A 137,319-nucleotide genomic window follows, 5' to 3' on the forward strand; every position below is an offset into this window, starting at 1 on the left:
GGCCGGACTAGAGACTGAAAAGGGGTACCGGGGCTCAAAGACAAAAGGTCCCTGAGAGCCCATGGTAAAACTAAAAGTGGGGGACCAAATGATTGACTTTATGGTGGGTACTGGAGCAGAAATGTCAGCGGTGTCCAAACCAGTGGCACTCCTCCCAGACGGTCACTGCTGTAGGAGGAATAACTGGGGAAAAGCTGATCAGACCATTCCTTCTACCCCGGAAATGCCAGCTAGGGGACTGGCATGGAAGTGACTCATGAATTTCTATATATTCCTGAATGCCTGTTGGGAAGAGACTTGTCTAAACTGGGGGACAAGTGACCTTTTCCCCCCAAGAAAGAGCCACCTAGGGCTCGACCACCTATTTACTCTCCCTCTCGGTAACCCCTCAAGATGAATGGAGGTGGCATGACCCTCCAGAAGGGAAGCCAGATGGGTTAAATGATCGAGAGAGAGAGCTGATCCAACAATTCCCTGAGGTTTGGGCAGAAGATAACCTCCCCCCCACCCCTGGACTCACCAAGCAGCAAGCTCCAGTGATAATAGAACTCAAACCCTGTGCTATACCAGTCAGAAAACATCAGTACCCGCTACTGCTGGAGGCCTGAGTTGGCATCTTGCGACATAGAAATAGGCTTCGGCAGGCGGGCATCCTGATTGAATGCCAGTCAGCCTGGAACACACCTATCAGCCAGTTAAGAAGGAAGGGGGACAGGACTACAGGGCTGTGCAGGACCTCAGACTGGTCAACCAAGCAGCCGTAACTCCACCCCACAGTTCCTAACCCCTACACCTTGCCAGCCTCCTCCCACCGAGTGCTAAGATCTATACTTTCCTAGATTTGAAGGACGCATTTTGTTTTGTATCCACATTGCTCTGGTTCAGTTCAGTTCAGTCGGTCAGTCGTGTCCGACTCTGTGACCCTATGAACCGCAGCACGCCAGGCCTCCCTGTCCATCACCAATTCCCAGAGTTCACTCAAACTCATGTCCATTGAGTCGGTGGTGCCATCCAACCATCTCACCCTCTGTTGTCCCCTTCTCCTCCTGCCCCCAATCTTTCCCAGCATCAGAGTCTTTTCCAATGAGTCAGCTCTTTGCATCAGGTGGCCAAAGGATTGGAGTTTCAGCTTCAACATCAGTCCTTCCAATGAATACCCAGGACTGGTCTCCTTTAGGATGGACTGGTTGGATCTCCTTGCAGTCCAAGGGACTCTCAAGAGTCTTCTCTAACACCACAGTTCAAAAGCATCAATTCTTCTGCGCTCAGCTTGCTTTATAGTCCAACTCTCACATCCATACGTGACCACTGGAAAAATACAGGACTATTGCTCCAGTGTCTCAACCCATTTTTGCTTTTATGGGAAGAGCCAGCAGGGGGCACTAAACAACGGCTCACTTGGACTCACCTCCCACAAGGATTTAAGAATTCCCTGACCATTTTCTGGGAAGCCTTGGCTTCCGACCTGAACTCATTCCAGCCAGAACAGTTTTGATGCTGGCTGCTGCAGTATGGGGATGACTTGCTGTTGGCTGCTGAGAATAAAGAGGACTGCTGGGAAGGAACTAAGGCTTTGATAGAGATGTTCATGGAAGCAGGCTACCAAGTCTCGAGGAAAAGGGCACAGATCTGCAAGGGGGAGGTAAGATATTTTGGGGTTGTCCTGAGAAGGGGCACAAGACTGTTGGACCAGTCTAGGAAAGAAGTAGTCTTGAGAATCCCACAACCAAAAACTCTACGACAGGTCCGAGAATTTTTGGAAGCCACAGGGTTCTGTAGAATTTGGATCCCAGGATACTCTCAGATGGCCCAGCCCTTATATGAACTGGCAGGGCAAGAAGGGGATTCACTAAGTTGGACAGAGAGGCAATAACAAGCCTTTGAAAAGTAAATATTGGCTATTACATCGACACCCACAGTAGGGTCTGCCAGAACTTACTAAGGCATTCACTGTTTATGTAACTGAAAAGGACAACGTGGCTATGGGGGTGTTAATCCAGACTGTGGGGACATGGGACTGACCGGTGGCCTATCTCTCAAAACAGCTGGACAACGTTACTACCGGGTGGCCTGGATGCTTATGGGCAATTGCCGCGGTTGCCTTACTGGTCCGAGAAGCGACCAAGCTGACTTGGGGCCAAAACTTAACTGTAAAAGTCCCCCATGAGGTCAACGCTGTCCCACTATTGTAGCCACATGTTCCGGGAAGCAAACTCAGAAGGACATTGCAGATAGTATAGTGCAGTTTATTACACCGGCAGGCCCAAGGCAGAGTCTCCTCTTAGCCAAGGACCCCACCAGTTTTTGTGAAAACCTTATATACCCTAAGTGTATAAGGTTCCCTGAAACTAGTCTGAACAAAGGAAAAAGATAGAGTTAACCCGTGATCATATGCCTTAAGCCTAGGTAGTTAACAGTGGGCAGTTATCAATAGGCCTGTGGTCATACCCCAATAAGCACAAAAGAATGTTTGATTCTATTCGGTTACACAGATAACTAGGATATTCTTTTAGGCTATGGAGAGCCCTGGGGCTCTTCCTTCTGGGGGTACGTCATTTCCATAGATACTGGGCATATAGCTCAAAGTCCACAGTCCTGCCCAAGATGGAGTCCTGCTTTCAAGGTAGAGCCCATTCTGTTTCCTCCTTCACTACGAGGGGGTCCCCACAAATGGTTGTCAACGTCCCGGGTTACCCAACAGCAGGGACTTTTATGAGCGAACCCCCATGTTACTATTGAGCTCTGTCGGACCTTAAATCCTGCTACACTCCTTCCTGTGGGGAAAGGTGGACCTTCACATAATCGTGAAGCAGTCCTGGAAGAAGTTTATGCTAGCAGACGTGACCTGAGAGACCAGCCAATCCCGGACGCAGACTGGGCCCCGGACGCAGACCGGGCTGGTGAAACAAGGACAGCGGCTGTCGGGGCACGCGGTAGTCACAGAGAAGACGGGCGTCGAGGCTGGCTCTCAGCCATCCCACCGGTCTGCTCGACGGGCCGAATTATGGGCTCTAATGCAGGCCCTCCAGTTGTCAAAAGGTAAGGCAAACATTTACACTGATTCCAGTACGCTACCGCTACTCTGCATGTGCGTGGGGCCCTCTACGAGGAGAGGCGGCTCTTGACAGCTACCGGAAAAGACATTAAAAACAAGGAAGAAATCTTGACCCTACTAGATGCTGTATGGGAACCTGAAAAAACAGCAGTGATACATTGCCAGGGTCACCAAAAAGAGGACAGCCCGCAGCCGGGGAAACCGGCTGGCAGATAGAGCCGCAAAACGAGCGACTGAGGAATTCGGAGGCGCTGGGGGCGGGATTGGTAAGACTTTTGTGCTTAACAACTCTCCCACAGTGTACCCCGGCCCAAGACCAGCTGTCTGAAACAGAAAGGGCCACCAAGAATGAAAAGGGTTGATGGGAACTGCCGGATGGCAGGCTGCTAGTTCCCAAGGCATTGGGCCCTTCATCAGTGTCTCGGGTACAGCAGACTACCCACGTGGGATGTGACAAAATGGAAAAGTTAATTCGGAAATATTTCTTAATACCACGGCTTTCTTCCCTGTGTAAAATGGAATCCCAGAACTGTTCTGCTTGCTCACAGGTCAGTGCTGCTCCCGGACATAAACAGAAAACTCCAGGAATACAGTTAAAGAGCACTCTTCCCTTTGAACATTCAGAAGTGGACTTTACTGAGATGAAACCCTGCAGACACTATCGTTATTTACTGGTCATGGTATGTACCTTCTCAGGATGAGTGGAGGCCTTCCCCACCCGAACTGAAAAAGCAAATGAAGTGGCTTGCTCTCTGATTCGAGAAATAATCCCCAGATTTGGATTTCCAACCAGTATAGGATCAGACAACGGTCCTGCTTTCATAGCCTATTTAATTCAACAGGTATGTAAAGCTCTAAATGTCAAAAGGAAATTACATACACTATATTGGCCCCAGAGTTCCGGAATGGTGGCGAGAACTAACCAAACCCTTAAAGAAACACTTTCAAAATGTATCATAGAGACTAACTGTTCATGGATGGACTTACTTCCAGTGGCCTTGCTCAAATTAAGAGTGACCCCGCATTCACAATTATTCTCCTTATGAAATTGTCTATGGGAGACCCCCTCCCATAGTAAGACAGGTGTTGGCAAATTTGCTACAGGTAAGAGGAGATGGGATTTCACAGCAAATGGAACAATTAGGTAAGGTAATAAGCCAGGGAACTAAGTTTGTCCAAGAAAGGGTGCTGTTCCCCCTTGAGAAACAGATTCATGAGTTTGTGCTCGGGGATCAGGTGTGGTTCAAGGACTGGAAACTTGACTCCTTGGCCCCACAGTGAAGAGGCCCGTACACTGCTGTTCTAACTACGCCTACGGCAGTTAAAGTTACAGGTGTCCCTCCCTGGAGGCATCACACAAGGGTGAAGAAGACATACCACGCAGACCCCGAGGACGCTGGGTGGACTACACAAAGGGACCCTGCTGATCCCTGTGAAACCCAGATCATCTTAAAAAAGAGGAAGCAGAAATGAAGCTCTGCAATCAACTTCTGCTACATGGGCTTGCCAGCATCATCCTGAGACTCGCCACAGTTCCAGCACAAGACAAGGTTTTCATCTCGTGGGCACATTCCTATGCAGACTTTGATAACATGTCTAACTGTTGGGTTTGTGGAGCCATGCCTTCGTCCGTGATGGACGGACTTCCTTGGTGGGTGTCTCCTCTCCGTAAGGGAGATTTTAGCCCCCTCTGTTCCTTTTTAAGACAACAACGAGAAACATTTCTTTCTTTGGTTATTCACAACCTGTTGCTTCTTTCTTGGTGTAAAGTGGACTCTAATCAGACTGATCAAGGCCATGGGGTGACATTTGAAGTAAATGCAAGCTTTACAGAAGTAACAAAAGCCTATACTTTTTACTTAAAAATAAAAAAGGATGAGAACTCTAGGGCCAGTAAAAAAGGGCCAGTCCATCAGGTACTTTGAACAATTTGACCAGATATGAGACGAATATTTTTGAAGGACTCCAGATCAAAGCCAGCCTATTGTCCCTGCCCCTATCTGTTGGGAGCAAAGGGAACAGAAGATGGGATTTGGTGACCATCCTGTAGATCCAAAAGAATTAAAATATGTGGGATACTTTTCCTCTGAGCAATGTGCACAAATATTAGAGGTCACCTATCGCTGGCCAGGCTCAGACTGGAAGAACAACCCTGGGATCCGATGGGTGGCCCCAAACGGTACCCAATGGCAGTGTGGATTGAATTTGTGTCCTTGGTTTCCAGTCTGTTGGGTCAGCCACTGCACTTTAGGATTTGCCTTTGCTCATGGAAGTATTAAGCCATCCTTACAACAAGCCCCAGTAGATTTGCCTTATTTACATGTGCAGTGGGCAAGGTCCGTGTTTCAATGGTATGATTACATAGCTGCCTTGTTCATACCATCTATAGGAACAACAGATACTATGATTAAAGTAGAAGCTCTAACTAACTTCATGAAACGGGGCCTCCTGGACAACGCAAAGGTGATCCAAGCTTTAAATGAAGAACAAATACAGATGAGAAAGGCAGTAATTCAAAATCAGATGGCTTTAGAAATACTTAATGGCTGCTCAAGGAGAGACCTGTGCTACAGTTAAAGTTGAGTGTTGTGTATGTATTCCTGATTTATCTGGCAATGTATCAGCCGCTCTAGCAGACATGAAAAACCAGGTAAGAGCTATATCTAATGATAATATTCCTCTTTGGACTTCTGTTTTGTCGTGGATAAAGGGCGATTGGTGGAAAACCATTGGCCATCGTCATAGTGGCTCGGTTGATTTTGTCATGTGGACCTTGCATTCTCCAATGTATTGTCAACTTTGTTTTGCTGAGATTGAATTCATTCACCCAAATATATGCCAGAAGACCCAGGGTACAGTACATCCCTATGAATGATGCTCACACTGGAATTTGAGAGCGTCATGAGAGGGGAATGATGGAGGAAAGGAGCGGGTTGCCCTGACTAAATTGACTCTATTTTAAAGGGAAGGAAACTCCATCTTGCACTCTCCGTGAACTTTGGACTACATATCTGGTAACCAAGCCTCCCCAACGGATAAACACCAGACCAGGCTGATCTCGTACCTAGACTCCCCAGAGCCAAAAAGACTGCAATAATCCACTATATAATCGATCACTTTCTGTAGTTCTAATAATGCCCATTGATGTGGGCTACACTGCATGACTAGATGACCTTTAGAATATGAATCATGACTACAACCTGTTTGTATCTCTTCCTAACATTTTCCAGAGCAGACTTGAGAAATTTGGGGCTGTGGGCTTGGGGCATGTACACTTCGGGTATAAAAGGCTGTTGTCACAAACATCGGTCGGGGTCCTTGGCTAAGGAGGAAACTCGGTCTGGGACCCGCCAGTGTAATAAACTGCACTCCACTATCCACGCTGTCTTTCTGAGTGAGTTTTGCTTCCCAGGGCGTTTGGCTCTAACAATAATACCTCATGATGTCAACATTTCTTCCATCACTTGTAAAGACAACTTCATCTTGGGGTTTCCCTGGTGGTTTAGTAGTTAGGACTTCAAGCTTCCAATGTAGGGGACATGGAGTCAATCCTGGTCAGGGAACTAACATCCTGCAAGCCTTGAGGTGTGGCCAAAACCAAACCAAACAACAACAACAAAAAATTCCCCTTTGTCATAAGCAAGTGGATTTCCAGTCATAGCAAACCATCATCCAACAGGCAAGTAGGTCCTAAAAAGATGGAGGGGGGGGAGGAAACGGGGCTCAAGAGGGAGACTGAGGGCCCTCCATTTGGTTTGGCCCTTTTACAGAACAGATTTGTTTGATCCTTTTAAAATTTTTTATTTATTTTGGCCACTTGGTGGTGTGATATCTCAGCTCCCAGACCGGGGATCAAACTCGCGATGCCTGCAGTGGAAGCGGGGAGTCCTAGCCACTGGATTGCCAGGGAATTCCCTCCATCAAGCACAGATTTTAAAACCCTCCCTTTCCTAAAGAAGTGTTCGTCCTCTCCTGGGCGGGGCACAGGGCGGCGCCGCTGGCTTTCAAGCTGCGGAACTTTCTAGCGGGCGGGGGGACGGGGTAGGTGGGGAGGGGGCGGGGACAGGGAGAGCCCGAGGCTGGGAGATCGGGTGGACCGCAGCAGGTCCGGCTGCCTCCAGGGTCTGGCGGGAAGGTTCTGCCGGAAATGCAAATCTGCTGAGGGTGGGGTCAGTTCCTGGGACGATTCCCCCGGAGCCGGCGAAGGTGCATGTCTGGGGGATTCTCCCCCGGCTTGCCTCTACCACCTTCCCCGCCACACCGTCCACGGTGAGGCGTGGGGATGAGGAAGCAGGTACAAAATCCCCGGGCAGGATAAGAACTTGGTTTTGATCCTTCCTGTAGGGGTAGGGGGGCTCGTTATTTTTATTTATTTATTAATGTCCGTATTCTTTTCTTTTTTCACAGTTCCATCCGCCTGCCACCCTGCAAACCTCTGGGACTGGAATGAGTGCTTGCCACCAGCAGTCTAGACCCGTCTAGGAGCCGATTGCCGGGGGAAATGGTAATTTTCCCGGGTTGGGACAAGGATCCACGCCCAGGGCGGGACCGGGTCGCCTTCCGAAGAGTTGGGAGCAGCTGCCTGCAAAAGGCCGGATTCTTTCCGGCTCGGGAGAAAAGGGAAGCCACGAGGAGCCCTAAGTGCGCCCTTCATGTTGCCCCAGAGAGAAGGGGTCTCCCATCCCTGGGCTGCGACCTTGCAGGACGCCTCTGTCGGTTCCCGGCGCCGACTGCGTTTGCCCGCTCTGTGTCATTTGAATCCACAATGTGTCGGGGGCGGCGGGAGGGTTGTGTGTTGTGCTGAGGGTGAGCCGCAAAATTCTAGGGACTGTCAGACTGAGAATATGCGCACTGGGTTCACTGCTCCTAGAGACAGGGCTTCGAGGTTTGAGCTGGGTTTGATCGGCACGTTGTTTTTTGCGTGGGTCCTGTGGCCATCCTTCAGTTCAGTTCAGTCGCTCAGTCCTGTCCGACTCTGTGTGACCTCATGGACAGCAGCATGCAAGGCCTCCCTGTCCATCACCAGGTCCCGCAGTTTACTCAAATTCATGTCCACTGAGTCGGTGATACCATCCGACCTCATTCTCGGTCTTCCCCTTCTCCTCCCTCCTTCAGTTTTTCCCTGCATCAGGGTCTTTTCAAATGACTCAGTTCTTCCCATCAAGTGGCCAAAGTATTGGAGTTTCAGCTTCAGCAACAGTCCTTCCACTGAATATTCAGGACTCATTTCCTTTAGGATGGACTGGTCGGATCTCCTTGCTGTCCAACGGACTCTCAAGAGTCTTCTCCAACACCACAGTTCAAAAGCATCAATTCTTCGGCGCTCAGGTTTCGTTATGGCCCAACTCTCACATCCATACATGACTACTGGAAAAACCAGAGCCTTGACTAGACGGACCTTTGTTGGCAAAGTAACGTCTCTGCTTTTTAATATGCTGTCTAGGTTGGTCATAACTTTTCTTCCGAGGAGCAAGTGTCTTTTAATTTCATGGCTGCAGTCACCATCTGCAGTGATTTGGAAGCTCCCAAAACAAACGTCTGTCACTGTTTCCACTGTTTCTCCATCTATTTGCCATGAAGTGATGGGACTAGATGCCATGATCTTAGTTTTCTGAATGTTGAGCTTTAAGCCAACTTTTTCACTCTGCTCTTTTCACTTTCATCAAGAGGCTTTTGAGTTCCTCTTCACTTTCTGCCATAAGGGTAGTGTCATCTGCATACCTGAGGTTATTGATAGTTCTCCCAGCAATCTTGATTCCAGCTTGTGCTTCTTCCAGCCCAGCATTTCTCATGATGTACTCTGCGTATAAGTTAAATAAGCAGGGTGACAATATACAGCCTTGACGTCCTCCTTTTCCTATTTGGAACCAGTCTGTTGTTCCATGTCCCGTTCTAACTTGCTTCCTAACCGGCATAACTGATTTCTTAAAAGGCAGGTCAGGTGGTCTGGTATTCCCATCTCTTTCAGCATTTTCCACAGTTTACTGTGATCCACGCAGTCAAAGGCTTTGGCATAGTCAATAAAGCAGAAATAGATGTTTTTCTGGAACTCTCTTGCTTTTTCCATGATCCAGCGGATGTTGGCAATTTGATCTCTGGTTCCTCTGCCTTTTCTAAAACCAGCTTGAACATCTGGAAGTTCATAGTTCACGTATTGCTGAAGCCTTGCTTGGAGAATTTTGAGCATTACTTTACTAGCATGTGAGATGAGTGCAATTGTGCGGTAGTTTGAGCATTCTTAGGCATTGTCTTTCTTTTGGATTGGAATGAAAACTGACTGAATGTGCCTTCAAATTAGAGGGGGGCAAATTTATAGATGGGCTTCCCAGGTGGCTCAGTGACAAAGAACCCACCTGCCAATGCAGGAGACATGGGTTTGATCCCTGTGTCGAGAAGATCCCCTGAAGGAGGAAATGGCAACCCACTCCTGTATTCTTTCCTGGGAAATCCTATGGACAGAGAGCCTGTGGGCTACAGTGGGGTCACAAAAGAGTCAGACACGACTAAGTGACTAAACCACCACCACCACCCAAATCTATAGACAGCTTGCGATGGCCTCTCCTTGGCCTGTAGACACATCACTCCAGTCTGTACATCCCCCATGGCAGGAAGACATGTGTCTTCCCTTTGTGCATCTGTGTCCAGATTTCTCCTTCTTGTGAAGACAACCAGTCAGTGGATTAGCAGGCTCTCTACTCTTGTGTGACCTCACCTTAACTTGTTTCCATCTTCAAAGGCCCTCTTTCCAAATCTGGTCAGTTTCATAAGTCCTGGGGTGGGGTGAGGGAGGGGTTGGATTATAATATACCTTAGGGCAGGGACTCTCCTCTTTCACTTTCATCAAGAGGCTTTTTAGTTCCTCTTCACTTTCTGCCATAAGGGTAGTGTCATCTGATATCTGAAGTTATTGATATTTCTCCCGGCAATCTTGATTCCAGCTTGTGCTTCTTCCAGCCCAGCGTTTGGCAATTTGATCTCTGGTTCCTCTGCCTTTTCTAAAAACCAGCTTGAACATCTGGAAGTTCATGGTTCACGTATTGCTGAAGCCTTGCTTGGAGAATTTTGAGCATTACTTTACTAGCGTGTGAGATGAGTGCAATTGTGCGGTAGTTTGACCATTCTTAGGCATTGCCTTTCTTTGGGATTGGAATGAAAACTGACCTTTTCCAGTCCTGTGGCCACTGCTGAGCTTTCCAAATTTGCTGGCATATTGAGTGCAGCACTTTCACAGCATCATCTTTCAGGATTTGAAATAGCTCAACTGGAATTCCATCACCTCCACTAACTTTGTTTGTAGTGATACTTTCTAAGGCCCACTTGACTTCATATTCCAGGATGTCTGGCTCAATAACCTCAGATATGCAGATGACACCACCCTCATGGCAGAAAGTGAAGAGGAACTCAAAAGCCTCTTGATGAAAGTGAATGAGGAGAGTGAAAAAGTTGGCTTAAAGCTCAACATTCAGAAAACTAAGATCATGGCATCTGGTCCCATCACTTCATGACAAATAGATGGGGAAACAGTGGAAACAGTGTCAGGCTTTATTTTTCTGGGCTCCAAAATCACTGCAGATGGTGATTGCAGCCATGAAATTAAAAGATGCTTACTCCTTGGAAGGAAAGTTATGACCAACCTAGACAGCACATTAAAAAGCAGAGACATTACTTTGTCAACAAAGGTCCATCTAGTCAAGGCTATGGTTTTTCCGGTGGTCATGTATGGATGTGAGAGTTGGACTGTGAAGAAGGCTGAGCGCCGAAGAATTGATGCTTTTGAACTGTGGTGTTGGAGAAGACTCTTGAGAGTCCCTTGGACTGCAAGGAGATCCAACCAGTCCATTCTGAAGGAGATCAGTCCTGGGAGTTCTTTGGAAGGAATGATGCTAAAGCTGGAACTCCAGTACTTTGGCCACCTCATGCAAAGAGTTGCCTCATTGGAAAAGACTGATGCTGGGAGGGATTGGGGGCAGGAGGAGAAGGGGACGACAGAGGATGAGATGTCTGGATGGCATCACCAACTCAATGGATGCGCGTTTGAGTGAACTCCGGGAGTTGGTGGTGGACAGGGAGGCCTGACGTGCTGCGATTCATGGGGTCACAGAGTCAGACACTACTGAGCAAGTGAACTGAACTGAGGTTGGGGACTCCCTAAGGAGTCCTAATATGAACAGATGACTCCTTGGAAAAGTCCCTGATGCTGGGAAAGGTTGAGGGCAGACGGAGAAGGGGTGGGGCGGGTCAAAGGATGAGATGGCTGGATGGCATCACCGGTGCAATGGACATGAACCTGGGCAAACTCCAGGAGATGATGAAGGATAAGGAAGGCTGGCGTGCTGCAGTCCATGGTGTGTCAAAGGGTCAGACACGACTGGGTGACTGAATAACAACAACGGGGAGGGGACAGGATTCAACTCGATGACAGTCCATACCCCACTGAGCCAAAATGGGTGTGTTGTTCAGGACTCGGTGACCTTCGAAGATGTGGTTGTGAACTTCACCTGGGAGGAGTGGGCCCTGCTGGACGCCGCACAGAGGCAGCTCTACAGAGATGTGACCCTGGAGACCTGCGGTCACCTGGCCTGTGTGGGTAAGGAGGCCCCTTCTTCCTGCACTTGCTGACGGACAGGGCCCACTTGCGCCAGGCCCCTCCTGTGTTCCAGAGACTCACCCACTGCCCCCAGGTGGCAGACATGGTTTCCCCCGTGACCCTGGAAGTCTATCCTTTGCTTTCCTTTTTTTTATTTATTTATTTGGCTGCGAGAGATCTTAGTTGTGGCACTCGAGAACTTCATTGCATCACACCAGATCTTTTGTTCTTTGGTTGTTGAGCGCAGACTCTATTTGTCATGTGGGCTTCGGTAGTCATGGCGCCTGGGCTTAGTTGCTCCCCAGCACGTAGGATCTTAGTTCCTGGGGATCTAAGGGGACACCAGGGATCGAACCTGTGTCTCCTGCATTGCAAGGCAGATTCTTAACCACTGGACCACCGGGGAAGTCTGAGGAGTGATTTCTTAATAAGTATGGGGCTTCCTTGGGTGGGGGGTGGGCAGGGGGAAAGTTCTCAAACTAGATGGAGGTGATGGTTGTAAAGTGAAAGTGAAAGTGAAGTCGCTCAGTCATGTCCGACTCTTTGCGACCCGTGGACTGTAGCCTGCTGCTGCTGCTACTGCTAAGTCGCTTCAGTCGCGTCCGACTCTGTGCGACCCCATAGACGGCAGCCCACCAGGCTCCCCCGTCCCTGGGATTCTCCAGGCAAGAACACTGAAGTGGGTTGCCATTTCCTTCTCCAATGCATGAAAGTGAAAAGTGAAAGGGAAGTCGCTCAGTCGTGTCCGACTCTTAGCAACCCCATGGACGGCAGCCTACCAGGCTCCTCCATCCATGGGATTTTCCAGGCAAGAGTACTGGAGTGGGGTGCCATCGCCTTCTCCCTACATGGTACCAAATGCCAGAGCTGTACACTTTGGTTAATTTTATGCTGTGTAAATTTACTCTCTGTTTTTTGTTGTTGTTTTTTTAATTCATTTCATCTAAGAGGGAAGCTGAGGCTCATGAATGTATGAGCTTCTTTGGGTATATAGAGAGTGTCGTGGGTTTCATCCATCTTCTCAGATGTTCCTTTCTACCCCCCTAGAGGAAGACCTGTCCCCCTCTGCCTTAGTCCAGGCTGATAAAAACAAAATACCATACACCAGGTAGCCCAGACAACAGTTGCTTATTTCTCACATTCTGGAGGCTGAGAAGTCCAGGATCAAGATGCCAGCAGATTCAGTTCCTGGGAGGGCCCTCTTCCTGGCTTGCAGATGGCTGCCTTCTCACATGGCAAAGAGGGAGAGACCCCTGGTGTCTCCTCCTCTTCTTTTGAGAACAGTAACTCCATCTTTGAGTCCCATCCCGCCCTCATGAACTCATCTAAACCTAATTACCTCATGAGCTTCCCACCTGCAAATAGCATCCTGTTGTGGGATTGGGGTTTCAACATTGATTTGCGGTGGTTGTTGTTTAGTCCCTAGTTCAGTTCAGTCGCTCAGTCATGTCCGACTCTTTGCGACCCCATGAATCGTACCACGTCAGGCCTCCCTGTCCATCTCCATCTCCCGGAGTTCACTCAAACTCACGTCCATCGAGTCAGTGATGCCATCCAGCCATCTCATCCTCTGTTATCCCCTTTTCCTCTTGCCTCCAATCCCTCCCAGCATCAGAGTCTTTTCCAATGAGGCAACTCTTCGCATGAGGTGGCCAAAGTATTGGAGTTTCAGCTTTAGCATCAGTCCTTCCAAAGAACACCCAGGGCTGATCTCCTTTAGAATGGACTGGTTGGATCTCTTTGCAGTCCAAGGGACTCTCAAGAGTCTTCTCCAGCATCACAGTTCAAAAGCATCAGTTCTTCGGCGCTCAGCTTTCTTCACAGTCCAACTCTCACATCCATACATGACCACTGGAAAAACCATAGCCTTGACTAGATGGACCTTTGTTGGCAAAGTAATGTCTCTGCTTTTGAATATGCTATCTAGGTTGGTCATAACTTTCCTTCCAAGGAGTAAGCATCTTTTAATTTCATGGCTGCAGTCACCATTTGCAGTGATTTTGGAACCCCAAAAAATAAAGTCTGACACTGTTTCCCCATCTATTTCCCATGAAGTGATGGGACCAGATGCCATGATCTTAGTTTTCTGAATGTTGAGCTTTAAGCCAACTTTTTCACTCTCCTCTTTCACTTTCATCAAGAGGCTTTTTAGTTCCTCTTCACTTTCTGCTATAAGGGTGGTGTCATCTGCATATATGAGGTTATTGATATTTCTCCCGGCAATCTTGATTCCAGCTTGTGCTTCTTCCAGCCCAGCGTTTCTCATGAGTACTCTGCATATAAGTTAAATAAGCAGGGTGACAGTATACAGCCTTGACGTCCCTAAGTCGTGTCCAATTTTTTGCGACCCCATGGACTGTATGTAGCCTTCCAGGCTCCTCTGTCCATGGGATTTCCCAGGCAAGAATACTGGAGTGGGTTGCCAGTTCCTTTTCCCGGGCATCTTCCCCAACCCAGGGATTGAACACTTGTCTCTTAAGTCTCCTGAATTGGCAAAGGGGTTCTTTACCACTAATGCCACCATAGTGGTGGTGGGCATCACAAATTCAACCCATAACAAACTCTTTGTCCAGTTTGTCCTGGCAGTCGGAGGTTGGATTGGAAAAGAATTTCCAGACATGGAGTATTTCAGAAAGGAGTGAGTTTATAAGAACAGAGATAATGAGGGTGCTGCCAGCTAGCAGGTGACTTCCTGGCAGACAAGAGAGTGTTGATGCTTTTTGTGAGTTAGTAGCCAATTTTTATAGCCTCAAGACAAAGAAAATTCCTGCTGGAAGGGTGGCATTATGTGATTGGTTAGGGTACTATAGAGTGAGTACCCAAGTGGGCATTTTTACTTAACATGGGGTCAGGGAGCTGGCCAGGAAGGATGGGAGTGGACTGACAACGGTTGCTATGGGGCTCAGTCAGTTCCGGAGGTGACCTTGGTGCTGGGCTCCGCGTCTGTGGCCTTGGCACAAAGCCTCACGCTTGTGATCTTGGTACAGGTCCTCACAATTCTCTCATGCTTGGCATTCACGATTGTACCTTCAATCTCACAGAATCATATTTATATATCTGGCTGCTCCGGGTCTTAGTTGCAGCAGGCGAGATCTTTCGGGTCTTAGATGCAGCAGGCGAGATCTTTAGCTGCGGCATGTGGGACCTAGTTCCCTCACCAGGGATTGAACCCGGGCCTCCTGCATTGGGAGCGCCGAGTCTTGGCCACTGAACCACCAGGGAAGTTCCCAGACCGTTTCTTACCATCTTGCTGTGTGTATTGAACCTCTGATCTTAACCATAGTCAAACTCCTCATACGTCCCAAATTCCAATATCTCTCTCTGCCTCTCTGCCTGCCTCCTCTTGCTTTCTCCCTTCTCCCATTTTCCTTACAGAGGGAACATTTGAAAAGAGATCTACAGGCATTCGCCTGCTTTCTCCAGCCCACTTTTCCTTTCCACAAAGAGCTGACTTTTGCACCACTTCGTTTCAGATTGGGCGACTCGACATCAAACCAAAGACTCGACCCCTCGGCAGAACAGCCTTGCTAAAAGAACATTTCAGGGAGTGAACAGAGCACGTCTGGCAAGCAGCGGTTCCCAACTCTCCGATCTCAGAGAAGATTGGATGTCCCATAGAATAGAGGAGCCGGGCAAGCAAAGAGGGCGAACACTGAAGCAAGTCTCAGCCGCCCACGAGAAAGATGCCTCTCCCGTTGGATTCTGGGAATATCCTGAGACGAGGGACATCTCTAACCCTGGCCAGAAGATTGTGCCATCACAGGGAGATTCCACGAGGAAACATAACCCAAGATGTAACTCAGACATTTTGAAACAAATTCTCCTCTTACACAGTGATCAAAAAATCTCTACGAACAACGAAGATGACCGAGTCAAGTGGCAGGAAATGCTGTGGATTCCACGTGTGAGAACTCAGACAGAGCTGAAATCAAAGGCGCGGATGGATCATCAGAACGACCTGCTCCATTTGCAGGCTGAAATGTACCTGGGTGTGAGCATCCATCAATACAGTCCACGTGGGAAAGCCTTAGAGGGAGACATCTCCCTTAGGACAGGAGGGACACCCATGAAAGAGAAACCTCGTCATTCTCATCAGTGTGAAAACACCTTCCTAAATAACTCTCTCCCTGCCGGGCAGATGCAACCCTACGAGGCAGAGACAAATAATGAGAATAATCGAAGTGGGAAGACATTTGTCCCTGTTCCAAGTTCCGATTCGCACAGGAGAACTTCGATGGGAGGGAAGAGCTATAAGTGTGGGGAATGTGGGAAGGCCTTCGTGTATCAGTCGTTCCTTAAGAAACACATGGAAATTCACATGGGAGAGAAGCCCTACACATGTGAGAATTGTGGGAAAACCTTCAAATACATCTTACACCTTAATAAACATTTGAGAAATCACAACCTGAAGACCTTTGAATGTCCGGAATGTGGGAAAAGTTTCAACAAGTCCTCAAAGCTTAAGGAACATATTAGGATTCACACTGGAGAGAAACCCTATAAATGTCAGGAATGTGGGAAAACCTTCAGTAAGTCCTCAAAGCTTAAGGAACATACTAGGATTCACACTGGAGAGAAGCCCTATAAATGTAAAGAATGTGGGAAAAGCTACACTAATTCTTCAAGTCTTAAAAGCCACCTGAAGAGGGTCTGTGGATGAAAGGAATGGGGAGAAGCCTTCATTCATTTTCTCAAGGCACTGAGTGCAGAAGGACGACGTGGTGGAAGGGAGCTCAGTGAATGAACAAAGATGGAAACATCTCTGAACTCTCAGATCTTACGGATATGTAAGATTTCACACTTGTATTTTTTTAAAGGGAATATGGGAAAGCCCTCTGTTGTCTCAAAGGTACAATTCCTGTAAAAACACACTGCAGGACTTCCCTGGCAGTCCAGTGGGTAAGACACCACCCTTCCACTGCAGAGGTTTGATCCCTGGTGGGGCAGCTAAGATCCCACATGCCATGTCGCAGGGCCAAAAAAAAATAAAACTCACACTGCAGAGGCATCATATGGGATTAAGGAGTGTAGGGAAAACCTTACATACTCATCCCTCACTTTACACAGGAGACCAAACCCTGGAGAGAGACCCTCTCATCAGTAATAGATTTGAGAAAGCCTTTATTTCCCTCTCTTCATTTGCAGGGCACAAATGAGTCTTAAGCTCAGTCATGTCTGACTCTTTGCGACCCCCATGGACTGTAGCCCTCCAGGCTCCTCTGTCCATGGAATTATGCAGGCAAGAATACTGGAATAGGTTGCCATTTCCTTCTTGAGGGGATCTTCCCAACCCAGGAATCGAACCTGCTTCTCCTGCATTTCAGGCAGATTCTTTACCACTGAGCCACCGGGGAAGCCCCTAATAGTAGAAGAGAAACAGGGTAGATGTTCCGATCGCTAGCATTATCCATGTCTCCTCCTTCCATTGGAACCAAAATTCTGTATTTGCCACCATTTCTAATAAAATCCCACAAGAATGCTGACTATCTCTCCACGGACCCTTTCAGCTCTGCCATGTGAGTTTTGAGCTGTAGGAGCTTCATAACATTTCATTTATATGTCACTGCACCCATGTGAATCCCTGTTTGAGCTACGTTGAATTTAGACTCAGGTTTACTGTGCTCTGTGATGCCATTTCTGTCCATTGATTTGACTGCATTATGGTCAGAGTATGTGATCTTTTTGATACTGATAGGAAATACTTGTCTTGACTTTCATTTTGGTCTCGTGATAGGAGCAGTTCTATCATTGCCTGACCACATTCTTATCTTCTTTACTGAAGGGACATAGATTTTTTTTCCAGAGTTAACACAGTTGGATTTCTTTTAACACTGTGTATTGGGTTTTACTTCCCTGACCAGGAGTCGAACCCACGCCCCCTTCAGTGGAAGCATGAGTTTTAACCATGGGACCACCAGGGAAGTCCCTGTGGAATGTTTTTAAATGCATTTCTCAGGACTTTCCTGGTGGTCCCGTGGTTAAGACTGCACTTCCGCTACAAGGGTTTGACTCCTGGTCAGGGAACTAAGATCCCACATGCCATGCAGCTAAAAAAAGAAAGAAATGCCTTTCTCAGATTTTCTCATATCTGATGGTGAACGGAGCTTATTGCCAGTAAGGAGGGAGGTGGTTTGGATTCCTGGAGGGCTGTTGGAAAGGAGAGAATGTTCTTAACTCTCTCTCAGCCAGGTCCCCTGCTCTCTCTTTCCTTTGTAGCAGTCTGGAAATGGGATGATATTCCTGGAGTTAGCTCATACAACTTGAGGATCATTAAAATGAAGATCATGGTCCCAGTAACACGACCCTCAAATATAAATACACAATTTCTCACTCTTGTATTTGAATGGCATATTTGGGGATAGTCATGGCTGCAGTAGACTGCATGTCTAGATTTATTCCATAAAGCAAAGCCCTAATTTGGTTAAGAAGCATTTCAGGGGAGTTTTGTTGTTTGTTTGTTAAGTAGAAGCTATTTATCTTTGTTTTCGTATGTGCCACACCTGTTGCAGGATCTTAGTTCCCCAATCAGGGATTGGACTCCTGGCCCAGAACATCCCCAGGGATTCAGCTGGAAGACTCTGCACTTCAATTCAGGGGGCATGTGTTCCATCCCTGGTCTGGTTGGGGACCTCAGATCCCACATGCTGCAGCCAAAAAACTCTCCAGGCCCCCTGCAGTGGAAGCACAAAGTCTTAACCACTGGACTGCTGGGCAGTTCTGGGGGAGGTTTTATAACTCAGAATGATAAAGTTAGTATGTGACCAATTTTTATAATTCCTCGTGTGATTCAAGATGCTGTACATTTCTTTGGTGTTGGGTGGGCTCGTCAGTATTTGATTGGTCAAACTTCGTAAGAGTGTTTTAGACTCTCTTACGACATTTTTACTCACTGAGCAAGTTCATAATAAAATATCTGGGGCTTCCCTGGTGGTTCAGTGGTTAAGAATCGGCCTGCAAATGCAGGAGGTACCGGTTCGATCCCTGAACCTGGATGATCCCACATGCCATGGAACAACTGAGCCTGTGCACACCAACTGCTGAGCCTGTGCTCTAGAGCCCGGGAGCCACAACTACTGAGCCCCAGTGCCCTGGGGCCCGTGCTGCACAAGAGAAGCCACTTCGGTGAGAAGCCCATGTGCCGCAGTAGGGAAAAGCCCTCAGAGCAACAAAGACCCAGCACAGCCAAAAATAAAATATTTTCAAAAATTAATGCTACTCAAAACATAGATTCTCAAAGTCTTGCAGTTTTGTCAATTCTCGTTTAATGTATTTGGAAGTGTGTTATTAGATACATAAGAAATTGGACATTTTCTTTATTAAAGGTGAGTTTTTCTTTCTAGTCTATGTTTAACCATCTTCTACAACAGTGATTTTTTTTGTTTCTTCATACAGTAAGGGTGAACGTTTATGTGCTTCTTACCATGAGCTAGTATTTGCATATAGTTCAGTCGCTCAGTCGTGTCCGACTCTTTGCGACCCCATGAACCGCAGCACGCCAGGCCTCCCTGTCCATCACCAACTCCCGGAGCCCACCCAAACACATGTCCATTGAGTCAGTGATGCCATCCAGCCATCTCATCCTCTGTCATCCTCTTCTCCTCCTGCCCTCAATCTTTCCCAGCATCACAGGGCCTCATCCTGTTTATTATGTACCAACACTCCTCTCATAAACACTTTAACATTTTTTTTTATGAATGAGAAAACTAAAGCACAGAAGTTAAGAAAATGGTTAATGTTAAATGATGTGTTTTGAGTTTCAAAGCTACCAATGTTTTCATCGTCAAGTTCAGGGTTCAGAACAGGTGTTTTCTGTTACTGCTATTGCCATATATTTATATAACTTTATTTTTTGTCTGCACTGGGCAGCATTCGGGATCTTAGTTCCCTGACCAGGTATCAGACCTGTGCCCCCTGCAGTAGAAGCACAGATTCTTAACCAGTGGACCACCAGGGAAGTCCCCAAATTAGAATTTTTGACACTGAGTTTAAGGAACACATCATGGCCCTTCTATGTACTTTACAAACATTCACTCATTTAATGCTCACCGACAACCCTATGAAGTGGGTGCTATTAGTACCATTTTTAGAGCAGAGGAAACACAGAGGCTAAGCAAGCTGCCCAAGGTCACAGCCCCACTGGGAGAAGGTGAAATTCTAACTCCAGTGTCCTGCGCCAGACTAGGTGGGGAGGCCTCCCTATTGGCATTTTGTCTGTCCTACCCCATCCGAGTATGAGCACTGGGAGGGGCACGTCATCTGGCTCACCGAGGCGTTTAGTGGAATAAAGAAGGGATGAGTGGCTATCTTAGGATGGCGACTCATCCCTTAGTGACCGCCTGCGCCCTCCTGCCGTGCTCTGCTCGAGGAATCCTATTCATAGGTAAAAACCGTATCGGAATCCTATTCATAGGTAAAAACCGTATCCTGCGGCGAGCGGGCAAGAAGGCAATGGCACCCCACTCCAGTACTCTTGCCTGGAAAATCCCATGGACGCAGGAGCCTGGTAGGCTGCAGTCCATGGGGTCGCTAAGAGTCGAACACGACTGAGCGACTTCACTTTCACTCTTCACTTTCATGCATTGGAGAAGAAAATGGTAACCCACTCCAGCGTTCTTGCCTGGAGAATCCCGGGACGGAGGAGCCTGGTGGGCTGCTGTCTATGGGGTCGCACAGAGTCGGACACGACTGAAGTGACTTAGCAGCAGCAGCAGCGGCGAGCAGGACTTCAAAGAAATCCCAGTGGCTTGGGCTGAGTCAGAACAGAGCAGAACCCAGTCACGGCGGGGTACGGGCGCCACCTGATGGCGGAGTCCTACTAAGACAAAAGCCAGGAGACGGGGAACGTTTGCTCTGGACGAAGAAATTATCTGAAAGGGAGTTGATCGCAAGTTTTGTGTTGTTTTTTATTTTAGATATTTATTTGGCTACAGCCGGGTCTTACGTGTGACACACGGGATCTTTAGTTGAGGCATGCGAACTTAGTTTCAGAGTGTGGGGTCTACCTCCAGCGTCCCCCATGCCCCAGCAAGAGGAGGCAAGAGTGGCCCCCCTGAACCCTGGGCCCCCGACATTGGGAGTACAGAGTCCTAACCACTAGACCACCAGGGACGTCGCTGAAATGCCAGTTTTTAAATTTCTTATTCACTGTTTTATCCCCAGAGCCTAGCACCATGTGTGGCACAGAGTCGTGCGTGCGTGCTCACTTGCTGTGTCTGACTCTGTGACGGACCCCATGGACTCAGTAGCCCACCAGGCTCCTCTGTCCATGAAACTTTCCAGGTAAGAATACTGGAGTGAGTTGCCATTTCCTCCTCCAGGGGATCTTCCCGACCCTGGGATCAAACGCGTGTCTCCTGCCTTGCAAGCAGATTCTTTACCACTAAGCCACTTGGGAAACCCCTGACACATAGTTAATACTCAGCAAATATTTGTCAAATCAATGGGAAAAAGAGATGGAGGAGATGGAATTCCCCATTATAACATTACTTCAAAGGATCTGATTTGATAAGGTGTGAAGGAATTTTTTACCAAAAACATTAACTCTGTCCTGTGCAGTAGTAGACTGAAAATTAATTCAACATCTCCTGTTTATTATATCACCCAGAAGTGACTTCAACAAAAGTGTTTTCTAGGATGCCCCAAACTAGCACTTGTGGTCAGTTTCAGTGACTAGGAGGCTTTCGCCCTGATGGGTTGTCTTGAACATGTGCTGCCCTGCTATTAACATCCTGCCTGTAAACTGCATAAACACGGGTAAGCTTGCTCATCAGATCACAGATAGACCTCTTCTCTCTTCTCATATGCATGATGGGAAATTAAATCCCAGCTCTCCAAAGGGTTAATTATTTTACAAACAAAACTAGTGAGCCCACGTTTGAGCTAAAATAACAAACGGTCCTAGGACTGAACTTCCAAAATAGCTGAGAGTGGAAGGTGGCGACCCCTGCCAGCAGCCCGACTCACACAAGCGTGAGTCACCTCCACAGGAAGTGATTTCAAAGATTGTTCTGTGTTCTTTTTTAAAATGATATTTGCTTAATGTTTTTTTTTTTTTTAATTTTACTTATTTATTTATTTACTTGCTGTGCTGGAGTCTTTGTTGCTTTGCACAGACTTTCTCTAGTTGCCACGAGCAGGGTCTACTCTTCAGTGGGTGCACAGCTTCTCATTACGGTGGCTTCCCTTGTTTTAGAGCGTAGGCTCTAGGGTGCTCAAGCTTCAGTAGTTGTGGCGAACAAGCTTAATTCCCTGGCAAGCATGTGGAATCGTCTCAGGGCAGGAATCGAACCTGTGTCCCCTGCACTGGCAGGCGGATTCTTATCCACTACACCACCAGGGAAGTCCTGTTCTTAAAGCATTGTTATAAAGGCTGTGTGTTGAACTGTATTCATGAGAACAAATGTGTGCTGGGTCCCTTATTTTTCTTTCAGACTTTCTTCCTGTTGTCACTAATTATATTCTTGATTATGTTTTGATTAGCACTAATTAAAGACCTGAGAGGCAATTTGGATTTTTTTTTTCTTCCTTGTGCAATTTTGAGGAAGCAAGGTTGACATGCTGCTTTCAGCCCTCTCTTTTGAGACATGGAGAATTCCAAAATAGAACCTTGAAATTTTTAAAGGTACCCCACAGAGATTCTGGGGTTGCTTGTTACTGCAACATAACCCAGCCTATCCTGACTGACTGATACAATTCCCAGTTCTCAGTAGAGCCTGAAATGTGGAAGTCTCAAAAAAAAAAAAAAAAAAAAGGGAACGAATGAATGGCAGGGAATAGGAACAGGCTCGAACATTTCCCCCTGGGCCGGAGGTAGAGGAAACAGCCATGTCTCAAGTTTTCTCTCACACACACAAATACACTTATAACCAGACTGGAGTAAAAGTCAGACTCTGGCCTTTATTTCCTATGGTCACAGCTCACGCCAACCCTGACACCTTGGCCCCTATTCTTCCCCCACTAGTCAGTACTGAGGACTCTTGAGGGGAACAAGGAACTACAGAGGCTGGGACATGAGATGCAAGGAGGGCCTGGGAGATGGAGGTGAGGAGAGGGAGTTAGAAATGGGGAAGCTGAAACAGAAGGGGAAGGGGTCATCAGAGAGGTCAGAGCAGAGATGAGAACGCAGACATGGGGACAAGCCTGGGACACACTGAATGGGAAACCCAGAAACAGGAAATCCGGCAACTGAAAGGGAAGGGTGGGCCAGAAACAGAGAGGGAGACGGGGAGGCTGATGAGGGAGGGGCTGATAGAAGAGATACAGAAACACAGGGAAGGGAATCAGAGACCCCGAGAAGGCCCTGCGAGGAGCCGGGGCGGGCTGGGGCTGGGTGCCCTAGTAGTTGCTCTGGGAGTCCTTGCTGGTGGTGGAGGCCTGGCCGGTGCTGGAGGCAGGGCCGGGGCTGGAGGCAGGGCCGGGGCTGGACCCGAGGCCTCCACTCGATTCTGACCCAGGGCCTTTGCTCGCCTCAAAGCTGTCGTGGCTGGACCCCACGTATCCAGTGGACCCCAGGTAGCTGCTAGAGTTGGGGGATCGGAAGGTCACGCGGCCCGGGATGGAGCCTCGACTGGACATCAGTCCCCCCGTGGTGGCGCTGGAGTCCCCGAAGGTCACGTGGCCCACGTTGGAGCTGGTGGCGCGGCCTCCGCTGGACACCAGGATGCCGCTGGTCCTGTGGCTCATGATGGACCCGGGGACTTGACTGGGCCGCTGGGTCACCAGGCGCGAGCTGGAGCTGACCTTCTGGGTGCTGGAGGTCATGCTCGGGGTGCTGTCCACCTTGATGCCCTCGACCAGCTCCTTCAGGTGCTGCTCCTTCGGGGGCTCCCGGGCCTCAAGCTGCCGGGGAAGTGAGTTAGGGCCCCCGGGGGAGGCCGCGCCCACCGGCGCCCCCACCCCCGCCCCGGCCGGGGTCCCGCCCCGCCCCCCGCCCCGCCCCCTGCCGACGCCCATCCTCACCGCCTTCACCACAGAGCTCAGCAGCTCCTCCTTGCTCAGAGGATAGTCGTCTTTGGCCTCAAAACCTGGGGGGTCCTCCCTGAAGTGGGGGAAAAGGCAGGAAGGGACTCTAAGTCCTTACCCTCGAAAGTTCGATGGCTCCTCATTGCAAGGTCCCGAGACCCTCAGCCACACACCGGGGTCAGAGCGTCTTTTCCCTGTCTGGTCCATCCAGGGCCCCATCGCCCATACTGTCCCCGGAGACCCTACTCCTGGTTCCCCCAAAGCACCCGCTTCATCTTCTACCACCCCCCACCCTTTAGTCCAAGGAAGTGATAATGTCAGTCGCTCAGTCGCCATGGATTCTTTGCGACCCCCTGGACTGTAGCCTGCCAAGCTCCTCTCTCCATGGGATTTTCCAGGCAAGAATACTGGAGTGGGTTGCCATTCCGTTCTCCAGGGGATCTTCCCAACCCAAGGATCGAACCTGAGTCTCCTGCATTGCAGGCAGATTCTTTACTATCTGAGCCACTGGGGAAGCCCCCCTAGTCCAGGGGATCCCAAGAATGGCCCCTTCCCACATCTCGCCTCCATCCCCAGGGCACGTCCTCCCCAGCCCCTCCCTCTGGCCCTTTGGCTCACAGGTTGTCTGGCGGCTGAGGTGGGGCCACCTTTTTAGGAAAATCCTCAGAGCTCTGGCCCAGCACCATGAGGGCAGCGCTGAACATGCTGGTGGAGGTGTAGTTCTGGAGGGTGGAGAAGCCGGCTGTCTGTTCAGGTCCCTCTTCAAGGCCCCGGCCCCCGCATACCCCCCACCCCCACCCCGCCACCTCCATGCCCTCTGCACCACAACCTGCGTTTCCAGGAAGGCCTGCACGGTCAGGAGCTGCACCAGACGCTTCTCGATGAGGCTCAGGAAAAGGCTGATGTCCCGGTCTCTCATGTGGGTCTTGACCCCGAGGAGGTCATTGATGAGGGTGCTGTCACACTGGGCCCTGGTGAAGAGGTGCTGGATGTCTGGGGTCAGAGGGGACAGGTGGTCATGGACCCAGTGCCCAGGGGGCGCCAGCCCTCTCCTCCTCCTCAAGGCCCTGCTGCCCTGGCTGGGGAGACGCCAAGCAAGGCTTAAAGATGGAAAGGGACTTGTCCAAGTTCAGACTGCCAGGGGAGGAGGGTTGGCGGGCATCTCGGGGTGCCTGGCCCCCAGGCTCCACATGACAGAGGACAAAAAGCGAGGGAGGGGCTTCCCTGGTGGCGCAGTGGTAAAGAATCTGCCTGCCAATGCAGGGGACAAAGGTTCAATCCATGATCCAGCAAGATCCCATGTGCCATGGAACAAAGACCCAGGGCCACAACTATTGAGCCTGTGCTCTACAGCCGGGGAGCTGCAAGTACTGAGGCCACGTGCCCTACGCTTGTGCTCCGCAACAAGAGAAGCCACCGCAATGAGCACCACAACCCCAGGAGTAAAACCTCAGCCTGGCATCCATTTAGGATTTGAGGCTCTTCAGCTCCCACCCATGCCCCCTTCCATTCCCCTTTCTGAGCAAAGAACCTACCTTCCTTGAACGCATCTCCAAGCCTGGACCCTACCTGCTGGGAGCATTCCCCCCTCTCCAGGTTTTTGCTTACTCATCCTTTGAAATCAGCCTCAAGCATCACTGCTCCCAGGAGACCTCCCCTGTGACCCGACAGAGCCAGTGTCATGAGTTCTGCTGCTGGCACTTGAAATTCTTGCTGGTTTTTCAAGAAGGGGCCCCACTTTTCACTGAGCAGTGGGTCCCCCCAAATTCTGCACTCCATGCTGACTTAAAGGCATCCTCTCGTTCCTGCAGTCCCCAGGGTATCCTCTATCCCAGCCCCTGTCCCACCCCCCAACCCGCCCAGTCCTCATCACCTAGCACAGGGCTTGGCACTGTGGCAAACAGGGTCTACCAAGACTTGAGCTCCTACTGTGTGTGCAGCAGACTTCCTGCTTGCTCCCCGTCACCACTGCCACCTCTCCCCGTCTCTCTCCATCTGTCATCCCACCAATCTCATGCCAACCCCACGAAGTAGGCACTTACGGGGGGGGGGGGGCTCCGACAGAGGATACCACACACCAAAGTTCACAGATAGGGGAGCTGGGATTCAGACCCAGCTGAATCCCAGCAGCCTGACTCTTGTCCCTCTGCACTGGAAGGAGGAATGGATGCTGCTGCAGGATGGACGGATGGATGGATGCAGGATGGATGGATGGATATGGGACAGACAAGGGACAAGGGAATGCACAAAGTGGTCCTCGGAATGTCTGTCCGTGGCCAACCCCGGCAGGGCTCCCTGCCTGCTCATCACAGCCTCCCAGAAGAAGAAGCCGGGGCGGGGGCTCACTGGTCTTGAGCTTCTCCAGCTGCTCGCGAAAATTGTGGTAGCGAGCCTCCAGGTCGTCCGCCTCCGAGTGCACATCGTCCACGCGCTGCTGCAACTCGGCCCGCTGCTGCTCCTGCTGCGCTCGCCGGTCCTCCTCGCTGCGGCGCCCGCTTACCAAGGCCTCCTGCATCTGCGGGGGTAGGGGCGCGACGCTGGGCCCAGCTCCGGAGGGGACACAAGGCGGCCAGAGGAGTCGGGGATGGGGAGGGGGCGGGTCTCGCCCACCTCCTTGATCTCCTCCTGCAAGTGCTCCAGCTCCGAGTTCTGCTCATTGATGAAGTTGAACTCCGCGAAGTTCCGCTCCTCCACTGGGGGCCAGTGGGGAAAGGCAGGGTCCGGAGAGACAAGAGACGCGCAGGCAGAGACAAACACAGGAGGAAGGGGTCAGAAGGCCCGAGATGGGGCAAGGAGGGAGATTGGGAAAGACGGGGAGGAGGAGCGTGGCGGAGGCAGGGCGGACGGTAAGAGCCCAGTAGAGCGAAGCCTGATCTCTGGGCCCTCCAGAGAGGGTGGAAGACACCCCCCCCCCACCATCCCACCCAGGCCCAAAGCGGTGGCCCTCGGTGACCGAGACAGAGCACAGTCTGCACTGGATTCCAGGGGCCTGGGGCCGCGAGCCTGCCCCTCTTCACCCCCAGGTACTCACACTCCAGATACTTTTCCACCAGCAAGTCCGGGTCGCTCTCCCCGGTCATCTGGGACAGTTTATTCAGGGCGTCCTCGTAGCGCAGCACCAGTTTCTCCTGGGAGGTCTTCCGGAGGCCTTCGGCCACCTCCCGGGCTGGGGGGCGAGAGGACAGGGAGGTCGCCGTCGGGGCGGCCACCAGTGCCTGGTGTGGCCTGAGCCGGGAGGCCGGTGGGGAGAGGGCGGCCCCGCAGTCGCGCAGACCCCGCCCCGCCCCTGGAGGCCCCGCCCCTGGAGGCCCCGCCCCACGCTGAGACCTGGGGCCGGCGGCCCCGCCCCTCCCGCTGCCCCACCTGCTGGCGGCCCCCGGCCTCACCCCGCTGCTCGCGCTTCTCCACGATGGCGGAATCCGGCTGCCGGTCGCCGTTCTTGAGTTTGAGGAAGTGGTGCAGCTGCTCCAAATGTGCGATCTGCCGCTGCAAGATCTGCACCTCCGTCTCGTTCTGGGCCACCTCCTTCTCAGCTCTCTCCCGCAGCATGCCTAACTTGGCCTTCGCCTCTTCCCTGGGAGGGATGGGGGGTGGTTAGACCGGAGTCAGGGAGACAGGAGGTTGGATTTGGAGTCAGCCTGGGGCCCAGGGAGGGGCGGGGTCAGCTTGGATTTGGAGGGAATGGGGCAGGGTTAGCTATCAGCCTGGGGTCTCAGGGATGGGGGAGGTCAGCCTGGAGTCACGGAGATGGACAGAGCCAGCCTGGGGTCACAGGATGCGTGGGGTCAGCCTGGGGTCCCAGGGATGGGGCAGAATCAGGTTGTCACAAAAGGCAGAGAACTGTCTAGGTTCCTAGTGGTGGGTCAGGATGGGGTTACAGGGCGGTAGGGGGTGGAGGAGGAGGAGGTGGGTGGGCCATGTAAGTGATTGATGGTCTTGCCCACTGAGGGGGCACCGCTGCAGTGCCTGCGCGGGGCATCGGGGAAGCCTGGCCGTTATTATGTGGCTGTGGAACAGGAGGCAAGAGGCAATGATGGCACAGTTAGAGATGATACTCAGACTCCAAAAGGTGGACCCAGGTGATAAGGTAACTGTGCTGGAGTTTGGGGTGGGGGTGGGTAGTGTGGTTGGAAAGATAAGACGCTTGGAGCCTGCAGGGCCTCACGTGGACAGGCACATGCCATCACCAGCACTTGAGTGCTCACCCTGTTAGGATGCTGGGGACACCTGCTGACTGAAACTCCCCCAGCCTGCTCGGCTGGAGGTGAAGCTGTTAACAGTAGTGTGGCCAACTGTGAACTCAGAGTGCCCCAAGCCTATATCACAGGTCAGGATCAAAGGTCAGAGGGTCATTAGGTGGGGAGACCAGCAGCTCAGTCTTCTCAGGTCCCATAGACCAGTCTAGTTCCCCTTTCCACGCTTTTGCCAACCTCAGTTGCCTCGATCAGGGCACAAGCTTCTGGCTCTACTCAAATTCTGCTGAGTCCTCCTTGGTGGGAGCCCTCTCCTGGCACCCACCAGGCCCAGCCTGCAGAGACCCATCTAGGAGCCCCTCAGGGATCAGGACTCACAGTTCTTTCTGTGTCTTGGGCCCCAGGCCCACTGAAGGGCCAGGAAGAGGGAACCCAACTTCCCAAGAGCCAGGCCCTGCAGGAATGTACTAAAGCAGCCCACAGGGGTCCATGAGGTAGATCCCATTTTACTGCCATGTCACAATAGAGGAAACGGAGGTTCAGAGAGGGGAAGTGGCCTGCCCAGGTCACCCAGCTAGGAAATGCTGGTTCGACAAGAAGTGTTGATCCTGACACCTGTACCTTGCCTTCTAGCTGAAACCACCCTTCCTTGCACCAGCTGGGCTGCCCACTGCAGACAACTGGACAAGCGCTGGCAGGGGCCAGATGCTTCTGATGCAAAGACAGGCCAACAGAGCATCTCCGGGGGCGCTTGGCAGAAAGGATGAGGCAGGCCAGTCAGATTCTCTCCTCGGAATTTACACTGGGAGATGCTAAGAAGGGGACAGCAGGAAGCCAAAGCTAAAAGGATGTATAGAGAGAAGCCACAAGAAGTCATGTTATAAAGGCCAAGTTAGGAAGAAGCCAGAGCTATGCGTGAACAGAAGCCATGAGTTGAGGCTCTGAAGAGGTCATGGCAGACCACAGGTAACAAATGACAGCATCAGCCATAAAAGGACTTCCCTGGTGGCCCAGTGGTCAAGATTCCATGTGTCCACTGCAGAGGACGCAGGTTTGATCCATGGTCAGTGAACTGAGATCCCACATGCCATGCAATGTGACCAAAAAGTAAAAATAAATGAGTGCTTTAAAGAAGTATAATTTAAACAACAAACAGACAAAAAGAATCAGCCCTAAAAATGCAGGAATTTCTGAGAGATGCTACGACGTGGGTGAACCTTTGAAAGCATTACACTGAGTGAAAGGAGCCAGACACAGAAGGACACGTCATATCATTCTATTTACATGAAACATAAAGATACACTTAGGGACAGGTAGATGTACAGGTAAATCGTCCAGATGACAAGGAGACTGGTTGCCAGGGGGCTGGAGAAGAGGGGACTAGAGAATGACTGCCTACTGGGCACAGATCTCCTTTTGGGGTATTGGAAACAGAAATGATGGTGCACAGCATTACGAATGTACTAAATGCCTCCGAAAGGTGCACTTTAAAACGGTGAATTGTATGTGCATCTTAACTCAAAGCAAAGAAGGAAGAAGGAAAGAAAGGAAGCAAAAAGAGAGAGAAGGAACAAAGAAAGAAAGATTATAGAAACCTTAAGGTAGATTTGGGCTAGAGCCAATGTCTCATGGAGTCACGAACCATGATCAGCAGAAGTCGTGGGGTAGAAACAAGATACTGAATAGAAGCTAAGAAACCCCTTGGAGTAAGAGAACAGCACTGAAGCTTAGAAAGGAGTAGAGATGGGATAGGAGAGAGAGAGGGTGGAGCCCCCGAGAGCCCAGAGGCAGAGAGAGACGCCCATCAGCTGAGCAGCTGGGGCTTCTGGGTTCCATACAACATGACCCTTTACCTGAAGGTGTCTTGAGAGAATCTCTGTCTCTTTCAACCAATATTGATAAATACCAGAGCAAACACCCTCTTCCAACAACACAAGAGAAGACTCTACACATGGACATCACCAGATGGTCAACACCGAAATCAGATTGATTATATTCTTTGCAGCCAAAGATGGAGAAACTCTATACAGTCAACAAAAACAAGACCAGGAGCTGACTGTGGCTCAGATCATGAACTCCTTATTACCAAATTCAGACTTAAATTGAAGAAAGTGGGGAAAACCACTAGACCATTCAGGTATGACCTAACTCAAATCCCTTATGATTATACAGTGGAAGTGAGAAATAGATTTAAGGGACTAGATCTGATAGATAGAGTGCCTGATGAACTATGGACTGAGGTTCGTGACATTGTACAGGAGACAGGGATCAAGACCATCCCCATGGAAAAGAAATCCAAAAAGCAAAATGGCTGTCTGAGGAGGCCTTACAAATAGCTGTGAAAAGAAGAGAAGCAAAAAGCAAAGGAGAAAAGGAAAGATATATCCATTTGAATGCAGAGTTCCAAAGAATAGCAAGGAGAGATAAGAAAGCCTTCCTCAGCGATCAATGCAAAGAAATAGAGGAAAACAAAAGAATGGGAAAAACTAGAGATCTCTTCAAGAAAATTAGAGATACCAAGGGAACATTTCATGCAAAGATGGGCTCGATAAAGGACAGAAATGGTATGGACCTAACAGAAGCAGAAGATATTAAGAAGAGGTGGCAAGAATACACAGAAGAACTGTACAAAAAAGATCTTCACAACCCAGATAATCATGATGGTATGATCACTCACTTAGAGCCAGACATCCTGGAATGTGAAGTCAACTGGGCCTTCAAAACCATCACTACGAACAAAGCTAGTGGAGGTGATGGAATTTCAGTGGAGCTATTTCAAATCCTGAAAGATGATGCTGTGAAAGTGCTGCACTCAATATGTCAGCAAATTTGGAAAACTCAGCAGTGGCCACAGGACTGGAAAAGGTCAGTTTTCATTCCAATCCCAAAGAAAGGCAATGCTAAAGAATGCTCAAACTACCGCACAATTGCACTCATCTCACACGCTAGTAAAGTAATGCTTAAAATTCTCCAAGCCAGGCCTCAGCAACATGTGAACCATGAACTTCCTGATGTTCAAGCTGGTTTTAGAAAAGGCAAAGGAACCAGAGATCAAATTGCCAACATCTGCTGGATCATCGAAAAAGCAAGAAAGTTCCAGAAAAACATCTATTTCTGCTTTATTGACTATGCCAAAGCCTTTGACTGTGTGGATCACAATAAACTGTGGAAAATGCTGAAAGAGATGGGAATACCAGACCACCTGACCTGCCTCTTGAGAAACCTGTATGCAGGTCAGGAAGCAACACTTAGAACTGGACATGGAACAACAGACTGGTTCCAAATAGGAAAAGGAGGACGTCAAGGCTGTATATTGTCACTCTGCTTATTTAACTTCTATGCAGAGTACATCATGAGAAACGCTGGGCTGGAAGAAGCACAAGCTGGAATCAAGATTGCTGGGAGAAATATCAATAACCTCATATATGCAGATGACACCACCCTTATGGCAGAAAGTGAAGAAGAACCAAAAAGCCTCTTGATGAAAGTGAAAGAGCAGAGTGAAAAAGTTGGCTTAAAGCTCAACATTCAGAAAACTAAGATCATGGCATCCGGTCTCATCACTTCATGGCAAATAGATGGGGAAACAGTGGAAATAGTGTCTGACCTTATTTTTCTAGGCTCCAAAATCACTGCAGATGGTGACTGCAGCCATGAAATTAAAAGATGCTTACTCCTTGGAAGGAAAGTTATGACCAACCTAGATAGCATATTCAAAAGCAGAGACATTACTTTGCCAACAAAGGTCCATCTAGTCAAGGCTATGGTTTTTCCAGTGGTCATGTATGGATGTGAGAGTTGGACTGTGAAGAAAGCTGAGCACAGAAGAATTGATGCTTTTGAACTGTGGTGTTGGAGAAGACTCTTGAGAGTCCCTTGGACTGCAAGGAGATCCATCCAGTCCATCCTAAAGGAGATCAGTCCTGGGTGTTCATTGGAAGGACTGATGTTGAAGGTGAAACTCCAATCCTTTGGCCACCTGATGCAAAGAGTTGACTCACTTGAAAAGACCCTGATGCTGGGAAAGATTGAGGGCAGGAGGAGAAGGGGACAACAGAGGGTGAGATGGTTGGATGGCACCACTGACTCAATGGACATGAGTTTGGGTAAGCTCTGGGAGTTGGTGATGGACAGGGAGGCCTGGCGTGCTGCAGTCCATGGTGTTGCAAAGAGTTGGACACGACTGAGCAACTGAACCGACTGAATCAATGCTTCCTATGTTCCTGGCCCCTGCGTCCTGAGCTTACTTGAATCTGTTTATGTATTATTTATGTTTGTTTGTTTATTGGTAGCACCACGGGGCTTGTGGGATCTCAGTTCCCCAACCAGGAATTGAATCTGGGGCCTTGGCAATGAAAGCCTGGAATCCTAACCACTGGGCCACTGAGAACTCCCCTTAAGTTTGTCTACATCCCTATGTGCTATGTGCCATGAAAAGACAGGGGCCAAAAGGTTAATTCATACACCCAAGAAGAAGGACTTTGCCCAAGGAGCTGGAAAATTGGTGGAGGAGGGGCAAGAAAGGGGCATCTTATGAAAAAGTGGGGGGCGGGGTTCTGACAATCTGTTTCATGAGGTGGGAATCTTCCCAGCACTTTCTTAAGAAAATGCGTGGTCTGAGTCATCTAGGACGCCTCCTGGGGCCCTACCTGACGGTGTAGGCGGAAGTGGAGGAGACCATGAGGGTCCTGACCGAGTCCTTCAGGAGCTGGATCTCCTGCCAAGAGAACAAGACCGAAGCCACTTCTGACACCCTCGCCACTGGAGGGCTTTCCTTTGAGCCTGTATCTCCCCAATAAGAAGTGGGTTTCCTGTGCCTTAGAAGTGTGGTCCCTCCTAGTTAGTGGCAATCCAGGAAAGGGTTTTCAAGAAGGTTCCAAGGGAGAGGAAAGCCAGACTGATGACTAGGAATGCAGTGAAATACCCAACTCAGGATACTCCTAAGAGTGCTGACCTAACTTTGAGGTAGGGTCAAAAAATTGTGTGAATTTCAAAATTGTGACCACACTAATCTGTTTCCTAGTTCTGTGGAAGTGTCTGTGCAGAGTTATGGGTAAAAAGGGTTCTTTCAGGAGAAAGGAAGAAATTACATGTATATATTTTTACACGTATAGTGTATATGTATGTACTAATGTGTATAAACACATATACATCTATGTTGCATGCCTCCTCAGTCGTGTCCAACTCTTTGCAACCCCATGGACTGTAGCCCACCAGGTTCCTCTGGCCATGGGATTTCCCAGGCAAGAATACTGGAGTGGGTTGCCACTTCCTAGTCCAGGGGATCTTCCTGAAGCAGGGATTGAACCCACGTCTCTTGTACCTCCTGCATTGGCGGGCAGATTCTTTACCACTAGCGCCACCTGGGAAGCCCCTATATATGTATGTGCACGCACACACACACACACACACACAGCCTTTTGCAACAAGAAACCCAGGCTAGAGAACCAGAAACTATGGGGCCTGAGTGGGAATGGATAGAAGAAATGATGAGGAAATGACTAAACCTTTGGAATAGTGTTTTAAATTTATTTATTCATTTGGCTATGCCAGGTCTTAGTTGTGGGACTTGGGATCTTCAATCTTTGTTGCGGCATGTGGGATCTAGTTCCCTGACCAGGGATGGAACACTGGCACCGCATTGCGAATGCGGAGTCTTAACCACTGGACCAGGGAAGTCCCTGGGATGGTTTTGATTTGGGAACCCGTCAATGGTTTATGTGTTCACAAAGAAAATTCAATCAACAAGAATAGGGGACAGAACTAAAACCAAATATGAAGAGAAGCAAATGAACCTAACTATATTTCAAAGAACAGAACCACAAAGATGACCAAGAAAAAATAGGAACTAATCCTAGTGACTTCTGAATAAGGTGTAGATGGATGGATGGATGGATAGAGGATAAAACAATCAGCAAATGAATTGTGATCTCTCAGGTTCAAGGGTTGTTAGTACAGTTGTAACAATTCCAAACCTCTCTTGGCTATTTCGTAGGGTTGAACATGAGTATGTATAGCAATGCTATCGGCAGCTAGAGTTCCCACTGTGGGGGAAAACAAAGATAAGATGGGGAGTGTTCAGGAATCAGGAGTGGTGCTGGGGTCAGAATGAGAGACACTGACGCAAACTCCTGATTTTAAAATGTGTGTGTGTTTCCTAGCTCTCTCCAGAGAAAGGGCCTCAGGTCAGTGACACCCCAGTGGCAGTGAGGACTCCTAGAGCCTATATTTTGGTTTCGCAGCACCTACTTCCCACTGGGAAGAACCAGGACTCTCTGGAGAAACACTAACTCGAGAGTTAAGGCAGAACAAGTACAAGAAAGTCTGGACTATCTTCTTGTGCCAGAAAATAAGGAAGTCCTGTGGTGGGGTGGGGGACGATGGGCTTGTCAAAAAAGCCAGCTTGAGGGCACTCCCACCAGAGAAGCCTGGGACAATCTGAGCATCATAATAAGTAATGCACACTATGGATTATAAGTCATAGATAAAATAAGAATACACAAATGCTTAAGAATCCACAAATATACTTAAGAAGTTCTTCCTTAAGTAAAATGCCATTTTCTAAATGAAGAATAAATGATAGAGAGTTAAAAAAAAAATCACTCTTTGGCAGCCATTACAGTAATAATTGGACTTCTCAGGTGGCTCAGTGGTAAAGATTTCACCTGCCAATGCAGGAGACTCCGGTTTGATCCCTGGGTCAGGAAGATTCCCCTGGAGAAGGAAATGGCCACCCGGTATTCCTGCCTAGAGAATCCCATGGACTGACGGGCCTGGCGGGATACAGTCCACGGGATTGCAAAGAGTTGGACACAATGCATGCATGCACAATAGTAATTATTCAGGCAAAAATCATCATTATGAGAGGCTAGAGTGGAAATGTGTTGGGAAACAGGATATTTACGGTTTCAAAGAATCTCCCTGGACCCATTCATTATAAAGAAGGAAACTCTCTATTGGAGAAACCCGGCTGACCAAGCGATCAAGGTCAACATCACTAGTTACGGGACAAACTGACGTTACGTGCTCCTGGTGTAATGCCCACAAATGACGCAATACCACCTTGGTGATATTTCACCTAAAATGCACGACTTGAATCTCATCATAGAGAAAGATCAGATAAGCCCACAGTGAGGGATGTCCTACAGCACAGCTGGGCTGGGTACTTCCAAAATGTCAAAGTCATGGAGACAAAGAAGTGCCAAGACACTGTTCTAGATGAAGGGAGCCAGGACAACCAAACGCACTGTGGGATCTTGGCCAAGAGCCTGCAGCAGGATAATTAAATTAACTATCACGGGATGCTGTTGGAATAATCATGAACTTTAAATATGGACTATTGAGAACTGTAACGATGTTCAAGCTCCTGACTTGGGCAAGGGCACTTTGTTTATGTAAGAAAATGGTCTCGTGCTTAGGAAATAAGCACTGATGTTCTTAATGACATTCTGTAATGTCTACATCGAGCTCTCAAATCGTGACAATGTTATTTTCAGTAAAAAAACAATTACCCGGAGAGAGAAAGACAGGCAGAGAGAGCGAAATGACAAATTAGCAATCTTGGTGAAGGATTGATAGTTCTTTGTACTATTTCTGCACCTTTTTCTGCAGATTTGCAATTATTTCAAAGTAAAACTTAAGAGGGGAAGAGAAAAAAAGGAAGGGAGGGAGGCAGAGGGAGGAAGGGAGGGTTCTTCAAAGAACTTCAAAGCTTATTGAGAAACATGTGGAATGTAAATGGTCTGGCTGGAGCCTTTGTTTCCCGCCCACCCCGCCACCGCCCCTCCCCCGCCCCCGACCCCGTGACGACACTCAAAGTGACATCTCTGCTTCCATCGGAGGCAGTTGTCTTTGTTGGAACATTTTCAGGTCTCCATTCCCTCCAGACTCAAGTAAATCCGTGGTTCTGGGCGGTTCTGCACTTGAGGCAGGAGGGTTGGAGAAGATAGGGTGACTCTTGCATCCCCACCCTCCTCGCGGGCTGGGCCAAGGGCTCCTGGGCTTCAGGGCCACTGACCTTCTGGAGCTTGCGGTCCACGTTCAGATAGCGGTTCCTCTCGATCCGCAGGAGATCTAGCTCCTCCCTCAAGGTCGCATTCTGAGCCAGCTGGATGTCAAAGCGACAGATGACCTGAGGTGGGAGAGGGTGCTGAGAGCCTGTCTGACACCTGGCCTGCCTCCATTCTCCACTTTCAGCAGAGGAGAGGGCACTTGCCAGACTGGGGGCCCGTTCCCAATTTGGGGACCCTGAGAGCATTGCCAAGGACACAAGGATCAGCCTCCTTCCCAGGGAGGACCCTCCATTCCTCCAGGATCGTGTCTCCTGACCTGGTCCACCATTTCCAAAACTTGACTCCCATGCTCAGGTCTTCCCGTAAACCCCAGAGCTCGGGCCTGGGGACAGCCAAGGGGCGGACCCTCACCTTGTCCAACTGGTTTTCGAGACTCTTGATCCTTCGCTGGCTCTTGACCTTGTCATCCTGGACGCATCCTGGAGACCTGGCATTCTTGCTGTGGGCAGAGTTCCGGCTCTCCCATTCCTGGATCTGGGGAAAGAGGGTGGTACCTGTTGGCTGAGGAAATGTGGGAGAGATGGAGGGAGGGAGGGAGGAGGTGAGTGGGAGGGTGAGTGACTTAGGGCAGTTGACAGGAGCAGTCCTTGTGTGCCTGGCCATCAGCTGGACCTGCTTCTGAGATCAGTACCCAACCTTCCACGTGGGTCTGGCTTCCAACCGTAAGAAGCCGCCCTGCTGGCCACATGACCCAGGTCTAGACAATTCTTTTTTTTTTTTTTTAATAATCTTTAAATTGTATTTATTTATTTTTGGCTGTGCTGAGTCTTCATTGCCGCGCAGGCGTTTGTCTAATTGCGGGGAGCAGGCTTCTCCTTGCGGTGGCCTCTCTGCTTGCAGAGCATGGGCTCTAGGGTTCGCAGGCTTCGGTAGTTGCACCTCATAGGCTCCAGAGCACAGGCTTGGTAGTCGTGGCGCACAGGTTTAGTTGCTCTGCAGCACGTGGGATCTTCCCAGATCAGGGATCAAACCCATGTCTCCTGCATTGGTAGGCGGATTCTTTACCACTGAGCCACCAGGGAAGCCCCAAGCTAATCCATTTAGGGATGGATGTGTGCCCCAAGCTGAGCCAGCCTGAATCCTTTCTGGTATTTTGAGAGAAACATGTGATCCGGGTGGATGAGACACCACTCACAGTGAACAAAGTAAAGACAAGAGTCTGAGAGTGAGATAGACTGGGACCTGGGGCCCTTTGCTGCAAATGCTTGCCCCTGAACAGACATCTCCTCGAGTATAACCTTTAAAATTGTATAAAATCTTTTTTTTTTTTTAGAGAAGAAAAAAATAGATGAAGGCAAAGATCAGAGTGATGCTTCTACACACAAAGGAATGCCAAAGATTTCCAGTAGACCAGCAGAACACAGGCAAGAGACACAGAACAGATTCTCGAGGCTTCCAAAGGAACCAGTCCTGCTCACATCCTGATCATGGACTCCTGGCCTCCAGAGCTGTGTGACAATGAATTTCTGTTGTGTAAGCCACCCTAAGAAATGCATGCATGCACCAAGGCACCCCCAGAGCGTTGCAGCAAACTCAAAGGGGCAACCACAGGGGTATTTTAAAATTTGAGGGAGACACATGGACATTAGTCAGACACCACATGAACTGGGAGCTCAAGGTCGTTGCCAGGTTCAACAGGATGTGGCGCTACATTCCTTTGGACGACACATCTTTCTGAAAAAACAAGAATCAAAACTCCAAAATGGTGCCATTGAGAGAAATTGGGCAAAGCATACAAGGACATCTCTGCTTGTGAATCTATCATTATCTCAGTAAAATTTCAATTTAGAAAAAGAAAGCAAGTGCTGCACAGAAATCAGTATGGAATGAGTGGTGAGTCCAAGCTAACCAAGATCTGAAAAGTTGCACAGCGCCCCAGAGGCAGAAACATCCCACAGGTAATCGTGGTTTTTAAGAACTAAACACGATTTTCTTCAACTTATGTGTGTATATATATATATATATATATTTTTTTTTTTTTTTTCAAGTGGTTTCTGGTTGTTAGGATGCAAACCCTTACTGGGTTGTTCAGCCAAGCTGCTGTAATAGAGTTGTTAGCAGTGCGATACTGGGGCTCCTCAGACACTGCTTGAGAGCTCACAGTTACATTTTCAGGAAGTACATGAGTCAATCGCTGGTAGCTTGAAATTGACTATTATACTAGTTTCCCAGTTCTGCAGAAAAATTACATTCTTCAGTGTTCACAGGAGATTAGTTCCAGGACTCCTCTCAGATACCAAAATCCAAGGATGCTCAAGTCTCTTATATGAAGTGATGTAGTAGGGACCTTCCTGGTGGTCCAGTGGTTACAACTCTGCACTTCCAATGCAGAGGTCCAGAGTTCGCTCCCTGAGTGGGGAAGATCCCCCGGAGAAGAAAATGGCAACTCACTCCAGTATTCTTGCCTGGGAAATCCCATGGACAAAGGAGCCAGGTGAGCTACAGGACACGGGGTTGCTAAGAGTCAGAAACGACTGAGTGGCTGAGCACACACACATATATTATGTCATTATAAAAATATACCACAATTTATTTATTCATTCAAATATTAATGGACATTTGGGTTAATCTGGAGATAGATGATATGAGTAATGCATCTATCAACATTTTTTCATGAATCCTGGTTCCAGGGTATATACTCAGAAGTGCCATTATTGGGTGGGAGGATGGGTTACTGACAAATCTAAACCAGTTTCTTTGCATTGATCACTGAGGAAGCCTTTCTTATCTCTTCTTGCTATTCTTTGGAACTCTGCATTCAGATGCTTATATCTTTCCTTTTCTCCTTTGCTTTTTGCTTCTCTTCTTTTCACAGCTATTTGTAAGGCCTCCCCAGACAGCCATTTTGCTTTTTTGCACTTCTTTTCTATGGGAATGGTCTTGATCCCTGTCTCCTGTACAGTGTCACAAACCTCAGTCCGTAGTTCATCAGGCACTCTATCTATCAGATCTAGGCCCTTAAGTCTATTTCTCACTTCCACTGTATAATCATAAAGGATTTGATTTAGGTCATACCTCAATGGTCTAGTGGTTTTCCCTACTTTCTTCAATTTAAGTTTGAATTTGGTAATAAGGAGTTCATGATCTGAGCCACAGTCAGCTCCTGGTCTTGTTTTTGTTGACTGTATAGAGCTTCTCCATCTTTGGCTGCAAAGAATATAATCAATCTGATTTCAGTGTTGACCATCTGGTGATGTCCATGTGTAGAGTCTTCTCTTGTGTTATTGGAAGAGGGTGTTTGTTATGACCAGTGCATTTTCTTGGCAAAACTCTATTAGTCTTTGCCCTGCTTCATTCCGTATTCCAAGGCCAAATTTGCCTGTTACTCCAGGTGTTTCTTGACTTCCTACTTTTGCATTCCAGTCCCCTATAATGAAAAAGATATATTTTGGGGGTGTTAGTTCTAAAAGGTCTTGTAGGTCTTCATAGAACCGTTCAACTTCAGCTTCTTCAGCGTAACTGGTTGGGGCATAGACTTGGATTACTGTGATATTGAATGGTTTGCCTTGGAAACGAACAGAGATCATTCTGTCGTTTTGGAGATTGCATCCAAGTACTGCATTTCAGACTCTTTTGTTGACCATGATGGCTACTCCATTTCTTCTGAGGGATTCCTGCCCGCAGTAGTAGATATAATGGTCATCTGAGTTAAATTTACCCATTCCAGTTCATTTGAGTTCGCTGATTCCTAGAATGTCGACATGCACTCTTAACATCTCTTGTTTGACCACTTCCAATTTGCCTTGATTCATGGACCTAACATTCCAGGTTCCTATGCAATATTGCTCTTTATAGCATCGGACCTTGCTTCTATCACCAGTCACATCCACAGCTGGGTATTGTTTTTGCTTTGGCTCCATCCCTTCATTCTTTCTGGAGTTATTTCTCCACTGATCTCCAGTAGCATATTGGGCACCTACTGACCTGGGGAGTTCCTTTTTCAGTATCCTATCATTTCAGTATCCTTTTCATACTGTTCATTGGGTTCTCAAGGCAAGAATACTGAAGTGGTTTGCCATTCCCTTCTCCAGTGGACCACATTCTGTCAGATCTCTCCACCATGATCCACCCGTCTTGGGTTGCCCCACGGGCATGGGTTAGTTTCATTGAGTTAGACAAGGCTGTGGTCCTAGTGTGATTAGATTGACTAGACTAGACTAGAGAGCTCTTCAAGAAAATTAAAGATACCAAGGGAACATTTCATGCAAAGATGGGCTCGATAAAGGACAGAAATGGTATGGACCTAACAGAAGCAGAAGATATTAAGAAGAGGTGGCAAGAATACACAGAAGAACTGTACAAAAAAGATCTTCATGACCCAGATAATCACAATGGTATGATCACTCACCTAGAGCCAGACATCCTGGAATGTGAAGTCAAGTGGGCCTTAGGAACTATCACTAGGAACAGAGCTAGTGGAGGTGATGGAATTCCAGTTGAGCTATTTCAAATCCTGAAAGATGATGCTGTGAAAGTGCTGCACTCAATATGCCAGCAAATTTGGAAAACTCAGCAGTGGCCACAGGACTGGAAAAGGTCAGTTTTCATTCCAATCCCAAAGAAAGGCAATGCCTAAGAATGCTCAAACGACCGCACAATTGCACTCATCTCACATGTTAGTAAAGTAATGCTCAAAATTCTCCAAGCCAGGCTTCAGCAACATGTGAACCATGAACTTCCTGATGTTCAAGCTGGTTTTAGAAAAGGCAAAGGAACCAGAGATCAAATTGCCAACATCCACTGGATCATGGAAAAAGCAAGAGAGTTACAGAAAAACATCTATTTCTGCTTTATTGACTATTCCAAAGCCTTTGACTGTGTGGATCACAGTAAACTGTGGAAAATTCTGAAAGAGATGGGAATACCAGACCACCTGACCTGCCTCTTGAGAAACCTGTATGCAGGTCAGGAAGCAACACTTAGAACTGGACATGGAACAACAGACTGGTTCCAAATAGGAAAAGGAGGACGTCAAGGCTGTATATTGTCACCCTGCTTATTTAACTTATATGCAGAATACATCATGAGAAACGCTGGGCTGGAAGAAGCACAAGCTGGAATCAAGACTGCCAGGAGAAATATCAATAACCTCAGATATGAAGATGACACCACCCTTATGGCAGAAAGTGAAGAGGAACTCAAAAGCCTCTTGATGAAAGTGAAAGTGGAGAGTGAAAAAGTTGGCTTAAAGCTCAACATTCAGAAAACTAAGATCATGGCATCTGGTCCCATCACTTCATGGGAAATAGATGGGGAAACAGTGTCAGACTTTATTTTATGGGGCTCCAAAATCACTGCAGATGGTGACTGCAGCCATGAAATTAAAAGACGCTTACTCCTTGGAAGGAAAGTTATGACCAACCTAGATAGCATATTCAAAAGCAGAGACATTACTTTGCCAACAAAGGTCCATCTAGTCAAGGCTATGGTTTTTCCTGTGGTCATGTATGGATGTGAGAGTTGGACTGTGAAGAAGGCTGAGCGCCGAAGAATTGATGCTTTTGAACTGTGGTGTTGGAGAAGACTCTTTAGAGTCCCTTGGACTGCAAGGAGATCCAGCCAGTCCATTCTGAAGGAGATCAGCCTTGGGATTTCTTTGGAAGTTGCTAAGTTACTTCAGTCGTGTCCGACTCTATGCGACCCCATAGACGGCAGCCCACCAGGCTCCCCTGTCCTTGGGATTCTCCAGGCAAGAACACTGGAGTGGGTTGCCACTTCCTTCTCCAATGCATGAAAGTGAAAAGTGAAAATGAAGCCACTCAGTCGTGTCCGACTCTTCGCAACCCCATGGACTGCAGCCTACCAGGCTCCTCCATCCATGGGATTTTCCAGGCAAGAGTGCTGGAATGGGGTGCCGTTGCCTTCTCTGGAAGGAATGATGCTGAAGCTGAAACTCCAGTACTTTGGCCACCTCATGCGAAGAGTTGACTCATTGGAAAAGACTCTGATGCTGGGAGGGATTGGGGGCAGGAGGAGAAGGGGACGACAGAGGATGAGATGGCTGGATGGCATCACTGACTCGATGGACGTGAGTCTCAGTGAACTCCGGGAGTTGGTGATGGACAGGGAGGCCTGGCAGGCTGTGATTCATGGGTCATAAAGAGTCGGACACGACTGAGCAACTGAACTGAAACCAGTTTCTACTGGGGGATGACTTTGGTTTACTTCCTTCTAACACCATTTCCATGGAAACATACTGAGCTTAAGGTAAATACAGAATGCCAGCTGTGGTTCCCAGGCAACAATGGGAAAGGTGGCCCCTGATTGTGAACTATGTAGGACTGGAAGGACTGTGAGTGGACTTGTAGACCCTGGAGGCTTATGTGATCATGAATGAATAGAAAACTGGTTTCCTTGTGGGGTGTTTCTTATAACGTAGTATGTTCCTGGTGGGGTCATACAAGCTGCTCTGATAATCGGTTACAAGTGGTGACTCGTGTTGAATATAAAAAACATCCCCATGCCAGGGTGGGCAACACCCACCCGCGTATGGTATCATCCAACTGAAGATGCTGAGCAGTAGCCCCTGAATGCTCAAGGAAGATGCACTGGATGCTGTCATGCAAAGATGCTGCTGCGTCCTGCCCTCTGTCCTTCTGCAGTTAAGTGAATCTGGTGCCAAGTGACAGCCTGTTGGATCCTATGAGTGTCATGGTCAGGTGGAGCCCAAGCCTGCTTCCGGTGACCATCCGTGTGGAGTGGATGCAACCCCAGCTCACAGGGTATGTCTCTCTTCAAATTTAATAGATAATGAGGGAAAAAACTTTTCAGAATACACATAACAATTTAGACTCCCTCCAGTTGGTGGGGTCTTATGAACCAGTAATTCTTTCAGAGTTCCCACTGTTCCTTCTCTCCCCAGCACTTGGTGTATTTGGACACTCACTTGTGAAGATCTGGTGAGTGTGTAATGATATCTCCTTATGACCTTTCTCTCTCTTTTTTGGGGCTGTGCTGGGTCTTTGTTCCTGCCTGCAGGCTTTCTCAAGTTGCAGAGAATTGGGGCTACTCTCTATTTGCGGTGTGAGGGCTTCTCATTGAGTGCTTTGCTCGTTGCAGAGCACAGGCCTTAGGTCAGTGGGCTTCAGTAGCTGCGGCACAAAGGCTTAGTTGCCCCAGGGCATGGGGGATCTTCCCGGACCAGGAGTCAAACCCATGTCTCCTGCATTGGCAGGTGGATTCTTTACCACTGAGCCACCAAGAAAGCCCTATGGCCTTTTCATTTTTAAAATTTTTCCTTTTTGGCCTCTCTGCATGACATGCAGGATCTTAGTTCCCTGACCAGGCATTGAACCTGTGTCCCCTGCAGTGGAAGCACGGAGTCCTAGCCACTGGATTGCCAGGGAATTCCCACACTGTTCTTTTAAGTAAATCTTAGTCATCTTGTTCACTTCACTTCTCTGTAAATCTTAGAATCTGTGTGTCAATTTCATCCATTAAAAATAAAAAACTTTTAGTGTTTTGATTGGAATTACATTACTTTTATAAATCAGTTTGGAGATCTGACATTTTACAACACTAACTCTTCCAATCCATGAACATGGTATACTTCCACATTTATTAAATTCTTCTTTGGGATTTCCTTGGTGGTCCAGTGGTTAAGACTGCTCTCCCACTGCAGGGGTGTAGGTTCGCTCCCTGGTTGGGAATCCTGCATGCCCTGCAGAGCGGCCAAAAAAAAAAAAAGATGATTCAAATATTAAATTCTTCTTTTGTTGTTGTTCAGTCACTAAGTTGTGTCCAACTCATTGTGACCCCATAGACTGCACCAGGCTCACCTGTCCTTCCCTATCTCCTGGAGTTTGCTCAAATTCATGTCCATTGAGTTGGTGATGCCATCTAACCATCTCATCCTCTGCTGCCCCCTTCTCCTTTTGCCTTCAATCTTTCCCAGCATCAGGGAAATCTTCCCCAGCATTCTTTAATATTCCTCAATACACTTTTACAATTTATTCTATAGGGGTCTTGCATACTTTTGTTAGATTTCTTCCCAGGTACTTCCTTTGGCTATTATAAATGTGTCTTTTTTTTTTTCTTTAATTTCCTAATAGTTACTGCTAATACAGAGAAATATCATTAACCTTTGTTTCCAGCCACAATGCTAAAATACCTTGTTAAATATAAGTTAGTTTTAGATTCTTTTGGACCTTCAATGTACACAAATAGATCACCAACAAATACTGACAATTTTATTTCTTCTGATTTTTAAATTGTTTTATTTTTCTTTTCCTTCCCATACTGGGCTGGATAGGAATTCCAGTACAATGTCAAACAGAAGTGGTACTAGCTAACACCCTTATATTGTTACTGATCTCAGGGAGAATTTTTTTACGTTTTGCTATCAAATATAATGTTTGCTGTAGATGTTTTATAGTTGCCCTTCATCAAATTTGGGGAATTCCCTTTTATTCTTGGGTTGCTAAGAGTTTAACATGAACGGATGCTGAATTTTATCATATACATATATATATACACATAGATTGTTGCTATGAACTGGCACAATCCAAGGATTGTCTGTCATCAGTTTCTGATGTGATAGGTTCAGAAAATGGGAGTAAGCATTTAGAAGCTATTCTTGGGTGCTGCTGAATTCATGCGACAAGTCACATAAGCCACCCCCACCACCCCACACTCTCCTGCCCAGATGTCCACATCCAAATTCCTAGAACTTGTGACTATGTCACTTGAAGAGGCAAAAAGGACTTTACAGATATGATAAAGCCAAGGATGTTGAGATGACTCAAGGTTAATCTCCTGAATTGTCTGGATGAGCTCAATATCATAACAAAGGTCGTTACAAGTGAAAGAGGGAAGCAGGAGAGTCAGAATCAGAGGAGAAGAGATGACAAAGGCATCAGAGTGATGCAGCTTGAGAAAGATCGACTGGTCATTGCTGGCTAAGAAGATACAGAAAGGAGTCGTAAGGACGTCCCTGGCGGTCCAGGGGTTAGGAATCTGCCCGCCAATGCAGGGGAACACAGGTTCAACCTCTGGTTGGAGAACTAAGATCCCACATGCCACTGGGCAGCTAATCCTGTGCCCACAATTACTGAAGCCCACACACCCTAGCCATGCTCCACAGCAAGAGAAGTCATGGCAAGGGAAGGCCCATACACTGTAACTATAGAGTAGCCCCTGATTGCTGCAACCAGAGAAGGCCCAAGAGCAGCAATGAAGACTTGGCACTATCAAAATAAATCATTTTAAGAATAAAAAATTTTTAAAAGAAAGGAGCGATAAACCAAGGAATGCAGGCAGCTTCTAAAAGCAGGAAAAAAGCAGGAAATGGAGTCTCCCCTGAAGGCTCTTAAAGGAACACAGCCTGCTAACACCTTGATTTTAGCCCAGTGAAACTCATTTTGGATTTCTGTCCTCCAGCACTGCAGGATAATTCATTGGTATTACTTTAAGTCAGTTCAGTTCAGTCGCTCAGTCGTGTCCGACTCTTTGCGACCCCATGAACTGCAGCATGCCAAGCCTCCCTGCCCATCACCAACTCCCGGAGTCCACCCAAACCCATGTCTGTTGAGTCGGTGATGCCATCCAACCATCTCATCCTCTGTTGTCCCCTTCTCCTCCTGCCCTCAATCTTTCCCAGCATCAGGGTCTTTTCAAATGAGCCAGCTCTTCGCATCAGGTGGCTAAAGGATTGGAGTTTCAGCTTCAACATCAATCCTTCCAATGAACACCCAGGACTCATCTCCTTTAGGATGGACTGGTTGGATTTCTTTGCAGTCCAAGGGACTCTCGAGAGTCTTCTCCAACACCACAGTTCAAAAGCATCAATTCTTCGGCACTCAGCTTTCTTCACAGTCCAACTCTCACATCCATGCATGACCACTGGAAAAACCATAGCCTTGACTAGATGGACCTTTGTTGGCAAAGTAATGTCTCTGCTTTTGAATATGCTATCTAGGTTGGTCATAACTTTCCTTCCAAGGAGTAAGCTTCTTTTCATTTCATGGCTGCAGTCACCATCTGCAGTGATTTTAGAGCCCCCAAAAATAAAGCCAGCCACTGTTTCCACTGTTTCCCCATCTATTTCCCATGAAGTGATGGGACCGGATGCGATGATCTTAGTTTTCTGAATGTTGAGCTTTAAGCCAGCTTTTTCACTCTCCTCTTTCACTTTCATCAAGAGGTTCTTTAGTTCTCAAGTCACTTTAAGTCAAGTGAGTGGTAATTTGTTACAGCAGCAATAGCAAACTAATACAGCCCACCAAGATAACTAACTTCCAATCTCCTATTTGTGATCCAGTAGTGTGCAAGAAATCTTTTGGTCTCAGCAAGCAACTTTTTTTTTTAAGATTTTTTTGATGTGGACCATTTTTAAAATCTTTATTGAATTTGTTATAATATTGTTTCTGTTTTATGTTTTGTTTTTTGGGCCCAAGGCATGTGGGATCTCAGCTCCCCCACCAAGGATTGAACCAGGACTCCCCAGCATTGGAAGGCAAAGTCTTAAGTATTGAACCTCTAGGGAAGTCCTTTGGCAAGCAACTTTCTAAAATGAAGAGTAGAATTGAAATTAGAATGGAAAAAAAAGAAAGAAAATATAATGGATCCCATGTGGAGAAAAGTATTATTTGGGGAAACTTTGTTTCTGATATGTTTGCTTGTGTGTGTGTTTACATCCATATGCATCTCTTTGTAAATGAACAGTGTCACAGTGAGTCCTGGTCCTAAAAACTGAAAAGAACACTAGCCTAGAAAAGTTACATCGTTTCCAGGGTCAAATAACAGGATCTTGAAGCCAACAGGATGAAAAGTCGGTGAAAAGTCGGTCTAGACTCTGCTGCATTACCCACATTCTCTTTTTGCAGATGAATAAACTAGGGCCCAGAGAGAAGAAGACTCACCCACGGTCACACAGCTCTGATGTGCCTGGACCAGAATTTTGTTATAACGCAGGGTGCACTGACTCCAGAAGGTGACTCGTTCCCTCTTAACCGCCTTTTTGAAGGCATGAGGCTGTGCTAAGCAGTAAAGACGCATAATTCCTATGGGAGCCTGAACACAAACTCCCTTGAGAGGACGCTTTCAATAACTTTCAATAACCCCATTGAAATGACCCCATTTCGATGCTTTAAATAACCCCACTTTTCAGATGAGGAAGGTGAGGCTCAAAGAGGTTATGACACTTGCCCCCGAGTAGGACCCACCGAGTCTGGCCCCGGGACCCACCTGTCTGTCCAGGGCTTGGTTCTGCGCCTGCAGCTCCTTGACCTCAGCCTGCACCTGGACCTGGCATTTGAGCAGGTGACCCATGCTCTCCAGCCTCTCGCTGTCCCGCAGCCGCCTGACCTGGCTCTGGGCAATGCTGATCTGCACCCGCAGTTTCTGTCGCACCCCCTCCAGGCGCTGGATCTCCTCACTGCCCAGGCAGGGTGGGGGAGGGGAAGCCAGAAAGGGGCAGAGCTCAGCATCACTGAAGTCCAGACACACTGAGCCTGCCCTCCCCTCTCAGACCCAGGAATGCAAGCCCCACCTCCTTAACAGCCCCCTCCCCAGCTCCAGGGACCCAGGCTCACAGCTGCTTGTTGATGCGCTGATGGACTTCTTTGCTGTAGGCTCGCCTTTCGTCTTCCATCACTTTGCATTGTCGCTGCAGTCGGCTCAGCTCCCAGTCCACTGAGGTGCGGGACCAGGCAAGGGATTCATGGGAATCCAGCCCCTCCCTCTCCAAACCCTAGGAATTCTGGCTCCCTTAAGGGCTCACCAACTGCAGCTGAACTGCAGACCCAGTCCCCCTCACCACTCTAGGGCTGCGTCTCAGTTCCTGTATCTCTCAAGCTTCCTCATTCCTGCATACTGCCTGTACCCTAAGCTGACCTCCGCATTTCCCCCGCCCCAAACCCACTTCTATCCAGGGTTTGGCACGCCTCTGCTTCCCCACTAGAGGGCACTCCAGGGAAGCCTCACAGTCCTCAGGGACCAGAAGCACAGGACCTAGAACTTGGGAAAGCTGGGGACATGTGCCAAGTCCCCGGGGGCGTGGGGGGGGAGAGACTTTTCTTGTTACATCCCTCCTGTTCAACCCCACCACCACCCTTCCTCAGCCACACCTTCCCGCCTCCTCACTCTCAGCCCATCCCCTTGGCTCAGGCCTCACCCTCCCTTGCCTGGACCATCACCCCAGCCTCCTCCCCAACCTCCTGGCCTCCCTTCACAGCTCCAGAGGGTCTTTCCATGCCTAGAGTGGTCACAGACCTCCCTGTGCTCCAGCACCTCCAAAGCTGCAGCTCCACAGCCTGGGGTTCCAGGCCCCACAAACCCGACCCTACCCACCTCTCTGGTCCCATCCACTAGCTCCCCATCCCCCACAGCCTGGTTCTCAACCAGGATCAATTCTGTCCCCTTAAGGCCATTTGGCAGTGTCTGGAGACATGTTTGATTGCCACAGTGTAGGGGAGGGTCGGGAGGGTACTACTGGCATGCAGTGGGTAGAAGCCAGGGGAGCACTGCGCATCCTCCAGCACACAGAACACTCCCCCTAATATCCAAGAATGATCTGACACCTGACCCCAAGGGTCAACGATGTGGAGGTAAAGAAACCTTGATCTAGTCACATCCTGTTCTCTCTGCAGAAACATTCTTCCCTTCCTTCTCCTGTTGGTAATTCCTGGGAGAAGTTCTGGGCCTCACTCAAACTTCTCCTGCAGGAAGTCTTCCTGGCCATCCCACTCCCCAGGCCCGGCTCCACCTTCATTCTGGAGCAAGTGTGTAGCCACTAGAGGGCGCTCCTGAAAACCCTCCCGGTCCCCAGGGCCCCGCTGCACAGGACCTGAAACATGGGAAAACCGAGGAAAAGAATGAATGAAATAAAGAAAGTAGGAATTACCCATTCCCTCCAGGAAGGCCTCACTTCCATCCTCGGAGCGAGTGCTCCCAGCCGAGAGTCCAAAAGGCATCTTGGCCAAAGAGGGTGAGGCTTCTGTAGGGGCGACACAGGACCCCTTCAGGCGGCGAGGAGAGGGCGAGGAGGGTGGGCGATGAACAGCGAGGTACTAGGCACTGGAAGAGGGTGACCCCAGAACTGGCCTCTCTTTGAGTGTCAATTCCTCCAGTGAGTCAGAGCGGGGCACCTGTCAGATCTCTTCCCACGCCCCTCCCAACCTCCCACCTCTCACATTCTGTCTTGTCACGGCTCTGACTCTGGGACGGGGTCCTCTAGACCCTCGGTATCACCGAGGTGGGGCTGTTTGGGGAGGAGGCATCACAGAGGCAGGGGAAACCCCCGCCCCGGTCGGCTGAGGAGAGAGAGGCCGGGTCCCTACCTGCTGGAGTGCCTGACCTGTCCTGGGTACTCCAATCTCACTGTTGTGGTCTGGTTACTGGGGAGATAAGAGGCCAATGAAGGTCTGAGGACAGCAGCCGGGGAGGGACCAAGGCCACAGAAGAAAGCCGTGGGAGGGGAGGCTGGGGAGGAGGGGCCGAGGAGGCCACGACGAGGCCTTCAGGGAGGTCAGGTGCTAAGAACAGATGAGTTAGGGGAGCACCACGAGGGGCGGGGCCGAGGGAGTCCTGCGAGGGGAGCACCACGAGGGGCGGGGCCGAGGGAGTCCCGCGAGGGGCGGGGCTGGGAGGGCCTGGGAGGGCTGAACTGTAAGCCTTGTGAAGGGCGGGACTGTAGGCCGGGAGAGGGGCGGAGCTGTGGAGGACTAGGATGGGCGGGGCTGAAAGGGCCTTTGAGGAGAGGAGAATGTGTGAGCCTGAGGCGCGGCGCTTCGGGGCTAGCGAGGGAAGGGCAAAGCTGCAAAGACTGGAGAGGGCTAGGGCTGCGGGACCTGACGAAGGCAGAGACACAGATAACCGTCCAGAGCAGGACTTCGGAGCTTTGAGAGGGCAGGGACAAGAATACCTGTAAAGGGCGGGGCTGCGGGCCCTGTGAGGGGTGGGGCTTCGGGGGGTGGCGAGGGGCGTGGCCGGAAGAACACGTGAGAGCCCTGGCGGGAGGGCGCTGGAAGGACGCAGGTTCCCGAGACTTGTAGGGGGTGCTGAGGCTAACCGCCGAGATGATCTGTGTGGGGAGCACGGGGTTGTGAGGGGTAGGCTGTGTGTTTCCAGGAGGGAGAGGCAGTAGCTGAAAGAGCCTGTGGAGGCAGGGCTTGGAGGGGAACGTCTGGAAGGCTTTGGAACTGTGCCCGAAGTTCTTCGGGATGGGGCGCGAGAGATGCGTGTTTTAAGCTGATTAAAACCACGTTATTTTGAGGCTTCATTAGCAGGCAGGCGGTGCCGATGCCAGGAGTTGTGAGGGAGAGGAGCGCTTACCACCGCCTCAAGTCCTCGAAGCCGCTCACTACGCATGCGCGGCCAACGGCCTCGGGAGAGACTGCCAAAACCTCAGCTGCCAGAGCTGTCCGCGCTCTGAGAGGCGGAAGTGGGCGGGGCCTAGGGCGCTCCGTGCCGCCCCTGCTTTCCGGTCACGCCCTCCCGGGCACGCCCCCGAGCTCCGCAGGGCTCGCCCCCTCCTTTGACTGCCGCCTGCTGCCCACGTGGGCCTTCGCAGAGCCTGCTGTCTGTGGGCGCCGCTCCTTGCAGGCTGGGTGTGCCCAACGCCTGCGGTTTCCTGTGGGAGGAAGAGGCCCGCGGGCGCTCAGCTCGTGGCTTTGGAGGCCCAGGAGGGGAAGATTCCACCACCGCCCTCGGGTACCCTAATTCTCCCCCTTCTGTAGGGCCCTAGCATGGGGGACCCCCTGCCCAGAACATCTCCAGAGTACCCCAACCTGTCGCTAATTCCACTCAGGGAGTTTGATTCAGAGTCCTAGCTTCCTGTTCTCCACCTCCCCCGCTCAAATTCCATCTCTATAGCCCCTGGTTCCCAGACTCCTCCCAGGACTCAGGTCCAGCCCCTTTGCCTCCTTGAAGAACATAACGATCTCCAGTCCCTCGTTTTTCCCCCAGTGACCCAGGCTTTCTAACTTACTTGGAGAACTGAGTTCAGACCTCCAGTCTCTGTCCTTCTCAAAGATGTAACTACTTTACCCACCCCCAGCGACCTTCATTTTGTACTCCCAACTTCTTAGCCTTGGGACCCAATGGACTCAAGCATTTGTCCCTTCTCCAAATCTCAGACACCTCATCTCCCATGTCCCAGTGTCTGGTATAACGTGCATGTACAACAGCGCTTTCTCTATGCCAGGCACTCCTCTAAGCACTGCTCCTTGAGGTATTTACTATTATTATTCCTATTTTACCGGTGAAGAAACTGAGGCATAGAGAGATTAATAACCTGCCCCAAATCACAGATAATGAATAAAGCCTATGTCATAGTGATAACAGCTTCCAGGTTAGGGTTAGGAGTACCACCCAGTCACTGAACTGCCCCTCCCTTACCCCCTCAGGGAGCCCAGATAACCAACCACTCTCCCTCCCTCTCGCTGTGGCTCCCTCAGATACCCAGCCATCCCATCATCCTGTTCCTTTCCCTTGTGGGGACCAAGATTTCCGTCCTCCAGGTCTTAATTCCACATCAGGACCCCAGACACCTGGCTCCCTCTCCCTTGCTTTTCACCAAGCACCCAACCCTCCATAGAGACCCAGGTACATAGTGGTAATCACGCCCCACACTTATTCAATAATCTAAGAATAAATTATAATAACAATAATAGTTATTAATAACATTAAGTCCCTGGTATTGCACTTCTGTTTAAAAGCCTCCAATGGTTTCCCACTACCCTTAGAATAAAATCCAAACCCCTTCTCTAGGCTTCAAGGGCTCTCTTTGAATTCCCTTCCTACCACTCCCTCTAGTTCCCTATATTCTGGCCACACTGGCCCTTCTGTCTGCTCCCCAAACAACTTGAGCTTGTTCTCCAATCCTGTGTCCTTCCTCTCCCTCCAGCATTCAAATGACTCCTGTCTTCAAGGCTCAGTCTCATCTCAGAATGAGGTTTCTCCTTAGAGAAACCTCACCGGATCACCCTTTTCAAGTTGCCTCCCATCATTAGCAGTGTCACCGTCTTTTGTTTCCTTCAAAGCCCTACCACTACCTGAAGTCTGTCTTCTGTACTGATGTGTTATTCTCTCTCTCGCTCAACTAGAAGGTAAACTCCGTAAGAACAGCAGGGCTCGCATCTGTTTTCTTCATTATTAACTCCTGGTCCATAATAGATGTTCAATAAATGTTTGATGAGGAAAAGAAAAAATGTGTTAGTGTACTGGTATTGCCTTGTTTGTCTAGAATAAGTACCAGAATTGTTATCATTGCCATTAGTATATTGTCAGTAGTATAAGTAGTAGTGTACCCACCTCTCGATTAGGAAACTGAGGTTCAGAGACTTGAAATAATTGGTCAAGGTCCCCCAGGCTGGAAACAGTAGCCCTGGGTTCTTAACTTCCACCTCCTGCCCGCTTCCGGAGTTCCACACTTCCCTATTTCCCATCCCAATTCTCACCAGGGTGCCAACCCCACAAGTCCTCAGCCCACTCCCCGCGGCAGGAATCTGGTCTCCCCGCCCAGACATCCCCCTGAGGATCCAGCCCTAAGCCGCAAAGCAGATGTCGGTTCCCGGGACAGGTCCGGGAGCAGAGGCCTGAAAATCAGATCCTCCCACCCGTGATGCTTGCCCCACCTGAGGGCCCCAGCTCTGTTTCCTTTCCTCCAAGGACGTGTCATCTCCACCGCAGGAGGGGGAGACCCAGAAGATGCCTGTCGGGGCAGTGGGTGGGGGCCCAGAAAAGGAGGAACGGAGGAACGCGAGTGCCTGGTCCCTCCCTCTGGCTGTCGACCTCAGCTGGGCGCGGTGAGGGTGGGTATAAAAGGGTCAGTATATATTGAAAGGGCCAGAGAAAGAGAAACCAGGAGAATGAGGAGAGAGGAAGCAGGATCGAGGTACAGACCGTGAGGACAGGAGAGAGAGACAAGAGGCAGAAGGCGAGAAAAAGAAAGGGGGGGGGGGGGGAAGAGAGGGTTCCGGAATTGGAGGGAAGAAAGAGAGAGAGAGCCAGAGAGAGGGAGGGAGGGAGAAAGGCGGTGAGAGGCGGGGGCCTCGAGAGGGTGGAAGGAGGGAAGAGAAGGGCGGGGCACGGAGGCCCGATCGAGGGACCGGACTCAAATCTGACTTCTTCTGCCACTCTCGGTAAGTTTTCAATCCGTTATTCAGCCTGTGATTTCTTTCTTTACTTGGGTATGCAGCAGTTTGGAAAGGAGACCCCCACTCTCACCTCCCTGCCAGCTTGGAAGAAGCTTGGAAATCCTTGTAATTTAAGAAGTGAACTCTTGGCACTTGGGGTGGAGACTTGGAAAGGGGTGGGGCCCGACAGATTTTAGGGTTCCCAGCAGAACCCCCCCACCCACCCAAAAACTTCCTGTAGTTTTACTCTATGGCTGTCCACTCCCCCAGGAAGACCCTGAGGTCAGGGCTTCTCGTGAGAACAACCGAAGTCTGGAGACACTCCAGCCACCACCCGCCACCACCCCAGCACCGCAGCCCTTTCTGGACACTGAAGGGTCATGAGGGCTGGCTCCTTCTTCTCAGGCCCTCTCCCACCCCCAACATGGATCTTGTCCATTTTTCCTACAAGGTGTCCAGTAGACACTAGTCTGGCGGCAGGGCAGGGTGGGGTGGGGACCTCGTGGGCATAGACAGGGGCTGGGGTTTCCCTGGTGCTCGGAGGCATGCGGGGGTGGGGGGGGAGGGTGAGATGAGTCACCAACCGGATGACTCACCGGGTCCCCCTTCCTCCCTCCACCCCAAGAGAGGAGTGGGGTGAATCAAGATTGTCCATTTCTGGGGGCAGCCCCCAGCTTCTGATCTGAACAAGCAGCGATAGGAATTTTTCACATCCTTGCCCATATGTCCCCAGGGACAGGGCTCTGCAGAGATGGGAGCCAAATTGCTAGTCCTACTCATTGCTGGACCCAAGTCTATCACTGGCCCCCTCCAGGCCCTGGGAAATTCACGAGTCCCTGCCCCCAGCTCCCTCCTCCTTCACAACCAGGCATCTAGCTCCCAGCCTCCTCCTCCCTCAGACCAGAAGTTTAGGGCTCCTAGCCCCCTTTTCCATTAGACCTGGGAGTCTGGACTCAGCCCCTTTCCTCACCAGGATTCAGGCATCTTACCTGCCCCTGTGCCAACAACCTCTTGAAGTGACTGTTGTCTCCTGACGTCCCACCCCAGGCTTCCAACACAGCCATGTCTCTCCTCCTGCTGGTGGTCTCTGCCCTCCACATCCTCATTCTCATCCTGCTTTTCGTGGCCACTTTGGACAAGGTAAGCCAACGTGGAGGAAGGGGGCCGCCTGTCCCTCTGGCCCCGCCCCGTTGCCCTAGCACTCCCTCGTGAGCTCTGCCTTCACCCTACCCTTTCCCGGGAAGCCCCCACCCCACACTTTGCTATTAAATCCATGCTTTCCCATGGCACCTTGCCCTTTTCCCAACCCTGCCTAGTCTCCCTGACTTTGCCCTTGTTCCTCTACCCATCCCAGTCCTGGTGGACTCTCCCCGGCAAGGAGTCCCTGAATCTCTGGTACGACTGCACATGGAACAGTGAGAACAAAACGTGGGCCTGCAGTAACGTCAGCGAGAATGGTGAGGCGTGAGGGGCGCTGGAGATGGGTCTGCAGAAGGGAGGGATAACCCCAAGTCTCCTCCTGGGACCAAGGATTGGGAACCCCCCAAGGTTTGAGTGGGCGGGTTATGGGTCCCCATGCTGAGTGACTGAAGCTGATGTATGATGGCCCACCTTTCTGGATGGTAGGGGGAAGTATGCTCATGTTCTAGAGTGAAGTGAAGTGAAAGTCGCTCAGCCGTGTCCGACTCTTTGCAACCCCATGGACTATATAGTCCATGGAATTCTCCAGGCCATAATACTGGAGTGGGTAGCCTTTCCCTTCTCCAAGGGATCTTCCCAACCCAGGGATTGAACCCAGGTCTCCTGCCCTGCAGGAAGATTATTTACCTGCTGAGGTTAAAAACCCCACTCCCGATGATTTAGGAGTGGAGACCACACGCTATAGGTTTAAGGAATTGGGGGAAAGCTTTCAAGATTCTGAGAAGACAAGAACATGTTCCCAAAGTCCTAAAGAGGCAGGAAAGGTGTTCTGAATGGATGGCTGGGACCACGCTATCCAAGTTCCAACGGGGTGGACCACATTGAGGTTCTAAAGAGGTGAGACTGAATCCTTGCAAGGTTCAAAAGAAGTGGGGTCAGATGCATCTGAGTTCTAAAGGGGCCGAGCTGCATCCGCTTAAATTTCTAAGTCAAAGAAGGTGGAAGATTAAATGATTTTTCCCTAAGAGCAAAGGAAGAATTTCTGCTCTCACAATTCGATACCACATCATACTGGAGGTAGCCAATGCAACAAGTCAAGAAAAAGAAATAAAAGGCATAAAAGATGGGAAAAGAAGAAGTAAAACTGTCTCGATTCCCAGTGAGCATGTTTATATAGAAAATCCTAAAGAATCTGCAAATGGCTTCTACAATTCCTCAGGGAATTTAGGAAAGTTATAGGCATCAAAGTTGATATAAGTGATAACTACTGAGTATCTGAGGTTGAATGACTCTAAATGGAAGAACGGTTGGTGGGAGCAATGATGAGCAAGCAGGTGGAGCTGAACTCTGGACCTGCTGTAACTTCCACCCCTATCTCCTTATTGCAGGCTGGCTGAAGGCAGTACAAGTCCTCATGGTGCTTTCCCTCATCCTCTGCTGTCTGTCCTTCATCCTGTTCATGTTCCAGCTCTACACCATGCGGCGAGGAGGGCTATTCTATGCCACTGGCTTCTGCCAGCTTTGCACCAGTGAGCACGGTTCCTCAGGGAACTGAAAGGAAGGGAGGAGGCCTGTGAGGATGGGGGGAGGGCAGGGGGAAGAATGGACACCTAATGAAAGAAAACAATTCTCAACAACACAAAGACCACCTGAGGTTCTGCCTTTGGCTACCTCTCTGCCCCAGGGACTTAAGGAACTTGTAGTTTTCAGTGTCTCACTGGTGGTTTGTGGTGTGGGTCTCTGAGTCATGGGGCAACTGGCACTTAGAGCTTCAAGGAGCCAGGGCTGGGGAAAGGGCTGGGGATGAATAATCTAGATCCCAGGAACGGAGGGAGGCCAGTAGGGATAGGTAGCTAATTAATAACACCAGGCTGCTGCTGCTGCTGCTAAGTCGCTTCAGTCATGTCTGACTCTGTGCGACTCCACAGATGGCAGCCCAGGCTCCCCCACCCCTGGGATTCTCCAGGCAAGAACACTGGAGTGGGTTGCCATTTCCTTCTCTAATGCGCGAAAGTGAAGTCGTCAGTCGTGTCCAACTCTTGGCGACCCCATGGACTTCAGCCTACCAGGCTCCTCCATCCATGGGATTTTCCAGGCAAGAGTACCAGAGTGGGGTGCCATTGCCTTCTCTGAATAACACCAGGAGAGAACTCTAAATCATAATAGCAGTGGTCTTGTAATGTCAACCAGTTGCTATTTCTTGTGGACTGACCTTGTATCAGACACTTAAGGGATTTTTATGTACTTTTCATTTTTTTTTACTTCAGGAGCAAAGAGCAAAGTTAATCATAGTTATCATTTTTGGGGAGCATTACGTTTCTAGGTTCCCTCTTGTTCTATTAATGTACTACCTGTGTGCTTGGCTTGTGTAAAGTCACTCAAAAATATTCCTTGAATGGATGGATGGATAAGTTGGTATTATCGTCCCATGTAATGGATGAATAACGGAGGCCCAAAAAGATCAACTAAATTGCCCAAGTCCGGCCTGCAGCAGCCCCCAAGGCGCGGCGCTAGAGGAGTGAACTACAACTCCCAGTAGGCAGTGGTGCTGCGCACTCGCCCTCAGGCGGTTTCTTTGCCCCATGGGTTGTTGGGAAATGCAGTCCCGTTTTGCGGGTCCCCCGTGACGTGTGGTTCCCGTCTCCCCGCAGGCGTGGCGGTGTTTACCGGGGCGCTGATCTACGCCATTCGTGCCGAAGAGATCCTGGCGGACCGCCCGCCGGGGGGCAGCTTTGGTTACTGCTTCGCCCTGGCCTGGGTGGCCTTCCCCCTCGCCCTGGCCAGCGGCATCATCTACATCCACTTGCGGAAGCGGGAGTGAGGGCTGCGCCTCCCCTTGGTTCCCCAGCCGACTCCCGGCCCCTCCATCTCACCCGCAAGCCCCCACCCCTCCTCCTTTTCTATTTTAAACAGAAAATAAAACTGTTTAGCCGCCGGGTCTGCCTTTGACTCCTTCCTTCCTTCCTCCTCCCGGGACCCTGGCTACTCACGCCTGATCATTCCTGAATTGGGACAGCCCCCATCACCAGCAGTTCAGCCTTCAGAACGTCGAACTCATCCCCTTCTAATCTGGGACACAGGAGCCCGCGGTCCTGAAGGCCCTTCCCCTTCCACAGACTGGAGGACCCCAGCCCTCCTGGTGCAAGACTCAGGATTCTTCCCAGCCTAGATATTCAGGTACTTCTAGGTAAGAACCAGCCGTCCCTCCTTGGCCAAGGGGTCTCTCTCTCTCAACCAAGCAGGATGTGTGTCTTGTTCTAAGTTACTGAGACCTGAGACCCTTTACTGCAGTAGAGTAATGCCTGCACCTGGCCAATCGGTCTCCTCCAGTTACAAAATGTAAAGAAACTATGAAGGACTAAAAATAACTGCGTGCATGCGCATTAGGGGCAAATTCTGGACAGTAAGATACAAACAGACCAAAAAGCCCAACTGCCACTTCCTAAGAGCCAGGAGCAAAAGCAGGGCACTACACACGTACACCAGCAAGGGGGTGGGCAAACCACCTAAGCGCCCCTCTACCCCACCCCTGGACACACCCTTACCCTCACCCCACAGAAGGGACCAGCTCGCCCCTCCTTAAGGGAAGTTGTTCTTCCTCCCTCCCCGCTATAGCAGGAGCCCCAATAAAGCCTTGCCTGAACTCCTTGTCTGGCCTCTTTATCAATTTCAACTGATTAAGAAGGCCAAGAACCCTCATTGGTAACAGTGGTCTTTTTTTCCTCCCTCCGGCACTTCCTCTGGAAAGATACTTTTCCATTTCCCTCTTGAAACCCAGCCCCTCTTCTTCCCCCATCCTCTGCAAACGTTGCCTCTAGTCCACATGACACCTTAGTAAAAACTAGATGAGATGCCTCCCCTTCTCCAGGCTCACCCTCACATCAGGACACTTATGAGAAGGGGAGAGGCCGGGTTTTAGACCAACCCACCCCTAGGCCATGTGTCTTTGTGCAGTGAACAATATGCTCTATCTCGGGTGTTCAGAAGACCCAGTGTTTTAGGGAGTCAGGTCCTCGGAGTCAGGTCCTCCGTAAGATCCTCTTCTGTGACGCAGCCCAGAATTCAGCAATTACAAGCCCAGCCTCTCTCCAGAACTACAGCTTTCTTTGCCAGTGTGTGCATGCTCGTAGCTCAGTCGTGTATATTACAACTCTGTGACCCCATGGACTGTAACCTGCCAGGCTCCTCTGTCCATGAAATTCTCCAGGCAAGAATACTGGAGTGGGTAGCCATTCCCTTCTCCAGGAGATCTTCCCGACCCAGGGATCAAACCCAGGCCTCCTGCATTGCAGGCAGATTCTTTATGGTCTGGGTCACCAGGGAAGCTGGAAAAGTGAAAGTCATTCAAGCGTGTCTGACTCTTTGCAACCGCCATTGTACAGTCCATGAAATTCTCCAGGCTAGAATACCGGAGTGGGTAGCCTTTCCCTTCTCCAGGGCATCTTCCCAACCCAGGGATCAAACCCAGGTCTTCTGCACTGCAGGCGGATTCTTTACCAGCTGAGTCACAAAGGAAGCCCTAGGGAAGCTGGGGACCCACCCAAATGCATTCCCCCAAGACCCAGAGTCTCTTCTTTCCGGGATTCCGAAACCTTCCTTCTTTTCAACCCCTGCAGCTCTCTGACTCATCCAGATTTATGAAACATGATTTATTCCTTTGGGAGAAAGGACAGGGGAGAAATTGATAGACCAATAAATATTGCACAGGGCACTGGTGGAGTCAAGATCCAGGCCGAGGTAGTTTCTGTAGAAAGGGTGAGGGGCCTGGGCAGCGAAGGCACCTGAGTTTTGTTGTTGGGGCCTGAGTGGACACGAGCCTTGGTTTCTGGTTCCTCCTGGCCCACAGCTTTGTGCTGGGCACAAAGCTCCCGACTCCTTCAGCCTGGACAAGCTGATGGGCAGTTGACCAAATGGCCTGCCTTATAAGTAGCGGCAATTGATAGAAAGAGCAGGTCTCCTTCAGAAATTCTGATTGGTTGCTTCTCTGCAGGGACAACTGGCTGCCCAAGGTTGATAGTGCCCGGCAGCTGTCTCACTGGCAGTTTGCCAGAGGAGCGGACTAAAAGGTTCTTATTGGCTGCAGGCTGGAGCTCCGCCTCGGTGAACATGATGGGCATTTTGCCCAGTACGGGTTAAACAGACAGTGATATACGGCGGCCTCCGGAGGGCACAGTTTAACAACTGGGCCTGGTGGTGTGTAGCGTTGCACGGCTGTGATTGGCTGGCCCTCCCTCCTCAGCCAAACTATGTTTAGAACTTTATGATGAAGGAGGGAGTAAGAGATGGACCAGAAGCAAAGCCAAAAAGCTTTGATTGGCTGTTCATGGGAAGAGGGGCGATTGGCAACGGCGGGCTGCCTCATTGGGCGGTTTTGTTTAAGAAAACAGCATAACGGAAGTGGTAACGAGTAATTGGAAGTTGGGGAGTGGCGAAGCATCTTAGCCATGATCGACAGCTTGTCAAGGAGGAGGCGGCGCTTAGTTCCCAACCAGGTGGCTGGGTTGGGCTGGGCCGAGAGGTTTCTCTAAGGAGTTGTCATCGCTAGGTGTGGACTTGGGGGAAGAGATAGTAGCCAACAGGTCTAGTTTGGGGAGGCCCGGGGGCGGGTACATTCCGAGGGTGGGGGGCAGGGCTTGCAGGTGGGCCAGGGCCCTCTTTCCGTTGAAGGCCACGTCACAGCCTGACTGGGCTAGAAGCCAGTTCTCCACCTCCGACTGGAGCCACTGGGAGGTCTCTGCTGGGGGACAGGCAGGTGTTGTGAGGTCAGACCAACCCGAAGGACTAAGAGTGGGCAGCGGGGAGGGTGCAGGACAAGGAATAAGAGAGGTCTGGGTTTGGAAGAAGCCTAGCGGAGTGGGGCAGAACCTAGGAGGCTCAACGTTGGGGCTCTTATCTGAGGACCAGCCAGGGACTCTTGTTCAGGGAGGAGCCATCTGGGCTCTCTAGTAAGGGAGTATTTGGGTTGGCATATAGGAAGCAGCGGACGGGGAGTGGGGAGCATACCACAACAGGAGTCTGATCCAAGACTCCTATCGCAGTTGAGGTTGAGGTCATCCCAGTAGCAGGCCCACCGAGATGGGAACTGGGTCAGGAGTCCCTACTGTTGAATCCGGTTCACCAGCGCGAGCTGGGTTTGGGAGGTGGGCATCATGGAGATGGAGTCTCACTGGGGCAAGGCCGTCTGGGACTAAGAGGACTCTCGACTCCGTAGTGGCCGGGTGGAGTTTGTTCCAGATGGGGCCACATCTGCGCCCAGCAGTGTTAGGAAGGGGCGGGGCCTAAGGGGAAAAGGGCCGCAAGAGACGGGGCGGGACCTAGCAAGTGAGGGGCTGCAAAGGGGTGGGGCCTCTTGGCCCCTGCGGGCCTACCTTCCGGCTGGCCCTTTGCCCCTCCGGTCCGCCGGGCCAGGAAGCTGTGCGCAAGCAGCGCCTCTTTGGTGTGCTCGTCCTGTGCGCGCAGGACCAGGGCGCTGAGCAGCTCTGCGTTGTTGGACGTGCTGCGGTAGTAGAGCATGTGCGCCAGCTCCAGCGCCTGCGCGCTGCGCCGATGTCCGAACATCTGCATGCAGGACAAAATCCGGGAGGGGAGGGGCGGGGCCTGCTGGGACTCTACGCCCCGCGCATACACACACCCCACCCAATCACACAGGCACCCATATACAACCCCACCCATACGCACACCCCTAGGTCACTCGGGCAGGTACCGCCCTTCCCAAGGGCTGCGGGGACCTCTGCGGCCCTCTCCGGCTCAGGTATTTTTACGCTTAACCCACACGCTCTGGCCCCAGTGCCTCGGAGGCCGCTGCCCGGGTTTGCTTATCTGAGCCACGTAACAATGGATGTGTTCGAGGATTCACAGACAAGAGTTTTAGCCTGGGCACTTTTCATTACAATTTTTTTTAAAGTCCTTATCATCTAGACACACACAAGTATTTCCAGATGATGTGTAGAATTTGCTTCAAAATAATCCAGTGGTGGTGGGTGGGGGGTGGGGGCGGGCGGGGTGTCTTTAGGTGAAACCTGAGTGTTACTAATTGTTGACGCTGGGTGCTGACAACAGAGGAGCTTATCATACTATTCCATCTGTGCATTTGTTTGAAATTTTTTGAAAGGTTTTAAATATTATAAAGAGAGTGTTGTTGTTTAGTTGCTAAGTCCCGTCCGACTCTTTGTGACCCCGCCAGGCTCCTCTGTCCATGGGATTTCCCAGGCAAGAATACTAGAGTGGGTTGCCATTTCCTTCAGGGGATCTTCCCAACCCAGGGACTGAACCCAAGTCCCCTGCATTGGCAGGTGGATTCTTTACTGCTGAGCCACCAGGGAAGCCCGAAAAGAAGTGTTAATGGACAACAAATACTTGATGAGGGAGAGGCGGGTCTGGGGCCCAGCTGTCTACTGGCTACCCCTTCCCCACCCTCCATCCCTCCTGCCTGGACCCCTTTCCTCATTCCTGTTGTCCCTGAAGAGGGAGATGAGAGCCCATCAGTGCCCTCTGCGACTCGAACTCAGATTCATCCACCCAGATTCGTCTTTTCATCCACCAAGTGAGTTCAGGGCTGCTGGGTCCTGCGGCCTGCAGGCCTGGATGCCAGTCCTATCTCTGCCCCTCCAGCTGTGAGGCTGTGGCCAAAACCTAAGTCTTCAGGTAGCCCTGTCTGTGAGCCAAGGCAAATGACAGAAGGGGCACTGGAAGTTAATAAAACATGGCACAGAAGCTGGCAGGTCACAAGTACTTAGTTATTGAAGTATCTTCTGCCCAAACAGTGTTGCCCACCCTACGTGGAAACCTACGGTGAAATGCCTCTGAAATGAACACAGCCCTGGAAAATCGCTGAAATGGCCTGCATGGTCCCAATGACACGCTCTGTGTGAACTGCACTCTCTTCTTACAAGGCCAGCACAGTCAGTTTATGTCCCTGCATTGGAACGAATCGCCAATTTCTTTGGTTGGAGGCAAGATGCAGGAATTGGATGCATTCGCGACTGTTATGAAAAATACATTGGGTTGTGTGCCCGTTTCTGCCAGGCTTATGGAGTGGAATTCTCGCAGGTTAAGTGAACAGGTCATGCCATTCCGAGGCAGACACGTGAGGCCAGACCTCTCCCTGGAGAGGGCTCACCATTGGCCAGCTAAATGTCCCTCCGACACTCACCAAGGCCCACGCTGAGCGCAGTGTCTCTCCTTACCCAACTCCTCAGTCCCTCCTTCCTCCTCCCCTGGGGTCCGTATCTGGGGTGGCCCCACCATCTACGCCATCACAGATCAGAGCCCTGGCACCATCCTGCCCCCTCCTCGCCAGCCTGTCACTCTCCGGCCCCATCCTCCTGCCTTGACCCTCTCTGCCCTGTCCCCTCCCATCCAACCCACCTAATGCATCACCCAGCCTCCTCCCAGGCCTCAGTCTCCCCTACTCCCTTCTCTCTGCAAATCCCCAGAGTTGAGCCTGCCCCTCCCCTGCTCACACCCTCAAATAGCTCCCTAGTGCCCTCAGAGACTCCAAACTCTGTGGCCTGGCCCCAGGGATTACTCCCACTCAATATTCTGCTCCTCTCCCATGAATGCAGCCCGTGTTGAATGAGCTCAGTCTACCCAGATGGTCGCCCTGAGCGCACCCTGCTCTCTTGGGCTTCTGGGCCTTGGGACAGGCCAAGTGGCTTCCAGTCTTTTCTTGAAAAACACTTGCTGTCTTATCGTCAAGGTTCAGGATAGATATCGCTTTGCACAGACAAGCAGCTGCATCCCTGGGTTCCTACAGGGCCCACTGCCGCCTCGGTCAGGCACATGGCTGTCTGTCCATGGGCCCCATGCCTCTCCTTCCAGGGCAGGACCAGCCCTGAGGCATCTCTGGGATGCCAGCTCGACAGCCTTCTCAGGCTGCCCCACGGGTCTCCCCAGGAAACCAGGACATGTCAGGAGCCCCCGCAGCTCAGGAAGTCTGGGAGGGCTTTCTGGAGCCTCTGAGATGAGGGTGAGGAGGGGTTGATCAGCCTAGCAAAAGGATGCATGCATGCATGCTAAGTCGCTTCAGTCGTGTCCGACTCTTTGCGACCCCATGGACTGTACCCACCAGGCTCCTTTGTCTATGGGGATTCTCCAGGCAAGAATACGGAGTAGGCCACTGTGCCCTCCTCCAGGGGAGAGTATGTTTCAGAAGGAGGAACAGCATATGCAAAGGGAGAGAAGGGGAGAGAAGTAGTGGTGGAAGGAGCTACAAGTATATTTTGGTGGAGCTGAAGCTGAGAATTGTGTCAGATGAGGCTGAAGAAGCAGTGTCTCTGAGGCCAGGTTGTGAGCAAGGGAGGAGCAGGGCCAGCTCAGGGGCCATCTGGGATGGGCTGGAGGGGATCACTGGGTGGGGGAAGGCTAGAAAGAGGATCTGAGCTGGAGCCGAGACAGAGGAGAGGAGATGGGCACAGAGAGCCTGGGGAGCAGAGCGCTGGGGGGCAGGAAGGATGGGCTGAGGACTGACAGGTTGGGGGGCAGGGTAATTTCCAGGGGTCTAGTCAGTGATGTGGGGACAACGGGGCCATCCACAGATGGAGAACCAGGAGGAGGAGCAGGTGGGAGAGACGCTGTCCTCCACCTGGCTGCTCCAGACTTGAGTGCAGAGCTCCTGGATCTAGGAGGCACGGGAGAGCAGCTTGTGGAAACCGTGGAAGTGGATGAGCTCTCTGGGGGAAGGGTAGGAAGAGGGCCATGTATCCTGCTGCAAAATCAGCCTCCCAGGTGTCTGATCAGAGCAACTGTCCCGAGATGCGGAGCCGGGGAGGAGAAGGGGGTTTCAGGGGAAGATGGATGCTCTGTGGGCAGCTGGACAGAGGCCAGGGAGGCCTGCATTTAAGGCACGGAGGGAGTCCCTGGTAGTCTAGAGATTAGGATTTGGCGCCTTTTGGTGCCATGGCCCGGGTTCAGTCCGTGATTGGAGAACGGAGATACGACAAGCCAAATAAAAAAAGAATGAACTTAATGAGGCTCAGCCTGGGGCATGGAAAAATGTCCAAAAGGGATCAGTAAATGAGCAGGTGAACTGGGCTTTAAACTGAGTGTCTGAGCCCAAGAGACTCAAGAGTTCTTCATCCCCAAGGGCCACTGAGAGGTGGGACAATGGTCCTCCCTGGGCTGAAAATGCACATGTCCTCCCCAGAGCAGCCCAACACCCTCTTCCCCCTGCCCCTCCGACCCAGTCTGTGGTTGCCACATTCCTGCTCTGCTTACAGCCCTTCTGTGGCTTCCCTCTGCCCTGAGGACGAAGCCCAAAGCCCCTGCCTTGGCATTCAAGGCCCTCGCCACCCCTCTGGGGCCTTGCTTCTCCATCCTGCACGCCAGACCCCATCCCTGTGAGATTCCCCAGGCTGTGCTCACTGCGCCCCTTCTCCACCAGGCTCAATCTCCACCTTTCAGAGCTTCCCTCAATTGACACCCGACCCCTGGTCCTCGGCAGGAAGTGCTCCCTGCTCAGCCAGCACAGCCTGGTTATTATCTGTGGGATTTATTACCAGGCTTCCTAAGAGCCCATTGGGATGGCTGAAAACAGCTTGAAAATCAATGAACCAGCAAGGGAATGATCAGGTACAATGGACAACTCGCGCCAGTTCGCACTCTTGGGGCCAGTGCCAACCCCAGGGAGAATCAGTAAAAGGCAGCCACCTCAAGGCAGAGCTCAAGGTTCAGCAAGCAAAGCACAAGTTGGATTCCAGCGCCCACCTGTCCCTTCGGCCATGAATCCTTGGATGATGAACAACCTGTACAACTGGATGGGGCAGCCCTGCACTCACATGTAGCAGAATCAGGAAAGGAGCTTGTTCGAAACACAGGCCCTGGTCCCAGAGTTTGGGGGTGGGGAAGCCCAGACTCAGGGACAAGAGCCCAGTCAGTAATAATAATAATAAAGGTAATGGTGAACTCTCATATAACACCTCTGTACTATGGGCCAGCCTCTGTTTTCCATGTTCAGCGTATTAATGCATTTAATCACCACAACTCACTGTCATCTCTGCTTCTGAGATGCACAGAGAGGTTTAAGCAGCTTGTTCAAGGTTACATAGCTTAGGACTTCCCTGGCACTCCAGTGGTTAAGACTCTGCACTTCCACTGCAGGGGGCATGGGTTCAATCCCTGCTTGGGGAACGAAGATCCCACATGCCACATGACATGGTTCTCTCTCTCTCTCTCACACACACACACACACACACACGCTAAAAGAATAGGTCACACAGCTAGAAAATGGTAGAACTAGATTCAAACCCAGGCAGTCGTGTTCTAAAACACACCCTTCACATCACCAAGTGCCCAGTGAGTGGCTGTGAACACTTGTGTCACACTGGCCATGTGCAAGCCCTGCACCCAGTGCTCATTACAGATTCACTCATCTCTTCCTCACAACAGCCCTCCTAGGACGGTCTCACTATTTATTAAGCCCATTTTCCAGATGAGAAAACTGAGGCTCAGGGAGATCGAGAAACCCTCCCAAGGTTGTGTTGAGTGAATAAGGAAGGGAAAGAAAGGCCAACCTGAAGCAGGAATAATCCACAAAAAAAGAGAAACAAACTGGCAGGGTGGCCTGACCCTCTAGCTGACCATCAAAGGGCAGGCTTGGTTGGGCGTCACGTACCTTGGCAGCCCGCAGGCCCATGAAAGCAGCGAAGAACAGCAGCAACAGGGAGGTGGCCACCTTGAGGTCAGAGAGCACCACCATGCCCACGTTGACAAAGAACACTACACCCGAGACGATCAGTGTGACGTTGAGGATGGCACGCTGCAGGGTGGACGTGCGCACCTTCAGCTCGGGCAGCAGCTGCTCCAGGCCCTCCAATGGCGTATCCTTGAAGCTCTTCAGCACTAAGTGCCCCTTCTTCGTTCGGGCTGCTAGTATCACCCGCTTAAAGTATCTCCTGATAGCCAGAGATGGAGGGGCGAGGACAGTCAGAACAGCCCCTGGGAGTCCCCCTCCAACCCTAGGTCATTCTCACTGGCTCTGAAGTCACACCATCATTTTAAAAGCTACTTAAAAATGGTGGGAGGAAAGTCAGAAGTAAGCTAAGTGCCCAACTAGAGGGGATCACTAACATGATGCAATCTCCTGTTATTGGACACATAGGTTGCTTCTGATTTTATGAACTTGATAAATGAGAGCTGAATAAAAATTCTTTAGTTAACGTTCAAACCCAAATTCTAAATATATTTCAGGGTATCTGCTAGGTGCCAAGGAGTGCTATTTAGCTCTGGAGAGACAACAAAATGAGTCAGTCACTGCCTTTGTGGAGCTTATAGTCCAGCATGAGAGACAGATAATTAAAATAATTAAATAGACAGTCTGCAAGTATAAATATCTCCTTGGAATAGATTCCTGGAAGTGGAATTACTGGTTTAAGGGATATGAGAGGCTTTTTGTCTTTGGTTTTTGTCTCTGAATTTGTAACCATATTTGATAGTCTGATTCCAGACAGATTGGGTGACTGACAGGCCCCCTGGCCAACTGTGAGATGATATGGCTCTCCTAACACTATCTGTATCTAACTACATGTTAAAAACATAATGTTCTTCAGAAACCTGGTGGTACCACTTTTTCAGAATGTGGCCTTCCCTCTCTGAGCCTCAGTTTTCCTCATTTGGAAAATGGAGAGAAATGTCCCTAGCCCTTCTCTTCCCCTAAGAATTGCAGGTCTTATTTCTCCTTGGGAAGAAGAGGCAGTATTTCATTGACCCTTTCTCCTTTCTTGACATCCCACCCAGGTCCCAGACACCCAAATCCAGACACTGACCTGTCCGTCCCCTCTCGACTCTAACCTTGCTCCCTCTTGCTGCAGCTGGGGAACAGGGGCCGCCTCACCTCTCTGCAGGGGGCGATTTGAAGAAGAAACGCTTGGAGCCCACGCTGGACTTACGGGGCATCTTCCCAACTCGCTGGCCCAAGGCCCAGAAATGCATGTAGATATACTGGTCCAAATTTATTGTCACCTGCCAAAGGGAGGGAGAAGGAAGCAAAAGCAGCTGAGCGTAAGCCACGGTGTGAATGCAGGATACTAGAATTACATGCCTCACCCCCAGTGATCCTCTGCCTCCCCACCTACTTCCCAGACTCATCATCATCCAGTGTGCAGGCAGACAGCCATGTATGGTTGTTCACGTTGTACACTGCACAAGGACATACCATCCAAGATGGCACCATCCACATCATAGTCATCTTCATGACCATATTTCCTAGCATCTATAATGCCACTGATTTTAAGGTACTCTATCATTTTATGAAGCAACTAAAAGGGAAAATATATTGTCAATTAAACCACGCAACAGGGGCTTCCCTGATAGCTTAGTTGGTAAAGAATCTGCCTGCGATGCAGGAGACCCCGGTTTGATTCCTGGGTTGGGAAGATCTGCTAGAGAAGGGATAGTCTACCCACTCCAGCATTCTTGGGCTTCCCTGGTGGTTCAGCTGGTAAAGAATCCTCCTGTAATGCAGGAGACCTGGGTTCAATCCCTGGGTTGGGAAGATCACCTGGAGAAGGAAAAGGGTACCCACTCCAGTATTCTGGCCTGGAGAATTCCATGGACTGTATAGTTCATGGGGTCTCAAAGAGTCGGACACGACTGAGTGAACTTTCACTTTCACTTTTCAAACCATGCCACACTACTGCTTCTAAGTCACAATCCAATTTCAGAGACGGTTAAGTCTGACTTTAGAAAACAACACAACTTAAAATCACCAAAATGTAGTGATTTTTAGTATTTTGATTATAATACTAACAGTATTTAGTATTTTGATTATTAGTATTTTGTTGACTTTTTTCTTTTGGCTGTGCCACGCAGCTTATAGGATCTTAGTTTCCCGACCAGGGACTGAACCCAGGCTCCAGAAGTGAAAGCGCTGAGTCCTCACCACTAAACTACCAAGGAATTCCCATATTTTGTTGACTTTAATGGTGAGTATTTTGTATTATTTATTATAGTTAGCCCTCCATAACTGCAGGTTTCACATCTGTTGATTCAACCAACTATAGGACTAAAAAAAATTTTAATTCCAGAAAGCAAAACTGGAATCTGCTAGTATCACCAACTCTTTTACACAGCATTTACATTGTATTAGGTATTACAAATAGTCAGAGATGACTTAAAGTATGCAGGAGGATATGCATAGGTTATATGCAAATACTATGCCATTCCATATAAGAGACTTTAGCATCTGAGGATTTCCATATCCTCAAAGGCACTGGAACCAATCCCCGCCCCCCACACCAAAGAACAGCTCTCTTAATAGTTTGCAGGCAGATGGGTAATAGAGTCTCTAGTCCTAAGAAGACCTGTAGCTTATGATGCTTTTCCAACAGGTGGGAGTGAAGTTACCCGAGAAGAGGCACTTTTTTCTATTTCACCAAAGGTACCACATGGGCTAGTGTTCAGGACTACAGCTCCCAGCAGCCTCTGCTTCCCAAAGGCTCCACCCCTGCCCAAGGTCTCCTAGGAGTTTGGGTTGTTTTCTGGAAGACAAGCACCTGGACCTCATCCTGAGGGTGATGGACCACCAGAGCGTAGGCCAGGGTGTCCTCCGTGAGTGGGGAGAAGTTGGCCTGGGCCAGCAGGGGCTCCAGGGCCTGAAGCACTTCCTTCTCATTGGACAGACGCTGAGGGTCTGTAAGTGAAGGCTGGTCAAGAGTCTCCCTGTCAGGGTTGATGGGGTCATACAAGGCCTGAGGAGAGAGTCAGAGAGAAGAAAAATGGACTAGGTCAGAGTGTGAGGGATTGTGGGTACATGTAAGGATGTTCCTGGCCCCATAAATAATGGGCTACCCCAAGGCTGGATTTGGGGCCCTCTTCCTGTCTCTCCCCTCAAGCTCACAATATGTTGCCTCACCATCCCCATGGCCTTAAGCACCATCTCCATGCAGGTAACTACCCAACTCACATCTCCAAATCAGACCTCTCCTCTAAGTTCTAGACCTAATATCCATGTTCAGTTTGTGGGGATGTTTAGTAGTAATGGCACCCCACTCCAGTACTCCTGCCTGGAAAATCCCATGGACAGAGGAGCCTGGTGGGCTACAGTCCCTGGGGTTGCTAAGAGTCAGACATGACTGAGCGACTTCACTTTCACTTCTCACTTTCATGCATTAGAGAAGGAAATGGCAACCCACTCCAGTGTTTTTGCCTGGAGAATCCCAGGGACGGGGGAGCCTGGTGGGCTGCCGTCTCTGGGGTCGCACAGAGTCGGACACGACTGAAGCGACTTAGCAGCAGCAGCATTAGAGTAGTACTTCCCCTTCCCCCACAGTAGTAGAGAAGGCAGCGGCTGTGGGGCTGCCCAGATAGACTACATTTCCAGCCTCCTTTGAGACTAGGTGTGGCCAGAATTCATCCACAGAATATGAGCAGAAGTAACAGATACTTCTTGCCCCTCCTGCACCTTCCACTCTTTCCTTGTTCTTAACAGCTTAGAACGCTCTCCTGCCTACAACCGAGTTCTGAGCCCACAGAGATGAAGACAGGGCCCTCAGGGGATGGCAGAGCAACAACATGGAAGGAACCTGGGTCCTGGCATCATCTCATGAGGAACAGAGCTGCTCATCTACCGTGGCCAACTTACCACAAGGCTGTTAAATGGGAGAGGAAGAATCCTCCACCTTCTTTAAGTCATTGCCTTGTGGGGTCTGCTTGTTACAAGAGCTAAGCCTTTATAGGAACTAATACAAACTCTCTACCTGACATTTCTTGGGGATGTCACGGTTGCCTCAAATCCAACATGTCAAGCCCACAAGATCACATCCTCCCATCCCCATCTTCCAGCAAAATAACCATCCTGGATGCCCCCTCCCAAAGCTATTCCTCCCAACCTTCCCTGGCCTCTCCCCTGAGCATCAGATTCTCATAGGCAATTATGTCTTTGGCATCTCCAGCTGGATGTCTAATGGTATCTCAGATCTAACATGATTTAAGGAAAACTCTCCATTTCTACCCCCTCCCCATCTCAGTCTTCTTTCAGGAAATGGCACTGTGATCCATTCAGATGCTGATCAGGAACCCTGGAGTCATCTTTGTTTTTTGTTTTTTTTTTAATTTTTAAAAATTTACATAATTGTATTAGTTTTGCCAAATATCAAAATGAATCCGCCACAGGTATACATGTGTTCCCCATCCTGAACCCTCCTCCCTCCTCCCTCCCCATTCCATCCCTCTGGGTCGTCCCAGTGCACCAGCCCCAAGCATCCAGTATCGTGCATCGAACCTGGACTGGCAACTCGTTTCATACATGATATTATACATGTTTCAATGCCATTCTCCCAAATCTTCCCACCCTCTCCCTCTCTCACAGAGTCCATAAGACTGTTCTATACATCAGTGTCTCTTTTGCTATCTCATACACAGGGTTATTGTTACCATCTTTCTAAATTCCATATATATGCATTAGTATACTGTATTGGTGTTTTTCTTTCTGGCTTACTTCACTCTGTATAATAGGCTCCAGTTTCATCCACCTCATTAGAACTGATTCAAATGTATTCTTTTTAATGGCTGAGTAATACTCCATTGTGTATATGTACCACTGCTTTCTTATCCATTCATCTGCTGATGGACATCTAGGTTGCTTCCATGTCCTGGCTATTATAAACAGTGCTGCGATGAACATGGGGGTACATGTGTCTCTTTCCCTTCTGGTTTCCTCAGTGTGTATGCCCAGCAGTGGGATTGCTGGATCATAAGGCAGTTCTATTTCCAGTTTTTTAAGGAATCTCCACACTTCTCCATAGTGGCTGTACTAGTTTGCATTCCCACCAACAGTGTAAGAGGGTTCCCTTTTCTCCACACCCTCTCCAGCATTTATTACTTGTAGACTTTTGGATCGCAGCCATTCTGACTGGTGTGAAATGGTACCTCATAGTGGTTTTGATTTGCATTTCTCTGATAATGAGTGATGTTGAGCATCTTTTCATGTGTTTGTTAGCCATCTGTATGTCTTCTTTGGAGAAATGTCTGTTTAGTTCTTTGGCCCATTTTTTGATTGGGTCATTTATTTTTCTGGAGTGGAGCTGTAGGAGTTGCTTGTATATTCTCGAGATTAGTTGTTTGTCAGTTGCTTCATTTGCTATTATCTTCTCCCATTCTGAAGGCTGTCTTTTCACCTTGCTAATAGTTTCCTTTGATGTGCAGAAGCTTTTAAGGTTAATTAGGTCCCATTTGTTTATTTTTGCTTTTATTTCCAATATTCTGGGAGGGGGGTCATAGAGGATCCTGCTGTGATGTATGTCAGAGAGTGTTTTGCCTATGTTCTCCACTAGGAGTTTTATAGTTTCTGGTCTTACGTTTAGATCGTTAATCCATTTTGAGTTTATTTTTGTGTATGGTGTTAGAAAGTGTTCTAGTTTCATTCTTTTACAAGTGGTTGACCAGATTTCCCAGCACCACTTGTTAAAGAAATTGTCTTTAATCCATTGTATATTCTTGCCTCCTTTGTCAAAGATAAGGTGTCCATATGTGCGTGGATTTATCTCTGGGCTTTCTATTTTGTTCCATTGATCTATATTTCTGTCTTTGTGCCAGTACCATACTGTCTTGATAACTGTGGCTTTGTAGTAGAGCCTGAAGTCAGGTAGGTTGATTCCTCCAGTTCCATTCTTCTTTCTCAAGATCGCTTTGGCTATTCGAGGTTTTTTGTATTTCCATACAAATTGTGAAATTATTTGTTCTAGCTCTTTGAAGAATGCTGTTGGTAGCTTGATAGGGATTGCATTGAATCTATAGATTGCTTTGGGTAGTATACTCATTTTCACTATATTAATTCTTCCAATCCATGAACATGGTATATTTCTCCATCTGTTAGTGTCCTCTTTGATTTCTTTCACCAGTGTTTTATAGTTTTCTATATATAGGTCTTTAGTTTCTTTAGGTAGATATATTCCTAAGTATTTTATTCTTTCCATTGCAATGGTGAATGGAATTGTTTCCTTAATTTCTCTTTCTGTTTTCTCATTATTAGTGTATAGGAATGCAAGTGATTTCTGTGTGTTGATTTTATATCCTGCAACTTTACTATAGTCATTGATTAGTTCTAGTAATTTTTCCTTTCTTATCATCACCCCTGTATCTGATCTTTAGCCAATTCATCAGACTCTGAATCGTTCTGGACTCTAGCTTCCTTTCCATCCCACTGCTGCCTTCTCGTCCTAGCCACCATCGCCTCGCACCTAAACAGGTGCATCGGGTTTCCACTCTCCCACCATGTCCAAACCAGTCCCCACGTGGCTGTCACAAGGAGCTTACTGAGATTATAAACAGACCCTATCCCTCCAGTGGCTTCTCATAGCATTTGGAATAAAATCCAAACTCGATGACCTTCAGTGTCCTCATAGAACTGCGTAATGCCTTGTCCATCTCATCTTATGCACCCATCAATGCCGCCCAAAATTGTTGACTGAATGAATGAATGAATGAATGAAGAAAAAAAAGAGCTAGGGACTTCCCTGGCGGTCCAGTGGTTAGGACTCTGTGCTCCCAATGCAGGAGGGCCCAGGTTTGATCCCTGTTTGGGGAACTAGATCCCACATGCCACAACTAAGAGTTTGCATGTCACGACTAAAGACCCTGAAGTGCTACAACAAAGATGGTAGATCCTGCATGCTGCAACTAAGACCCAGCACAGCCAAATAAATATGTAAAAAAAAAAAATTTTTTTTTAAAGAGCAAGCTTCCAGGTGGCTTGCCTATTTGTTCACAGAGAGATGGAATTTCAGGGTGACATATAATGTGTCCCAGACTATCCAACAAGCCCCAGAGGGAAGCACCCCTCCATAAAACCAGCCCCTAAACCCCACCCTCTGTGTGTCTCTCAGGAGAGGCAGCCTTAAGGAACAACACATCAAGGTCAGGGGAAGCTTTTGTTAGTGGAAGGAAACCAGGGAGGGGCATTCCAAGTGGGAGGAACGGCCTGGGCAAAGGTTTGGAGACGGAAAGTCCAGGGTCTCCGAGACAACGGAGCCAGGTGTCTGATGATGTAGTAGAGAATCGAGCCCAGCAAGTCCTCATGGGAACTAATGCTGAGGGCCGGCCCGTGCTGGCCCAGAACAGTACTGGGGCCCAGAACTAAGGCCTGTGTCCAAGTATTTCCAGCCAGGCTGACAGAGCAGGTCCCATGGGCCATGTTCTCAAATTCACGGAATGACCTTGAGAAATGCCTTTCCCGGGGCTGAGCTGCACTTTGAGAGTGAGGGACTCTCAGAGCTGGAGGAGGGAGAAGTGCATTCATATAACGTCCGCTGCAAACCAGATTCTCTTCTGGGAACTTCGCATCCGCCCATGGCTTCGAGCCAGAAACCTGGATGTGGTGGGTGACCATTGCTGTTCCCTTTCCTTGCATGATTTATTAATCACGATGATTCCACCTCCAAAACAGAGAGCAACTCCGCCAGGCTCTCTCCTCCCCACCAGCCCTGCCCAGTCCACACCACCATCGCCTTCTGCCTGGATGAGTCCAACAGCCGTCTCCAGGGCCCTTCCAAACGCCCTCGCCTCCCTCCTCTCAAGACCACTCTCAAGCCCAATGTGTCCCAAAGGGGGTCCTGAAACTCCTCCCCAAACCTGCTCTCCCTCACCTCCATCTTCTCCATGTCAGAGAAGTGCATTCTTCCAGGCGCTCAGGCCCAAAGCCTCTGGTCATCCTGGACTCCTCTCTTTCTTCAATCCATCAGCAAATCCTGATGGCACCCATTCAAAACAGACCCAGGATCCGACCACTTCTCATCTCCTGGGCGGTCGTGACAGCCGCGCCAGTCTCCCGGCTCCCAACCTCACCCCCCAGTCTGTTCCCGGAAACCACCAGAGGGCGCCTCTTGTAACAGAAGTCAGCTTGCGTCTGTTAGCTCAGAGCCATTTCCTGGCTCTCACCTCACTCAGAGTCAAAGCCAAGACTTCACTGTGTCCCATACGGCGCTGAAGATCTGGCCGCACGCCCCTCTCTGGCTCATCTCCAGCTTTGCCCCTTCACTCACTCACCTCTAGCCCCTCCTACATACCATGCACACTCCAGCCACCGGGCCTTTGCACTTACCATTCTCATAGATCTCCACATGGCTCACTCTGGCCTCCTTCAGGCTCAAATGTCACCCCCTCAGTGAGGCTGTCCCTGACTACCCCACCTAAAACTGCAAAAAACACCTCTCCTTTCTTTTTCTCCTTAATTAGGGTTACCAGATTTAGCCAAAAAATAAAATACAGGACACCAAGTTCAGCTGTATTTCCAGATCAACAATAAATAATTTTTCAGTTTAAGTATGTCCTGTGAAATATTTAAGGATTGTATTTACATGGACATAATTCTACTTTAAAAAGAATAATTTCTCATAGCTTATCTGAAATTCAAATTTAACTGGGTTTAGAGGGTAGAAGAGTGTCCTCTAAAAATTCCTGTCCCCTGGGAACCTCAGAATATGACCTCATTTGGAAAAGGGTCTTTGCAGGTATAATTAAGGTATCAAAGTGAGACCATATTGGATTAGGGTGGGCCCTAAAAGCCTTTGACTGTGTGGATCACAATAAACTGTGGAAAATTCTGAAAGAGATGGGAATACCAGACCACCTGATCTGCCTCTTGAGAAACCTATATGCAGGTCAGGAAGCAACAGTTAGAACTGGACATGGAACAACAGACTGATTCCAAATAGGAAAAGGAGGACATCAAGGCTGTATATTGTCACCCTGCTTATTTAACTTATATGCAGAGCACATCATGAGAAACGCTGGACTGGAAGAAACACAAGCTGGAATCAAGATTGCCAGGAGAAATATCAATAACCTCAGATATGCAGATGACACCACCCTTATGGCAGAAAGTGAAGAGGAACTCAAAAGCCTCTTGATGAAAGTGAAAGTGGAGAGTGAAAAAGTTGGCTTAAAGCTCAACATTCAGAAAACGAAGATCATGGCATCCGGTCCCATCACTTCATGGGAAATAGATGGGGAAACAGTGGAAACAGTGTCAGACTTTATTTTTTTGGGCTCCAAAATCACTACAGATGGTGACTGCAGCCATGAAATTAAAAGACACTTACTCCTTGGAAGGAAAGTTATGTCCAACGTAGACAGCATATTCAAAAGCAGAGACATTACTTTGCCAACAAAAGTTCGTCTAGTCAAAGCTATGGTTTTTCCGGTGGTCATGTATGGATGTGAGAGTTGGACTGTGAAGAAGGCTGAACGCCGAAGAATTGATGCTTTTGAACTGTGGTGTTGGAGTAGACTCTTGAGAGTCCCTTGGACTGCAAGGAGATCCAACCAGTCCATTCTGAAGGAGATCAGCCCTGGGATTTCTTTGGAAGGAATGATGCTAACGCTGAAACTCCAGCACTTTGGCAACCTCTTGCAAAGAGTTGACTCATTGGAAAAGACTCTGATGCTGGGAGGGATTGGGGGCAGGAGGAGAAGGGGACGACAGAGGATGAGATGGCTGGATGGCATCACTGACTCGATGGACATGAGTCTGGGTGAACTCCGGGAGTTGGTGATGGACAGGGAGGCCTGGCGTGCTGCAATTCATGGGGTAGCAAAAAGTCGGACACGACTGAGTGACTGAACTGAACTGAAATCCAATGAGAGTGTCCTTATAAGAGACAGAATAGGACTCATAGAGAAGAAAGTGATGTGAAGATGAAGACAGAGATTAAAGTGATGTGTCCACAAGCCACGGACTGCCAGAAGCTTGGAGAAAAGCATAGGATGGGTCCCTTCCTCTGAGGCTCCAGAAGAAACTAACCCTGCCAGCACTTTGATTTTGGACTTCCAGCTTCCTGAACTCTCAAAGAAGAGATCTCTTGTTTTAAGCCATCCAGTGGATGCTCATTTGGTATGGTAGAATTAGGAAATGAATAAGCTGGGCGTCTTGTACTTTATCTGGCACCCTCTCTGTGGTACTTAGCACTTCTTCACATATTTTACTTCTTTACCTTGTGGAGGGTCAGTCTCTCTCCCTGGCACGTGATGCCATGAGGCAGATACACAGGCGCACCACTGAGGCTGGGGGCCTGGAACCTTCCAGGACACAGTAGGTGCTCAGTAAACATGCATTGAGTGAATCCAATGAATGAATGCAAAAGGGAAAGGAGTCCCAGAGAGAGGGCACCTGCCAAGGTCGCCCTCACTCCTAGTGAACGACAAAGCTGGCGTCTGAACTGGGGCTCTTCTTGTTCTTTGCCTGCTCCAAACTGCTTCCTCAAGGGTCTTAGGTCATCAGCAAATGGTAACCCAGTGTGTCTCACTCACCTGATGCTTCCACCCACCCTCTCAGGGTCTCCATTTAAAATCTGCTGCCTTGGGACTTCCCTGGTGGTTCAATGGTTAAGAATCTGCCTTGCAATGCAGGGGATGTGGGTTTGATCCCTGGTCCAGAAACTAACCCATACACCACAGAGCAACTAAGCCCATGAGACAAGACTAGAGTGCCTCAACGAAAGAGCTCGAGTGCCAGTTAAGACCCAATGCAGCCAAACAAACAAATAAATAATAATAAAATAAAATATGCTGCCTCAGTGAGAATGTGTGTCTTTGCTGCATATTCCATGTTTCAATATGGTTAAACATTTGCATAACATTTAAAAATAACTTTTTAAAGAAAAAGAATCCTGTCTCCAGAGGCCAGAGATGCCCCAGAGAAAAGCTTGGAGGCCAGCAGACAGGAGCACAAATCTTGGCTCTGCCACTTGGGACCTGCCTCATCTTGGGCTCAACGGGGCCCTCTTGGAGCTTCGGTTTCTTCTTCTGCCAATGGGGCTGCTGGCAGCTACTTGGTGCTGCAGGAAATTGATAAGCCTGATGCAGAGAGGCCATAGCTGCTACTCACCAAAGCAAGGAGGGGAGCTATGGGGGGCAGGGGCAGTAAAGGGTTAATTCCGCAGGCCTGAGTTGTCCAAACCTTGCACATTCCAAAGACCTGGTCCTTGAAGGGCTCCTGGGAGAGAATCTTGAAGCATTCACTCCCCAGGGCTCAGTTAATGTCCCTGGTGGTCATGCAGGTTGTACTGTCTAGATCCTCCCAGGACTGTTTCTTAGCCCAGTCTCCTACCTTGACTTCCAGACTATGGGCATTGAGTCCATCTCTCTACCCAGCTGTCCAAGAGGCAGCTCAAATTTCTAAGTCTAAACTGAGCTCTCAGTCTTCCCTGAAGACCTCTCTCTGCTCTGCTTTCCACATCTCAGTAAGTAGCAGCCGTATCCTTCAGGAGGTGCCGGCATGAACTGCTGGAGGCCCCCTGACTTCTTTCTCTCCTTCAAGGTCCCGCCCACTCAGCCAAATGATGATGCCTTCCAACCATTACCAGTGCCTGACCACTTTTCACCACTTCCACTGCTATTACTCTTGTCTGAGCTGCCATTATCTCTTACCTGGACAAACATAATAGACTCTTTAATGTATCTCTCTGCCTCTGATGGTCTGTTCCCTGCTGAGCAGCCAGAAGAATCCTATTAACACCCGAATCTGTTCATGACCCGCCTCTGCTCTGAACCCTCCTGTGGCGGCTCCCAGCTCGCTTACATAAAAGCCACGTCTCCAGCACAACCCACGAGGCCAGGCACAGTGTCCCCTCACTCCCTCTCTGCTGTCGCCTCCTGCCCTCTTTACCTCCAGCCAGTAGTTCTACTGCCATTCCCCCAACACTCCAGGCCCTCACACCTCAGGGCCTTTGCAATTGCTTTTCTCTTGAAAAAGAGAACGTTTTCTCAATGTTTTTCCTTGAAAAAGAGGACGTTTCTACCTGAAATGTCCATCCCCAGACACCCATCGAGTTCACTGCCTCAGTTCACCCAGGTATTAGCTTATCTGTCACCTCCTCAGAGAAGCCTTCCTTGACCACCCTGTCTAAATCAGGCCCTTTTCTCATCGCTTTCTATCCCACCTTCAATGGCACTTGCCACTCCTGAGTGTCACATTTTACATTTTTTGTTTTCAATTTGGCCACACTACATGCTGAAGAGCCGACTCATTGGAAAAGACCCTGATGCTGGGAAAGATTCAGGGCAAGAGAAGGGGGCGACAGAGGATGAGAAGGTTGGATGGCATCAACGACTCAATGGACCTGAGTTTGAGCATGTTTGAGCACCAGGGAAACAGTGAAGGACAGGGAAGCCTGGCGTGCTGCAGTCCACGGGGTGGCAAAGAGTCAGACACAACCAAGTGACTGAACAACATGGCGTGTGGGATCTTAGTTCCCTGACTAGAAATTGAACCCACAGCCCCTGCATCGGAAGCTCAGAGTCTTAACCACTGGACCATCAGGCAAGTCCCTTACATTTATTCATTTATCATCTTTCCACCTGGAATATCAGCTCCAGAAGGGCATGGCTTCATCTGTTCTGTTCACTGCTGCATCCCTGATGCTTAGAAGAGGGCTGGACTCCAAGTAAGCACTCAGAGAATTTTTGCTGAATGAACAGATAAGCAAACAAGGACAACAGGGCCACAGGGTCCTGGTTCTCACCTGCAGCTGGGTCAGGACGTGATGGTAGTGGAACAAGGTACAAAAGTCCACGTGGGCTGTGAACTCCTCCAAGGCAGCCTTCTCCGCAGGAGTGGAATGGAACTCCTATTACCTCGGGAAGCAAAACATCTCTTTAGGCCTCTCTCTCCTTCCTCATGGTGGGGTGGCGGCGGGGGGGTGGGGGTGTGGGGAGCGGGATTCTTTCCTGGGCAACCCAGACAATCAGAGCTCTGGGCTCTTTAAAATTTTGTGGGTTTTTTTGGGGGGGTGGGGAGGGGGAGAGAACTGATCAATTTCACTGAAAGAAACTGAGGTAGCCCTGAAGAGTGAAAAACAGATGGCTTAAAGAGCTAGGGTTTCAAGTTACCACTCTGATACTTACTGGCCAGCAGTCACACAATGCTTATTTGTGTGCCAGGAACTGTTTGCTGGCATGATCTCATCCTCCAGAGGACACAAGAAGGCTGATGGAATTATAACCCTCATTGTTCAGAGGGGACACCTAGGTTTAGGAAAGTCACTTTCTGAGGGCCACACTGTCCATAAAAGAGAAGCTGAGACTCGAGACCAGGCCTGGTCCAGAGCACACAGATATACCCACTATTTTAGCATTCCTACCTCAGTGCCCTGGGTGAATGCCATCCCCTCTCTGAGTCTGTTTCCTTATTGGCAACAGAGGATCACACCCTCTTTCTGAAAAAACCGATAGTGACAATTTGATGTGATTACATGTGTCCATATATCTAAATGTGTGTTTGTGTGTGTGTATATATACTTCTGTATATGGATAAAGCCCAGCACAGAACTTAGGCCATACAGAGACATTTCAGTTCAGTTCAGTCGCTCAGTTGTGTCCAACTCTGTGACCCCATGAACCAAAGCACGCCAGGCCTCCCTGTCCATCACCAACTCCCAGAGTTTACCCAAACTCATGTCCATTGAGTCAGTGATGTCATCAAGTAATAATTATTAAATGAAGGAATGATGATAAAAAATAATCACAAGTATGATGGTGACAGTGGGGTAAGAACTTAAGGTCTTAGGGTCGAGCAAGTATCTACTTGTCTCACCCTAATCCCCACCCTGCTCTATAGTCAGTACACTTTGGATCAAATCTGAGTCACTAGTCATGACCTTAGGTGAGTCACTGCCTTCTCCTGCTTTAGTTATCTCCTTTGTAAAGAGGGAATGATGGTGGTACCTCTTACTGGGTTGTTCATTATTCAATAATATGCGGAAAATGCTTAGCACGGTGCCATATAATAAGAGCTCAGTGTAATATGATTATTGCTTCATTGGTACAATAATTATTATTAGGGAGTAGTCATTGTAATGACGAAGATGAAGATCATACCCGTTTTGTAGAGGGTAAAACCACCCCCCGTGTGAGTGCTTGTTCAAGCCCCCAGAACGAGCTAGAGTCTGGAATCGCTGCTTCATCTACATCTCGGCAGTCAGTCTCCAGCATTCCAACTCACTCCTCGCTCACCTGGGCCTATAAAGGGTAAGTGAAGTGAAGTCGCTCAGTCGTGTCCAACTCTCTGCAACCCCATGGACTGTAGCCTACCAGGCTCCTCTGTCCATGGGATTTTCCAGGCAATAGTACTGGAGTGGATTGCCATTTCCTTCTCCAGGGGATCTTCCCGACCCAGGGATCGAACCCGGGTCTCCCGCACTGTAGACAGACGCTTTACCGTCTGCGCCACCAGGGAAGTCACATAAAGGGTAAAGGAACTACAATTCCCAGGGGGCGCCAAGGGCATTCTTCTATAGCTTGAAGGGCTGTACCGCCGCGAGGCCTGCCGGGATTCGTAGTCCCCAGGCTCTCGGACCCGGGACGGGCGGTACCTGTATCAGGAGGCGGAGCAGTTGCTCTTTGGAGAAAGGGATGTGCCGTTCGCGGTATTGCTGGGCCCAGTCGCGGGGCTCCGTGGGGTTCCACATCTTGCGGTACTCCCCCATCTTGGCCTCCAGCGATGACAGGGCCCGGGAGTGACCGAGAAACGAGGGCAACAGAGGCCATACTCGGACACTGGATCCCCAGAACCCTCGGGTCACATGCAGCATGGCTAGACCCTTTCCTCGCAGCCTAAACGAGGGAAATGGGAAGAGGTCAAAAGTCATCTGGGGGAAAGGTGCCCCCTCCACCTCCGCCTCCCAACTTCCAGGGGCCGTTTCTACCCCAGGCAGCGGGTTAGAGCCCATCCGCCCGCCTCGTAGGCCCTCCTGTCCATCCCCTCCCACACTATTCAGTTGGCCTGAGTCCCAGGCAAGAGTTTGGGGGGAGCGTTTTGCGGGCCCAGAAGCCCTGCGGTGACAAAACCTCTGCGGGGTCTAGGCGTCAGGTGAATCTTTATAGGATATGCTCGGAAAGCTACATGAGTCTGCAGGGCCGCCCACCCCCGGCCATGCAATCTTTCACCCTTTCCCTCACCTTTAGGCAACGCTCGACTGTCATTGAGCCTCCTGCGCATGTGCAAAACGGCGCCCTGGGCCTCCGAGGTTCGGCTTCAAGCCGCCGTAGGACGCATGCGCAATGCCTGGGTCATCGAACGGAGTCCATTTTCTTCTAATGCCCAGTCGCGACTACGCATGCGCAGTCTGCCTGGCTTGCTTCAGGCGCTTTGCTTGGCTTCGGCGCATGCGTTACAGAAGTATCTCCTTGTCCACAAGCTTCAAAGGGGAAGAGGCGGGGCGGGCGCGAGACTCCAGGGACTACTGGGACTGGAGCAGGGATTCCCGTGCGCAGCCCGCCAACGGCGGGCCGCCCAACGTCCGCTGAAGCCACGCCCCCGCTCGTGTCAACACAAGAATAGGCGGGGGAATGGGGCGGGGCTTCAGTGTAGCCAATCAGCTGTGGAGGAACGAAAAGGCGGGAAGAAGAGGAAGGAAAAGAAGGCTGAGGTGGTGCCGGGGACCAGGCGGGAAGGGTGGGCGGAAGGAAGATCCGGCCTGCAGGTGACGTAAACTCGGCCTCCAGAGTAAGGCTGACCCTTTATCAGGCAGCATCACCCCGAACCCTCACCACCCCCATTCCACGCCTCAAAGGAAGAACCCGGATTCTCTGAAGGTAGCTTAGCGCCAGGGGCTCAGTCTCCTTATTATGAGGGGACAGATGAGTTCGGAGACCGTGTTCCCCACACATCTGAGGTCCAAACTTGAGGAGATGCACTTTTATGAAGATGGAGCTGAATTCTAAGGGAAGGTCCTGATTCTAAGGCAATCACCCCATCACCAGGACAGCCTAAAATCTACCCTGAGGTGCCTGGGGTCTCTGCTCTGCGTGCTGTTGCCCCCAAATCTGAAAGAGGTCCTCGTTTTCAGACCTCCCAGGTGTTCTGACCGCCATTCTAGCACCTCTCATCCCTCAAAAATCCCATTAACACAGTCCTAAAAATGGGAACTCTGGCTCCTGTGTCAGAGACATCACCCCAATGTCCTACCCTCTCCTCTCTCCTTCTCCCTCGCCCAAGATCTCCTCACCCTGCCCCTCCACTTCTGGGATTCTGGAAGCCCCCTCACCCTACATCCTCCTCAGCCTACATTCCTAGTTCCTAGGATCCTCAGCAGCCCCCCTCACCCTGTACCCCACTTTGGAATTATCTGAAGCCCCCTCAGCCTGCACCCCAACTCATAGGACCATCGAGCCACCCTTTCACCCTGCGCCCCCACCTGGAGGTGGGGCTTCCTAACAGCTCTTTCATCCCATGCACCAATTTCTAAGAACCCTGCAGACCCCTCACCCCATAAAACCCTGTCCTGGGACCCCAAGAACCCTCTGTCATCCCCTGCCCCCTTCTCTGGGACCCTTGGCAGACCCCTCACCCCACAGAACCCCATCCTGGTACCCTCCCCAATACTCTTCCATCCCATACCCCCTCCTCCTGGGACCCCTGGCAGCCCCTTTACCCTGCACCTTGGATTCTAACCACCCCCCACCATCCCTGTTGTCTTGCAGCAGCCAAGCCCCAGGGTGGGCCTGGAACCTGCAGACGGCAGCGCCCAGCCGGCAGAACCCAGCATCCCTGCTCTGGCCTCCCAGGGTCCGGGCAGCAGAGCAGCCACCATGCACATCCCAGAGAGCCTCCAGGACCTGGCCGACAGTGAAGCTGTGCAGTTTCTCAAGAGGCCAAAGGCGATCACACGGATCTTTGCAGGGGTGAGGCCCTCCTGTGGGCCAGCTGCCCTGTGGGTGACATGAAATAGGGCTTCTCAGCTCTCAGACCCAGTGCACAGGGTGGTGGGAGGAAAGGAAGGGCCAGCTGGGGGGAACAAAGCCAAAAGGAACTTGTAAATGAAGTCACCCCCTACTGAGCATCTTAACTATAGGCCCTGCAGTATTCTGAGCACTTATCAACTCTCCTGGGAAGAAAGAACCCCACAAAGTTGGTGCTCAGGAGCCCCACTTTTGAGAGAAGAAAACAGGATCAGAGAAAGTTAAATACTTTTTTGAAGGCTGTGCTGTCCAAGGGGGTAACCATAAGCCACATGTGACTATTCTAATCTAAACTAATGAAAATAAAATATTCAGGGACTTCCCTGACGGTCCGATGGTTAAGACTCCGTGCTTCCAGTGCAGGAGGCCGGAGTTCGTTCCCTGGTCTAGGAACTAACATCCCACAATCTGCATGGTGCAGCCAGAAAAAAATTTTTTTTAATTCCCCAGTCACAGTGGCCACATTTCAGGTGCCCAATAGCCACACGTGACTGGCAGCTCTCATATTGGACAGTGAGGATCTAGAACATTTCCATCATGGCAGAAAGTTCCAATGGACAGTGTTGGCTAAGGTCACACAGTAAGAGGCAGGGACTCAAACTGGGGTCTGTGAGAATACAGCCCATTCATTTTCCACCTCTCAGACCTAGGATGCCAGGAGGGTGGGTGGTCGCTGTGTGCCAGGCATGGTGCCAAGCAAGGACTTTACCTGCATTTGTTTCATCATTACCACATTCCCAAAGAGTCCAGACACCTGGGGGCAAATCCTCATTGAGCCCCTGACTTTGCTGTGTGACCTTGACCTGCTCACTGCCCTTCTCTGGACCTCAGTGCTTGAGGAGTTAGAGCTGTGACTCTGGGCTTTACACTGTGTAGCCTCCCCGGTACTCCTTTGGCAGAGTTGGGAACTGAGGCCCAGGGAGATGACGAGACTTGATATGGGTCAGGGGAGTAGGGGGAATATCCAGAATTGAACCCAGGGTCCTATTCCAGAAGGATTGATCAGGCCTGGCTGAGGATCCTAGTTTGGCCACATGATGTCCACATAGAGCAACATCCTCCCCTGCTTGCCTGGCTCAGTCCTGGCGTGATTATCAGCAGCACCTCCTTTAAGTCTCAAAAGTGCCCCGTTTTATTTGATAACTTGCCTGGTCACGCTAGGGCTATGTGACCTTGAACCAGAAACTTGATTTCTCTGAACCTCCAGACCCTCATGTGTCTAGTCCTTCCTGCTCATCAGGAAAGACTGTATGTCCAAATGAAATCAATGCCTCTCAGCCTGTCACCATGGGCCTGGCAAGTGGTCATCATTCCTTCAATAGCAATGATTACTGGGACCAACTTGTGATCAAGCAGAGAGATGGGTTGGGGGAGGCATAGGGTGGTGGGGACTCATCTCCCTTGTCGTCGCCCCAGGGAAGCGGGGAAAACACCTTCCACACCCCAGTTCCCAGTCCCTTGGTGGTGTCAGCATTTCCGCTCCTCACTATGACCCTATGACGTGGGCATTGCGACGCCTGCTGGACCCAAGGGGAAACCAAGGCTCACAGAGGTTGAGTGACTTGCCCAAGGACATCACCCAGCTGGCGGGCAAGTCCCAAGGATGCGCAGGTTTCCAGTGCTTCAGAATGAAGGGCGGGAGGTGAGGGAGAAGGAGGCCCAGCTGGTGTGGACTGGTGTGGGGAAGGGCTGGGGGGAAGGGCCGCCAACATTGCCAGACTCTTCAGTCATGGACTTTGCCTGCCGCCTCCCTCCTCCCGCCTGCCGCCCTCTCCTCCTTCCCCCCCTGGCCTGGCTCCTCAGTAGGGAGTCTCTGGGCAGCTGGTGCTCTTGTCCTTCTCACGGCCGCCCGCCAGCTGGTGCCTTAACTGATGAATCTTTGCTCCCTCCCTGGGGACAGGCCAGGAAGGGTGTGGAAGGAAGTCGGACTCGGGCTTCAGAGGGTTGAAGTCCCTCCAGCTCAGCCAAGCCCCCTTCTTGGGTGTCCAAAAGCAGCCCAAGGATTTAGGGGGGTCAGCAGACAGACAGCCTACGGACCCGGAAGTCAGGGGGGCTGGATTCCAATCCCATTGCTCCATGACTAACCTTGAGAGGACACGTCTCCTCTCTGGCCAGTCATGAGAATTACCTTCAGAGCCAGGCCCCCACCTCTTTGGGGCACAGGACAGACAGGGAAACTGAGGTGCCAAGCCGTGAGCAGTTGGCCCAGGTCCACCCAGCGGGTGGGGTCAGACACGTCTGGCTCTTTCCACTGCGCCATCAAGGCTTCTATTTATCACCTGTGAAACAGCAATGAATTATTATTGTAACCTCGAGCATGCGGGACTGGAGCGAGGCTGCAGGGAGGTGGCGCAGGTAAAATGTATCTGGGCTCAAAAATGATCAATGAGCCTTCCTGTCCTTGACCTGGCTCTGTCTCAGACCAGCAGGGCAAGACGCTCCCCACCTGCAGACTCAGTGCTGCAGCCCCGAAAAGGAATGAATATGAATACCCTCCCTTAGAGCTAAAGTGCTGGACAAAAGGAGGGACTAGTCATTATTATTGGGCTTTCCTGGTGGCTCAGCGGTAAAGAACCCACCTGCCAATGCAGGAGACTCAGGTTCAACCCTTGGGTCGGGAAGATTCTCCAGAGAAGGAAATGGCAGCCCACTCCAATATTCTTGCCAGGGGAATCCCATGGACAGAGGAGTCTGGTGGGCCAAAGAGTCGGACATGACACAGCAGCAACAACAACAACAAAGTCATTATTATTATTTTGTTTGTTCTTATTCAGAGAAGGCAAGTAAGACAAAGGAGAGGCGGATGGACAGAGGCTGAGGAGTTTAGAGTCAATCCTTGCCTCCCTGCTCCTACTCTAAAGGGCAGGGCAAGAGCCAAAAAGAAGGGCCAGTCATTCACTCTTCCAACACGTGTGCAGAGGTCCAGCCTGGCACTGGGTCCTGGGTGCAGACAGAAGGGTCCCATGTGCAACCTGTCCAGGAGTTCAAATTCTAATGAACTTCCTTCCTCTTGTCTCCTCCCTCCCTCCCATCCCCAGGCACCACCACATCCAATCAGTCACCAAGTCTAATGTCAAGTCCTAAATCTCACTGGATTCCCAGGAGCCCCTTCCCATCCATAATGACCCTGGAGTTTGCCTTGAACCCCCAGATCTAACCCTGGCCGTCCTCTGCTCAGGCCGGAGTTTTGCCTTGAACCCCCAGATCTGGCCGTCCTCTGCTCAGGCCTGGAGTTTGCCTTGAACCCCCAGATCTAACCCTGGCCGTCCTCTGCCATGCATAAAATTGAGCCTAAATGAGAAATTTAATTTTTTCCATGGTTCCCAAGTCCAGTCCCCTCCGTCTGGTGTTCAAGGCCTCTGAGGGTCTGGCCTCCCCGCCCGCATTTCCAGCCTCACTTCATACCAGATCCCTCAGCTAAGATTTCTCTCCAACCCCTGCAGGAGCTTCACTCGGCAGCAGCTGGCTTTTGCACACATGGTTCGGCCTGCCTGGAATGCCCTTCCTCCTGTCTGCCTGCAAAACTCCTCAGTTTTTTCTTTTTAATTCTAACTGGAGTGTGGTTGATTACAGTTGATATTATGATAGTTTCAGGAATCAGTATACTGAATCTGTATAACGCGATTCGGTTATACATACATATATATCCACCCTTTTCTTAGATTCTTTTCCCATATAGGCCATTAGAGTATTGAGTGGCGTTCCCCATATTATACAGTAGGTCCTTTGTTTTGTTGTTTGGTTGCTAAGTCGTGTCTGATTCTTTGTGACCCCATGGACTGTAGCCTGACAGATTCCTCTGTCCATGGGATTTCCCAGGCAAGAATACCAGAGTGGGTTGCCATTTCCTCTTTCAGGGGACCTTCCCGACCCAGGAATAGAACCTGGGTCTCCTGCTTTGGCTGGCAGATTCTTTACCACTGAGCCACCCTGTTGTTCAGTCACTACGTCGTGTCAGACTCTTTGCAACCCCATGGACTGCAGCATGCCAGGCTTCCCTGTCCTTCACCATCTCCCTTACTTGTGAGCCACCTTACTTGTGATCTATTTTATATATAGTAGTGTGTACATGTCAATCCCAGGCCCCAATTTATGCCTCCCCCAAAACTTATTAGTTAAGGTACCGTTCAGATCAAGCCTTACTTCCTCCTAAATCCAGCCCCCTGGGTTCAGTTTCTGCTCAAATCTCGACTCCCTCCACAACTGCAGGCCCCAGCTTCCTCCCCAGCCTCCCGGCCTCCTGGCCTCCAGTCTCACCGGCTGGAGTCCATCTCTGCATGGCCCCAGAGGGGCCTTCACACACCTGGAGCCGCCCCTGCCCCGCCCCTGCTCTCAGCCCCCTCCCTGGTTCCCTCCCAACCCCCAGAGATCATCCCACTCCATAGTCTTCTTCACCCTGCCTGTTCTTATAGGCCTCACTGCATCCAGAAAGCACCCCCTGGACCAGCTCCCACCCCCCAATACATACACAACGGTTCCTTCCATACCTGGTGTCACCCCTGCCAGGCTGTGTTGTGACCGTCAGGGACAAGCCACCGGGGCTTCAAATTGTCCCTGAATCACAGTGATAGGAACCACTGCCCTCCAGGCATCTGGTCCAGGCAGATATATTAATAGCAGGAGGTAGGGCAGATTTAGGGTTTCCCTAGTGGCTCAGATGGTAAATAATCCTCCTGCAATGCAGGAGACCTAGGTTCGATCTCTGGGTTGGGAAGATCCCCTGGAGAAGGAAATGGCAACCTACGCCAGCATTCTTGCCTGGAGAATCCCATGAACAGAGGAGCCTGGCGGGCTACAGTCCATGAGTTCGCAAAGAGTAGGACACAACTGATCGACTATGCACAGCACGTACGTGCGCAAAGCGGATTCAAGAGCCAGACCGCTTGGGTTCAGATCCAGGCGCTGCCCCTGCACAGCTGATGGGCTCTGTGCCATTCACCACCTTCTTTGTGCCTCAGCTCCACTATCTAAAAGAGAGAGAGAGACTGTTGGCAGCGCCCACATCCTAGGGTGGCTGTAAGGATGGCACGGGCTGGTGAGCACACTGGTGGGTTCATCGATGAACATGGTAGAAGCCAGCAGTAGAGGCAGACGGTGCTACCCCGGTGTGCTGTGTGTGGTGCCCACAGTGGCGACAGGGCCAGCCTATCAGCGAGACTGCGTTTGCTTGTTTTTTTGGCCACTCTGGGTGGCACTAGTTCCCTGACCAGGGAAGTCCCAAGGCTGTATTTGCTTTACTTTTTTTTAAGTTTTTTAAATTTGATTTGATTTATTTACGTATTTGTTTTCGGCTGCCCTGGGTCTTCGTTGCTGCACGCAGGCTTTCTCTAGTTGCGACGAGCGAGGGGCTACTCACTAGTTGTGGCGTGTGGGCTTCTCATTGCAGTGGGTTTCCTTGTTGCAGAGCACGGGCTCTTCAGCACCCAGGTTCAGTGGTTGCGGTGCATGGGCTTAGTTGCTCTGTGGCATGTGGGACTGAACCTGTGTCCCCCACGTTGGCAGGCAGATTCTTAATCACTGGACCACCAGGGAAATCCCTGTATTTGCTTAAAAAAAAAAAAAAAAAAAAAAAAGAAGCCTTGAGATTTCCGTGGTGACCTAGTAGTTACAATTTGGTGCTGTCACTGCCGTGGTTCGATGCCTGGTCAGAGAACTGAGATCCTGTAAGCTGTGTGGCATCGCCAAAATAGTCTTTTGTTTTTTAAAGAGTCTTGGAGCAAAAGGTGAACATTTGTCAGGTTCTCACTGTTGGTTACATTTCCTCCGTTCTTTTCTATGTCTTTGGAATATTTCACAAGTTCCTTTTTGAAAATGGAGAGGAATTAGCTGAGCGGGGAGGGAGGAGGAAGAAGTGGCAGGCAGAGGAAAGGGCTGAGAGGCAGATGGGATCAACAGGATGGCAGAGACTCATTGCTCACTCTTCCTGTGTCCTGGGCGATGTGCTAATAAGCATTTCGTGTTGGGTCTGGCGGCGGGTACCTGTTTGTGGGGTGGAAGGCATGAGTGAGTGAGGAGAGGTGAAGGGCTGGGGAGGGGCAGGCAGCGCTGCGAGCCAGGATGGGCAGTGTGGAAGGTTCCCTGGAGAGCCGAGTGGGGAGACTTGGAGTCAGGGAGGCCGGCAAGAGGCTGGGGCAGGGCCCCAGCAGGCGGGATGAGGCCCGAGCCGGGATGGAGGCTCGGAGGACGTGACCGGGAAAGAGGGCTTGGAACCACCGGGAGAGTGGACAGCAGACCCCTCCCCCCTACTCAGTGATGGGGATGAGGGATGAGGAGCAGATTTGGGAAGACATGGAGCTCCATTCCGGCTCTGGGAAACCCCCCTCACACCCACAGGTCTTCTCCCTGATCGTGTTCTCCTCCCTGCTGACTGACGGCTACCAGAACAAGACCGACAACTCGGAGCTGCACTGTGTCCTCAACAGCAACAGCGCGGCCTGCAGCTTCGCTGTGGGGGCCAGCCTGCTGGCCTTTCTCAGCTCGCTGGCCTTCCTGGCCCTGGACGCCCACGAGGTCCGCCTCGCCAGCACCCGCTTCAAGACGGCCTTCCAGCTCCTGGACCTCATCCTGGCCGGTAGGTGAGCCCCGGCACTGCCCGCCCCGAGCTCTCAGCCCCCACCCCTAGGCTCCCCTGGGCCCCCAGGACGCCACCTCAGAGCGTCCTCCGCCCGTGACCCAGAGCTTCATCCCTCGCTTCTCGAAGCTCTTCTGCACCCGCTGTTTGAGGGAATCATTGCCCATCCCTCAGACTTGGTGCAAAGGTCGCCTCTTCTGACCCTCAGGGTAACTCTAGAAGCCTCACTTCTGCCCAGCTTTCTCCTGGCATTCACCTCGCTTCTTCACAGCCTTTCTTGAAAAGCTACCAGTGGTGGGAGGCAGGGTGCAGAGCGCAGCGCCAGGCAGAGCAGGGTTTGAAATCTCACCTCTGGCGCAGCCTCGATGTGCAGGTCTCCTCCCCTCTCTGAACGTCCATAGAAGCTGGGATGGGAACCCCCACTGCCTGGTGGTCCAGTGTTTAAGACTGTTTTTCCACTGCAGAAGGCACTGGCTCAGTCCCTGGTTAGGGAAATTCCACGTGCCTTGTTGTTATGGCCAAAAACCAAAACCAAAACAAAAAACCACCTCCAGGGTTTTTCTGAGGATGAAAGGCAAGAAAGGACACCTGTAGTAATGCTGACACTTCCCGGGCATGCCCCACGCGTCATGGCACCGCGTCAAGGGCGCCTCACGCCCCGCTCCTTTCTTCCTTAGAACCACCTGAGGGGGGAAGGCCTGTTCAGATTCCCATTTCATAGAGGAGGAAACTGAGGCTTAAGGAGGTTGTGTAATCAGACCCCGAGTGGCAGATCCAGGCTTGCAAGCCAAGCCTAGCCTCCTAACCAACGCCGAGCACCTTAGACAGAGCCTGGCACACAGCGTCCGACACTTGCTTGTTCCTTTTTCTCATGCCCCGGGCTCCTTCCTTTCCTCTTCCACACCTGCCCAGTTCCAGAGGCTCAGGGCTGGGTGGGGCCCTAGAGATCACTGAGTCCAGCAACATCCAAAAGAGGGTTCTGTGAGGGCAGAGCTGTTCTGGGCCTGGGCTTCCCAGTGCGGGAGCCACGGGCCATGCATGGCCGCTGAGCACTCAAAGTTTGGCCAGTGCCATCGAGGGGTGGAAATTTTTTTTTTAATTTTTTCCTTATCTATTTATTTTTGGCTGCCTGGGTCTTCACTGATGCACTCAGGCTTTCTCTAGTTGCAGCGAGCGGGGCTACTCTCTAGTTGCAGTGCACAGGCTTACCGCAGTGGCTTCTCAGAAGTTGTGGTCCACAGCCTTAGTTGCTCCAAGGCATGTGGGTTCCTCCTGGACCGAAGATTGAACTTGTGTTCCTGGCATTGGCCGGCTTAGTCTTAACCACTGGACCACTAGGGAAGTCCCGAAATTTTTTTTGTAAGTCTATTTTAATGGACTGAAAATTTTAATTGATTGAAATGGAAAAAGTCACAGTGGCTGCCGACCCCCACAGCAGATATAGCAGCCCACTCCAGGTGGTTCTTTAAAGAGGGCTGGGAGGGAGAGGCCACAGTGGAGACCTCAGCCCCCGACACCGCCCCTCTTCTCTCCCTCGACCTCCCAGTCATCTGGGCAGGCGTCTGGGCTGTGGGATTCTGCTTCCTGGCCAACCAGTGGCACCGTTCGCCGCCCGGATACTTCCTCCTGGGGAGCAACAGCGCCAAGGCCGCCATCACCTTCTCTTTCTTCTCCATCCTCGTCTCGGTGAGGAGGGCCCCCTGTCCCACCCCTACTCCCCCAGCGGGGCAGGGCGGGATGGTGTGGGTTAACAGGGCAAGAACCTACCTGCTCTCAAAGCTCACCCAGGCCTCCGCAAGCCCCTTCTGTGTCCTGGGCAAATGGGGAAGAAGGCCCCCCCCCACCTTCTTCCCGGCAGACGAAGCCCAGCTTCAGGGAGCGCTGCCCGCGGCCCCCTCCCCAGCCCGCCCCAGCCAGCCTCCAGCTCACCCTCCTCTGCCCGCAGATATTCCAGGCCTACCTGGCCTTCCAGGAGCTCCGAAATGATGCCCCAGTCCCCTACAAGCGCTCCCTGGACGAGGGCGGCGTGGTCCTGACCTCCCTCTCCCCACCGTCCGCCGCCAGCCCTGTCAACACGCCCACCACCGGCCCCCACGGCCCGAGCTACGCCAGCTCCTCCCTGTCCCCCTATCTGAGCACCCCGAAGGCCCCCCGCCTCGCCATGATGCCCGACAACTAGAGAGCCTCCTCTACACCAATAAAGACAGAATCCTCCCTCCAGAAGGGTTTTGGAAAACAGCCCTTTTCCTCTCACGTCTGTTCCTCTCTGGTCCCTCGGGCGGCCAGGGGTCTCCTTGAGGGGAGGGTGTCTCTGCGGCAGGTCCCATTTCCATCCCACCTCCCGGACTCTCCATCCGAGTGTCACTTTTTTTAAAATTTTTTTTTAAATTTGTCTGCGCCAGGTCTTAGTTGCGACATGTGGGATCTTTAGTTGCGGCGTGGGAGCTCTGAGTTTTGGTGTGTGAGATCTAGTTCCCTGACCTGGGAGCAAACCCAGGCTCCCGGTGCCGGGAGCGTGGAGTCTTAGCCATTGGCCCCCCCAGGGAAGTCCCTTGGGTGCCCTCTTCACAGCTACGGATGGTGATGGGAGGGAAAGGAAAACCTTCTTTTGGGCCTGCGCACAGTGAGCCCTTTACCGCTAGCACTGGCCATGGGAGGGAGGCAGGAGGTGCCCCACTGTCCAGCCGAGGAAGCTCAAGTTCACAGACAAGATGCTTCCACCGCTGGAGAGGGCGCCAAAGAGAACCAGGGCGAACACTCAGGCCCCCCAAGCTGTCCAGCGAGGGCCCACACTCTTTAACTCACCCCAGTGACAAGATACCCAACTCCTCAGCTCAAAACCATGCTGAGTGAGGACTAAAGGATGACAAGTCCCTGACCGACATCAGAGGAGATACTCGTCTTCAAATATTTGAAAGCTTGTTTGGGGAGAAAGGAAGGAATCCTCTAGAACCCCAAAGCTGCTCAGGGTCTTGTGCTTGGGTCACAAGACTCTGAGCAGGTGACTCCAATGGGTGAAGCACCCATGAAGGGAGTGGTGGGGGCCAGGAAGGGGCAGCCTTCACTCAGCACCCAGCGTTCAGCATGGTGGCCCAGGATGTCTAGGGCAGTGCTGTCCAGGACTTCCCTGGATGTCCAGCCGTTAGGACTCTGTGTTGCCACTGCAGGGGGCATGGGTTTGATCCCTGGTCAGGGAACTAAGACCCCACAAGCAGCAGGGTAGCCGAAAAAAAAAAAAAACACAATAGAACAGTGCTGTCCAAAAGAAGTAAAATTTGAGCCTTGGTGTCAGGGAAATGGGGCATTTAAATTTGTCCCCTGGCCACAGGATGAAAAGTTGAATGAGACAAGTGAAATGAATATACATTTTATTTAACCTGCCTGGTGGCTCAGATGGTAAAGAATCTGCCTGCAATGCGGGAGACCCAGGTTCGATCCCTGGGTTGGGAAGACCCTCTGGAGAAGAAAATGGCAACCCACTCCAGTATTCTTGCCTGGAGAATTGTGTAGACAGAGGAGCCTGGCAGGCTACAGTCCATAGGGTTGCAAAGAGCTGGACACAACTGAGCAACTAACACGCATATCCAAAATATTATCATTTCAACATATCATCAGTATACAGTCACTAGCCAGATAGCTTACATTCTCGGGCATTGAGTTCTTTAAATCCTTCATGTATCTTACACAGACAGCACACCCTGACGTGGGGCCACCGATTTCAAGCACTAACGGTCACCGTATTGAATGGTGCAGCTCTAGAACCTTCTGGTATTTCTAGAACAACTGGACATCCATTTATTTTTATGTGGGATAGGTTGGCAAGGAATACAAAAACAAATGAAGTTTAATGTTATGCCAGCAAAACCAAACACACCCACACAAGGGCCATGGTGGTGGCAGAGGACTCACTTACAGACTGGGCAAAGGGATGTGAGTTGTGGGGAGTCCAACATGGGCTCCGTGGTCCCCATTTTTTTGTTTCACGCATGGCAGTGCTCAGTGCTAGGGGTGCAGAAATAAACAGGCTGTGGTCCCTATGGGCACTTGGAGGAAGAAGCAACCATGCAGAGGGCAGGCTTCCGGCGTGGGAAGCAGAAGGAACCCCCAAACTCTGGTCCTCACCCTGTCACTGGCTGAATCACCTCGGACGGGTCACTTAATGCCTCTGGGCCCGTGCTGGGCTGGCTGTCAAACCAGAGCCTCGGACCAGATTTAGATCAATGGTTTGCAGACTGTGGTCGAAAACACGCCTGCTTCCGACCCTGAATCAACTGAAGCAGGCCTGCTCCTCCGTCTTCCGTGTGAGGCTTCTGGGCTTAGAAAGGAAGGAAGAACATCTGCAAAACTCCACAGCAGTGGCTAAGCACCCGGGATCCAGCAGCAGGAAACTGGGGTGCCTACACCACCTTGGCCACTTGCACCCCCGCTGAGCCTCGGTTTCCTCCACAGCAAAGGGAGGGGGCTCTGAGGGTCCCTGCGGGCTCACCCGTGTAACACACTCTGCCTGGTGCTCATGAAATGCTCAGAAATGCCAGCTCCTTGCCTCTTGAAGCTTCCAGAGCCAGCCTAGGGGAGAACCGAGGCTGGTTAAGGAAGGTCTTAGAGGACATGTAGGGGATCTGGCAGAATCCAGGGCAAAACTCCAAAGGCTGACAAGGGCCAGGCAGGTAACATGAGTGAGGAAACAGACCAGATGTGAAGCCAGTCTGGAGGGAAACACAGAAAATATTCACTTTCCTTTGAACTTCACAGAACAAAACCACAAAACAACAGCATCAGCCCAATAATAGATGGTCAACTCCTCAGCCAAGTCCTGGGGACTAGAGGGGGAGGGAGTGGGAGTTGGGGGTGGGGGGAGGTGGGGGCGGAGTTCACGTCCCAGCCATTCATTCCAGCCATCTGCTGCCACCCAGAAATGAGGACCCGGCATTGTCAGATTGACGGATTTTTTTTCAAGAGGAGCCAGAAATCTCGATTTTAATGGGAAAATCTGGTTTTTAAAGGCTGGCAACCAATTCCGTTTTGTTTTTTTTTTTAAAGAAAACATAAAGCAGTTCCACACAATGTAAAATGACGGAGGGATGGGGGCGGGGGGCTGTCCCTTGGTGACTTTCAAATCACAGACTCTGGAAGGCTGTCCTCTGCCACCCTGAGATTAGGGAGAACTAACTGTCAGGGAAGTGGTGTGCCAAGACAAGAAGAATCTTTGAGATCTTTTCTTCCTCCAAAACCTCTTCCCCAGTGGTCAGGGTGCAGCTAGTCTCAGGGAGCCCAGTTTCTTGTCTTCCTGCTCCTCCCAGGCCTGGGTCTCCTGCCAACGGTGGTCAGGATAAAGCGGAAGCAGAGAGAGAGGGGCCGGGGTCAGGGGTACCCCAACAAACACCAGAGAGAGGGCAAGGAGTAGCAAAAGAGAGGCATCATTTTCCTCAGTTTATTTCAAGAGAACAAAGAATCAAGTGTTCTGTACAGTTCTGTACAAAAATGTGACCCCTTGGGCCAACCCCTCTCCCACGCCCCGCTAAATTGCCAAAAAAAAACCCCAAAATTCAAATTCTGGAAAAAGTTACTATGAAAAATCAGGGGAGAACTTCCTCCCCTCCTCCCTCTCCCCAGTGCAAAAGTGGGGGGCGGGGGGTGGATGGGGATGTGTGTTCATGGCCACGGTCAGAGGTCCGGCAGGCAGGCAGGTGTCAGGCGGGTTTCGGCAGAGTTAGTGTTTGGCGACCAGTGGGGCTGGAGGTGGGGTGGAAGGTGGGGTGGTGGGATCCAGAAGGAAGCCAAGGGGCTCAAGGGAGGGGAAAGATCTCCAACCCTGCCTCACCCCACAGGACACTTTAAAACAGTTTATAAAAATCGGAGCTGGAGAGTAAGAAGAGAAAGGAGTCATCAGAATCAAAAACTAAATAGTGGAAAGATTTTTTTTTTTTCTTCTCTAAAAGGCAAAAAACTACAAACAGCCCAGGTCCTGAGCTCCCCCAACACCTGGTTCCTCCACCGCCCCCCTGAAACCCGGCAGGTGTGGAGCTGGGGAGCCGGGAGAGGTGGGTTCTTAAAAAAGTCACCCCTGGACCGGAAGGCTCTTCATCTCAGGTCGCCTTCCGCTGCCTCTCGCCGCTGCTGTCCCGGAGACGGAGAAGGACCGGGGCTACGCTGGCAAACTCAGCTTCTTCCCCTTTAGGACTGTGAAGAGAGGGGCAGGGGAGGGCATGACCACGGGGCCCCTAAAAAGGGGACAGCCTCCCACGCCCACACCAGGGGCTAGACCCTGGGCTGGCAGGGGCAGCCTCCGGAGTCCGGCTTAGCCATGGCGGGGGATCAACCTGAATTACTGAGGGTTGAGGCTGAGGGACTGAGCCATGGACCCATTTCTCCTAACACTGGCTTCTCCTCTTCCATCCTGGAAGGACTCCTGGGCCTGGAGGCCTTGGATCTCTGATGGACAGTGGGCAAAACCATCCTCTGCTTCTGCCCTCCCTGCCAGGAATCCTGGGCTGCCTCCAGGCCTCTGCCCTCCAGTCTTCTCTTCCCTTCCTGCTAACTGACTGGGGACCTAGCTTTTAATTATCATCTCTAAGAGGCCTCCCCCAACCGCCCACCCCCATGTATGGTAACCCCCTCACTCTCCACCAATACCTCCCTGGTTCCTTTCCATCTCTGCCCTTCTCACTGTTTGCAGTCATTTCTCTTGTTCATTTGTCCCACACCCTCCCCCCACCCCCCTCCACACACACACACTATAATACAAAAAAGGAGGGGAGGGCTTCATCCATCTTTCCCCCTATGGTAGTATCTCAGAGCCTCGACCTGGCAGTATCTCAGAGCCTCGCCCTGGTCATGGACATAGAAAAGTGTTCCCTAAATTTGTTGGTTGACTGACTGAATGAATGAATGAATCTTGGTGGGCCCGAGTCCCTGAGGGTGAGGACAGAGATCAATCAGCAGAGAAGACGCCCTTCCTTCTCTGAGCGCTGCTGGGGCTGCTGATTTCAGATCTGTTAACAGGTGTGAGACGGAGTGACTGTGGGTCTGGGAACTCAGGGCAGGAGAAAGGGCTTAGGAGAAATCCCAAGAGAAGAAAAGTCAGAGGCCACCCCTGACCCTCTCTTTGTTGTCTTCCCTCGAGGGATAGGGGCAGAGGAGGTGGAGAAGGTGTAGGCTCCCTCCCCCACCACCTCCCCGCCAGCTACCTTTGGTGATGTAGAGGTAGAAGAAGTCGCAGTAGAGGACCGTCTGGACCAGGCCCGCCACGATGGCGATGAGGTCAAAGAAGCCCTCGAAGTGGTAGCGCCAGATCCAGTTGAAGAGATAGAGCGTGCGGTAGACGCCCAGCGCAAACAGGTAGTGGCTCGTGATGGTCTCCGCCTCACCCGTCTTGCTCACCATGAACAGCTGCGGCAGGATGGCCACCGACTCCAGGTAGATGGAGAAGGTCCAGAGGATCTACCGGGGGTGGGGCCGGGGAGTTGGCAGCAGAGGGCGGGGAGGGAGGGAACAGGGCGGAAGAGAAGGGGGAGGACACGGGGTGTGTTGGTTACAGTGACGCGGGAGAGCGGATAACGGGGTGCCACAATGCCTGCTGGGCACTCCCCGTGTGCCAGCGACCACTCTGCCCACCCCACACGTATTCTGTCGATCCCCACAATAACCCATGAGAGAGGTAAAATTACTAGCATTCTCCCCTCCTTTATTTTTCGCCAAGTCACGTGGCTTGCAGGACCTTAGTTCCCCCAACCGGAGATCAAACCTGGGCCTTGACAGTGAAAGTGCTGAGTCCTCACCACTGGACCACCAGGAAATCCCCAGCATTCCCTTCTACAGATGAGGCAACTGAGGCTCAGGGACAGTAAGAGACACGCCCAGGATCACAATGCTAGAAAGTGGCAGAGCTGGGATTCGAACAAAGAGTTCAGAGCCGGTATTCAGAGCATTTGGCAATTACGCCTCTCCCAAGGGAGGACCCAACTTCCCTGGTGGCTCACACAGTAAAGTGTCTGTCTACAATGCGGGAGACAAGGGTTCGAGCCCTGGGTTGGGAAGATCCCCTGGAGAAGGAAATGGCAATCCACTCCAGTACTATTGCCTGGAAAATCCCATGGACAGAGGAGCCTGGTAGGCTACAGTCTATGGGGTCGCAAAAAGTCAGACATGACTGAGTGACTTCACTTCAAGGGAGGACCAGGTTGGGATCTTGGCTCTGAGACTTCCCTTCTTCAGACCTTGGGCAAGAGAGCCAGATTCTTACAGCCTCCACCTCCTTCCCTCTAAAGTGGGGGTGATTTTCCTGCCCTGGTAGGGGCAACGTTCAATGTGCAAGCTTGGGAGACATAAATCAGCCCATGTCACTTTCTGGCTCAAAACCCTCCAGTAGCTACTTCTTATCACATCCAGAATAAAACCCAAGTTCCTAACCTTGGCTCTAAGTTCCTAACCTTCAAGGCTCTCCTTGATCCAGCTTCATCTCCTGGTCCCTCCAGGCTATGACGGACTACCCAGGCCTCGTCTGGCTCTCCGACACACCAGCCTCCTTCTGCCCCAGGACCTTTGCACTTGCTGTTCCTGCAGCTCTCCCCCAGACAGTCACATCCTGCCTCTTCCACCTCTTTCCAACCTCAGCTCATCAGCGAGGTCCTCCCTGACCATCCTCCCCCAGGACTGTCACATCCCCTGTCTTGTCTTCCTCTCGGCAGCTCTGACCAGACTGTGAGCTCCATGAGGCCCAGGAGCCTACACCTTGGGCACTCTCTGGGCCCAGCCCCTGGCATAGTGCCTGGAACCTACTCCATGCCTGGATGAATGCACGAGAGGATGGGAGCAAGGTCCCCAAGTGCTTGTCATGGGCCACCATTCAGGGAGCTCTGACCACCATCATTTGCAAGCAGGACAGAGCATCGTAGGAGGGAGACCAAGAGAGGGAAGACAGCTGCTGGCCCCTTTTCAGTCCCCAGTTTCCTGAAAGCCCCACCTGGGGTGACTTGTGAGGTGTCAGTTCACTGAAACCTCCACTCAGGCAACACCACCAGCTGGCAGGTGCGATTCCTCCTGGGTGGTTTTGGTTTGTGGGAGTGAAGTGGCAACCATCAGGATGTATTTCTAAGAACTGACATTTATATAGCATTTACTACATTCAAGACACTGCTCTACGCACCTTACAGCTACTAACTGGCTTATGCCTTAACCCTATGAGCTAAGACCTATTGTTATCCCCCTTATACAAATGAGAAGACTGAGGCCCATGGGATCAGTAACTTGTCCAAGGCCACACAACTGAGATGTGGGTAGAAACAGATTCCCATCCTGGCAGCTAGACTTCAGGGCTTGTTCCCATAATCACTCAGAATCCACCAGCAAGGTTCTTGGTAAATCAGGTTACTTGAGGCTCTCAGGAAACATGCCCATAAAATGGATATATACCCAATTCCTAGCCTTGGGGAACAGAATCATGACAAAAAAGGAGAGAAAAAGTCTGTTGTATTTTTACTTGATCTATTCATGACATCTGAATTTTTAAGGAATCCTTTCCTTCTATAATTAAAAAAGTTTTTCCGCATGCACCCAATGCTAGCAAGGGTTTTTTTTTTTTTTTTTTTAATTGGAGGTAGCATGGTTTTAGGACTTCCCTGGTGGCTCCAACGATAAAGAATCTGCCTGTAATGCAGGAGACCAGGGTTTGATCCCTGGGTCAGGAAGATCCCCTGGAGAAGGGAATGGCAACCCACTCCAGTATTTGTGCCTGAAGAATCCCATGGACAGAGAAGCCTGGCAGGTATAGTCTGCAGGACTGCGAAGAGTTGGACACGACTAAGTGACTAACAAAGCACGGGTTTTGAAAGCAGGCGAACCTGGGTTCAAATTCTGTGAGGCCTCACCTCTGAGCCTCACCTTGCATGCTAAGCTGTTTCAGTCGTGTCCAACTCTGTGCGACCCTATGGACTGTAGCTGGCCAGGCTCCTCTGTCCATGGGATTCTCCAGGCAAGAATACTGGAATGGGCTGCCATACCCTCCTCCAGGGGATCTTCCCGATCGAACCTGCATCTCCTGCATTGGCAAACGGGTTATTTACCACTAATGCGTGCCAGCTGGGAGCCTCACCTTAGTCCTAAAAGAAAGAGGGATGACGAGGTCTGCTTCCTCAGGTGGCAAAGGGATCAGACGGGATGATGTTGGATTTGCGCAGAGCCAGACATAGATTTGGTGCCAATACTTTGCACAAGTGACTGCCTTCTGAATGAGGGAACCACCCAACCAAACAACCCAACCTGGAGTCAAGAAGCCTAGATCCTGGTCCAGCCTCTTCTGCCTAGAGCAAGCCCCACTGCCTTCCTCCAGCCTCAGTCTCCCTGCCTGTAAAATGGGTCCAGCTCAGTGAGTGCTTCATGCAAGATGATGGTGATCAGAAGTTTCCCAAGTCCAGACCCTGCAACTAACCTTTGGGTTTCCTCCTTCTGACATTTCTGGGGCACTCAGGCCAAAGTTACCCCTCAATCAGATTTGTCAAGACTGCAGGATGCTTTTAGATATAGATTTGGAATCTGTAGCCAAAACTGTCAAGTGAGACATCTCAGGAAAACTCCTGAATTATAGTTTCTGTTGAAAACATCAGCAAAGCAGGGGCGGCTTGCGGGAATCTTAGTTTTCCAACCAGGCATCAAATCCACACCCCCTGCCTTGGAAGTGCAAAGTCTTAACCACTGGACCACCAGGGACGTTCCAGAGCCAGCTTCTTACAAGCAGGAGTGAGTGGTACTGGGGGAGGAAAGAGTGCTCTGAATTTGATTCCTGCCAGGCCCCTGGAGGCAGGAGATGGCAGACTGACCACAGTCCCTCTCAAAATTACTCCCAGGAAACTGTATAGCTCCTACCAAAATACCAGGCAATAAAAACCACGACAGCTAGCCTTTAGGAGTAGAAGTATACACTTGGTCCAAAGCACTGCAACGATCATGGACAACACTTCCTGCCCACTGCCAGACACTGTGCTTTATCAATATCAATCCCGAGTTAGAACCTATGAGGTAGGAACTATCCCCATTTTACAGATGAGAAAACTCAGACATAGAGAAATCACATGACTTGCCCAAAGACCCACAGCTTCTAAAGTGTTAGTTGCTCAGTCATGTGCAAGCGTTTGTGACCCCATGGATTGTAGCCCGCCAAGCTCCTCTGTCCATGGGATTTCCCAGGCAAGAACACTGGAGTGGGTTGCCATTTCCTCTTCCAGGGGATCTTCCCTACCCAGGGACCAAACCCTGGTGTCCTGCAATGCAGGCAGCTTCTTTACCATCTGAGCCACCAGGGAAGCCCTGGGCTTCAAATCCCGGCTCTCTGGTTCTAAAGTCCCTGTGTAAGCGATGCTGGCTAATCTCAGGAAATCCTCACAGTGACCTAATCTTAACTTTACAGACAGGGAAGCTGAGGCACAGAAAAGTCAAGTTCCATGCCCAAGGACATGCTAATAGAAAGTAACAGATCCAAATCCAAGTAGCCTGGCCCCCTAGAGCCCCTGTTCCCAACTCCTGAACTATTCATTAGGCCGATGATTTTGGAAGAGTCATTTTGACTCCCCAAGCCCCAGTTTCCTATCTATAAAATGGGGCTGCTGTGAAAAGTAAAGCGATGACATGTGTGACACGCTCAGAGCAGCGTCTGGTACTTGGTGGGTGCTGCTGCCATGACCGGAGAAGGCAATGGCACCCCACTCCAGTACTCTTGCCTGGAAAATCCCATGGATGGAGGAACCTGGTGGGCTGCAGTCCCTGGGGTCGCTAAGAGTCAGACACGACTGAGTGACTTCCCTTTCACTTTTCACTTTCATGCATTGGAGAAGGAAATGGCAACCCACTCCAGTGTTCTTGCCTGGAGAATCTCAGGGACGGGGGAGCCTGGTGGGCTGCCGTCTATGGGGTCGCACAGAGTCAGACACGACTGAAGCGACTTAGCAGCAGCAGCAGCAGCAGCAGCAGCAGCAGCTGCCATGACATTGCTGTCATCCGACTCCAGAGCCCCTGTCTTGAACGTTATTTCCTAAAAGGAGGAAGTCTGAGCAAACCCTGCAGAAGGAAGCCTCTGACTGGGCCCACTGTCCACAGCCGTTCTCCCGCAGCCCACCCCACCCCACTACACCACTCCTGGGACCCTGCAGGTGGCCTACCTCCAGAGGGGTAAAGTCATGGTTGACCAAGAACGCCAGGATGGCCGTGGGAATGACGAGGAACTCCACTCGGAACGTGTCATGGTTCCCATCATAAGTGGCTTTGAACTTGCTGTAAATCATCCAGACTGTGGTGAAAGAGCAGGCAATGTAGACCACCTGTCGAGTGAGGATGAGGAGGAAGCTTCAGCTCCAGGCACAGGGCCCCAGCCCCCAAGAGCTTAGACTGAGGAGTCCCGACCCCCAGCCCCTCCTCCCTCAGACCCAGGGGTCCAGCCCCGAGCCCCTCCTCCTTCAGACTAGGAGTCCTGGCCCCCAGCCCCGCAGACCCAGGAGTCCCAGCCACTGTCACCGCCCCCCTCAGATTCAGCAGTCTGGACCCCCAGCCCCCTCCTCCCTAAAGCCTGGGACCCAGGTTCTCTCCTCCCCCGACCCTCCCAGCGGCTCCCCTCAGGAGGCCTTTACCTTCATGCACGTGTTGTAGAGTGAGATGTAGTTGGTGAAGAGGTCCAGGTAGCGGGCAGTGAACACCACAGCAAACAGGACCTGGCTCTTGCCTGAAATCCCTGTGGTGCAGAGAGGCAGGGTCAATACACCAGGGGCCAAGGCCTGGAACAAGCCTGGAGGCGGCTCTGGAGGGCAGTTGTCCCCGGAGGCCTCCCCAGCCGGCGGCTGGAGCAGGGCTCTTTCCCACCGCCCACAGCCAGGGGGCAGCCCGGCCCCAAAGCTACTCCAACCCGAGGCTGTGTCCCGGGCTAGGCCTCATGGCCACCCCCAACACCCTCAGGGTCCTCCTGCAGTCCGGATCCAAGGTGGGGCCTCAGGAGGACCCCCCCTTGACCTCTGGCCTCCGGAACAGGTCGCCTGCCTCCCGCTCCCTTCCTGGCCGCTACAGTCCACGTCACCAACTTCCAGCCACCTCCCTGCCTGCCACAGCTCCCTGTTCCCAGCCGCAGCAACTCTGAGGCCACCCTGATGGGGGCCGGGGGAAGGCTGAACTCGCTGCCTGGAGCCACCCCCACCAAACTGGATGCATCCCCGGTTTGCGGACAGGAGCTGACCCCCTGGTGACCCCGGACCTGGAAGGGGGACCCCCAGCAAGCAGGGACGGGAAAGGGGACCCGTCTCCCTATGCCTCCAAACCCTCTCCCCGAGTCCTGGGGTGTCCCCCGCACTCTGCCCCTTCCTCCGCCCCCCGTGGGTGTCTCACCGGCACACGAGCGGGACTTCCAGATTTTGAGCAGTAGCAAGATGATGGCTAGGAGGTGGGAGAGGTCTCCCAAGAATCGGAAGAGATTCATGGTTGGGGGGATCTGGCAGGGCTGGGCTGGAGGGAGGCTGGAGGGGGGCTGCCCCCCGGGGCTGCTGTTCTGGCCGGGCGGCTGGGCTGTCGGGGGGGCGGGAGAGGTGCCCTCGGGTGGGCTCCGCTCCGGGGAGGGGGGCTCTGGGAGGGGGCGCCGAGGCCGGAGCTGGTGGCCGAGCCGGAGCTAGGAAGAGGGAGGAGGGCGGGAGGGGGAGGAGTCCGGCGGGAGGCTCCGCCCCGAGGGCGGAGTCCCGGCTCTCTGGCGCCCCCTACCCCCGCTTCTCCGCCCTTGCAGAGCCGGGCGCCGAATGTTCCCCACCAAGGCCGCCTCCTAGGAACTTGCGGGGTCGCTGAGACCCGCAACTCCCAAATCCGGGCGCCTGTTCCCCGAGGCGGTCTGCGCCTCTGTAAAGGTCGCAGCCCAGCCGCATAGATTCTGCCCTTGACAGCGATTCGGGAGGCAGGTCTCTGAGCTTTCAGGATCCTACACAAAGACCCAGAGGCTGGCTTTTCAGGGACCTCCAGCTCCAATCCATCTGAGAGAACAGAAAGCAGCCTCCGGCCCCTCCTCCATCAGACTCAGGAGTCCAGGACCTCAGTGTCCTCCTCCCTTGGGCTCAGGAGTCCAGCCGCCAGCCTCTCCACCCCCTGACCCAAGAAGAGTTCAGTCCCCGCTTCTTTGGGACTTAGGGTCCCACCCGAGGATTTTGTGTCCCAAGTATCGTAGACCCAGGAATCGAGATGTACAATCCCTTCCTCCTTCTGGGACCCACAAATTCAGGCCCCCAGTCTCTTCTTTTTCAGAAATATGAGCCTTCACTCCTGCTCTCTGTGACCCTGGAGTTGGTAGCCGGAAGCCCTGGCTCTGGCCACCCCCACCCACCCACCAACCCCGGAACTGCCCCCTCAGAGGCACACAGACACACTCTCGGGAGCCCGGGTGTTCTGTGCCACACTCCACCCCAGCCCTTCATAGATACACGGGGCCTAGCCTCCCTCTCTATCAGGAGGGGCAGGAGCTGGGCAACTGCTCTTGAGGGACGCGAGGGGAAACAGGCTGCGTCTAAGAGGGGGTACCTGGTGCTTTCTTCCTGGATGTCTGAATAACCATGGGTGATGGATGTCAGGGTCTGTCAATAACAGAAGGGGTACAGCGGCATCAGTTTCCTCAGATCGCAGGATGGATAGAGTGCTTGAGGGTGACATCCATGAGTCTTGGACGCGTGGGCCCCTGAGTGTGGTTTGTGCTAAGGAGTCAGTTTGTCTGAGGGTCTAAAAGGGACTCAGGCCTGGAGGAGGGGGCTCTGATTACTGGGTCCCAGGAGGAGAAGGGAGACAGGGACTTGGACTCCTGGAACTGAGGAAGGAGGTGGGCTGGATACCTGGTATCCTAGGTCTGAGTGAGGAGGGGACTGGGGGCCTGGATTCCTGGGTCCTGGAGCAAAGGGGGCTGGGGACTTGAATTTCTGGGTCTGAGAGAGGAGGGGGCTGGGAGCCTGGATTCCTGGCTTCATGAGGGAGACTTGCTTGCAGGCCTGGCCTCCCGGGGCAATCGAAGCCAAAAAATGGGTCCTAGCATGACAGACTCAAGTCTGGGGATGGCCTCCTGCTTCGCAAACCTCAGCGTGGGGAGGGGGCGGAGGGCAGGCAGCCCCTGGGCCCTGGAGCTCAGGTCCAGGTCCTGAGTCCCCGACTGCACGCCCTCCCCGGCCCCTTCCCCGTCCCTGGATTTATTTGCAGCCCCTCACTCTCTGGTCCCAGGGGGAAGGCAGAGGCTGGGAGCTGGGGAGGGGGCCGGCCCCCTCCCCTAGCCATGACAGGAGGAGGGGTCCCGAGGGATCCCAAAAAGGGGGGCTGTGGGTCTCCCAGCAGGGGCGGACGGGGACTGAATGTTAATCGCATCCCGAGTGTGTGTGTGTGTGTGCGTGTGTGTGAGTGTATGAGAACAGAGCGAGTGTGCGAGTCCCTCCCGCTCCGGCTCCTCCAAGCCCTGGCCGCCGCCACCGCCCTCCGCCCGCCTGCAGCCTCCCTAGCCACCGGTGCCCGGCTTGGGGGTGTTGGCCCGGGTGGGTCCGCCTGGCCCCCAGGGGTCTCTCGTGCGTCTGCCATCTGCCCGGTGAGGATCTGTGTGTGCGGGTGTCTGGGGCTGGGCTGGAGGGGGGGGTGTGTGTCTGTAAGGGCTGCGGCTGAGGGTGGGCGGGAGGGAGGGAGGGGTCTGTCTGTCTGTCTCGACCCCGAGCCACCTGCCTGGGTGTCGCGGGCCCCCCAGGTTCCTCCCTCTGAGCCTCCCCCAAACCCGGATGCATGGTGTGTACCTGGGCTCTGCGCCTCCTGCCTGCGTCCGGCCGGGCGTCTGGCTGCCCGTGTCCTCCTGTCTGTCTGAACAGCCCCTGACGGCAGCGGCAGCCTGGCCCATCAGACCCTCCAGTGTGTGTGTGTGTGTGTGTGTGTCTCCCTCCTCAAGCTCCGGGGGTGTTTAGGGGAATCCCAGGGAAGTGAGGTGGTGCGTGTATGCGTGTGTGTATGTGTGTGTGTCTGCCTGTATTTGAGAGTGGGGGCGTGGGGGGGTGCCTGGAGGTGGGAGGTGGCCAAGCAGGAAGGGGCAAGCAGTCACCCAGACAGGCTGTCTCCCGCCTGCCCCTTACGCAAACACACACACTGGCCACCGGCTTCAGAGGTGACCCAGACAGACAGACAGACAGACACAGACTTGGGGGGGGGCCACGGAGGGCACAGAATGGGGGTTTGCGAATGAGCCAGGGAGAGGCGGGACCGGACACATGGACAGGGGGGAGGAGCCGGGGCTGAAGCGGCAGAGGGGGGCACCCCGGGTGGGCGGAGGGGGGATCCCCACGGGGTCGGGGCGGTGAGAGGACACCCCGACAGCCTCCGCAATGTCCGGGGCCCAACTTCCAGTGCAACATGTGTAGCCGCGTCCTCGCCTAGCCGGGGTGGCCTCAACCTTGGGGGACAGACAGGGCAGGACGGACTGAGGAAGAGAGAGCCGGAGCCAGGGAGCCAGGGCCGGGCAGGAGGTCCCGGCCGCCGCTGCCGCCGCCGCCCCAGGGCCTGGCCCCCCACACACACACCCCGCGGCTCCCTGAGCCCCCCGCCGAATCTTCGGGTCACTGGACTCCGGTTCCTTTCCTGGCACCCCCGCAACACCCCCCCAGAAAAGGGTCATGAAAAGGTAAGGCTGGGGTAGGACTGCAGGGGAGGGGGTGGGAACGTGGACCGCCCCCTGCTCCAGATCTAGGACAGGGAAAGTTGGCAAGGGGCCTCAGTTGGAGGGAGAGGGCTGGAATGGTGGACAGGGGTCTCTGGGGGGAAATCTTTGCGCCCTATCTCCTCCCTCGCTGAGCCCTTTCCCCAGGTCTCTGCACCCCAGATCTCCTAACCACCCCCCACTGCTGACACTTTGATCCTTCTCCCCAGCCCCATACACCTGACGCCCCGTCTCTCTATCCCCCATCTCTCCCTCTCACCTTCCCTCTCTGAGCCATCCCCCCACCACCGCCCGCATCAGCCTCCCCCCTCGGCCGGTCTACCTCCCTCTCTCCAGCTCCATCTCCCCTCCCTCCTCAGCTGCCAGTCGGCTATTAATACCCCTGCCAAGGACCTTGAGAGTATCCAGGCCTTGGCACCCCCCGCCCCAAGCTCCCATCCCTTCCTCAAGGTTCTGGAATACCCTTCTAGCCTCTTCCAAGCACCAGAATTAGGGTGGGGAGAGAACAGGGTTGGGGGGGGCCGGGAGCCGTCCGCAGCACGACGCGAACTGTGCGGTGGGGTGGGGGGGAACACAGGCTGTGGATCGAAGTGGTTCTCTCATCTCTTCTGTGATGGATCCGGGGGGAGTGATGGAGACAGGGACACCCCAGGAATCTCTGGCACCCTCCTCCTTCTCCTCAGCTGGGGGACAGACTGTACTGTGCACAGGACCTGAGTGGGGCGACTCAGAGAGGCTGGAGCTGGGGCGGGGGTTGCCCAGGATACTGGACGAATGGGGTTTGAGACCACAAGAGGTCCTTAAGGGAGGAGAGGGCTATGGGCCTGGATTCCTGGGTCCTGGGCATAAAGGAGGCTGGGCCCCTGGATTCCTGAGTCTGGGGGCAGGAGAGAGCCGGCACTCCTGGGTCCTGGGAAAGGATGGAGCTGAGCACCCACAGTCCCTGGTGGGTCCGGGGGAAAGAAGGGGCCCTGAGAGCCAGGATTCCCGAGTTGATGGGAGAAATTGGGAGGATGGGGCTTCTGTGTCTGAGGGAAGAGGGGGCTGGGGGCGCAGTGTCCTGAACCCCTTGACGGGGCAGGGGATGAGGGTCTGGACTCTTTGGCCCCGTGCAGATGAAAGTGGGGACTGAGACTCACGAGGAGGTGGCGATTGGAGGCCTGAACAATGTGATCCCTGAGGGTGCAGGTTTGGGGGTTGGAACACCAGACTGGCCCAGCGGCTGGGACTGCCACCTCTCTATCCATCCCTGGAGGGGTGGGAGACTGTCCTCCCGAATCCCTCACCGGAGAGAATTGGGCGTCCAGCCTCTTGAGAAGGGTGGGGCAGGATCTGCCCTCTTGGGCTTCAGCCAGGGAGCAGGACCCCAGGGTCCCCAAGGCCAGAGGCCGGGAAGGGGTGAGTCTGAGACAGGCAGAGAAGAGGCTGAGGAGTGAGCAGCCACCAGGAAGGGAGGGGAGAACCAGTGTTATCCTGGGGAGGGGGGAGCGCCAGGCCACAGCTGTGGGTTATTTTGGGGCAGAGGGGGGCTATTCTGAGCACTGACTGAACCAGCTGCTTGGGGAAGGGCAGAGGAGAGGAGGGGCGAGAGAGAGCCAGGATTGAAGCATGCTAGGAGCCCCCACCCCCACCCCTTGGGAGACAGTGCCCCAGGGTCCCTGGGAAGGCCTGGGGGTAAGGGGGTGGGGAGTGAGGCCTCTAGGCAAGCAAAGGGGTGTGGGCCTTTCCCCTACCCCTGGCTGGCTGTGGGGTGGATGGAGGCTCTGTGCTACCATGGCAACCGGACAGGAGGCTGATTGACAGTTAAGAGCAAGCCCTTCCTTGTCTGGACCCTCACCCCTTTCCAGAAGCCCCTTCTGCAGGCTCCAATCACTCTCTGGGAACCAGGGGTCCAGGCCCCCAGGGCCCTCCTTCCTCAAGACCCAGGAGCCAGGAGTCTGGGCTCCCAGCCCGACCACCCCAGGCAGCTAGTATTCAACAGGGGACATAGGAAGAGATGCTGTATCGCTTCTCAATTACCAAATTGCTCTGGGCTGGGAGCCAGGGACCCCCACCCCTCCCAGCTCTCCACAGCTGTGCTCCCCCCAACTCCAGAGCCCAGTCTGCACTGTGACTCTTTCTAGCTCTTATTGAGAGTGGAGGGACGGGGGTAGGAGTAAGGGGACAAAGATGGGTTGGGGGGTTTGTGTTCCAGGGGAGGGGTACGGTCACAGAGGCATTTGCTCCCTGCAGGATGGCCCACTAATTTCTTTTTTTTTTTTTTCTCTCTCTCCCCCCCACACACCTGACCCCTTTTCCCTTTCTCTTTTTTTTGTTCCCCTCACTTTTTCTTCCTTTTATTTTTTGATCCCTCCTGCCACTCGCCTTCCCGGCCTTCCTTTCATGTCTGTGCTGGGCACCTCCCTGGTGGGGGTCTTGATCTCTGCCTTGCCTCGCTATTTCTGTCTTCCTGTGTTTTCTGTCTGCTCTGCCTGCCTCTTCAATCTCTAATTCTGCCTGTTTCTCCGTCTCTTGTGGGTGCGTGTCTTGTGGTGGCTGTGGGGTCTCTGTCTCCATCTTCCTGGGGTTTCTTTCCACCTTCCTCTCTCTGTCCAACTTTCGGGTTTCTCTCCTCTCCCCCACCTTCCTTCGTCTATCTCTGCATCTCTCCCGCCTCTCTCATTCCCTCCCTATTTCTGTCACTCCGTCTTATCTCTCGCTCTGTTACTCGGAGCCTATCTGTCCCTGTCTGTTTCTCCTTCCATCTCTTTCCTCCACCCCATCAACTCTCTCTCCCTGACCATCTCTCTGTGGGTGTTTTCATCTCTTCCTATCTTCCTGGGCCTCTCTTTCTCTGCTCCTGTTCTGATCCCGGTCTCTGCGGGTCTCTTTTCCATCTGGCCTGTCTCATTGTCCTCCCTTTTCTATCTCTTCTCCCCACTTCTGTATCTTTTGTGGCCCCATTACCCATTCTCCCTGTGTTTTTCCCTTCGCTTCTGTATCTCTCCCTTTGCCTCCGTATTTCCCTGTGTCTCTCCCTCTATTACTCCAACCCTTCTCCTACCTCCGCGTCTCTCCTTCCTCGTATCTCCCCTTCACCGTGTATCTCCTTGTCTCTGTCGTTCTATCTCTCGTCTCTCATTCCTGTCCCTCTCTCTGCTCCGCGTGTCTGCCGCCCCGTCTCTGCGCACCCCGCCCCCCACTCCGTGTCCCTTCCCGGGTGCCCTCGCGCTCAGAGGCCGCCCGGCAGGGCCCGCAGGCGATGCGCGGCGCCGGTGGCCCCCGCGGCCCTCGGGGCCCCGCTAAGATGTTGCTGCTGCTGGCGCTGGCCTGTGCCAGCCCGTTCCCGGAGGAGGTGCCGGGGCCGGGCGGGGCCGGCGGGCCTGGCGGGGGCCCCGGCGGGGCGCGACCGCTCAACGTGGCCCTCGTGTTCTCGGGGCCCGCGTACGCGACCGAGGCGGCGCGCCTGGGCCCGGCCGTAGCGGCGGCCGTGCGCAGCCCGGGCCTGGACGTGCGGCCGGTGGCGCTGGTGCTCAACGGCTCGGATCCACGCAGCCTCGTGCTGCAACTCTGCGACCTGCTGTCGGGGCTGCGCGTGCACGGCGTCGTCTTCGAGGACGACTCGCGCGCGCCCGCCGTCGCGCCCATCCTTGACTTCCTGTCGGCGCAGACCTCACTGCCCATCGTGGCCGTGCACGGCGGCGCGGCGCTCGTGCTCACGCCCAAGGTGCGCGCGACACGTGGGCGGGGCTCGGGGGGCTATGCGGGGGCGGGGCCTGGGTCGGCCGTGGGTGGGCGGTGTGGTAAGGGGGCGTGGCCAGTCCTGAGGGTCAGCCTCGGGGATGCAAAACTCAGGTCTAGGTAACGGGCGGGGCTGACTTGGAGGGACGTGATCTATAGGAGGAACAGAGTGTGCCAGGGTCTGAGGTGACCAGGCTATGGGAAGAGTTGAGAGGCTGCGGGAGCGGTGAATCGGGAGGGGGTGGGATCCGAGCAAGAGGCGAGGCCAGCCAGGGAGGGGCGAGGACTGGGCGGGTGCCAGAGGAGGCATGCCTGAGATGGCAAGATCTGAGTGAGGGGTGGGCTCTGGGATCAGCGACGGGGTGTCAAGTGAAAAGGAATGGGGCTCAGAAAAGGGTGAAGACTAGAGAGTAAGCAGGAGCCAGAAAGTCAGACACTGTGACCAGGAAAAAGGAGTATTAAGTACTGAGGGATAGGGAGGGGCCCGGCCAGCTGAGCATGAGGTCTAGAGGTCAACGTAGAAGGACGGAACCATCTGGTGGAAGGATGAGTATGAGAAAGGGATGCGTCCTTAGTGAGTGAGAGAGAGAGGGGTAGCCTTGCAGCTAGGAAGTGGGGGAAGGCCAGTCAAGGAAGAGGTGAGTCAAGGAAGGGGCGGGGCTAGCTGGTGATGGGGGAGGCCAAGGAGGACAGGCCCTCAGCTCGGTACTAAAGGGGGATTTGGACAGGGGAGGTGCCCAACTGGAAGGTGTGGAAAGCAAGAATTCAGAGAGTGGGCCTGGAAAGATGAAGGCCTCCCGCTTAGAGGCAGGCTCAGCCATTGAGAGGTCAAAGCCAGGAGCCTGCAGGGAAGGCAGGGTCAGAGGCTGGAGCTGGCTGTGACATGGAGAGAGGCCTGCCTCCCGAGGGCACAGGAGGGGTCAGCTGGAGTGGACTTCTGGTAGGGAAGGGCAGGATTTGAACAAGCCTGGTGTGCGGACCGAGAAGAACCAGGTCAGCTTAGAGGAGGCGTCTGAGAAGAGGCGGGGCCTATTCAGGGGTGGAGCCAGTGTAACAGAGAAATGGGTATCGCCTGAGGATGGGGCCACCTGAGTGGGTGGAGCCTAAGTCTCCACCAATTCCCTTTGTGACTAGATCTCTATTGCATGCCGGGACTCGTAGTTTTCTTCTGTCTCGAGCACTCTGGGAAAGACCTCTGTCCAACTTTGTTCTTCTCTTTGGCATGGGGTTGTCCAGAGATCTGTAGGCAGATCACCTGCGAGGTGAACTTACTACTTCCTGGCTGACGCCTTCTGGGGATACGGAGAGGTGATGTCCCTCCTGCCTCCATGGCGTCTGAGAAGTGTGTGCCCCTTCATTTCATTGTCTGCGGGGCACTGTGGCCCCTTCAGTGCACACCCGTTGCCTTCTGGGAAATGTAGTCTTTTTAGTGTCTTAGAGGGGTCCTCACAGCTCTATCTGTGCCCCCATTGAATGCTGGGAACGTGGTCCCCTGAGTACACATTCAGCTGCCAAGGATGAGGGCCTCACAGGGTCTCATAGCATTCTGGGAAACCTCATACCTTTAGGACAAGTGTCCTAACCCGCGCACATTTAACCACAGGCATATGCCTAGGGAGAAAGTCCACTTGGTCGTCTCATTGCATTACTGGAAGATTTATTGAGGACTGATTCTGTGCCAGGGCTGTTTCAGGTTCTGGGGAATACAGTTAGGGAAGGTTAAAAAAAAAAAAAAAGACATGGTCTCTGCTCTTCTGAAGCTTGCATTTCTAATGAGGAGACAGACAAAACAAATAACAGATAGTGAAATCTGTCCTGGAGGAGAGGTAATGACCAAGGCCGCTGTGGCTTCAGTAGATGGTGGTCAGGGGAGGCTTCCCTGAGGACGTAAAACTGAGCTGGACCTGAGGTCAGAGGAGGGGAAGGAGCTGAGGGGTGTCCCTGAGAAAGGTGACAGTGAAGGGCAAAGCCCTTGAGTCTAGAAGGAACCTGAGGTGTTTGAGGAAGAGCAAAGAGGTGGGGCTGGCGGGACATGAGGTCAAAGAGGCCACAGGGACCAGGTCATGTGGGGCCTTATGGGCCACAGCGAGGACTTTGGCTTTGACTCTGACACAGAATTTTTGGAAGGTTTTCAACCAAGAAGGGAGGCGATCCAACTAATATTTTGAAAAGATCACTCTGGCTGTTGTCTGGAAAATGAAAGGTTTGAGAAAGGAAGCAGAGATTGGTTAGGAAGCTGTTGTCGTCTAGGCAAGAAAGGGGAAGTGATGAGGGTCATGATGGGGCCATAGTGAAGAATGAACAGCTGGGGTCATGTTTTGAACAGAGAACTGAGAAGACTTGGAGATGGCCTGGATGTGGGCCCAAGGGCTGTCCAACAGGATTTTCTGCTGAAATGATGAAAGTGGTCTTCATCTACTCTGTCAAATATGATAGCCCCTAGCCATGTGAGCTGTTGAGCACTTGACATGTGGTTAGTATAACCAAGGAACTAAATTTTATTTAACTTTGATTTAATTTGAATAGTCATGGGTGGCTAGCAGCTACCATACTGGAGACCACAGGAGACAATATTTAAACCCATGGGTTTGGATGAGATCACCAGGAAGAGAGGACAGAGAAGGAAAGAGGAGATGAGGGCCCTCCTATGTTTAGAATTCTGACGGAGGAAGAGAGTCTAGCAAAGGAAACAGAGAAGGAGGGGACAGGAAGGTAGGAATAAAAGCAGAGAAGGGCAAGCCTACTCAGCAAAGCTGAGTTGGGAGAGACTACCTTCAGCACCTTCATGGCCTGTTGGGAGATGTAGTCCCTCTCAGTGGATGCTGGGAACTGTAGTTCTTTCCCGGGTTGCTGCCTGTGTTCACTAGGGTTATGTTAGCTGCTGTAACAGATAAACCCCCACTTTTCAGTGGCTTAACTCAATAGAAGGTTGTTCCTCACTGATATAAAATCCAAACAGGTGTTCCTGATTGGAGTTGGCTCTCCTCCAAGCTCTGACTCAGGGACTCAGTTTCCTCCATGCTGTGGCTTTGTAATCCCCTAGATTCCTCCTCAGGGGCCTCTGCATCTGCCCTCTGACAGGGAAGAGTAAGGTGCTTGGGCGGAGAGGTTTTTATGGATGAGCCTAGAATTCAGTCCTGAGGCTAAACCTAACCCAGGTCTAGCTCTGTGCCCCAAGCAAGGAAAGGAGATGGGTTTGGCAAACAACTAGATGTTGAGAGCTGTGATTCCCTTATCCATTGTTGGGAGATGAGGTCCCCTCTGGATCCCTGGGAGCTGTGAGCCCCTCGCTGGCTGCTGAAGGTCAGCAGCTGGGAGCTGAGATCTCCACATTGGGGAGGCTTGACATCCTTCTCCTCCCCTGCAGGAGAAAGGTTCCACTTTTCTTCAGCTGGGCTCGTCCACAGAGCAGCAGCTTCAGGTCATCTTTGAGGTGCTGGAGGAATACGACTGGACGTCCTTTGTAGCCGTGACCACGCGTGCCCCCGGCCACCGGGCCTTCCTGTCCTACATCGAGGTGCTCACTGATGGCAGCCTGGTGGGCTGGGAGCACCGCGGGGCGTTGACACTGGACCCTGGGGCTGGCGAGGCCGTGCTGAGCGCCCAACTCCGCAGTGTCAGCGCCCAGATCCGCCTGCTCTTCTGTGCCCGTGAGGAGGCCGAGCCTGTGTTCCGGGCAGCCGAGGAGGCTGGCCTCACGGGGCCTGGCTACGTCTGGTTTATGGTGGGGCCCCAGCTGGCTGGAGGCGGGGGCTCAGGCGCTCCCGGGGAGCCGCCTCTTCTGCCAGGAGGCGCCCCACTGCCTGCTGGGCTGTTTGCAGTGCGCTCGGCAGGCTGGAGGGATGACCTGGCCCGGCGTGTGGCAGCTGGTGTGGCCGTTGTGGCCAGAGGTGCCCAGGCCCTGCTGCGTGACTATGGCTTCCTGCCTGAACTTGGCCACGACTGTCGCGCCCAGAACCGCACCCATCGAGGGGAGAGTCTACACAGGTGAGCAGGGATGGGCTGGGAGGGCCGTGAGAGGACTCCTGAACCAGATCACCTGGGGTGCTCAGTGACCTCAAATGGGTCACCTTGCCTCTCAGAACTTCAGTCTCCTTTTCTGTAAAATAAGTGAAATTGGCTCTTCTTTCTGGGATTAAATCAAGTGATTTGGAAAAAAAACCCTGAGATACCAGGAGAGGATTACTGTATTTCATGATTTTAGCATGTGTGTTTTTGCAGTTTTAATGTCTTTGAAATCAAGACATGTCTTACAGTCATCACTTATCATGATTTCATGGGCAGTGTCTTTTTTTTCCCCTTCATGGTTGTAAAAATAGCGATACATCTTCTAGTCGCTAGCATCTTAGATTCGGTGAAATACCTAGTTGGGGGGGCTTCCCTGGTGGCTCAGTCGGTCAAGAATCCACCTGCAATGCAGGAGATGCAGGCTCGATCCCTGGGTCGGGAAGGTCCCCTGGAGTAGGAAATGGCAACCACTCCAATATTCTTGCCTGGGAAGTACCATGGACAGAGGAGCCTGGCAAGGGTCATAAAGGGGTCCCAAAGAGTCAGATGTGACTTAGTGACTAAACCACCACCACCACCCTAATTAGCATAGGAGGTGAACTTCAGTAACCAAAAGACCCAACAATGCAATGTCTCCAACAAGGTAGAGAGGTCTCTCACTTAACAACCCAGAGATCCATGGTCCAGGTTATCAGGAGACTCCATCGTTCCATGTGGTCATTCAAGGGCCCAGGACCCTCCCACCTTGTTGCTCTGCTATCTTTCCATATGGTGGAAGCTGGGTCAAAGGGCATGTCTGAATTCTAGCTCGTGAGAAGGGGGAAAGAGAGGAGGTGGAGAACACGCCATTTCCTTTAGGCCAGTGAGGCAGAAGGGACGAGTCTTAGATCCCATTCGTGAGAATGTAGTCACTTGGCAGGGGCTTGAATTACTGGTTGTTTGTAGCCACATCCATGCAGATTGGCTAGACACCGATTCTGATTGGCTAGTGTCTGTGCCACACTGATTGTTAGAGTTTGAATATCACCTGCCCATGACCTGGGTTAGCAAGGAATGTCAGGGAATATGGGGAATGTTGATTCTAGCTGGACAGGGCTGTACCCAACTGGCACGCTACTGTTTTATATTATTTTATTTGTTCACACTACTGTTTTAGATGAGGGGACCAGGGTTTGGTGAGAAACAGCATCTCTACCCTAGGAAGTTTTGGGAGTTTGGTGACAGAGCAGTGGAAAGAGGGGCCTTGGATACTGAAATGAGGATGACCTGAGTTTGGGAAGAGGTGAAGGGTGGGGAAGAAAGCCTAAGGGAGGAGAATTGAGAAGTGGTGATTTGGGAATCAGGATCCAGGGACCAGACGATGAGAGAAGCCTCCCTCGTTCATAAATACTTACTGAGCACCCGCTAGGAACTAGGGCTCCTGCTGGGACCTGGGAACGCAGAGATGAATAAGACCGTGGACTTCTCTTCAAAGAACACAGGGTCCTGTAGGGGTAGCAGACAGGGACGGCGTAATGACAGCACAGCATGATCCTCGCAGTAATGGAGGTTGCATGGGCTTTGTGGGAGCACCGTGGAGGAACTGCTAAGCCAGAACATTTTTGGTCGCAGGAAGCAGTCTCATTCAAGTTTCCTCGGGGAAAATGGGGTTTATTGGAAAAGATAAACACACACAGAAACTCAGACATCAGGAATTGAGGCCAGTTCCTCAATTCTAGGTACTCTTTCAATTCTTTCTGATTCTCTCTCTCTCTCTTTTCCCTCCCCCTGTCACTATCTCCATCTTCATCAACATCTCCCTCTCTGTCTCTACCTTGTCCCCCCAGAGGGCAGTTCTTCTCCCTGTCCAGTTCTTCTAATGACCCAGAATTTCTGTTCCTTCATGATACTCATCATTTCAGCCCATTGTGTCTGCCACGTGTGTGTGTGCTAAGTCCCTTCAGGCATGTCCGACTCTTTGCCATCCCACGGACAGGCAAGGATACTGGAGTAGGTTTCCATGCCTTCCTCCAGGAGATCTTCCCGACCCAGGGACTGAACCTGCGTCTCTTACGTCTCCTGCATTGGCAGGCTGATTCTTTACCACTAGCACCATCTGGGAAGCCCTGTCCACCACCCATCCCTCCAAATCTCACAGCTAACTTTCTCCCAGGAGAGGAATTGGGTTGGCCTCAGTCAACATTCCAGACTAGGCTACACAAGTTATGGGTCAGCCTATGGGTTCAGGGAAGTTTCCAGGAGGAGGTGGTATAAGTTGAGACCCGAAGAATAAATTGCTCATTCATTCATTTGTTGAAAAGCCCTTTATCAAGAGTCCGCAATGTGCCAAGCCCTGCTTTATACACAGAGTATAATGTTGAACGAGGCCTCTACTCTCACAGAGCTCACAGTCTCATAGGCGAGACAATCAGTGGACAAACAAGAAAAGAAAGGAAAAAAACATCAATGGGTAATAACTTCTGAGATGAAAATAAAGCAGGCAGAATGTAATGAGAAATGCCTATGGTGCTAGGTTAGACGAGGTCGTCAGGAAAGGCCTTTCTGAGTTGGGGAAATCTGGAGGTTAAAAAAAAAAAAAATGGATAAAGAGAAAGAGCCAGGGGAATTCCCTGGTGGTCCAGTGATTAGGACTCCATGATCTCACTGCAAAGGACTTGGGTTCAGTCCCTGGTTGGGGAACTAAAATCCCACAAGCTGAGCAGCATGGCCAGAAACAAAAAGGGAGACAGAGAGAGCCAACTATCGGAAGATCCGCATGAAGAGAAGGGAGGGGGAACAGAAGGTTTAAGGGCCCTGAGGCTGGAAATGCCTGAAATAAAGCCAATGTGTCTGGAGCACAGTGGGCAAGCGGGCAGAATATGATGGAGTGACATGTGGCCCAGCGTAGGTAGGGCATTTAGGCCAGGTTAGGGATTTAGATTTGGCTTCAAAGGCAATCGGGAGTCCCCCAGAAATAGATAATCCAGAGAGGGGAAAGAGCATTGTGCAAAGGACCAAAGGGGAGAAAAACTTGGAGCAGTTTGGTGGGACCATAATAGCTCAAGGTGGATAAAGGCAGGAGAATTTACGGGTTGGGAGTGATGAGGCTGGTTAGGCAGAGGGGGGACAGGCCACAAGGGCCCTTTTTTTTAAAAAAAGAAAATGTATTTGGCTGTGCCAGGTCTTAGTTGCAGCATGTGGGATCTTAGTTCCCTGACCGGTGATCAAACCTGGGCCCCCTTCATTGGGAGAGCAGAGTCTTAGCCACTGGGCCATCAGGGAAGTCCCTACAAGGGTCTTGAATGCCAGGTTGAGAGGTTAAAACTGTATTCTAGGGGACTCGGAAGCTATGAGTGGGCTCTGAGCAGGAGAGAGTGGAGTCAGTTTGGGGTGTAGACAGACCCCTCTGGGGTGGGATGGGTTCAGGTTGGAGAAAGATTGGAGGCTGGAGGCAAAGTAGGAGGCTGGGGTGGGGTCCTGGAGGGTTGTAGGGACAGAGAGGAGGGCTGGGGCAGAGATATCCCTGGGGCAGGAAGGATGGGATTTGAGGACAGATGCCCTGCATGGGGAGTGAGGGAGGGGGAGTGAGGGGGTGAGGATGGCAGCTGAGGGTCTGGTCCAGTGACCAGGGTGATGCAAAGAGTATTCAGAGTGCAGGCTGCCACTGTATAGTAAAGATACTTGAGAGTCCAGAGCCCCTCCCAGGGCTTTTGTCCAGAAGGTAGACGTGAGCGGAGTCTTGAACACCTAAGAACTAATCAGGATGAGGAGAGAATAAGGGTGTTTTGTTTTGTTTTGTTTTCTTTTGGCTGCACTGCCCGGCATGTGGAACTTCCCTGACCAGGGATTGAACCCGCATCTTTTTCCTTTTTCCAAGGGTTTTTTCCTAGGCAGAGAGAAAAAGTGAAACTGTTACTCTCTCAGTTGTGCCAAACTCTTTGCAACGCTATGGACTGTAGCCCACCGGGCTCCTCTGTCCATGGGATTTTCCAGGCAAGGATACTGTAGTGGTTTGCCATTTCCTTCTCCAGGAGATCTTCCCAACACAGGGATCGAACCCCAGTCTCCTGCACTGCAGGCAGATTCTTTACCAACTGAGCCAGGGAAGACAGAGAGAAAAGCACCTACAAAGACCTAGAGCTAGGAAACCACTTGATGTGTTTGGAGGACACCCCACATACGGTGTGGTGGGGCAGGGAAAGGGTTTGGGTGGAAAGAGTGACCATGGGAAGTGATCAGAGATGGGGCTGCAGAGGCAGGTGGAGCCCTGAGATCCCCAAACCCAGGCTAAGGGTCTGGGACCTTGTCTTGGGGCACCGGGCTGGCGAAGGAGAGTGCCTAGTGAAGAAGGGGCATATTCAGGTCTTCAAGAACCCAAAAGAGAGATTCGAACTAGGGGGGTGGGGTTGGTCAGTAGCAAGGGGACTTTCTCTGCCTTCAGGTGCCAAGGTCCAGTCCAGGGCCCCACACTACCCTCCCTTCCTCCTGGGCAGGTACTTCATGAATATTACCTGGGACAACCGGGACTACTCCTTCAATGAGGACGGCTTCCTTGTGAACCCCTCCCTGGTGGTCATCTCCCTCACCCGAGACAGGACGTGGGAGGTGGTGAGTCCCAGCGCTGACCTCAGGCACGGGCGAGGAGTGGGACTCCTGGGTCCTAGGGAAGAAGCAGTGAGGACCCAGACTTCTGGCAGAGGTGGGGGCTGAGGCCCTGGGCTCTGGCCTCTGAGGGAGGGAGGGGCTGAGAGCCTGAGATTCCAGGTGGTCAAGGAAAGAACTGGGAACCCAGACCCCTGGGTCCTGGTAGAAGAAAGCCCAGGGTAATGGGCCCGAAGGGTTTCCAGGTCCTGGGGAGAGGTGGGGGAGAGGGGGTCCAGACTTCTGGATCTGAGGGAGAAGGAGCTGAGAGCCCGGGGCTCTGAGGAAGGAGGGCCAGGAAAGCCAGAACATTCTGGAAAGTGCCCCCTCAGGAAGCCTGAATCCCCTGCTCTTGGCCAAGGTGGGCAGCTGGGAGCAGCAGACTCTCCGCCTCAAGTACCCACTGTGGTCGCGCTACGGCCGCTTCCTGCAGCCAGTGGATGACACGCAGCACCTCACGGTGGCCACGCTGGAAGAGCGGCCCTTCGTCATCGTGGAGCCCGCCGACCCCATCAGTGGCACTTGCATCCGAGACTCTGTGCCCTGCCGGAGCCAGCTCAACCGCACCCACAGGTGACAGCCTGGGATCCAGGAGGTCCCGTTTCAAAACCCTCCCTTGCAGTCTCCTGCAGTCCTGGCCCCCCAGACCCCACCTCCCTTGGGGCCCGGAAAGCCCTCCAGCTGGGTGACCTTGGACAAGTCACGTAATTCCTTGGAGTCTCAGTTTTCCCAGAAAGCGACGCCCACCATCGTTTTAGCTGCTGCTCGTCCTTCTCTCCATAAGGCGTGGGGTGGGGGTGGGGGGTGTCCCCAACGTTCCCGAGCCTGATCGCCCCCCGCAGCCCTCCGCCCGATGCCCCCCGCCCGGAAAAGCGCTGCTGCAAGGGCTTCTGCATCGACATTCTGAAGCGGCTGGCGCAGACTATCGGCTTCAGCTACGACCTCTACCTGGTCACCAACGGGAAGCACGGCAAAAAGATCGACGGCGTCTGGAACGGCATGATCGGGGAGGTGAGGTGGGCGAGGACAGGGCGGGGACCGAGACGGGGCAGGTGGGGAGCGGAGTCAGGACCAGGTCCTGGCCAAGGAGCTGCTGAGTCGGGGGTCCGAGCCGGGAGGCGGGAGCCGTGTCTCCGAGAGGGGCGGGACTACGAGGGCACGGTCTGGGGGCGTGGTCAAAGTGGCCACGCCTGGATTTGAAAGAGGCGGGGCCACAGGAAAGGCCCACCCTGGTGGAGGGGTGGGGCCAGGAGGAGGGACCTTCGGGGCGGAGGAGGCGGGGCTCGGAGAGTGGAACCTTAGAGACTAGGAAAAGGGGGCGGGGCCAGGAGGATGGAGGCCCCAAACCTCCTGGTGAAGGAGGATGAAGACCACTTCTTCCCACTCTTGTTCTCTCACCTCGGCCTTTCCTGCCCGACTCTGCCTGGGTCCCCCTCACCCACCCCACCACCCTCCTAGCCCTCTCTCTCACCCTGTCGCTAGTCTCCTCCTGGAACCTGTCTTTGTTCAGAGCCACCCGGCTTCCCTCACTCCTTCCCTGTCCTCACCCTCAGGTGTTCTACCAGCGAGCAGACATGGCCATTGGCTCCCTCACCATCAACGAGGAGCGGTCCGAAATCGTGGATTTCTCTGTGCCCTTCGTAGAGACCGGCATCAGCGTCATGGTGGCGCGGAGCAATGGCACTGTGTCCCCCTCGGCCTTCCTTGGTGAGCAGGGGCCCTGGAACGACAAGGAGTCAGGAGTGGGGCAGAGCCGCTGTGTGTCTAATTCCCGTCTTGTTATTGCTTGTACCAGCAGGGTGACTCAGGTGAACTGAGGGCCTCAGTTCTCTGATCTGTAAAATAGGAGAATCTCCCCCACCAGAAGCAATTTTCCCATACATCTAAGAAAGTCTGAGCTTCAGGAGTCTTCTACACAATCCCTTCAAGGCCCTGTACCCGGTCTTGGCTTCCTAATCATGTGTACTTTTTTCTTAAAGAGAACCCTGCAAATTGTGTAAGCAGCAGGCCCCGCAAAACCCATTTTCCCCTGTATATAAGATGAAGAAAAGAGATGAGCACGGCCCTTGTCAAACAGTGTTTACTGAGCACCTACTACGTGCCAGGCTCTGAGCTGCACACAAAACTCTGCCCTCTAAGAGCTATGCGCCAGTCTCACAGGGGAGACCGAAAACAATCTCTTAAAGGGAAACATTGACCACATAATTTCAGATGATGGTAAATACTATGAGAAATTAAGCCAGGGGAAGAGATGGCGAGAAATAGGGTTGATGCTGCCCTGGGTGGAGAGGCAGGCCCGTCTGAGCAGGTGACCTGGTCCTGCATAGATCTGGCTGGAAAAGTGTCACAGGCAGAGGGAACAGGCAAAGGCCCCAAAGTGGGAATGTTTGTGGGGTTATTTGTGAACTATCAGGAAGCCTGTGTGAATTGGGGAGGGGGCAGTGAGTGATCACGGGAGGGGTGGGAGGTGAGGACTGAGATGGAACTGGATGGTGGATTATGCAGATGGTCCCTGCGGTAGGAAGGCAGTTTTTGGTTTGTTTTGTTTTGTTTGCAATGGCAAGGTTTTTAACTGCAGGCAGTGGTGTGGGGATATATGATCAGATTTAGACTTTTAAAATATCCCACTGGCGGCTCTGCGGAGGCAGGAGGCCCGTGAGGAGGCTACTGCAGAGGTCAGTGCGGAGAGAGGCTGGGGCATGGGATAGGAAGGTGACCGAGAGGGTGAGACAAGTAAACAGGCTTAGGATGCAATTGGAAAGCCGACACCCGATGGGCTGGTGGCTTTGAGGTAGACTGAGGAGCGAGCTCATTTACTGAGCTTGGACAAAAGAGAGGCCAAAGACAGCGGTTCACATCCATTCGTTCCCTCTTGCTCTCTGAAGTCTGAGCAAAGCTCCTGGGAGGGGGAAGGGCTGGGAGGAGAAGGGACAGCCCTTCCCTGATGTTTTGTTTTCCGTCTGTTTTCCCAGTGGTGTCTCTTGTGGCCTCCTCTTTGCACCGAGGTCTCGGCAGGGCACCCTGAGAGGCACCACGTGGGGCCCCTGCCTTCAGCAAGGGAGTGACAAGGTCATGTTCATGCCCCACCACGTGGCCTGGTGGAGGTGACAGGCAGATCCCCAGATACTGCGGTGGCAGTCCAGGCTGGTGACCCTGCTGTGATGGGGGCAGTCCTGGCTGCTGGCACTTGGCCCGGGGAGGTCAAATACCCGTGACTGATCTCAAGGAAACGGTGATTTGGGTTTGTTGTCAGTGAGCTCTGGGAGGCAGTGTGAGGAGTTTGGCTGATGGACAGGTCAGGGTGGGGCCTCTGGCAGGGAAGCTATTGAGAAAGAGGCAGAGAAGATATGGCTTATTTGGGGAACTGTGGGTTCTGGGTGGTTAAAGAAATGGGTTCTTGAGACAATGATCAGTCCAGAGAGGAGAGTGGAAGCAAGGCTGAGGGGCAGAGATTTTGTTCTGGGGGCGCAGGGGAGCCGCAGAGGACTGTGAGTTGAGGACAGCTCATCTCTGGGTGTAGAGAGAGCCTCTTAGGGCCATAGTGGAAGGAAGGGCTGGAGGGGAGAGCACGGGGAGATGGTCCAGGGGACAGGGTGTGGCCTGAGCCTTGTTGGCAGAGAGAATGGAGAAGAAAGGTCCAGGTGGGGAGTAGAGGTAGAGGGAGGACAGGAGAAGGGAGGTGGGGACTGATGGGATGCTGGGGAGGAAGATCGAGGAGGGAGAGAGGGTGGCAAATAGGGGAGGAGGGTCTGGGGAGTGACTGGATGAATGGTAAAACTCCCAGGATGGGGACATGGGAGTTGGTGCTGGGCTCAGCGTGGGACATGAATGGCCTGGGGCGATTGCCGGGGGTGGGTGGAGAATCAGGTCTGGGGTTCAGGAAAGGTATTTAGAAGACAGTTTGCATTTGGTGGTTGAAATCACAGAAATGGTTGAGATGACTGTCTTTGGAAGAGACTGTTCTCCCCTCAAACCCCCACACCCGCTCTCCCCAGGGGTCTGGTGGGTAGTGAGTCTATCTCTGAGAAGGGGGCAAAGTAGGACGAGGTCACATGTCTGGGGGCACCCAAGCCTTGTCTTGGATGAATCATGACCACACACCCCCTTGCCCTTAGAGCCATACAGCCCTGCCGTGTGGGTGATGATGTTCGTCATGTGCCTCACTGTGGTCGCGGTCACCGTTTTCATCTTCGAGTACCTCAGTCCCGTCGGCTACAACCGCAGCCTGGCCACGGGCAAACGTGAGTGCCTTCTTCCATCACCCTACCTCAGTGTGCCTGGACCACAGATAGAACTACATTTCCCAACAGCCCCTGGGAAAGAGCTGTGGTCTCCTGAGGTAGCAGGGGGCCTCAGGGGCCACTGGGAATTGTAGTCCTCTCTGCTCTCCCTCATTGAGCAGAAGGGATGTGGGGTCCATGTCCTCCTCCTGGCCCCCTGCAGGCCCTGGTGGCTCAACCTTCACCATTGGGAAATCCATCTGGCTGCTCTGGGCCCTGGTGTTCAACAACTCGGTGCCCGTGGAGAACCCCCGGGGGACCACCAGCAAAATCATGGTGTTGGTGTGGGCCTTCTTCGCTGTCATCTTTCTCGCCAGCTACACAGCCAACCTGGCTGCCTTCATGATCCAGGAGGAGTACGTGGACACTGTGTCTGGGCTCAGTGACCGAAAGGTGTGTGTGTTTGGGGAGGGAGGGAATGGGCTGGGGTTGGAGGTGGCAGATGGGGTTTTTTTTCCCAGAAAGAGTTCTAGAGTACTAGAATGGAATATTCTGGAGGGAAAAGGTTATGTTTCACAATTTATTTAAATATTCTAAGGAGAAAATAGTATCCCCAAATATTCTAGGGGCCATAGTGCCACAAGGAATATTCTAGATCAGTGCTTCCCTCAAACTGTGATGAAGGGCTAATTTTTGACATGTCTAATCCAGTAGAGACTGACTCTTGTATAAAATAAAATAGAAAGGAATGACTGGAAAAGTAAAATAAAATTTAAAACCAAGACATGCAAAATTCCAACCCACATTTTATTTCTTAGGCACAAAATTATTCTCTGAGATAACTTGAAACGCTTACTCTCTCAGTTTCTGTACTTACCTCACCACGGATCACAGTTTGTTCAGGGGACAGGTGGTCCACACAGCGCACTTTGAGACTAACGTGGTTAACTGGGCGTCGTGACCCACTCCATGAATTATGACAAACTTTTTTTTTTTTAACGGAATGGAATAGACTAGAAAATATGTTTGATTGTATTTTCTGTAATCAGGGTGAGTATGGTTGAGGGGAGCTTCTGTTTTAGTCATATATACACCAGACATCAAGCCAGCACACCAGTGTGTTCTTAAAACAGTGCACCATTGGGACTTCCCTGGCAGGCCAGGGGTTGAGACTCGGCACTTCCACTTCTGGGCATGTGGGTTCGATCCCCCGTCAGGGAACTAAGATCCCATGTACCATGTGGTAAGGCAAAAAAAAAAAAAAAATGGTGAACTATTTCTGAACAGATTGGTAACTCTTAGCAACTGCCCCTAGCCTGTGCCATGCCAGCCCCTACCCTGGGACCTCCCATGATCCAGCAAGTTAAGGGTTAATGCCTGACCCATCAGGGGCCTTTTCTAATTAGATCATGATCAGGCCATACTGGGGATTAAATGTTTCAACATAACTCCTGATTGTGTATGCGTACGTGTATGTATACCTACTTGCGGGCACGTGTACTGATAACTGTGAACATATGTGATGGGTGAAGAGTAGTGCTTCCTACTGGGGGTCACCGTGAGCCAGTGTGAGAACCACTTCTGGACTGGGGCATCTACCGGTGGCCCCCAAAATGGAGAGGCTGGTTGAGGACATCCTTGACCCAGATGGCCCCTGGGGGGGCACTCTAATATCTCCCCATTCTGCCCCAGTTCCAGCGGCCCCAGGAGCAGTACCCACCCCTGAAGTTTGGGACGGTGCCCAACGGGTCCACGGAAAAGAACATCCGCAGCAACTACCCCGACATGCACAGTTACATGGTGCGCTACAACCAGCCCCGCGTAGAGGAAGCGCTCACTCAGCTCAAGGCAGGGTCAGCGCAGACTGGGGGCCGGGAGGTGCGGGGAGGGGTGTGGCTGCTGGGGGTCCTGAGGAGGCTCGGAGCTGGCAAGGGGTCAGGGTCATTTGTCAGCCTCAGTGGTCAGGCCAGGGTGGGTCAGCTTGGAGGTCAGAGGTCATTGAGGGTAGGAATGAACCCCTTAGGATATTTTTAAGGATCCAGTGATTATGGATTTGGGGTCCAGGCTGCCAGAGTTCAGATCCTGGCTTTGTCCGTTCTTGGCTGTGTGACCTTGGGCAAGTTACTCAACCTCTCTGAGCCTGTTTCCTCCTTGTAAAATAGGAATAACCCATAAGTTTTTTTTAATAAGAATTGTTATAGTAGTTATTATTAGTTAATCCATGCAAAACACTTAGAACAGTGCAGGACACACTGTAGGTGTCTGCTGTTATTATTCTTACTATCATCATCATCGTTAGATCTGAACTCATTGGAATCAATACTTGGATTTTTCCTTTTAACATCAGTTTCCCAAATCATAGGGAAAAGTTAAGTTCTGGCTCCAAAGAGCGGTCCAAGGTTACAACAAAGCTGAGCATAATGACTCTCTCTCCCTGTTTCTCATTGATTTAGTTATTCAGCATGAATTTATTTCCTTAGTCCCGACTCCATCCAGGCAGTGAACAAACATGTTGATCACAGTTCCTGCCCCCAGGGAGCTTACAGTCTAGAGGCAGGAAATGAACAAGAAACATGCAAGCAGAAAAATCAGTGTGATCATTGCAGAAAGTGACGGGGGAGGTGACTGGGCTCACCTCTGGAGAGCCCAGAAGGAGGTGAGGGACGCCTTCTTAGCCAGGTGGACTTATGAAGGCAGAACCTTGCAGGCAAAGGGAACAGGTTGTGCAGAAGGTCTGAGCCAGGAGTGGTCTTGGCTTCTCAGAGGACAAGCAGGGGGACTTCCCTGGTAGTCCAGTGGTTAAGACTCCATTCTTCCAGTATAAGGGACATGGGTTCGATCCCTGTCGGGGGAACTAAGATCTGGCATGCTGGGCGGAAAGGCAAAAAATTTTTAACAAAAAAAAAGTAACAGCAAGAAGGCAAGCATGGCTGAAGGGTGGAGAGTTCAGTTTAAAGGGTAGACGAGAGTAGGACATAGGGTGTGATCCCTGAGGCTGAGGTTAGGGCTGGGCCTTATTTGAAGGCCAGTGAGAAGCCATGGGAAAGGGGGACTTTAAGGGAGCCATGTAATTAGATTTCTGTTTGTAAATGTTCCCCTTGGCTGCCAAGTGGAGAATGAAGCCGGGTGGGGATTAGAGGGACCAGTTAGGCAGAAGCTAAACTGCCCTCCGGGCTTCCCTGGTGGCTCAGACGGTAAAGAATTTGCCTGCGATGCAGGAGACTTCGGTTCGATTCCACAGGGGACGATCCCTTGGAGAAGGGAATGGCTACCAACTCCAGTATTCTTGCCTAGAGAATTCCATGGACAGAGAAGCCTGGCAGGATAGAATCCATGGGGCTGCAAAGAGTTGGACACGACTGAGCGACTAACACACACACACACTATACTGCCCTCCAGACACCTTCCCTCAGGCCCACACTGCTGATCCCTGAAGGGGCCACTTAGAGTAACTGGATCTTTTTTACCCGGCTGTCATTTTTTTTTTAATATTTATTTATTTGGCTGCACTGGGTCTTAGATGCGGCATATGGGATCTTGTTTCCTACCAGGCATCGAACCCAGGTCCCACCTAGTCCCTACCTCTGTGTCTAGATTCTAATTGAGCCACTGGACCACCAAAGAAGTCCCTATCTCTGTGTCTGGATTCTAATTGTCACGTGGTTCTCCAAGCTGCCACTTCCCTATTTCCTGAAGGTTCTTAAAGACACCCAGGAACCTGTGGGCTACAAAGTCTCACACTCCTTTCCAGAACACGCTTCCTCCTGCCTTCCCTTTAGCTGTGATGCCTGATGGACCCCCTCAGCCCCTTCCCCAGGGCTTCCTGCCTGGAGGACACCCCCTTTCTCTGTATATGGCACCTTTTGACTTCACATTCCCAAGTTTCATGAACAAACATTCCCCTTCCCATATCTCTTTCCTGCTTATGTTTAAAGGTTTTATTTGCGTAACACTTGCACATTGTTAAAAATAATAATGTAAAAGGTGAAGATCTTGGGAATTCCATGGCGGTCCATGGTTAGGACTCAGTGTTCTTACTGCCCAGAAACAGGGTTCAATCCCTGCTGAAGGAACTAAAATCCCACAAGGCTCACAGTCAAAAATGAAAAAAAGTGAAGCTCTCTCCTTTCCCCCTCCTTATTCATATTTCAAGGCATTTCCTCAATCCTTTTTTTCCTAGAGCAGAGCTGGGGAGACACACACACACACACACACACACATTTATATATATTTTAAGATTTTTTTTTGATGTGGACCGTTTTTATATAGTCTTTATTGAATTTATTACAATATCGCTTCTGTTTTAAGTTTTGCTTTTTTGGCCATGAGGCATGTGGGACCATGGCTCCCGGACCAGGGAATGAACCGGCACCCTGTGCAGCAGGGCGAAGTCTTGGACTGCCAGGGAAGTCCCTAATTTTCTTTTTTTTTTTTTTTTAATTGTGGATGAATGATTTTTTTTTCATTAATGAAGCATTTTTAAATTTAATTGAAGTAAACATTTTTAAATTTACAGTGTTTCAGATGTATAGCAAAGTGATTCAGTTATATATATATATATAAATTAAATATATATTCTTTTCAGATTCTTTTCCATTATAGGCTATTACAAGATACTGAATATAGTTCCCTGTGTTGTACAGTAGATCCACATATGTTCTGTAATTGTCTCCAGGAGTCACACTAAAAGAAACAGGTGACATTAATTCGAATGGTACATTGTATTTAACGCAGTAGCTCCAACAGATTATCATTTCAGTATGTAATATCGAAATTAATGATGAGGAATTCCCTGGCGGTCCAGTGGTTAGGACTTTGTGCTTGCACTGCCAAGGTCCCAGGTTCGATCCCTGGTTGGGGAACTAAAATCTCACAAGCTGCAAGGTGCGGCCAAAAAAACCCTTGAGATGTTTTACTTTTTTGGCAGGGGGCAGGGTGGGTGTTTCAGATTTTATAATCACAGCCCATCTCTTATCTCAATTCAGAGTCAATCACATCTGGCTAGTGGCAGTCACAGTGGCGTTCTTGAGCTCTGTTTTTTACCTCTTCTGTGGTTTCCTTCCTTTCCTCTCTGTTTTCTTTTTTCTTCTCTTCCTCCTCCTCATCTTTCCTGGTACTTCCCTTAATTTTTTTTTTTTTTTTTTGGCTGTGCCATAGGGTATGTGGGATCTTAGTTCCCTGACCAGGGGTCAAACCCATGGGCCCCCTGCCTTGGAACCACGGAGTCAACCCCTGGACCACCAGGGAAGTCCCTTTCCCGGTACTTCTTCCACTTCTTAATTCCTTCCTTTACTTGCCATGATCCCCAGATGTCATCTAGTTTCCTGCCCCTTAGCGTCTAGGTGCCTTTAGACCCCGGGCTTCCCAGGTAGCGCCAGTGGTAAAGAACTGTCTGCCAGCACAGGAGACACAAGAGGCATGGGTTCGATCCCTGGGTTGGGAAGATCCCCTGGAGGAGGGCATGGCAACCCACTCTAGTATTCTTGCCTGGAGAATCCCATGGACAGAGGAGCATGGTGGGCGACAATCCATGGGGCGGCAAAGAGTAGGACACGACTGAAGCAACGTAGCACGCATGCAGGTGCATTTTACACACCACACCTCTCAATTCAAGTGCTCAAAACAGCCACAGGGGCTTGTAGCTGCCGAATTGGTCGGCCTGGGTGTACATCATCTAAATGAGGAAAGTTTCTTAGTGAAGGTTATGAACATGACACATACAAGGGCTCTGGCCACCTCCCCACCCCCCGGGACTTCTTCACTGCCTTACTCACCCCCCGAGTATCCTCCCCAGCCAGCCAGCTGACTCATTTCTCCCCCCTTCCCTCTTCCACTTCTTCCTCCTCGGCTCCTCCCTCCGGGAAGGCCCCTGGGAATTCCAGATCCTCTACCTCGCTTCTGCAAAGTAGGGCAGCTTTCCCAGGCTCTGCTCACCAATCCCTACTTTCCCGAGCACAAGGTGCCCTTCTTCGAGAGGCAGAATCGCCTTCCTCTTCTCTTGTACTTCCACAGGGATCCCTCACATTTCCAGTCAATTTCATCCTTACGTTTAGAGAGCAAGAATTGGGTAGCGGGAAGCCCTGCGTCCTCAATCTGCTTGGTTTCTGAGTTTTGGAGAGCAGTGAAAGTGTGACCAGCAAGGGAGAACAACCCCATCTCAAGAAAAGGAATCCAAATCTATCCCACCCCTGAGTTCAGAGGATGAGGGTTACCTGTATTTTTCTTTTCATCTAAATGTCAGCCACAGTCTCAGCCCTTCATAAGTAAGAATAGCTTGAGGCTTCATCCTGGGTCTTTTTATATTGCATCTTTTTTAAAATTGAGATGTAACATGCACAGATCTTTTAATATTATTATTACTGAAGTATAGTTGATTTCCAATGTTATGTTAGTTTCAGGTATACCGCAAAATAATACGTATGTATGTATGTATATACATATATATATTCCAAATTCTTTACTATAGTTTATTATAAAATACTGACTACATTTCTTTGTGCTATACAGTAGACCATTGTTGTTGATCTATTTTATATATAGTATATCTGCTAATCCCAAACTCCTAATTTCTCCCTCCCCCTTTTCCCCTTTGGTAATCATAAGTTTGCTTTCTATGTCTGTGAGTCTGTTTCTATTTTAATAAGTTTATGTGTAATATTTTTTAGATTCCACATATAAGTGATATCACATAATATTTGCCTCTCTCTGAGTTACTTCATTTAGAATGATAATCTCTAGGTTCCATCCATATTGCTGCAAATGGCATTATTTCATTCTCCTTTATGACCAGGTAGTATTCCATTGTGCGCTTCCCTGATGGGTAAAGAATCTGCCTGCCAATGTAGGAGACAGAGGTTCAATGTCTGGCTTGGGACGATCTCCTGGAGAAGGAAATAGCAACCTACTCCAGTATTCCTGCCTGGGAAATCCCATGGACAGAGGAGTCTGGTGGGCTGCAGTCCATGGCAAAGAGTCAGACACAACTTAGCGAACAAATAACAAGATCCCATTGTATTTACATATATGTGTATATATATAATATATAGACATACCATGTTTTCTTTATCCATTCATCTGTCTCATCTGTCAACAGGCATTCAGGTGGTTTCCGTGTCTTGGCTCTTGTGAATGGTGCTGCTGTGAACACTGGGATGCATGTGTCTTTTCGAATTAGAATTTTTGTCTTTCCCAGATATATGCTCAAGAGTGGGATTGCTGGATCACATAGTAACTCTATTTTTAGATTTCGCTAAAATTTCACAACTGAAAATCGATTTCACATGTAAAGTCGTGAAAATAGATTTCATGACTGAAAATCGCTCAGTCGTGTCCTACTCTTTGCGACCCTATGGACTATACAGTCCATGGAATTCTCCAGGCCACAATACTGGAGTGGGTAGCCTTTCCCTTCTTCAGGGATCTTCCCAACCCAGGGATTAAAAACAGGTCCTCCCTCATTGCAGGAGGATTCTTTACCAGCTGAGCCACCAGGGAAGCCTGAAAATACTGGAGTGGGAAGCCTGTTCCTCCTCCAGCAGATCTTCCTGACCCAGGAATCGAAGCGGCGTCTCCTGCATTGCTGGAGGATTCTTTACCAACTGAGCTCTATACTTTTTCTGCATAGTGGCTGCACCCATTTACATCCTGCCATACACAAATGCACAAATCTTAAGTGTGAAGGTCATTGATCATCTATACATTCATGTTTCCACACTCAGGTTAAGGTATGGAACATTTCTAGTCCCCCTCTGACCTAGTCTCCATAGATTATCAGTGTAAATTAGTTTTGTTTCATTCTGAATATCACATAAATAGAATCAAACAGTGTGTATAATAGTTTTGTGTCTAGCTTGCTTTGTCCAATGCTACTACCAAGTGTGTTCATTGCACTCCATTCTGTTGAGTATACCAACACAGGAGTATATCAGAATCCTTCCATTCTCCTGATTGGTGAACATTTGTGTGTTTCCAGCGTTGGCCATTGTGACTATCCTACTATGAACATTCCTGTACAGGTGTTTGGAGGACATACACGTTCATTGTCTTTCAGTAAATTCCCATGAGTGGACCTGCTGGATCATATAGTGGTGTCTGCTTAGCTTCAAAAGATATTGCCAGACATTTTCCAAAGTGGTTGTACCAATTTACACTCTCATCGGCAGTGTAGGAAAGTTCCATTTCTTCCACATCCTTGCCAAGGCTTGGCATCATTCCTGTATCTTTTTAATGTACTATAGTGTTTATTCTACATCAAGTTCTAATTCATTTAAGTCCGTTATTGGTTTGCTGCTGCTGCTAAGTCACGTCAGTCATGTCCGACTCTGTGCGACCCCATAGACGGCAGCCCACCAGGCTCCCCCATCCCTGGGATGCTCCAGGCAGTAACACTGGAGTGGGTTGCCATTTCCTTCTCCAATGCATGAAAGTGAAAAGTGAAAGGGAAGTCGCTCAGTCATGTCCGACTCTTAGTGACCCCAGGGACTGCAGCCTACCAGGCTCCTCCGTCCATGGGATTTTCCAGGCAAGAGTACTGGAGTGGGGTGCCATTGCCTTCTCCAATTGGTTTGCTAGGACTGCCGTAACAAAAATTTATCATCTCACAGTGCTGGAGGCTAGAAATCCTGCTTGGCTGTAAAGGAAGGACCCATTCCAGGCCCATCTCCCTGGCCTCGTGGATGGCCTCATAGATGGCCCTCTTCTGCCTGTGTCTTTTATTCATTTTCTTTTTTTGGGGGGGGGGGCTGTGTTGCATCTTAGTTGTGTCATGTGAGATCTTTCGCTGTGGCTCGTGGAGTCTTTAGTTGTAGCTCGAGGACTCAGTAGTTTCAGTGTGTAGGCTTAGTTGCTCCAAGGCATGTGGGATATTAGTCCTCTGACCAGGGATTGAACCCGTGTCCCTTGCATTGCTACGCAGATTCTTCACCAGTGGATCACGAGGAAAGTCCCTTTCTGTGTCTTTTCATGTCATCTTCCCTTTGTGCATATCCCTGTATTCAAATTCCTCCTTCATAGAAGAATACCATTCAGGGCCCACTTTAGTGACCTCATTTTAACTTAATCACCACTGTAGAGACCCTTTCTCCAACTAAGATCACATTCAGAGGCACTGGGATAGGACTTCAATGTTATGAATTTCAGGGGAAGACAGTTCAACCCATAACTTTTCATTTGTTGTTCAGTCGCTCAGTCGGGTCTGACTCTTTGCAACCCCATGGACTGCACCCACCAGGCTTCCCTGTCCTTCACTATCTCTTGGAGTTTGCTCAAACTCATGTCCACTGAGTCGATGATGCCAGCCAACCATCTCATCCTCTGCCACCTACTTCTCTTCTTGCTCTCCATCTTTCCCAGCATGAAGGTCTTTGCCAGTGAGTCTGCTCTTCGCATCAAGTGGCCAAAGCATTAGAGCTTCAGTTTCAACATTAGTCCTTCCAGTGAATATTCAGGGCTGGTTTCCTTTAGGATGGACTGGTTTGATCTCCTTGCAGTCCAAGGGACTCTCAAGAGTCTTTTCCAGCACCACAGTTCGAAAGCATCAGTTCTTCAGTGCTCAGCTATAACTCTTTATAGGTGAATATTATTGTTCTCATTCTATAGATGAGAATATATGGTAAGACCCTACAATTCTGCTGAGGGGAAGAGTTGGGATTTGAACCCTAGCAGTCTGATTCTCAGCCCAGCTTCTCAACCACTGCACTATATAACCTCACTCACCCAGTGAGAAACCCAGACTCTTCCTCCTCTGCCCCTTACCCAGAAGCTTGGTGGATCCACAAAGGATCCCCCTGTGTTTCTCTCTGTCACCTCTTGCTCAGATTTCCTGCCTCTGCTGAATTCTTTTTCTCCTCAGTGTTCCTTTAAACATTTTTTTCTAATTTTTCATTCAGTTTCTATCAGAGTTATACATCCATATAGCTTGGAGAGTCAAATACAGACTTTTACAAGTATTGATTTGTTTGGCTGCACCGCGTCTTAGCTCTTCATGACGTGGGGTCTTCGATCTTTGTGGTGGCATGCAACGCTCAGTTGTGGCCTGTGGGCTCAGCAGTTGTGGCTCCCAGGCTTATTAGTTGCCCAGCAGCACGTGGGATCTTGCCAGGTCAGGGATCGATTCTGTGTCTCCTGCGTGAGCAGCCCATCCTTATACACTGCACCACCAGGGAAGTCCCTGTAGTATCCGACTTCATAATGGTTCAAAGTTGCAGTATCTTGTCTTGCTTTTCTGATGACATTAATGATAGTTGCTGAGTTTTGTTTTTTTTAACATTTTCTCTCTGTATAATGATTCCTCCAAGTTCTCCCTCCTATTTGTTTATTTGGCCGTGTGGCATGGCTTATGAGATCTTAGTTCCCTGACTCGGGATTGAACCTGGGCCCTCTGCAGTGGATGCGTGGAGTCCTAACCATTGGACTGCCAGGGGAGTCCCTCTTTCTATCTTTAATTTTGTTAGAGGCTTTATCTGGTGTCTAGTAACCTCTGGTAGTCAGTTCATATTTGGGAGTAGGCATCCAAAACTCTGGAAGCGGTGCACCTGTGAGTGCATGAGCAGGGTTTTAACTATAGACTTCACTGTGGGCTGGGCTGTCTGGACCATTTGTATTGGGGGATCCCCAAGGTCAGTATTTTTTAGTCTTTTTTCCTGTCTCTCTCTCTATATATATATATGAATGCATGTGTGCGTGCTAAGTCGCTTCACTCCTGTCCAACTCTTGGTGACCCCATGGACTGTAGCCCACTAGGCTGTTCTGTCCATAGCATTCTCCAGGCAAGAATACGGGAGTGGGTTGCCATTTCCCTCTCCAGGGAATCTTCCCGACCCAGGAATCGAACCCGTGTCTTTTATGTCTCCTGCATTGGTAGGTGGGTTCTTTACCACTGGTGCCACCTGGGAAGCCCCTATATATATATGAATATGTACATGTATATGTGTACATACTATATATATATATATATATATGCTTTTAATATAGAGAGGACCAAGAAAGAAACCAAATAATGAGTCACGATGCTTCTGACAAGATACCCCTAATGATATAAAAGTTAAAAGGCACTTGTCCATTCATTCATTCATTCATCCAGTAAATGTTTATTAAGGACTTCTTTTGGGAAACCAGTGGCTCAGCGGAAAAGAATCCGCATGCATTGCAAAAGATGCGGATTCGATCCCTGGTTGGGAAGATCCTGTGGAGAAGGAAATGGCTACCTATTTCAGTACTCTTGCCGGGGAAAATCCCCTGGACAGAGGAGCCTGACGGGCTATAGCCTGTGGGGTGAGCACACATAAAGATATAAGATAGAACAGTCTTTTCGCACCAGGCACTGGGCTAGGCACTCAGGGTATAGCAGTGAGCAAATGGAAGTCTCTGCTCTCCCGGAGTTTCCATTCTAGTCTGGACGCCAGATGGACACGTGTGTAGAGCAGCGCTTTCCTAGAGCCCTTTCTGTGATGATGCAAATGTGCTAAACCTGGGCAGTCCGATATGGTAGCCAACAGCTCTTGATCACTGGAGGTGTAGTTGGTGTGACTTTAGAATTTTAAAGTTTAATTAAAATTGGAGTTCAAATAGCCACCGCTGTGGACAACACTAGAAAATTCCATCCTTATAGAGAGATTCAAGGGCATTGGCAGCCTCGCGTGGCTTTGCCTGGCTCACACACCAAATGTGTGCTTGCCCTACTGCTGAGGGCAAGCAACCTCACGGGGAGAGAAAGGAACTGCATTTCTTAAAAAGAAATAAAGAAACACAGCTTCTCCTCCCAGTCAGTTCTGGAAGCCTAGCCCATGAGAAAGGTTCAATTTCTCACTCACATTAGAAGGGCCAAAAAGGAAACATCAAGTCTCCATTCCCTAAAGGAAGCATTATTTTTCATTTTTTTCCAGATCAATTAAACCACGTATGCACACACCTCTTTATAAATTCCTCACTAAAAGTACACACTGTTCTCTTGCTTTGGCCGTGGAGGAAAGCCTCTTTGCATTTTTTCCCTATTAACTAAATCTTACCTCTTAGCTCCAGGGACTGGCACCCAGAATGCTGGTCCTGAACCAGTCTGAATTCATTCATTTGGGTCCTCTTTTTTTTTTTTCAAATTAAAAAAAATATTTATTTATTTTTGTCTTTAAGGCATATGGGATCGTAGTTCCCCAGCCAGGGACTGAACCCATATCCCCTGCATTGGAAGGAGGATTCTTAACCACTATACCACCAGTTGTTGTTCAGTCGCTCAGTCGTGTCCCACTCTGCGACCTCATGAACTACAACACACCAGGTTTCCCTGTCCTTCACCATCTCCCGGGGTTTACTCAAACTCATGTCCATAAAGCCGGTGATGCCATCCAACCATCTCATCCTCTGCCGCCCTCTTCTCCTTTTGCTTTCAATCTTTCCCAGCATCCGTGTCTTTTGCAGTGAGTTGGCTCTTTGCATCAGGTGGCCAAAGTATTGGAGCTTCAACTTCAGCATCAGTCCTTCCAATGAATATTCAGGGTTGATTTCTTTTAAAATTGACTGGTTTGATCTCCTTGCAGTCCAAGGGACTCTCAAGAGTCTTCTCCAGCACCACAATTTGGAAGTACCAGTTTTTCGGCGTTCAGCCTTTTTTATGGTCCAGCTCTCACATTCGTACATGACTACTGGAAAAACCATAGCTTTGACTATACAGACCTTTCAAGCCCCTGTGCCACAAGGCTGTGATCCATGAAGGGGAAATTTGAACTAACTAACATTAAATATAATTTGGGACTTCCCTGGTGGTCCAGTGGTTAAAACTCCATGCTTCCATTGCAGCGGGTGCAGGTTTGATCCCGGGTTGGGGAACTAAGATCCCACACGCTGCAGCAACCAAAACTAAATAAATAAATATCATTTAAAGTTCCATCCCTCTGTTGTACTGGTCACATTTCAAGTGCTCCGGAGCCACAGGGGGCTGGTGGCAGCCATGTTGGACAGTGCAGATGGGACATTTCCAGCATCCCAGAATGTTCTTTTGGACAGTGTTGGACTATACAAAACAGATTCCTCTTTCTGAGAACTAATCTGGTGTCTACAGTTAAGATGACCAAAATTTCACCCCAGGAAATAACTATGGAACTCTGTTCTATCTAGGATACCGGGACTAGATTTTTTTTTTCTCCTTAAGACACCCTGGACATCTTCATAGGTCAGATTGAGAGCAGTTGTCTTATGTTGCAGGATAATTACATGGTGTGTAATCCACAGAAGTTTGCATTCCTTTATCATTCTTTCATTTATCCCACAAATATAACCGCCACCTTGTTTGTGTCAGGAACTGCTGGGTCACAGCCTGGAATGTGATGGGTCTTGGACTCTATCCTAGAGGCTCTTGCGGTCTGGTGGGAGAGGCTGAAATTAATCAGATCATCACAGAAGTAAACGCAAAATGGCAGCAGGTGGGCAGGAAGTGACGTGCGGCAAGTGCCACAGCGTATTCATCTCTGAGAACTACTAACTCAGAATCTGTGCTTGAAGTCCCACCAAATTGTAGAAATCAGGGCCTAGGGAGAATCCAAGCAAATTAAGACACATGTCTGGGCCTGCGTTTCCTGGTCTGAATAACGGAGATGATGGTTTCTACCTCACAGGAATGTTGACAGAATTGAGTTATTATAGTAGCTAGAAGAATGCGTGGCACAACAAAAGTCATCATTAACATTATTATTATTTGTATGATTCTCCTTTCTGAGCTTCAGCCCTCCTCTTTAAGATGGAGGAGTAGGGAACTTCCCTGCTGGTCCAGTGACTAGGACTCCAGGCTCCCAATGCAGGGGGCCCAGGTCAGGGAACTAGATCCAACTAGTTCCCTATTAGCACAGGACGAGGATTGAGGGCAGGAGGAGAAGAAGGTGACAGAGAATGAGATGGTTGGATGGCATCATCGACTCAATGGACATGAGTTTGAGCACACTCTGGGAGATGGTGAAGGACAGGGAAGCCTGGCGTGCTGCAGTCCATGGGGTTGCAAAAGGTCAGATACGACTGAGTGACAACAACAAAGACCCAGCGCAGTCAAATAAATAAATATTTAAATAAATACAATTTTAAAATAAATAAAACAGAGGCGTACGTAGAACCTTCTTTTGGAAGGTTCCAGTAGAGACTGAACAAGTAGTTATCTCATTAACACTCACAGCTAACATTTCTCCAGCACTTGCTTTGCTCCCAGGGCTATCTGTGCGACAACCTTGGAAGGGAGAGTGTTGCTGCTGTCCCCATTGGACAGATGTTTAAACTGAGGCACAAAAAGGTGCAGTGGCTTGCTGAGGAGTTCACCACCAGTTAGGATCTGGAGCAGTTGGAGGTTAGGAGTTAGCGGGGCTCTGGGCTGGCCATCTGGGCATCTGGGTGGGACTGACTCTGCCTTTCATGCCCCTGCCCGCAGGAAGCTGGACGCCTTCATCTATGACGCGGCTGTGCTCAACTACATGGCCCGCAAAGATGAGGGCTGCAAGCTCGTCACCATCGGCTCGGGCAAGGTCTTTGCCACCACAGGCTATGGCATCGCCTTGCACAAGGGTTCCCGCTGGAAGCGGCCCATTGACCTGGCACTGCTGCAGTTCCTGGGGGATGGTGCGGCTGCAGGCAGAGATGCCTGGGGGCGGGGGAGGGAAAGTGGAGGAGGGGAGGCAAAGACCCCTGGGTCCTGGGGAAAGGTGGTGGGGGGAAGGGTCTGAGGGCCTAGACTTTCATATCAGAGAAGAGGATCCTCAGAGGGTGCCCATGGAAAGTGAC

The 137,319-nt window shown here is 51.2% G+C and overlaps 7 protein-coding genes, 1 long non-coding RNA gene and 1 other non-coding gene across 20 annotated transcripts in view; 5 read left to right on the forward strand and 4 right to left on the reverse strand.

Moving 5' to 3' along the window:
- The first annotated feature begins 7,136 nt into the window (after positions 1-7,136).
- Positions 7,137-18,963, forward strand: ZNF114 (zinc finger protein 114). Of its 3 annotated transcripts, XR_008703818.1 has the most exons (5): positions 7,192-7,349; positions 7,463-7,559; positions 11,516-11,642; positions 15,116-16,429; positions 18,152-18,963. XR_008703818.1 is itself a non-coding variant. In XM_055551593.1 (4 exons), the coding sequence occupies exons 2-4, from the start codon at positions 7,557-7,559 to the stop codon at positions 16,300-16,302; spliced, it is 1,317 nt and encodes a 438-aa protein (XP_055407568.1). In that variant the 5' UTR covers positions 7,137-7,261; positions 7,463-7,556; the 3' UTR covers positions 16,303-17,697. The 3 variants fall into 3 exon arrangements, 2 of the variants coding, with proteins under 2 accessions (XP_055407568.1, XP_055407567.1); XM_055551593.1 differs by lacking the exon at positions 18,152-18,963 and having other exon boundaries at positions 7,137-7,261; positions 15,116-17,697; XM_055551592.1 differs by lacking the exon at positions 18,152-18,963 and having other exon boundaries at positions 15,116-17,697.
- Positions 18,964-22,528: 3,565 nt separating this feature from the next.
- ODAD1 (outer dynein arm docking complex subunit 1) lies at positions 22,529-47,544 on the reverse strand. Its single transcript, XM_055551858.1, has 13 exons — positions 47,400-47,544; positions 47,053-47,242; positions 36,220-36,342; positions 35,814-35,927; positions 32,446-32,513; positions 26,990-27,177; positions 26,635-26,769; positions 26,214-26,296; positions 25,950-26,118; positions 24,433-24,596; positions 24,222-24,325; positions 23,601-23,679; positions 22,529-23,480 (listed from the first exon to the last, which is right to left on the reverse strand). Exons 1-13 carry the CDS (start codon positions 47,456-47,458, stop codon positions 22,977-22,979), a joined length of 1,980 nt encoding a protein of 659 aa, XP_055407833.1. The 5' UTR covers positions 47,459-47,544; the 3' UTR covers positions 22,529-22,976.
- Positions 47,545-52,683: 5,139 nt separating this feature from the next.
- On the forward strand, positions 52,684-57,110 carry EMP3 (epithelial membrane protein 3 (MAM blood group)). Of its 4 annotated transcripts, XM_055551935.1 has the most exons (6): positions 52,688-52,702; positions 53,006-53,069; positions 53,917-54,083; positions 54,298-54,400; positions 55,472-55,612; positions 56,735-57,105. In XM_055551935.1, exons 3-6 carry the CDS (start codon positions 54,006-54,008, stop codon positions 56,902-56,904), a joined length of 492 nt encoding a protein of 163 aa, XP_055407910.1. In that variant the 5' UTR covers positions 52,688-52,702; positions 53,006-53,069; positions 53,917-54,005; the 3' UTR covers positions 56,905-57,105. The 4 variants fall into 4 exon arrangements, with proteins under 4 accessions (XP_055407912.1, XP_055407910.1, XP_055407911.1 ...); XM_055551937.1 differs by lacking the exon at positions 53,006-53,069 and having other exon boundaries at positions 52,684-52,702; positions 53,991-54,083; positions 56,735-57,110; XM_055551936.1 differs by lacking the exons at positions 52,688-52,702; positions 53,006-53,069 and adding an exon at positions 52,796-52,949 and having other exon boundaries at positions 53,991-54,083; positions 56,735-57,107.
- Positions 57,111-59,351: 2,241 nt separating this feature from the next.
- TMEM143 (transmembrane protein 143) lies at positions 59,352-81,103 on the reverse strand. 3 transcript variants are annotated; one of them, XM_055551925.1, is made up of 8 exons: positions 80,970-81,101; positions 80,384-80,624; positions 78,536-78,640; positions 68,573-68,767; positions 66,913-67,040; positions 65,695-65,974; positions 60,452-60,641; positions 59,352-59,820 (listed from the first exon to the last, which is right to left on the reverse strand). In XM_055551925.1, exons 2-8 carry the CDS (start codon positions 80,600-80,602, stop codon positions 59,561-59,563), a joined length of 1,377 nt encoding a protein of 458 aa, XP_055407900.1. In that variant the 5' UTR covers positions 80,603-80,624; positions 80,970-81,101; the 3' UTR covers positions 59,352-59,560. The 3 variants fall into 3 exon arrangements, with proteins under 3 accessions (XP_055407900.1, XP_055407901.1, XP_055407902.1); XM_055551926.1 differs by having other exon boundaries at positions 59,352-59,817; positions 80,970-81,099; XM_055551927.1 differs by lacking the exon at positions 68,573-68,767 and having other exon boundaries at positions 80,970-81,103.
- Positions 81,008-91,545, forward strand: SYNGR4 (synaptogyrin 4). Of its 5 annotated transcripts, none has more exons than XM_055551928.1 (5): positions 81,008-81,493; positions 82,494-82,694; positions 89,085-89,322; positions 90,869-91,008; positions 91,268-91,545. In XM_055551928.1, exons 1-5 carry the CDS (start codon positions 81,008-81,010, stop codon positions 91,499-91,501), a joined length of 1,299 nt encoding a protein of 432 aa, XP_055407903.1. In that variant the 3' UTR covers positions 91,502-91,545. The 5 variants fall into 5 exon arrangements, with proteins under 5 accessions (XP_055407903.1, XP_055407904.1, XP_055407905.1 ...); XM_055551929.1 differs by having other exon boundaries at positions 82,497-82,694; XM_055551930.1 differs by having other exon boundaries at positions 89,085-89,326; positions 91,268-91,438.
- Positions 91,546-95,222: 3,677 nt separating this feature from the next.
- On the reverse strand, positions 95,223-102,945 carry KDELR1 (KDEL endoplasmic reticulum protein retention receptor 1). Its single transcript, XM_055552867.1, has 5 exons — positions 102,682-102,945; positions 101,937-102,037; positions 101,472-101,630; positions 96,510-96,762; positions 95,223-95,502 (listed from the first exon to the last, which is right to left on the reverse strand). The coding sequence occupies exons 1-5, from the start codon at positions 102,770-102,772 to the stop codon at positions 95,468-95,470; spliced, it is 639 nt and encodes a 212-aa protein (XP_055408842.1). The 5' UTR covers positions 102,773-102,945; the 3' UTR covers positions 95,223-95,467.
- A 6,296-nt stretch (positions 102,946-109,241) lies between these two features.
- Positions 109,242-137,319, forward strand: part of GRIN2D (glutamate ionotropic receptor NMDA type subunit 2D) — a 29,833-nt gene continuing 1,755 nt past the window's right edge. Inside the window, exons 1-10 of the mRNA XM_055551570.1 lie at positions 109,242-109,706; positions 113,088-113,707; positions 118,201-118,315; positions 118,710-118,921; positions 119,191-119,359; positions 119,902-120,055; positions 122,464-122,589; positions 122,792-123,021; positions 124,261-124,421; positions 136,970-137,157. Coding sequence (XP_055407545.1) covers positions 109,242-109,706; positions 113,088-113,707; positions 118,201-118,315; positions 118,710-118,921; positions 119,191-119,359; positions 119,902-120,055; positions 122,464-122,589; positions 122,792-123,021; positions 124,261-124,421; positions 136,970-137,157 — 2,440 coding nt within the window. The remainder of the gene's footprint in view (positions 109,707-113,087; positions 113,708-118,200; positions 118,316-118,709; positions 118,922-119,190; positions 119,360-119,901; positions 120,056-122,463; positions 122,590-122,791; positions 123,022-124,260; positions 124,422-136,969; positions 137,158-137,319) is intronic.
- LOC129630946 (uncharacterized) lies at positions 114,876-119,442 on the reverse strand. Its single transcript, XR_008703817.1, has 3 exons — positions 119,297-119,442; positions 118,219-118,367; positions 114,876-115,213 (listed from the first exon to the last, which is right to left on the reverse strand). It is a non-coding gene; the product is annotated as an uncharacterized LOC129630946 (long non-coding RNA).
- TRNAA-UGC (transfer RNA alanine (anticodon UGC)) lies at positions 127,358-127,430 on the forward strand. The gene has a single exon. It is a non-coding gene; the product is annotated as a tRNA-Ala (tRNA).

The sequence above is a fragment of the Bubalus kerabau genome, chromosome 17 (assembly GCF_029407905.1).
Source record: "Bubalus kerabau isolate K-KA32 ecotype Philippines breed swamp buffalo chromosome 17, PCC_UOA_SB_1v2, whole genome shotgun sequence".
NCBI lineage: Eukaryota > Metazoa > Chordata > Mammalia > Artiodactyla > Bovidae > Bubalus > Bubalus kerabau.

Excerpts from the sequence above, each read along its gene's own strand:
- ODAD1 (XM_055551858.1), bottom strand. The coding sequence starts at position 47,458 with ATGGAAGACGAAAGGCGAGCCTACAGCAAAGAAGTCCATCAGCGCATC. Across the intron at positions 35,928-36,219 it reads TCGAAAACCAGTTGGACAAG|GTCATCTGTCGCTTTGACAT; the intron begins GTGAGGGTCCGC and ends CTCCCACCTCAG. Across the intron at positions 32,514-35,813 it reads TGGACCGCAAGCTCCAGAAG|GAGATCCAGCTCCTGAAGGA; the intron begins GTCAGTGGCCCT and ends TTCTCTTGGCAG.
- SYNGR4 (XM_055551928.1), top strand. The coding sequence starts at position 81,008 with ATGTGCAAAACGGCGCCCTGGGCCTCCGAGGTTCGGCTTCAAGCCGCC. Across the intron at positions 81,494-82,493 it reads AAGGAAGATCCGGCCTGCAG|CAGCCAAGCCCCAGGGTGGG; the intron begins GTGACGTAAACT and ends GTTGTCTTGCAG. Across the intron at positions 89,323-90,868 it reads CCTGGACCTCATCCTGGCCG|TCATCTGGGCAGGCGTCTGG; the intron begins GTAGGTGAGCCC and ends TCGACCTCCCAG.
- ZNF114 (XM_055551593.1), top strand. Across the intron at positions 11,643-15,115 it reads CGGTCACCTGGCCTGTGTGG|ATTGGGCGACTCGACATCAA; the intron begins GTAAGGAGGCCC and ends ACTTCGTTTCAG.
- KDELR1 (XM_055552867.1), bottom strand. The coding sequence starts at position 102,772 with ATGAATCTCTTCCGATTCTTGGGAGACCTCTCCCACCTCCTAGCCATC. Across the intron at positions 102,038-102,681 it reads GAAGTCCCGCTCGTGTGCCG|GGATTTCAGGCAAGAGCCAG; the intron begins GTGAGACACCCA and ends TCTGCACCACAG. Across the intron at positions 96,763-101,471 it reads ATGACTTTACCCCTCTGGAG|ATCCTCTGGACCTTCTCCAT; the intron begins GTAGGCCACCTG and ends CACCCCCGGTAG.
- EMP3 (XM_055551937.1), top strand. The coding sequence starts at position 54,006 with ATGTCTCTCCTCCTGCTGGTGGTCTCTGCCCTCCACATCCTCATTCTC. Across the intron at positions 54,084-54,297 it reads TCGTGGCCACTTTGGACAAG|TCCTGGTGGACTCTCCCCGG; the intron begins GTAAGCCAACGT and ends TACCCATCCCAG. Across the intron at positions 55,613-56,734 it reads CTTCTGCCAGCTTTGCACCA|GCGTGGCGGTGTTTACCGGG; the intron begins GTGAGCACGGTT and ends GTCTCCCCGCAG.
- TMEM143 (XM_055551925.1), bottom strand. The coding sequence starts at position 80,602 with ATGCTGCATGTGACCCGAGGGTTCTGGGGATCCAGTGTCCGAGTATGG. Across the intron at positions 67,041-68,572 it reads ACCCTCAGGATGAGGTCCAG|GTGACAATAAATTTGGACCA; the intron begins GTGCTTGTCTTC and ends TCCCTTTGGCAG. Across the intron at positions 59,821-60,451 it reads GGCAAAGGGCCAGCCGGAAG|CAGAGACCTCCCAGTGGCTC; the intron begins GTAGGCCCGCAG and ends CCTGTCCCCCAG.